The 133,735-nt window shown below is 44.6% G+C and overlaps 6 protein-coding genes across 7 annotated transcripts in view; 3 read left to right on the top strand and 3 right to left on the bottom strand.

The window, feature by feature from the left end:
- The window catches only part of LOC137782031 (tensin-3-like), a 30,153-nt gene extending 1,353 nt beyond the window's left edge, over positions 1-28,800 (bottom strand). The window contains exons 1-27 of the mRNA XM_068571103.1: positions 28,463-28,800; positions 21,455-21,622; positions 21,189-21,239; positions 20,839-20,961; positions 20,462-20,526; positions 19,314-19,397; positions 18,636-18,748; positions 18,068-18,128; positions 17,810-17,885; positions 17,553-17,682; positions 17,223-17,288; positions 16,218-16,319; positions 10,348-11,637; positions 7,671-7,828; positions 7,448-7,580; positions 7,266-7,340; positions 5,230-5,362; positions 4,197-4,768; positions 4,016-4,102; positions 3,782-3,913; positions 2,241-2,336; positions 1,126-1,203; positions 916-993; positions 541-709; positions 385-453; positions 199-228; positions 1-71 (exon numbers count right to left, since the gene is read on the bottom strand). The exon at positions 1-71 is cut by the window's left edge and continues 1,353 nt beyond it. Coding sequence (XP_068427204.1) covers positions 1-71; positions 199-228; positions 385-453; positions 541-709; positions 916-993; positions 1,126-1,203; positions 2,241-2,336; positions 3,782-3,913; positions 4,016-4,102; positions 4,197-4,768; positions 5,230-5,362; positions 7,266-7,340; positions 7,448-7,580; positions 7,671-7,828; positions 10,348-11,637; positions 16,218-16,319; positions 17,223-17,288; positions 17,553-17,682; positions 17,810-17,885; positions 18,068-18,128; positions 18,636-18,748; positions 19,314-19,397; positions 20,462-20,526; positions 20,839-20,961; positions 21,189-21,239; positions 21,455-21,604 — 4,192 coding nt within the window. The 5' untranslated portion in view covers positions 21,605-21,622; positions 28,463-28,800. The remainder of the gene's footprint in view (positions 72-198; positions 229-384; positions 454-540; positions 710-915; positions 994-1,125; positions 1,204-2,240; positions 2,337-3,781; positions 3,914-4,015; positions 4,103-4,196; positions 4,769-5,229; positions 5,363-7,265; positions 7,341-7,447; positions 7,581-7,670; positions 7,829-10,347; positions 11,638-16,217; positions 16,320-17,222; positions 17,289-17,552; positions 17,683-17,809; positions 17,886-18,067; positions 18,129-18,635; positions 18,749-19,313; positions 19,398-20,461; positions 20,527-20,838; positions 20,962-21,188; positions 21,240-21,454; positions 21,623-28,462) is intronic.
- A 1,031-nt stretch (positions 28,801-29,831) lies between these two features.
- On the bottom strand, positions 29,832-46,011 carry dspa (desmoplakin a). 2 transcript variants are annotated; one of them, XM_068602281.1, is made up of 24 exons: positions 45,603-46,011; positions 44,149-44,233; positions 43,845-43,963; positions 43,459-43,603; positions 41,710-41,835; positions 41,492-41,551; positions 41,239-41,406; positions 40,974-41,078; positions 40,779-40,874; positions 40,557-40,682; positions 40,216-40,368; positions 39,931-40,085; positions 39,427-39,553; positions 39,110-39,296; positions 38,710-38,972; positions 38,360-38,541; positions 38,116-38,254; positions 37,152-37,345; positions 36,848-37,010; positions 36,477-36,560; positions 36,258-36,365; positions 35,912-36,010; positions 33,985-35,799; positions 29,832-33,482 (listed from the first exon to the last, which is right to left on the bottom strand). In XM_068602281.1, exons 1-24 carry the CDS (start codon positions 45,833-45,835, stop codon positions 30,270-30,272), a joined length of 8,145 nt encoding a protein of 2,714 aa, XP_068458382.1. In that variant the 5' UTR covers positions 45,836-46,011; the 3' UTR covers positions 29,832-30,269. The 2 variants fall into 2 exon arrangements, with proteins under 2 accessions (XP_068458382.1, XP_068458386.1); XM_068602285.1 differs by having other exon boundaries at positions 35,302-35,799; positions 45,603-46,003.
- A 7,981-nt stretch (positions 46,012-53,992) lies between these two features.
- Positions 53,993-85,339, top strand: LOC137780506 (solute carrier family 22 member 23-like). The gene is made up of 10 exons (XM_068568815.1): positions 53,993-54,520; positions 60,939-61,042; positions 61,121-61,275; positions 72,720-72,888; positions 74,203-74,330; positions 75,884-75,986; positions 76,521-76,756; positions 77,930-77,962; positions 79,783-79,906; positions 80,642-85,339. Exons 1-10 carry the CDS (start codon positions 54,098-54,100, stop codon positions 82,221-82,223), a joined length of 3,057 nt encoding a protein of 1,018 aa, XP_068424916.1. The 5' UTR covers positions 53,993-54,097; the 3' UTR covers positions 82,224-85,339.
- Positions 85,340-89,008: 3,669 nt separating this feature from the next.
- Positions 89,009-93,796, top strand: LOC137781210 (tubulin beta-2A chain). The gene is made up of 4 exons (XM_068569822.1): positions 89,009-89,200; positions 89,625-89,733; positions 90,936-91,046; positions 92,443-93,796. The coding sequence occupies exons 1-4, from the start codon at positions 89,144-89,146 to the stop codon at positions 93,525-93,527; spliced, it is 1,362 nt and encodes a 453-aa protein (XP_068425923.1). The 5' UTR covers positions 89,009-89,143; the 3' UTR covers positions 93,528-93,796.
- A 3,340-nt stretch (positions 93,797-97,136) lies between these two features.
- On the bottom strand, positions 97,137-103,822 carry LOC137781424 (desmoglein-2-like protein). Its single transcript, XM_068570177.1, has 14 exons — positions 103,677-103,822; positions 102,936-103,058; positions 102,154-102,309; positions 101,924-102,065; positions 101,661-101,824; positions 101,259-101,393; positions 100,983-101,168; positions 100,571-100,848; positions 100,289-100,431; positions 99,979-100,200; positions 99,294-99,524; positions 98,901-99,028; positions 98,457-98,786; positions 97,137-98,358 (listed from the first exon to the last, which is right to left on the bottom strand). The coding sequence occupies exons 1-14, from the start codon at positions 103,728-103,730 to the stop codon at positions 97,168-97,170; spliced, it is 3,483 nt and encodes a 1,160-aa protein (XP_068426278.1). The 5' UTR covers positions 103,731-103,822; the 3' UTR covers positions 97,137-97,167.
- A 2,628-nt stretch (positions 103,823-106,450) lies between these two features.
- On the top strand, positions 106,451-115,549 carry dsc2l (desmocollin 2 like). Its single transcript, XM_068571590.1, has 16 exons — positions 106,451-106,780; positions 106,955-107,045; positions 107,159-107,370; positions 107,499-107,600; positions 107,935-108,087; positions 108,387-108,531; positions 108,620-108,774; positions 108,903-109,037; positions 109,175-109,360; positions 109,443-109,690; positions 109,895-110,037; positions 111,919-112,140; positions 112,906-113,127; positions 113,380-113,495; positions 113,625-113,945; positions 114,359-115,549. The coding sequence occupies exons 1-16, from the start codon at positions 106,742-106,744 to the stop codon at positions 114,554-114,556; spliced, it is 2,688 nt and encodes an 895-aa protein (XP_068427691.1). The 5' UTR covers positions 106,451-106,741; the 3' UTR covers positions 114,557-115,549.
- Positions 115,550-133,735: the final 18,186 nt, after the last annotated feature.

Raw genomic sequence — 133,735 nt, 5'->3', positions numbered from 1 at the left:
CGTGCTCTGCGAACAGGTGACACACGTTGTCCATGGAAGTGCCAGTTTTCCTCGCCACAAAGCCGAAGATCCTGCGGAGGGTGCAGGGAAAAAAACACCGTCATCCGCCTGGAGCTGACCCAAGTTCCCTTAAAAAAGAACTGCTGTGGTGCTGCTCTGGTTGCACCAGCAGGGGAAAAATAATCATCGTTTACTTACTTTGCTGAAGTGCAGCCAACTTTTTTCCACCTGTGAGCAAGTTAAAGGAGGATGGTTATTTGCGTTGCAGAACTTTCCTACTGCACATTTCAAATTAGTAGTGACAAACTTTTTCAACGTACATTTGGACATCCCACATAATAACCGATTTGCTGAACAATAGCTACTAAAATCGGCAATACTCACTTTCTGTCTTGAGGGTCCAATGCGCAAAATATGACGGTGTTGACATTGTAATGTCTCCTGAAGAACAGCCTAGAAGGAGATAGGGGGAGTGATTACTGTGAGGAAAGACGAAAAAAGATCTCTGCACATACGTACGGTGTGTGTGAATACACCCACTTCCTCTGGTTGTCAGTGAGGGTGATCCCCTGGGAGGACACCTTGAAGTGAACTACAGTGGAGGTCGGCGGAGGGTTGGAGCTCAGAGACATGCTGGCGGCTTTCTGCACCGCCTGGACGCCCGTCAGCGACTCCATCTCCACGGAGCCCAGATACCACACGTTGCAGGCTGCGGGAAGAAATTGGGCCCATTCAAATCGCGCCCCGAAAGTGCAAATAACGGTGGCGCGAGTGAATTCAGTGAGGAGGGCCACAATCGCAACAGGACAGGGGAGCGGAAACATTTGTGGATCCGTGCCAGTGTTCATGTACAAGCGCGTTTGCTGCTTTGTCGTGATGTCTATTCGGAGCGAGTGACCTGAGACGCCTGATTACCTGCGCCCTGTTTTAGCAGCTCGGCCGCGGAGTTGGTGACCGACTGTGTGGTAGTCTCCACAACATCTTCCAGAGGATCTGCGAACGAGAAAGTGACAGCAGCGGTCAGACAGCTAAGCAGACATACGGGAAGCCACAGACCTTAGATAATGTTTATTTTCTCTTTGGAGCATTAAATTAGGTGTGTGACTGTGTGTGTTGAGCATTTACCTTGGTCAGGTATGATGAGTTTGCAGGGCAGGGCCAAGGGGGTGATTGAATGTTGGCAGACCAGCGCGGTTAAGCTTCCTGCAACACAATAAGATGTCAGATCCATGTTACAGTGAGGCGTAATGCTTCAGTGTCACATCGATTTCTGAGTGAGTGCTCAGCGTTTATGCAACTGTCACACACGGTGCATGATTACAACTGCCGTTCAAAAGTTCTGCGGTCACTGTCTTTTGTGCTTTTAGGTTGTCAGAAGTTCCACTTTACGGTTACATTTTAAAAGAGGGGCATATAAGATGGAATATTAACAGGTGTGTCCCTCAGGAAAAGTTATTTTTAACTTATCACAATAGAAATAGAAGGTCCACTATCAGGATTTCAGCTGAACATTCTGTGAAAAAAATTAGTTCAAACCCCTTTGATGCGATCACTGAGTTGACTGCAGAGGGCCAAAAGAAAAAAACTGCTGCCCAAAATATGTATTATTATTATTATTATTATTATTATTATTATTATTATTATTATTATATAAGGATCGATGGTTACTTCTGCTTTTCTGGACTGGAAAATCAATTCAAAATCGAAGGCAACTTGAGGTGTGTACTCTTCCCTAGCATGTAACACTGTGGAAAAATCAATTAAATGTAGGTTTTAATAATTTTATTCTCCGTGATTTGCGGACAAAAATATTTCAAATGTAATAAATATATTTGGTCTCTGTTAATAATAGTCATCATTGAAAGGAAAGAAGCATCAATGACTCCCAAAACGGTAGTGTATATATACTGGATATCTAAAAAGGAAAAGAGGAAAGGAACATACAATGCAAAGCTACAACCAATAAACACATTTTAAACCACGCAATTACAAGTCAGGGGGAGATCAATAAAACATAAATCTGGTGAAAAAGGACAGATGAAAACATGCAACAGCGGGGCCTTGGATAAAGTGCTAGGTGCATTCCTTTAAGAGCCGCCAAGCAGCGGTACAGTGGTACGACATGCTGCGGCCCAACAGAGGGCAGTCTGGAGTGTGTGAAGGTCTTCACTTCATGCAGTGTGGCCAAACAGCCAGCAGGTGTCACTGTTGTTAACCAGCTGTGGTAAGTAGGTACTCACCAAAGTAGGGTTCATTGGGGCAGCCCTTCAACCGCACTCCTTTCTGTGTACACTCAATCAGGAAGTGGCGCACCAGTTCATTGGCCAGATCGCCTCCTGCTCGCAGATACAGAAAGAGATACGACAGATGATTAATTCCTCTCTACAGTCAGTTTGAGCTAAACCGTCCTCTGTCGTCCACCCTAGATTTACTCTGACCTAAATAACGGCCCTAAGCATTTATCTCGGTGCAGCATGTAATTTCCCAGCCTCCAAGAGTAACCCAAAACATGTTAAATCGCTACATTCAAGTCTCCCCAGAGATTAATGGGATTAGGATTCGACAGAAGCGCCTGCGAGGGGGCAGGAGGAGCCTACGTGAGGAATGTCTCGACACAAAGGCTTGGAGAAAGCCCACCCCCCCCCCGCCTCCCCTCTGCTTCTTAAGGTGGGTTGGGTTTCACACTTCTGAGGAGCCCACTAAGCCGAAAGTGTGGAGAAGGGCAGCGTCACGACGACGTCGCCCCACAGGTGCTGTTGGGACTGCGTAGCGGGTGAAGGCAAACAAAAGCACAGGTGTGAGTGGGCGGTAAAATTGACGTGGTCGGGCGACGGGGTGTGGGCAGGGAGGGCATCCTCGATGGAATACAGTGAATGGTCCAGTTCACTTCTGATGTGATTTAATATCCTCTGGCCCCTTTTTTCAAACACTCAGTCAGCCTTTTGTATTCATGTTGAAACATGGCCAGAGAATGTTTGGCTTTTGTTTTCTTTCATTTAAAAAAAAAAAAAGAAAAAAAAAAGTCCTTCCCCGTATTCACCTGACGCTAAACAAAACACAAGAGGCTGTAAATAACCAAGCAGCTACTTTTGACAACCGGGCCCCTGGATGTTACATCCGTGTCAGACAGAGAGAGCTATGTGGGGCAGACTGCTTCCCAGGAGAAGTCCCCGGGATCAGAGATGGCTTACGGACCCGGCACATCTTTTGTCCGGGGCTGAAACATCAGCTGAACAACAGACTATCGGGGCAAAAAGAGGTCCGCTCGGCACCGGCACCGTGATGCCCGGGAGAGAGGCGAGCTCTCACACCCAAAACACACTGCTCATATTGCAGCATGAAGGGCGAGCACGGCGGGGGATGTAACCGTAGACGGCTTTGTGTGCGATTGTGCGATGTATGATTCCCAGGGAATCTGTGTCTACCGGATATCTTCTCTACGAAGAGTCACCTAACTTCTTGATGTCAGTCCCTCCGCAGACTTTGAAGGCTTCTGGATATTTGTTTTTATTTCGTCGGAGAACGGACAGCCGTTTTCCCCAGCTTCCAGTCTTTACGCTAAGCTAGGCTAACCCCACCCTTAAGTCAGCTCGATGTTGAACGCTGGCTTCAAACCTCTCATTGAAAGCTGGCAAATACGTTTGTTTTCCCGAAAAGTACGAAAAATGTTCTTATTGGACACATTATTTCGAAGAGAAAAAAAGTGGCGGAAAGATATGCAAACAATGGGCCCTGGGTCTTATCTTCAAACCCAATGAGCATAAAAGCGCATCAACCGTACCTTTCTTGGTTTGTTGGAGAACTGAAGGCGGGGGAGTAGCCACCTTCATCGCCAGCCCGTAGGCCCCCCTGAAGGAATGGCTGTCCCGCACGATGAAGCAGCCAGGCTCCTTGTCCTTCAGGACCAGAATGGCTGAGTGAAGAGAAACATTATTGTGAGGCGGCTCTTTAGTCCTGTGGAAAAGTTTCAATTCCTTTCATCACTTTGACACCAAAGCTGAAACCGGGACTGTACCTTGATCCCTTGAGATATCTGGCTTGTACCAGAACTTTGATGTGTCCTGCACAAATTTGACAGTCACCTGCTTGCACGCCTGCACATCTGGAAAACACAATGATTGTGCAAAAGTAATCAGCCATATCAAGCCATGTGACCGCAGGGACGGTATGAGCTTCACGAGGGGGCCGTGGCTCACCTGGCAGGGGTGAGGCTGTGCCCAGCGCCTGGGCTGAGAGATCGGGCAAGACATTGGGGAAGGGAATACTCAGGGAGCTCCCACTGTGGGGACTCGAGAACCCGCTGAGGGCCGGAGACGCCGTCCCCAGCGAATGCTCCCCATCGGACGCCCTCTTCTTCTCGGGTAGGAGCGGGGGCTGCAGCATCTGGAGCTGGGGCCGCTCCGCCGGACTCCGCCCGTCCACGGAAGTCAAAAGTTCCCTGTCCACGCCTCCGTTTCCCAGCAGACCGGCGGCGGCGTTGGGACAGTCGGCGCCGTAGTCGAGACCCGAGTCTTCCTGCTCCTTAAAGCTTTGAGCCGGACTGCAGCTGAGAGCGTAGCGAGCCATGCAGTTCCGCTGGCTGCTTCGAGGGGAGCTGTGGGCGTTGGGGGCCGGGTGGATGTGGGGGTGGTGCAAGGGAGGAGAGTGGTGGCCGTAGTCCGTCGACATGGAGTGCGGCGGCGGCGGCTGTCGGGTCGAGGGATAGCTGCTCAGAGACGTGTGGCGGGTCAGGACGGGATGCTCTGGCCAGGACTGGCTCGTGGAGGAGCTTAGAACAGAAAAAACAATACATAAACATACGGTCAATTAACATAAGTTAAGTTTGCAATTTAATGTTGAAAAATAAATAAATAAATAAATATTGCAGGAAAATCTGCCGTCTCTCCATTGTCATGGGAACTTTGAGTCAGTTGGTTTTTATGAATACACAAATTGTTCCACCTGAGCCACTCGTAAGAAAAATGGAAATATTGAAATAATAAATACACAATGAAAGAAAAAGTGAAAACGTGCATTAACAACATGCCAACAGGTTCGGCCTCATTGTTTATGTCACAAGATTCTACAGAAAATCATGTAAAATTGCTGCAAATAATCTCGATCCCACTGGAAATCAAACACCAGTCTGAAGTTTCTTTTGATTTTTTTTTTTTCTTTTTTTTCTGGCAATAAAAAATAAGTAAAAAAGGGCAGTGCAGCTGGAAGGTTCTGCAGGGGACCGCTCTGTACCTGTCCGTCCACTGACGGGTCCCGGCAATAGCAGCAGAGTGTGTGGCAACAAGCGTCCTGTGGCAGTTGATGGAGGAGTCTGCTAAACCTCCGCCTCCAACGTGGTTGATCATCTCGGAATATCCTCGGGGTTCTGCGTGAGAGCAAGAAAACCAATCAGGAACCCAAATTCAAGCACATTTCCACAGGTCAAGTGCTGGTTTAGTTTTTTTTTTAATAATGCTAAATTCGATGAAAGTGAACACAAATGCATGAATGAAAACAAAAATCCGCCCAAAACAAACTTAAAAAAAGGGGAAAATGAGCAGACTGTGACAAAGATGAACAACGCGTTCCTTGGGGAGAGCTCCGGGTTCTTTCCAGTAACAAACAATCAATATTGGAGTTGAAATGAAATATAATAAACTGTCCGCATGGCCTCGAACGCGGCCATCAATCTACATGAAACCACTTACCAATTACCCCCCTGCCACAACCCACGAGTCAACAAATCAGACTCCGTTGCAGCTAGAAATTAAAAGCCCTCTGACACAATTATCCCAAAAGCTTTTATTTCAATCAGCCACAGCCTGGAGCCACTGAAGCTAAAAGCTCATGTTTCAACTCCTCTCTGCGCTACTGAAATAGGATTGAGAGGTGCAAAGTGGAAAAAAAAAAGGCACCAATTTTCTCCCAGACCGCACAACCTTTAGACAAACTCTAGATCTATGGAAACAAGTCCATAAGGGGTCAAATCAGAGTGAAAACGTGTGGGTTGTTCCTGATGTACGCCGTCTTGCGCTTCGGTAGAAACCCCCCGTCCCAAAACACAGCAAATAAAACTCAGCCAGCTTAAAGAGGCGACGGCTGAGCCGGCGGCTCGTAGCTAACGGGGCTAACGGGGCTAACGGCATTTACGGCGCCAACTGCGGCCAAAGTGCTCACACAGCCGGCACTGTGTATCCAAGGGGAAGCCGGAGGGACGGGGCGCTTTGGCGTCCGGGACGACCGCGTCAGCTGTCGGCCGCGCAGATTTAGATTTGTATTATTTTGATTTCATAATGACATTTCATTTAGCTGATGCATTTATCCAAAGGGACTTCCAATAAGTGCAGTCAACCGTCAGCACAAACTCAGAACAACAAGGATTAGAAAAGTACAATTTCTTTAATATAGCAAACTACAAAGTGTTATAGGTTTGAATTATTTTAATGTCTTTAGGGTGCAACCTATACTTCAGTTTCCTCCACTAGTTCTATGATCAATAAAATGTCAAAAAAATACAAAAACACAAAATGATTTCCATCCAGGTCCTGAAACGCTGATGCTACAAAGTGCTATGAATAAACAACTCTTCCCACGTCTGGCAATCTCATATCCGGGGTGTGCTCGACCTCAGATAAACAACACCACCAAAAAAAAACACATCTATACCAAATAAAAACAAAAAAAGCTCAGTTTTAATCTTAAAATCAACATTGTTATGTCTAAAAAAAAAAATCCCTCCAGACCGTGACCACACAGACATTCTCCCAAAGAAAAAAAAAAAAGGGCCACAGACCGGTTCGGAATCTCCCTCCTTTCACATTTATGAGATGTCTCAAGTCTCAAAAACCTCTAAAATTCCCCAAACAACAATGCCACTATTATTCTGCTTTTAGCGGGAGGGACCTGAAACAGAAAGTGGAACCACACGCGCGGCCCTTAGCACAGACATGAAAGAAGACTCTCGCAATTCGCTCCCACTCAGCATCTTTAATTGGCCGAATGGAACAGAAAGTAAAGAAAACCGTCTTAACGAGTTACGCTGTGTTCCTCAAAGCAACTGTCTTCTGTCCAACTTCCTCTGATGAAGTGCCTCAAATCAATAGGCTTAGAAAAAGGTCAAAAGAGACATATTTTTAAGGTCCAAATGGAGTGACATTTGAATATATACACCGCCAACTTATACGGGGGAATTGTTTTCTGTTCATGAACATTGACCACTTTTCCTCCCACAGCTTGAAGGACCTCCATAACAGATTCATACGTTGCGTTTTGAGGAGAGGTGCACCTACCGTGGTCCGTTCTGTAGCCTCCGTAAGACTGCATGCTGGAAGACGGTGTTTGCGTGAATTCCGACATACTTGTCACTGAAAACACACAAAGAGACGAAGGCGGGAACTTTAAATTCAACCCAAAAAAAAAAGAGAAAGAAAAAGCTGCTCGCAAGTACATGCAAACATGTATGGCTACTTACCATACGGTGTTGGTGGAGAGATGGGGAAGGCGGGAGTGGGTGGGGTCATGTCGCTCCCGGCCTCGACCCCGCTGTCCATCTCGGGGCCCTGGGCCCTGTAGTCCGCACTGGCAGTCCTGTACAGCAGGGGGTGCTGTAGCAAACGGGACACATGTGCGGACGTGTAACCAACAGTACTGAACACAGGGATTCCCGAGGGCGGGAAGGTCTGCGTTTACGGTACCTGGGACTGTGGCGCGCAGGGGGCGTACGTCCGCTGGCCCCTGTACTCCTCCGCTCCGCCCCACCCCGAGTTGCAGAAGCCCGGCCGATCCGTGACGTCACTTCCTTGGCGACACTGACTCCGCGTGACGCCCACCAGTCCGTCACTGGACTGCACAGCTGGATACACACACACACACACACACACAAGTGGAGAGCAGCAACCAGATCGTTAATACAAGTACATGCAAACACGAGCATCGCTGATTCCAGGGAAGCAAAGTGCATCAACAAAATATGTTACACTGAAAGAAGAAAAACTTTAGTAGGACATTTTCTTGCCTTTTCCCATCTGCTCTAATCAAGGTATACGGTACTGACCTTGACGGCTACTCTGTGTAAATATTTTGGGAATGATGACATTTTAATTTAGTCCATAAAGGCACCACAGGGCACTTCCTACAACCGTGTTTTGAGAAGACAGCTGAGGAATGCCAGAGGGTCTGGCCGGTGGGCTGCAGGGAGTGAGTGTGTGTGTGTGTGTGTGTGTGTGTGTGTGTGTGTGTGTGTGTGTGTTTGGTGGAGGTGGGGGGGGGGGGATGTTGTGACTGCTCTGAAGAGTGTTGCCACTCAGCACCAGGGTGTTAATTTGAAGCCCTCCCAGCGAGTTGCGACCTCTCTGCCCTAAAGAATGCTAATGGCGCAGAGGGGCTAATGCCGGGGATCATTACTCACTTTGTCCGGACCGAGTCAGTTTCATACACACAGCGTCACACACACACACACACACTTCCTTCTTCTTGCCTTTCATTAAATACATCAGTGCGCGAGAGGTGAGAGAGACAGTCAAGCAATGGGTCGGAGTTTTGGGAGACTTTCTTTCTCTTTTATGACACACTTTCCCCACCGTCATTTCTGTCACCTAACATACCCTCGAGAGTAGGTTTGGGCGATACGAGGATGGACGCAGTATTGGGAGGCCTTTTATATTTTTGCTGTTCCCACTGAGGTGGCTCCGCCTTCAACTCTCGAGATGTAGTTGTGCCGTTGAAAACCAATGAGCGAGATAGCTATGATTCCATATTGGCCTTCGCATTAATGTAATGAAGTTCTCGGTGAATGCGATCCGTCATTCAGTGGACTCCTCCCCAAAACGTTTGTCGTTCATCTGGTTACCTTGGCTAGAAAGGATTTCTCACATGAATTTCTCGATACATGTACTTCATGCCACAATTCTCCTGCAAGCTTCACTTTTAGACCTTCCTGGGTTCATAGAGTTCCTCCTATATCTCACAAGATATAGGAGGAGGCATTGCTTTCAACAGTCAAAATTAATCATTCTTCAAAAACAAAAAAGATCAATATCATGTGGCCGGCCTGGAGCTGAACTTCATGCTGCAACACAGCTGGACAGCGTGACCCCCGTGCAAACAGATAAAAAAAAAAAGAGCCTACATTAACAACAATCCGTTACTTCCTGCTGCTTATCTGCAAACGAGCAAAAAGTTACAGCCCTTGGCACGTCTGTTTCTTGGAATGACGCTTCTCTGGAGCCGATATGCACAGACAGGTATGCCTTTGGATTCGAATGGGAAAAACATTGCCTTCGGCTTCACTTGTTCCTCTCTTGGAAATTCCTCAGGCCTCTCCATCTTGTGCCCCCAGAATGTACAGCGTGACTTTTACGCACTGCTATCGCATCCACACGGCTTGTATGCATTCTGCTCTGCTTCGCAGCCAAAAAAAGGAAAAAAAACACTCAAGTAGGAATATTCAAGCCAACCTGTAACAGTGAGCCATATCTCAACGAAAATAAAAAAGGTCTATTCTCTCGAGCCGAGAGAGAGGATTTTTACAATCTTGCTATTTCTATGAAATTGTACAGCTTGTTGGTCGAAGCGCACATGCAGCTACTCAACCAGTGTTTTTAGATAAGAGACTGCATTCTTGAATATCCTCCCCCCAAGGCATCTGTCCTGGAATCAGTTTCAACATGAACAAAGTGGAAACCATTTTTGCTGTGTATTTACATTGCGTAACCTCCGGCGGCACGACAGACGCAACAACAACAACAACAACAATCAAATGAGAAAAACTCCAAAACAACAAAAGCTAAGAGCATCTAATCGAGATGACGGATGTTTGATGGCAAGAATGAGCAGTTGGGACACACACACGCTTTGATTTAGTAAATGTCCGCACTCCTCCGTACGCAACCTCTATAATCAAAAAAACAGAGGCGGCAATGTTCAGAGAGGTTGATGACAGCTGCTCTCCCTCTCTTCATGTACCGTGCTGATCCTCCGCTCGGATAGCTGCACAGACAAGTCTGGACGGTGCTGCCCCCCCCTCCATCCCCCCCCAAAAAAGAGTCAAGCTCAAAACATCTGAAAACCTGGCACCAGCCCTGGTATTTCTGCCACTAAAACACGCCAGGTGGGAGGAGTGCTTTGTTCACTGAAGTCTGTCGTGAAGGGAGGAGAAAGGCGGAGGCTGTTGGAGAAGGCTGTTTTGAAATATGCCCGGCGTGTTAATTAAAGCTGTTTATTAGATGTTTATAGCGAGACAACGTTTCATAATGGCCCGACACACACTTATTTTTCACGACCGCACTTCAACGCCACACCACCACCACCACCACCGCCACCACCACCACCACCACCACCACCACCACCACCACCACACCCAGACTGTCTTACCTGTCTGCTGTGCGTTTTTCAGGGCCACCGCTGCGTTGTTACTGTCACCGAAGCGGCGATCGATGCCGTTCGGGCATTTGGAGACCGAGCCGTTCGCGCGTGTCCCGCCGCTCCGCTTGAGGGAGCCGCTGTGTCCGGGAACCGGCACGAACGTGGGATCCAGGTCCATGATCAGCTGGTTGAGCTGGTCGATGGAGTGGTCAATGTCCATCGTGAGCGACTTGAACTCCTCGTCGCGCTTGTTGTTGTTATTGTTGTTGACTGTTGCCCGTTCCTGGTGCGCCGCCGCGCTCCCGAGAGCGTCCGTCGCCGTGTCCCTTGCAGGAGGACCCCGGGGCTCTGCGGGCGGGCCTGCTTTGGCTGAGCTGTTGCCTTGCTTGTTCCCCGGGAACCCCTCTGCGTCGTTCCCATCCTCCGGCATGTAGATGAACTGCTGCGCGGCGACCATCTGCTGCTGGCGAACCCAGGACTGCGTGGAATAGCTGCCCTGTCGGTAGACGTGCTGCTTGGCCGCCGGAGCGCCGCTGGGATTAGCGGAGGCCACGGAGTTGCTCCTGGGGCCGAGGCAGCCCCTTAAGGCCTCGGCGTAGGCCCTCTCGTACTCCTCCGCGGGAGGGGCTGCCGGGTGGTGGAGGTGGTTCTGGCTGTGGCTTTGCTGCTGTTGATGCTGCTGCTGCTGCTGCTGCTGCTGCTGCTGCTCCTCTCCTCCGGGACTCCCGAAGCCATCTGACAGCAGGGAGTTCTGGCTGCTCTTGTGGCAGGAGGACGACAAGGTGCCCAAGCTGTCCACGCTGTGCAGATCGTGACCCGTGATGACCTCGTCGTCCAGGATGTCCGTTTCCCTCTCTCGGGGTCTGGCGTCTCCGTTTATGTGCACTTGCGCTGGGACTATCTGCTGGATGACCACTCTGGGCCCTTGATCACCCATCTCCCCCAGTGAGGGGTCCTCAAGGCCGAAGCCACTTAAAAGGCGCTTCAGCTGGACCTTCTCCTGCTGGCTGGGGCCCTGGTTAGGCCTGAGGGTGGTGCTGGTGGTGGTGTTGATGGTGCTGGGGGCAGCGGTGGTGGCGGCGGGGGCGGCTGCAGGTGCGGGTGCGGGTGCGGGTCTGTCGGCCCACAGAGAAGTGCTGGACAGGCCCGAGTCACTGCTGACGGAGAGGGCGTGGTCGCTGTGGTCGGGGCTGGAGGTGGCGGAGGTGGTGCGGGCCCCTCTGCCCAGCGTCGCCTCTCCTCCGCCGGGGCTCCTCTTGGTCGCCGCTTTGTCCCTGGTCAGGCCTTGAGAGCGTGGCGCTGCAAAATAGAAGAGACGCAGCGCTTCATACGGTCAGCTGGCAGTGGGCACACGGACACACAGAGGCACACAAGGCAGCATCGGGGGGCCCACGGAGACGCAAACACAAAGACGGCCCAAAAGCCCCACAAAACTCCTGCGTCATACACAATCCGTTACGCACAAAGCTCAATCACGCCGCACCTGACAAAGACAACATTTCAGACAATACAGAGTAAACGGAGGGGAAAAGAAACGTGTGACAATCACCCAGAATGTTCAAATCCCCCCTTTTTGCAGATTCTGATCCGAGTTTACTCCAAGAAAAGGCATTCCACTCGTCCCACCAGTCTCCGAGGTGACCTGTCACGCTGCTCGTGTATGCGGCGCCCGCAGAGGACAAAAAGCTTCCCTTTTTTTTGTCATGCTTTGGTTATATAATAGATGTTAAGTCTTCTGTGGGCCGGCCACGAGAGGGACGTCTGTGGATTCTCAGCGTCTGACCCCTGCATTCCTCACCCTGCCGTGATCGAGCCACCTACACTCCCTTTCGTCCGCCCCTTGACCCCCTCCACCCTTTTCAGCATATGTCCAAACAACCGCCTTAATCCTCAGGAGTGACAGAAAAAAAAAGTCACTTTTGCAAAAGGAAGGGGTCAAATCCATCAGAGAGGAAAACAACGAAAAATCAAAGTCGAGCCTTTACTTACGCAAAACCGAGGGCTGTGAGGGGAGAAGCAGTGCGTGAGCGGCGTTGCCAAGTGAGTAGGACTTTCTGTCTCACTGTCACTCTCTCCTCCACAATAGAGAGCTGGAACACGACTCCAGCGATTCTCCCTTAATCTGCCGCCTTAAGTACTTGCCCTTCAGTCAAACCATGACTAGAGGAGCTGAATACCAGACACGCATGGTAAAGGCTCCCTCCTCCTCTCCAGAAGCTCCTGCATGTATGGCTTGCCTCCCCCCCCACAAGCCCCCTCACCCCTTCAGTTACTCACACGCACACGCCAGTTGAACCTGCATCCGGCCTCGAGCAGGCCTTCACACCGGTCAGTTCCGCCCGGGAGTTTGCCCAACAAATCTCTCTCGTAACATTCCTACTGGCAAGGTGCAACCAGGTTTCAAGGCTGATGTTTCCCCACCCCACACACCCTTATTTATCCCCTCCTCCATGCAGGCCCCTCTTCATCTCACTCTGTCACCCCTGACGTCGCTCTGCCTCCCTTTGCCTTTACCTTTCCCTCCCCCTCGTGGCCACCCATCTGTCCTCAAGAAGCAGAACACATAAATAAGAATCTCTTACCTCCACTGCCAGGTAAGTGCACAGCAAAATCCCAGTCTCGGGGAAAAGAAAACTCGCAGAGGCGAGGGGGCGTCGCGGGCACACCAGAGCGGACATGGCTTTCAAGAGGCAGATATTGGTCAGGGTCAAATCAAGGGAGCACCAAGAAGTTGGCCCCTTGCTTTCTTCCTCTGCTGAGAAGGTGAGAGTGTTTGCACTCTGCGCAAGAGGGGGGGGGGGGGGGGGGGGGGACCTTGAGATCTCCAAATAAGGGCAGAGGAATGTAAACAAGTGAGGCGGGGCTTAGGTGTGGAGGCGGGCTCGAAGAGAGCTGTAACCCGAGCTCTTGGGGGACTACACTAGGGGACTACCCCACCAGGGAGAGAGGGGAGAAGAAAAGAAAGAAAGAAAGAAAGAAAGAAAGAAAGAGGGAGAAAAAACCACATTCCTCCAGCTTCAGACTTTTTTTCTTTTTTTTTCACTCCTGTAAAAAGACACTTTTTAATTAAAGCAATCCTTGCCTACTTGAAGCTCAGCGAAGCAGAGTTGTTTTTCCTCTCTCTCTCTTTGTGTGTCATGAAATTGCTCGCCCGCCGCACTCGTGAACAATATCCGCGAAGAAACAGATGTGCCCCCGTCCCCCCAAAAAAAGAAAAACGAAAATTGTGGTGTTCAATTGTTTAAAAAAAATAAAATAAAATAAACTGTTTCACCTATCGGGATTACACTCCCATTAAATGGTTAACCGAGTGTGTTTCCCGACTTGAGAAAAATCAGTCCAACCATTTATATCTCGCATTCATCATGCCGGCTGTGGTATGGGGCAAGGCCCTGAATAATCCGGCAATTACAGTGCAGAGGGGCGGCGAGGCCAGAACCGCTCCTCAAGCTGGTTCTCGCAGGAGGAGGTCTGGTTGTGTATGGATATGCAATTACCCAGCCCAGTGCCATTCCTTCTCGGCTACTACCGTCCCGCGCCTCCCAAATGCCAAAACCGTGAGTCCAAAGCACAGTGACGATCATCCTCCCAGAGCTTCTCTACAAGTTAAACTGTGGTAAACGTTTCCTCACACACACACACACACACACTCCTGCTGGCTTCTCGCCATGCAGACGGTTTTGAGAGACTTCAATACCGCCAAGGAGAACGAATACCCATGTTAAAGTTCAACAGCAGCATCTCCTCCCAGGAACAACATCCCCATTCATCTGGGTAAGATTGTGTTGTTTTTCTCTTTTTTCGTGCATGGTAGGAGACGACACAACACTTGTCAGTTGCTCAGTGTAGTTGTCCTGGGTTGGAGGCTTTTTTCTTGCAGCCACTCCAATGTAGAAGTATGTTATGTGCTATAAACTCATCTGGAATGTTGCTCTATAAAAAGGTGACAGAAGGAACAATATAAATCTATTCCAAATATTTTCAGAATCAGTGACCTCTAACCAAAAGGAAAAGGCCATTTATTTTTATTAGAAACCACTTCACGGTCCTGGCCAAGGGCCAAGGAGTGGTTTCTAATAAAAATAAATGGCCTTTTCCTATGGTGATCTTAGTCTGGTCTGATAAAGTTCCCCTTCTTTTTTCTTTTTTTCGCATCGCGTTCTGTATTCTACTGCGTGATATTAGACGGACCTCGACATTAGTTGCTGTGAACGGTCTTCATCGGAACTACACTCTACCAGTGAAGCGACTTCCCACATGAAAAACTGATCCGAGAGCCCGGTCCGAGGATCATCCGGACCTGGTTCTGGAACGACGGTGAGGAGGCCATCCGCCTGCATGGCACTTTGGTACGCAGCAGAAGCCATTCAGCACTTCTCATTGTAATATTCACAACCGGATATTCATGGCCGTGTGGCTAGGCTGCACAAAGACAGGCAACCTACTTTAATAGTAAACTTAAGCAAACAAGCTTTCTGTGGAGAAAAAAACAAGAAACCTTCAGTCACAACGTGGGGCTATAAGCGCACACACTTGGCCATTAAAGTAAACGAGGTTGTCTTTCCACAGCCTTAGCGCTACAGTGGCGAAACGTCTCTCAGACTTCCTCCTCCCGGCCGGCCTCTGAGTGACAGCCTCTCTGGAGTTAAACTGGGACCGCCGGAGGACTGGTGGTAAGTAGATGCAGAATTCCAACAAAGCTTCCAGTCTCCCAGTCTCAGATGTAGTGTTTACATGAGAAAAGCAAGGCTGTAAATATCCCACATGAATGCTTTCGGAATAAAGGCAAGAGAAGAAGAAGAAGAAGAAGAAAAAAAATCCTACTTTGTGCTTATCTTTGATGAATTCTTAAATAGGAGTGTTTAGCGCTTTCATTGCATTCCCAGAGGTGTGCATTCAATTATACGTGGATGGGTTGGGGGTATTGTAAATGAAGATAGAGAAATTGAAAGCCAGCTAATTTTCAGCTGAACGTCGCTTATAAAAACACTCAATGACATACTGGGAAAGGGTGGATCTGTGTTGTAAAGCTACCACCCCGTCTCTCTATTCTGGGAGGTTGTTGTGAATTATGTGGTTGAGTGGAGAGCAGCAACCGCGGCTCGGACGGGACGCCCCAACAGGGTGGCTCTGAGTGTGAGTCTGTGTGTGTGTGTGTCTGTGCAGGCGCTAGGAAGAGTGTGTGTGTGTGTGTGTGTGTGTGTGTGTGTGTGTGTGTGTGTGTGTGTATATATATATATATATATATATATATATATATATATATATATATATATATATATATATATATATATATATATATATATTCCGATGACTATTCATTTGATGAAACAGCAACAACAAAACAAACTTCTTGCTCTTCCTCTGAACCCAGCCTCCAACTACACACAACAACGCCCCTGACTGTCCCTTCACGCAGTAACAACACCGCTTGTTGTACGGCAACCAAAGAGGTACATTTCCAGCTTCCCACGTCCTTCCCTCGCCATAATAAAAGCTCTGTCTCCACAGGGCCCGCCTGGGTTGGAAGTCCTGCGCTTGAGCAACAACTTCCCCCACACTGACAACGCTTGCAACATAAACTAAAGTTAGTGGCGACTGTGTGCGCATGTTAATGCAATCACATTGCAGTCCCTCAGTAACATGGAGCACAGGAACCGTCACGCTGCGTTAATTTCCCAGAGGGGAAGAGAGAGATGGTGTGTGTTTGTGAAACGGAGGGAACATATTGAACAGCAACCAAGAATTTAATACAAATAATTTATCTGAAAAAGCAGTCTTTGTGTACTTCTTCCCTTCATAAAACGGCCCCTGACGTTTTGCATTAATGAGGCGGACGATAGCTTCATGTGGTGACTGATGCAGCGCTGTAACTGTACCTTCGCCGTCACAGATGTTCTTGTAGGAGTCCCAGCGGATGAGAGGATCCGACGTGTTGTAGTCCACAATGATATCTGCCCCGTTTTGCCACCGCTCGGCACCTGGATCCAAAAAATAATACATTTGTTTATACTGCATCTAGAAAGCGAAGTAGCCTTCATAGAATATTAATGCATACATATTAAAGCCGGAAAGGAATAGTTTCCTATTTTTGAAAAGGTGTTTATTTGCTTTCTTGTCGAGAGTGAGGCGAGTTCAGCAGCATTCACGACTGACATGCTACGTCAGTTAGCTTAGCTTAGCACAAAGACTGGAAAAGGGCAGCAAAAGTTGGCCGCCCTCTGTCCACGGGAAAAAAAAAAGGTGTAATAATGAGTTATTTTTCACATATAGCTTTTAAGGATTAAACAAACCATAAATATTGTGTTTACATGTGAACTGTGATTTGCTCAGTTTATGCTAAGCTAACTGTCTCCTTAATGCAGCTTCATATTTACTGTGCAGACATGTGATACTTTCAACCAACTCTCAACAAGAAAGCTAACAAGCAACACTATTCCTTTTAAAAATAGCCCCGGCATATCACGGGACATTGGGTTTTGCTTCCACCCCTGATGCTAAAGACTGAAATCACATCTACATTGTGTTATTGTTGGGATGGGGGCAAAAATGTTGGGCAATGTCACACTTTTCATCAAATTACCCCCAATAAATGGGAATGAGTATACAGGAACTGTGTTTGATGAACACCCATCCAGATGTATATGACACATGCTGCACACAACATAGTTCCACTCCTGTGGGGCAGCACATGCTGTGCCTCTTTACCTCTCTGTCAGCACACACTTCACACTACATTTCCTCCTCCGCAGCATTCCACGTCCCTTCTCCCCATGGGGGCAGAGGGGGAGGCCCGGAGATACAGGACAACAGGAATGGGGGAGGAAATGGATAAAAGCCCCATGTCCACTACCTCCAGAGCCTGTGAGGAGTTGGGAACCCACCTGGGATCTTCTCTGGTCCCTCGGAGAACACCAGCTCCACTTTACCATAGTCTGCAAATCTGGGATCTGGAGAGTGAGCACACCGGAATGCCATTAGTGTGCGGCCACTCATTCAGGAGCGGGAATGGATGAGTCTGCAAATAGGATTCTCTCAGAAACACGTAACATGTTTGGGAAAACAAGATTATTGGTCTCGAAGGGCCAGGTCTAAATTAAGTCCAGACCGAGGCCTGCAGATGCCGCGCAGAGCAGAGGAGCCGCCGTAAACTACCAGCGGCGCGTTGAGACCCGCTCTGTGTTTTTTTTCTCCTTTTTCCTCGTAAGGTCTACCTTTGTTGGCAGTCTCCATGTCCTCTTTTTCAAACATCAGGTTGTAGCCCTGCACTGCTCCCGTGTGGAACTGCAGCCGGAAAATAACTTCCCGCTCTGAAGTTACGTCACTCTTGTGATAGCATTTAATCTGCAAAAAAAAGAAAAACCACAAACTGAATATTGTGATTGCTACAATAAATACCCACGGCAGAAACTCTGAGAAGGGCAATTTGTTTGTGTTTTTTTCAAATGAATTCCCCCCCCCCCCAGTGTACCGTGATGTCTCCTTTCAGAAGCTGGGCAGGCTCCAGTGTGATGCATACGCGGCCTCTGTGGCCAGGACCAATGTGACTGGAACAAAAAAACAACAGAAAAGTGAGTCAGAGCTTGGGAAGCGATCGCAGACGTTGACAGAAAGTAGTAACTCTGAATCAAAATCAGCATTGAAGTCAGTTATACAGAACATTGCTTTAATATCCTCCAATATTCTCTGAGGTAAACAAGTTCCTGTACCACATGTGTGAGCTACTTACTAGATTCCAGATGAATACACGGTCTGCATTCCCTGGTAGACCTTGATGTACGGACGACATACTGAAACGAAAAGGAAAAAAAAAGAAGATTTAAAAAGGTACGAGTGCACCGATAGCGTGACCTAAAGTCGCACGTTGGACAAGATACTCAGATTGTTTTGCTGACAGCAAGTGCGATAAGCTGCTGTTGTGAGAAAGGGGTTTCAGCTCCACGGCGTGACGCAAAACCTCGGTGAAATGAGCAAAAACAGCAATTTACATGCGTACACGGCTGTGAATTCCCCCTGGGTTTACTGGGAACCCGTAAAGAAGTTCTTCTCCTCGGCTCCGTTTATGCAAGGGTGTGTGTGTGTGTGTGTGTGTGTGTGTGTGTGTGTGTGTGTTGGAAAAAGAGAAAAGATGTAAAGGAGAGATAAGTCTTCGTCTTGTTTACTGCTCCGGCTCTGATGTGGTCGCGTCTGGGTTCTCTTTGTGCTGCGGCGGCGGCGGCAGCGACTGCGCTTTCATTTGGGTGTCGCGGTTGTGTGTGTGTGTGTGTGTGCGTAGTGGTAAACAATGTGAATTTAACCTCCGGCGGCGTCGAAGTTTGGGATCCCGTGGAGGACGACGCAGTGCATGAACAAGGGCGACGTGTTGATCTTCATGGAGCCACTCAGAAGGCTGTTGAGGATCCAAACGTACCTGGTCGTGAAAGGGCAGAAGGTGGACATAAATAACACACAGCACCACTGCAGCTGTCCCAACAACCGAAAACACACTGGAAACATTCACGGGCCAACTAAATTTGCTGTCTTATGGGACAGTCCAAAATGTGTCACATAGTACACATGTGATTATAAAAAAAGAAAAAGTCGGCAAGACTGAGCTCAACTTGGTGTTAACTGTGTTAAGGGGTTTTGAATCTGCACTCGCATCAAGAGCTAAAGGATATCCAGCCACACTAATACGGGCTCATCTGGCTTTGTTGTGAGACACCAGTTGAGCCGTCAGTGTGGGTGTTGACGATTCACAGTGGTGCACAGGGTTAGGACTACACCAAAGTCCCCCGTGGGTTCCCATTCTCATTACAAAGATCCACAATGACGGGCTTGTCAGTGGGGAAAAATAAATAAATAGACAAAAACAGCACCGAGACACGCAACAATGTTTGGGTTGAATCCGGTGGGTCATGGGACATGACAGCGTTTGGATGTGGGTGGCACAAAGCCCACAAAAAAGGTCTGTAGCCAGTGTGTTGGGGTCTCACCGTTTCTGCGAAGGCGTCATCAGAGCCGAGACCTTATCGTCGTAGTACTTCCTCATGGCGAAGCGGTCCAACGCCTGATCAGCACTTTTGAGGGAGACAGTGAGACACATTAAACACTTTGGGTAATTATGACTCAGGAGAGAGAGAGATTACACTCTGCTGCTCTGTAATTGAATGGCGTTAACCCCAACTTAAATTGGGACGACACACACACGCACCCACACATAATGGACAAGAGTGAAAGTTAAGCGGAGAGACAGGGGATTCCAGCAGAGAGGAAGAGAATGCCAGCCTTAAGTAAACACGGAGGGGGGAGAGGAGGACAGAGGGAGGCCAGAGTGTGTGCACAGCCCGGCTATTCAGACGGACCTAAAACCAACAAGCTCCGGTGCCTTTTCACCACAGCCCTGTTTCGCTCTCGTCGGCCCTCTCCCTCTGCACCCCACCCCCATGAATCTAGTCCATTGTAAATCGGCCTCATTGTTTTCCTATCTCTTCTTCCTCTACCTCTTTTTTTTTTCTTTTTTGTCCCTCCGTCTTTCACATTCGCCCTACCGACCCGGTTTTCCCCCTGGCGGGGACACATAAAAACAGCGAGGGGAGGCGGCGGCGGCGGCTAAAATCGAAGGCCGCTGTGTGCTCTCGCCACAATGACTGCTGTGTGCAGAGAGGATCTGCATAGCGGGCGCAACAGCAGGCCTCCTCTTCCTAATGTTTGCTGCATTCCTTCACTTCAGGGCCTCGACAATAACAATGGTTTGAAAATCAGAATCAGCCCCCCCCCCCCCCCCCCACCCCCGCCATGAATGGATTTCATGAAGCTGACACTGTGGCCGCAAGCTATTTATTGCAGTGACTAACGTGTTTCCATAGTTGAATCGTGGAATTTAACACGGGGTGATTAACGGCTTAAATTGTGCGTTTTTTTCCTTTTGAATTTGAGACAAGTGACTTTTTCTGTGACTCACGCACACTCTGAATCACCGTGACTCTGAATCAAAGCAGGTAAATAAACCAGCCGTGGTTAATCGAGGACATTTCTTTGTGGTCTTTGGCAGCTGTTGTGGGTTGTCGTCGTCTCAGGTTCACTGTAATCCTGACCTCAAACGAAATTTATAGTAAAGCATGTGACACACAGTGATGCTTACCTGGCTGACACGTCGGTAAAATGCACAAAGGATGAAATGACGACGCCAATTCGACCCTTGCCGCCCTGAGGAAACGAGAGGAGACACGAACGGATTCAATACATGCGCGGCACTTTTCTCATTCTCCACCAGTACTTACTCTCCCAATCCCCATCCTATTGTGAGTGATGGGGCCCACATACAACCACACCATTTTCTATCAAGTGTATTAGTCATTTCACGTGGCATAATATCACGTATCTCTCTCTATTTCGAGATTCTGTGTCGCATTTCTCGCGACACAGAATATGATGTCGCGAGAAATGCATAAACAACTAAATACATTTTCAGGGGTTTTTAAACACTTCAAAAGAATATAAATAAAATGAGATGCTCACCCTGCAGTGTATAACGGCCACGTGGAGGGGGTCGGCATTGAGCCAGCTCTCCATGGCCTTACAGATGGTGCAGATCTTGTCCAGAGGTGGCGCGTGCATGTCCGGCCAACCTGTATCTAGAGTCTGAAAGCACATCCCTCACTGTAAACAGACACAGTAGTGCTCCATACCAGCTCTTTAATAATAATTAATGGCGTGCCGTTTACTGTGGCTAGGCGAGACTGAGCTGATCAAAGAGGATGAACAGACAACTCGAGCCTTTTAAAAATATTTTGATCATGCTCATCCTGACAGGATATTGTGAAGTCATCCGTTCAATTAACAGAGGAATCAGCAAACTGGAAACTCACCTTTGGGTTCATTTTGGTGAGATCATGTCTTTTCTCCGACAGGTTGATAATCTAAAAAGGGGAAGACACAAGGCAGCCGGTGGCTAATATTGTTGTCTCACAGATCGCTGCATTTTGCTTTTAACATTGTGTCTTGCTTAAGCACGAGTGAAAGATGCACTCTGCGCCCCGAGGTCAATACTCTCACGTCGATATCCCACTGGCCCCGACATCAGTATACCGTTGATATTTTACATACAGCGAGCGGCACGTGGGTGAGCACTGACCAGGTAATTGTCCGCATGCTTGGACTTGAGCATCCGCGTGACATCCTTCAGGTTGTGGGAGTAGATCTCCTCGGTGCACCCCCGGGGAAAGGATACGGCGATGATGCGCTCCGTGATGTACGTCAGGTCGAGTTCGTATCCCTCCTCCATGCTGAGTCTTGGGACTTCCTGTAGAAAAAATATCCAAGCAGAGACACAGGCTGACTCAGGTCCTTCAATGTCCTCAGACCATCCCCGCTCAAATGCAGACTTTTGAGTGGGGATGTGTGACTTTGCTGCAGTCAATATTTAGCGGTCAAAGTCCTCAGCTTTAGTCACAGTGTCCTAGTTCGCCACAGATATCTTTAGAGATCGACCTCAATTCCAGATTGTGTGACAGAGAGTGTCTTGTTTGCACAGAAACGGTCAACAGTGTGAGTCACAATCACTTTACTGGTTGAAACAAAACAACATGAATCAAGAGCTTTTTTTAAACATGTGAGAGATTAGTGTCACTTATCTCCAATGAAAAATTATATTCCCCCTCCCCCTCCGATGTCATTTAGTCGGAGCAACAGTGACAAAGAAGGAAAACAAACTTTCAAACAATTCCGGATAGAACCAGTTGCTGTAAATCCCTGGCCGGTGGCGTGTCCCTGTGACCTCATGGCACTTCCTGCACTGGTGGTCTGCAGGGAGAGCCTGTCTCACCCCACCACAACCACAGACACATCCCTTATTCTCTTATCTAGTCATCTCTGTATGCTCTGAGTTGGTTGTCAGCCCAAGAACAGCAAAGTGTTGCCTGAGGCCAGCGCTACTGCCGACACCATTCGTCGATTCGACTGTCGATCAAATGAACGAATCGTTCTTCATTGATCATTTTTATAATCACTGATATAACTTACTTCATATTATATACTTAGTAGTATACTATGTATTAAGAATAATATATGATAATAATACTATAAAATACATGATATACTATACTGCTGTAGTGTAGTATATTGAATGGTCCCACGTTGTACTGTATTACTTTGTGTACTTTGTGTGTTTATATTCATACAGACAAACATGATCAAGTATGTTTACTTGACCATGGATTACATTGTTCTGCTGTACACTGTCATAGTATATGGTATAATATTACTTATATTATACTTTGTAGCTACAACTATGTCACTATATTTACAGCAGTATTGCATTAGTTGAAGTACAACCCTGTGGGTACTGTGTTTGTACTTGCCTTGTACTATTTATATAAATACGCTTGAGTAGTTCCTGAGTTTTTTTCTTGACTTTTCTCTTTTTATCTGTACTTAATATTGTATTTTATAAATATAATAGATTATTGTCCATAAAAAAAAAAAATCCTCCCATTCGGAAGAGCCAGAACTAAGCCAAATGTCGATGACTTATAAAAACTACTCATCTATATTTGTGTGTAACATTTTGAAGGATAACTGATCCATGGAGCTTGATAAATGTTTCAGATTTCACACAAGCACAAACTCTTACAGACAGAAACGCATTCCTAAAGCTGCCAAAGATATTATCATCCTTTTTTTGAATAACTCCAATTGTTTGTTGTGATTGAACGATCCACAGTCAAGAATGTGTCCGTCAATTAAGTCTGCAACGACTGCAGGCTACAGCCCGACACTTTGAAGGGGGCCAGAGCGGGAGCCATAAACCAGGAACAGTGTAGCCCCGGCTTAAACCAACCCTCAGAGCGGAATGAAAGAGGCCATGTGTATGAAGAGGTCATCACTCGGGGAAACAGGACTGGGTGTTTTGTGTGTGTGTTGGTGGAAGAGGTGGTGGGAGCAGGGCGGTCCTTGGGGATTGTTAGAACTAATGGCGGGGTTAGTCTATTTCCCCCGAGACTCAGAGGAAAACTGTTGACTAATGGGAAATTAATGAACAGGCTGGCCAGTACTTCGGCTCTGTGTGTCTCTCCAGGGCACGGGCATGGGGAGAAGGCTTTGTCATGGAGGTGTCAAAGTCCTGCACCAACTAGAAGTGGGAAGGATAGTCTAACAAACACTTAACAGCAAAAACTTCACTCACATATTTAACTTAGTGTCATGAATATGTTTTAAAGTATTTAAAGTTTGACATTTTAGAGGAATATGCTCGCTGAGTTCCATGAAAAGATTGATACCACTGTGCGATAAAAAAATAAGCTAACGTTACTGCCAGTCGCTGGTTAGCTTGGTTTAGCTTAAAGATTGGAAGCAGGGATACGGCTAGGCAGACTCGGTCTATACTCGATAAACACAATCTGCCAAGAAACACAGCTTGCTGTCATGTAACTCACAGGTTCATACAAAGGACCAAAGAGTGAAAAACAACACAGAGGGTTATGTGCTGAGCTTTTAGCGTACTATTGACTTGCTTACGTTAAGAAATAGTCAGACTCATAACCACCCCCTCAAACCACAATAGGTTTTTTTTCTTCACATTTTTGTTTTTGGATGTGCTGTTGGCAGACTTTATGACCTACTACTGACCGAGCCAAGCTAGCTCTGTCCCTGTTTCCAATCTTCATGCTAAAGCAAGCTAACCAGATACTTGCAGTAACGTTAGCTCTAAAACTACAAGCGTACACAACTCATTTTAAGGTCACTAAACTAAGAGAAATAGAGGTTTTGACCAAATTTAATGAAATACATAAAAATGCAACAAAAAAGTTGCTAAAAATCCCATTATAAAAACATTTCTAAATATCAACTTCAAACGATGCGCAACGTCGTAGTAAGCAACACCCTTTTCCTACTAGCTCGTCCTCTCACTTCTCCTCCTCATCATTCAGGCTGACATGAGCGACTTGCCCCGGCACGCACTGAAGATAATTGGTCTTTAATTTGCACCGACCGCTTTTGTTCCCGGTTTGAGGCGCAGCATTAGCTCACAAAAGCAGAATAAGCAGTGCCAAGGAACTCAAAACCCTGAGCCCACCCATGGCATTGGGAGAGGGAGGCTGGTAGAAGAGCCGGGTAGGCAGAGAGACTTGAGTGAACGGTTTGCCAGGTCTACTGTGAACAAGCAGCGACAGGTTTACTGAGGTCAGGATGTTGGGGGATTAGGGTGTGTCTGGCTCCCCCAGCTCCAACCCCTGCAGGTAAGAGCTTGACTAGACTGCGTGCATGCTGTCAGACGCATTCACACATGCATGACCATCACTCGGGACCGGCTCCAAACGCAACGCCGAATGAAAATACAAATTAATCAAACATTCCAGTTTGTGCGAGAACGAAGCGCTGGTAAGAGGGAACAGGGAGGCATAATCGAAGCGCTGGGACGAAAGGCCCTGTTTCTATTTCAGGAGCCACACCCTTCACCTGGCCCCGTACTGTGTGGAATCCTCCATTTTGTAGGAGAAGGTGAACCGCCAGGTGAAAACAGACAGCATAGTGTGGCCGGACATGAGCTGCAGCGAGAACCGTCTCAAAAATCCAGACATCAGCTCGTCAGACCCTGTGGGTGAAATCATGACCTCGTCATGTGAACAGTGATCTCATCGTTGTTTTCATTTTTGAGACCGCTGTGGCAACAACAGTTGGCGAAAACGTTGCATGCTTGTCTCACGCACAAATAATAAAGACTCCCCCGAGCCTGGGGTTGAGGCACAGCAACCGAATCCGTTTACTCAAAAGTGTGTTTGTATGTGATTAGGCTGGTTGCTACATGTCTACGTGCTCCACAACTGTATTTTCCATCAGCGAATTTGGTGCAGCCATCATCGTCCACATTGCTTTTACATATTTATTTTAAAAACCAGTGGAAGAGGAGCGTAGCAATATAGACTTGGTTGAGTGAGATTTGGTAATGCTAATACAGTTATTTTTGCTAATACACTTATTTCTTCTAATCTTTTAGATTAGAAGAAATAAGTGTGTTAGTTACTTTTATTATTTGTGTCTGTAGGTTTTCTCCTGAATTCACCAAATGTTAACATTATATAATGCCTCAAAGTTCGCCCTTCAGATGACTCATATATGTCAACATTGGCTTTATTCAATTTAGGCACATCTCAGAGTAAAATATAATGTCTAATTTGCATATCCAAACATCCACTCTCAGAAAACTTAAAAAATGCATTGTTTTGACGAGGTAATCAATTTGGGACTTTTTATTTTTGCTATCAATTAATGCATCACTTTTTTTGATTCAATGTTCAGTTTGTAAAATGTCAAAATCTCATTCTAAGAAGCAGAAGTGCATTGAACCCCAATATTAGAGAAAATGCAGCAACCCAACGTTAGTCTAGTTCTACCAGACTTAAAATCTACTGAATTGACTAATCCACTTTTTTTAAATGGGGTAAAATTGGTAACATATGCCAAGTGTTTTTAGTCAATTTAAGAAAACTAAAATGTCCACAAACATTACGCCTGTGCACATATGAAAGCAATCAAGATATCCCTTCCCCCCCATTCACACTCCAAAATCAGAGCGCGTCGCTTCGGTCGGCTCCAGCTTCTTGTTTATGATTGACTTGTTGTGGCAACGGCCTCCCTTTTGTGACAATTTAGATACTATGAGTCCATTAAACAGAATTGATATGTCTGTAATTGTAGGGGAAAAAAAGAGTATGAATAGAATAAAAAGGAAAACCAACCCCAGACTCTCTCAGGCTTGAACTGCAGTGCTGCTATAGCTTCAAGTAGAGGCCCAAATCCAAATGGCCGTGATGAAGCTCATCAAACCCAGCACGTAGGAGCTGGCTCTATTCTGCACATATGGAAAAAGGCCGCTCCGAATACAGTAGAATGGGACTCTTTGGGAGACTCTACACAGATTAATGTTCTCCGAAGATGTTCGCCTGCAGACCTGAGTAACACCTAAAGTGCCGTAAATGCTTCAGGAAGTCTGGCGGCCTGCGGAAGGGGGCTTTTTGACTTTTTATATTTTATTACATTACCTTTCTTTCTTTCACTGATGGCCCAGCACATGGAAACACCTATTCATGCTCGTTTTGCACTCCATCAGATGACAGGAGTCGTACAACCAGAACCGATTATATTTCTTACCATTTTCCTCTGGCTGTAGCCCCCAATTGGTATTTTGCATTCACATCAAATAGCCCCTTAACCTTGATACCATCAGCTTCGCTGTTCCAAAACCGCCTTGTGTTCATACTTGGCACGAGCGAGCGCTTCATACGTCGGGATAACATGACCCACGGTGACATTACAGGCTGGTTAAAGGGCCCCGGAGAGGGACAAGGCCACAGTCTGTTCTGGCCTTTTCCTGTTTTGGGCTCTGTATTATTACACTGTGGCTTTAACACTCGTTCACTGCTGAGGAACTGAACTAAACAAAACCATGAGAACTACTGAAGAATACAAAAAAGCTACTGAAGAAGGGGAACTGGGTGTTTTGTGTAAGTTTGTTTAGTAACCCTGGAAGTCTACCGTGTATTTGTCCCACATTTTCATGAGATATTTTGTAGGGGATAAAAATGACAGCCCTGGGCAAAACTGTACACCCTTAAGGCTCCTAAAGTACTCCCTAATTACCGTTTTCTATCCCAAGGTCATAGTGGAATGCGTTCCAAAACGGATTACGTTCCCACTCTCGCCCTCTCGCTCCCTCCATCCCTTATTTCTTCTTTCCCCTTTTATTGCTTCCATTCTCCGGGTCTCCTTTTCTCCGTTTAATGGCTCACACATGTCGGCCGAGCGGCACACGGCTCGCGACAAAGTGAAAAATGCCACAGTGCTCCATCCCACGCTGTTCCTCCCGGGGTTGGATCACAGTGTTCTGCTTACAGTACACAGCTCCAACCCGATGCCAACCCACCTGTCCAAGCCACACCATCACGACGCCCATTCATCTGTTGCCGTGCCAAGCCTTTGTAAGCGCCGTCTGACACTTTGGATTTCTGTCACATTTCCTTCGCCTCGTGGAGGCCCAGATATTGTTCGAACAACCTCGAAATAGAACCGCCAACAAAAGCCGTAATTGCCATTCGGAAAAAAAATGTCTCTCCTCTCTCGCCGGGTCTGTAATTACACCTAATCTTGAAAGAGTTTAGCCTGCAAAATGTTCAGGAACAACCTGCATGGTTTATGTTATGCGTAAAAGAGAGGTGCGCAAGAGGGTGTAACTGCAGGTGTGTGATTTCCAAGCAAGGGAGGGACAGATGGATAATTCAGGTAAGAGGGCTGTAGCTGTTGTGATGTAAGGACGCTGTGGCAACAATGGCTGCCTGAGAAGCGCAGCCCGAGGGCTGCAAATACCACGCAGCTGCTGAAGATTAAAGAGAAGACGGAGGAAAAAAAGCCATACTTTTGACTGTCTCCATCATTTATCCACCGACAGAGGATAAATGATGGAGATAGCCCTTTGGTGGCTACCTTCTTATGGCGCTCTCTAAGACTACTGGGCCCGAGTCTCTTACGAGACTGACCCCCATGTGTTTCACATTACCAAAGGTCTCCAGTACACCCAAGCCCACAACAGCAAGGAACCCCAAATTATAGCCATTACAAAACCCAGTTTATTGAGGAAGACGTTTAAAAGCTATACAAAATAAAAGGCCTAAAGAGGTTCAAGCCAAGTCTTTTAAAGAGTTTAATTCAAAAGGCTCTAAATAATACTCATATACACTTTGAAAAAAGAAATCACAAGATCAGTGCTGGGTCAGTTTGAATGAGTCCCTTCTCTGTTTTCAGAGTGCTGCTGGAGGAAGGAGCTGGGGCACCGACACACACACACACACACACACACACACACACACACACACACACACACACACACACACACACACACACACAGAGCTAGTTTTAGTAGGAGCCAAAGTAAATACAGAGAGCAGTGCCCTTTTTTGCACTTTAAATAAATGAGCAGACTCAATGTAATGGGACAGAGCAAAGGGCTGAGAAGAAGAGAGGGGGGAGTGTACAACAGTGTGTTGAAGTCTAATCCGGCTTCTTCGTCTTTTAAAGCAATGTCCAGCCAGTATAGAAACCCTCCCTGCACAATGATTGACCGTAGAATAGTTCAGACGCCGTGCCTTACCTTTTTAAACTGAAGGGGAGTACTTTTCTTCTTCTCCTTCTCTTTTTTTTTGGTGGGGGTGTTATGCTCTGTCCCTTTTGTCAGTCAGAGCTGCAGACAGAGAAAGAGTCGGGTAAAGTCCTGATCAAAGAGGCTTAGTGCAGGCTGAGAGGCTCATTTTCCCTCCGATGGAATTCGCGCTCCTCGGCCCTTCTTGCTCGTGGCTGCTGGGGTGATAAAGTTGAAGCCTTGCTCGGTTCCTGAACTGCTGCTGCTGCTTCTTCTTCTGCTGCTGCTGCTGCTGCTGCTGCTGCTCAGCCCCCCTCCATCTCCCCCTCAGCACACTTCCTCCAGTCGGTGGTGCTGCCGCTGCGGCCGCCACAAGTCCTGGCATGGGATAGCCCTCCTCCCACTGCGCCGCTAGGGCTGTCTCCCTTGTTCCCGCCCCCTTTCCCCTTTCCACTCACCTCCCCTCTCTCGGGCCTCCTCCTCCTCCTCCTCCTCCTCCTCCGACCGTCTCCATTTGTTCACACCCTCACTCCTCATACGCAGACTGAGACGACCCCCCCCCCCCCTCCCCACACACACACACACACACACACACACACACACACACACACACACACACACACACACACACACACACACGCACACACATCTTCCTCCCCTCTCCGACCGGACAAGGACACAGGTACCGTTAGCAGGAGTTTGATGTACGTATCTCCCATAATATGTACGTTTATTAGACAAGCAATCAGCTAGTAAATCAGTAAGTATGAACATAGGTTAAACATTCCGGCGCAGAAAGGTGCGCAGCCGTAACATACTTTTTGCAAGTTTTTTTGTTTTGTTTTATGGTTTTAGCGTATATACTACAGTATATCAGAACAAAGACTAACATGGCAAGACCGCTTTTCGTTCACAGTTGCACCATCAAAGTAATGACTTAATGAATAAATATTCAAAAAATGTTTAAATGATTTAATACGCAGTTTGATTACCATTAGGCCATATAGGAAACGTGTTGGATCATTTATATGTAATGCTTGTTTTCTATTATACATGTTTATTCATATAAGTGAAAACCTGATTATTCCATTAACAAAAATAACAGCGTGTATTGCTCAGGAAATTACCTTTCACTCCGTAAATATTTCCAACACTACAGTCCTGCTAATATTATACTGTAAAATGTACAATTTTAGTTTCCCACCTCTCTGGTTTCGCTTGCGATTTTAGTTTTAGCATGACAAATAGCACCATCCTTAGGTCACAATGGATACTGCTCTACTCGTGCAGTTTCAGCTTTGAATGCACAGATGTCCAGCTAGTAAATGAATCAATAACAAAAAAATTGTGATGACAACTTTATTTTCAATCATGTGAGAATAACATTTTAGTGTCAAGGAATTTTCAAAGTTGATTGTTACATTGAAAAGTCAGTATTTTAAGCTAAACTTCAGCATTTGCAATGAACACACAAAAAAAGATTTAACAATCGGAAACTAGATTTTGACTGCATTTCTAATAAAAAAAAAAAAAAAAATTCTAAAAAAAACAACCCTATATTAAAATGAGCTACGTCAAATATATTCATTCAGCATATGCTTTATAAGTATTCATTACTATCTGTATTAAGTTGAATATAGAAACACCAAAAACTGCACTCAAGCAAAACGCATTTAGAATCACATTCAGTATTTAAACAAACCTCCAAAAATGTAGCAGAAAAAACATTTAGAAAAGCAAACTGTTAGAAAATGATTTATATTGCAAAGAAACTGCTGCTAATAACCGGTCTAGTTTTATTATGTGTTTATGCTGTGTATTAAGAGCTATAGCTGGTAGTGTTGGAGGAGAAGCTATAGCTGACAGTGGAGGAATAATCCACACTGCCTCTACGAGATCCACTCCTGGAGCCGACAAGGGATCCAGCTCTGGACCCGGAGCGAGATCCCGGGTTGGAAACGTTGTACGGGCTGCTGATTCCCTTGGAGGACATCGAGGAGGCCTGCAGCATCTTCATACCATTGCTTTCTTCCACCATGCAGCTGTCCATGGCCTGCTTATATGAGATCTTCAGTTTGGTCTTGGGACAGGTCAAGTACTTCTGGTGGTTCCGTGTATCCTGAAGCTTCTGGGCCCCTTGACCATCCAGCCAACCTCTGCGGATAGCTTCTTCGATGGTGATGCGATTTCCACTGCCAGGCTCTATCAGGCCCCCAGTCAGGTACTGAAACTCCATAAATCTCTGACCAGCCTCATAGGGCAACCATGTCTCCTTCACTGCCTCTGCTACGGACATCTTTCTCTTCGTCTTCACATCCTCAAAACCAACATAGGCTTTCTGGGCAGGTTTCAGCTTCGTGCCCATGCTCTCGTCGATGATACTCTGATGGACAGCATCCTGCACCGACAGCCTCTCACCCGTGGCAGGGTTGATAATACCACCTGTGCATGTTTGGGCCTCCAGTAGCCTCTGTGCTGTAATAGTATCAACGATGCCTCTTCGGAGCCCTTCAGACAGAGTGATTTTCTCCAAGGTCTCCGTGTCAAATATAGCTGCCACAGGGCTGTGGTCATCAAACAGCTCAGGGGGGGAAACCGTAATCGAAATACTGTTGAAGCGTTTACGAACGGTAGGAGAAGAAGGTGCGATCTGAGTGGGACTGCTGCACGTGAACATGTCATCAGCGTTGCTGGCCGCAATGCTCATCTCTGTGCTGCTGGATTTGCTTGTAATTTGGTCAGCCAACTGGGTCAATGTTATTGTTCCGGCACGATACTGATCCAAAGACGTCTGGGTAATGACACCGCGCTTCAGGCAGTCCTGGATGTCATATTGGGTTCCTGATTTCCTGTCCACTATTACCAAACGCGTCGAGCCATCAGACCCCTTAATAGTTATTTCCTCCCACTCGCACTCCTGCTCCGATAACTCCAGGAACGTGTCATAGTCAATTAGCTCCCGGTGATAGGCCTCCCTCACTGACATCTCCAGCCCAGTGTCTGGGTCAACGATCACGACGCGTCGCTTGCGAAGGACATTGCTGCGACTCTCCTGTGACTTCTGGGGCTTGCTCTTGTCTTTAATCGGCAGGAGTATGAGGTCTGTCTTGCGGTCTTTCATGCACCTGTCCTTAAGTTGAAGATATGTCAGGTTATCTTTGGTGTTGGGGTCGAAGAATCCTTTTGTGTCATCTCCTTCATATGTTAGGATCTCATTCATCTCCTCATCAAAATATCCCCTTTTATAGGCAACATCCACATCAATACGGTGGCTCTCTTTGGGGTCAATGATCCCACCGCTGGCAATTTGGGCCTCCAGAAGACGGATTCCATGACCTTTCTCTATAAGATCCTTCTCAATAGCCTGGAAGAGGGAGATTTTCTTTCCTGTGGCTGGATCTTTGTATCCAGTTACGGCCTTCTCTGCAGACAACAACTTATTCTTAAACTCGTTTCCTATCAGGCCTCTCTTTGCGGCCTCGTCTACCGTCAAGAACAGATTGTTGACTGGATCAACAATGAAGCCAGACGCTGCTTGGGCCTCAAGAAGCTCCAGTGTGGTTCCTCTCATGAGCAGGCCTTCCTTCATTGCCTGATAGAAGGGCATTATTCGGTCATTGGCTTCATCATAGATCCCCGCAATGCAGGTAGAGCCATAAAGATAGGACTTTAGCTTGTCTTCAATATCTCTGGTGGTGAGCATTCCCTTGTTGATCTTCACCACATCAGATTCATTCAGCAGTTCAGATTTGAGGAGCTCTTCGACAGTGACTTCACCACGGAGACCCTTCACTGTCATGGGTTTTTCTGGACCACGGAGCAAAAGCAGGCCAGAAACAGGTTCCACTGTGCACTTTTTCCTGAGGTCATTATAGGATATCTTCTCTCCAGTTCCTGGCTCCAGGTAGCAGGCGGGTTTTTTGCCCAAAGCCCTGTAAAGATCTTCATCAATAAGATTGCGATCCAAGGCCTGGTCTCTTGGAAGGAACACACTCAGAACAGGGTCCAATATGCCTCCCACGGACTCTTGAGCCTGGAGCAAGCGGATGGCTGTGTCTTTGTTCACGTGTCCCTGTTTGCAAGCCTGACCTACAGATAGCACTTTGCCAGTGTATGGATCTTTGAAGCCTGTGCTCGCTGCCTCAGCTGTCACCAGGGTGTCTCTATCTTCAGTGTCTACGATCCCTCTTGAGCAGGCAGTATCCACAGGCATCTTTTCATTAAATGCCGGGTCAATAATGTAGCCTGTTGCAGCTTGAGCTTCTAGGAGCATGAGGGCGCTCTCTTGGCTGAGGAGATTCTTGTTTTTTGCTTGAGTGAACGGCATTTTCCCTTGAGAACCGGTTGTCATACCAGCAATGATGCCAGTGCCCTTTAGACTAAGCTGGATGTCGACAGCTACCTCCTCCACAGTCTTTTTTCCCTTTAGGAGCTGATCTAGTGTGGATTTACTGATTATGCCACAATCGCAAAGCTGGTGGGCTGTGACTTTGCGACGCACCCCGTCAAATGTCAGCTTGGATGGATCGATGGTTGGGACCTTTACATCTGTCTGTGTCTGCTGGGTCAGAGTGTTGGGTCTCTGCTGCAGCCTCAGTATCTCTCTCTCCAGGGCATCTCTCTTGAAAGCCAGGTCGGAAGCTTCCTTTTCAGAGATCAACAAACGGCTCTTGTATCTCTCCTCAACACTCTTCAGCTCCCTCATGAGCCTCTCGATCTCGTTTTTCAGGGAGAGCCTGTCTCGATCGGCCATGTCTCTGTCCGATTCAAACTTCTTGATGTGGCTGTCTCTCAGCTCGTACTGGCTCTTCATGTAGTTGAAATCCTTGAGGACGGCATTCTTTTCATCCTGCAGCCGCTGTTTGTTGCGGAGCTCGGTCTCGAGAGTCAGCTTGATGCGAGTGAGCTCCTCGTCTATGCGCAGATGATGAGACTTGTCCTGCTCCAGCAGCTTCAGCTTGGACAACAAACTCTCCCTCTCCAGCATCAAATTGCTGTATTGGCTTTGGGAATCATGCATCCTCATGGATGTCTGGGGAGAAACAAGAAAACACATTACTGTATTACGCATGTCAAGAAATAAGCAAAGAAAAAAGCAGATAATGCCAAGATCCATACTTCTAATGCATTAATTACACTCCTTTACAGCATTTTGTAAGGGCTTAACAACATATTGCATTTTTCATCAATATCTATTTTAAAATTTTGACTAATTAAATGTTTAGAACCAATTGATAATATAGATATTTGTACATTATATTCATTATATAAATATGCATAAATTAAATGCTTGTTTTTAACAAATTAGTTGAGTTCATGCCCACACAATGCAATGTTAAAGGTTTGAAAGATTAAGCATTTGTAAGTAAGTGCATTTCAAGCAAAACCTCTAAATTAAAAACATGACACTGATAAAACTGGGCCGCTTTAAAAACATGCTCAGTCTTAATAATTCTATAGCCGTTGCATGCAAAAGCAGAAAAGAGAATGGGTGGAATTATGTGGAGATGATCCTTTGGTGCGGTCAAAAATACCTCAATCGATTGCTTTTGGAATTTGTCTATTTCCAGCTTAAGCTTTTCTCTCTCCCTGGTCAGGTCACTGAGGAGTGCCTGGAGCTCCGTTGTCCTCTTGGTGCTACTCTGAAGCTGGACATGCAAGGCTGAGATCTGGGTGGCACTCTCTCCATCAATATCATCTCTGCTAAGCTTCAGCTCATCCCTCTCCTGTCTAACTGCCCTCAGCTCCTCCTCCAGCCTCAGTCTTTCTTTCGTCAGGTTCTGCGTCAGAGTTTTGAGCTTTTCGATCTCGGCGGTGTATTCGTTCAGCTGCCGGCTCTTCTCCTCAATGGTCTTGTACAGGCTCTCATTGCGCTGGTTGAGCTCACGAATTCGAGCCTGTTCCTGCTGGAGCTTTTGTTTGAGTGCCTTCAACTCAGCGGAGACAGCTGCTAGCTCCTGCTTGGTGACTTTATGTTCCATCAGACTCTTGTCCAGAGCCTCCTGGAGGCCGCTGATGTCCTGCTCATACTTCCTTCCATGGTTGGTCGCCTCCAGTTGCATAGATTTCAGTGAGCTAATTGTGGTGGTGTGCTCTCTGCAAGTATGTGTCATCCTCTCCAACTCTGCCTCCACTCTCTTCCGTCGCGTGAACTCTTCCTGGGTTGCCTTTTTTTGCCGCTCCAGCTCAGCCTCCGTTCCGTCCAGGGAGCCCTGAAGTTCCCGGATGCGGCTCTGCAGCCTGACAGAACTCTGCTCAACCTTGGTTTTCTCGCTGGTCTGCTTCTCAAGCTCCACTCGGGTGGTGCGGATCTCATGCTCAGACACTTTGAGCTTGTTAATGGACTCCAGAAATGAGGCGTTCTTTGTCTTTAGGTCTACCTCAACCTGTTTCAGGCGGTTTATTTCCAGTTCCAGAGATCTCCTCTTCTTCCCCTCCTCCTCCAGATTAAATGTTAGCATGCTGATCTGCCTGGACTTTTCCTGAGTGTTTTTGATGGCCTCCTTTAGTTTGAGCTCAGCGTCTCCTCCTTGCTGCATGAGTGTTCTCAGCTGAACCTCCAACTCACTGCGCACTCTTGTTTCTTGTATCACCAGGGCCCTCTGCTGGCTGGCCTCCTGCTCTGTTCTGCTTTTCTGCTCCTCTGTGTGAGCGATGGACTGCCTCAGTCTCCTCAGCTCCTCCTCGAGATCTCTCTTCTCAGAGGTGAGTCTATCAATTTGCAGTCTCATCTCTGCCGTGTTTTCTTCTTTCTGTTGCGAGGCTTTCAGGATCTTGGTCTTGGTGACGTGGATCTCCGTCTCGTATGTCTGCTTAAGTGTATTAACTTCCTGGGAGCACTGTGTTCTTACCTTTGAGATATCTGATTCAGCGTTTCTTCGACGTGCCTCTTCCTCATCTAGTAGTATCTTCATCCTCTCCAGTTCACGTTCCTTGTCCTTCACAGACTTTTCCAAGTCAATCTTGGTCCAGTTGAGTTCTTCCAGTTCTTTCTGTCTGCTGCGAACAGCCGTCTCATACTCTTCTTGCTGGTTGGTGTAGCGCTCCTCTGCCAGCCTTTTCTTCCTCTTTTCTTCATCCAGCTGGTACTTAATTCGGGTCAGCTGTTCATTGAGATCTTGAAGCTGGCCGTGTGTGCTGTCCAGGCTGTCCTTGGAAGCGGAGACTTGTGCTGCCGTGGTTCTCTTTATTTCCTCCATTGTAATGAGCTGGTGCTGTGATGTAGTGAGCTCCAGCTTGTAGCGGGCCAAAGCATCCTCCAGAGACTTGTTTTTCTGGTTGCGATCCTGGACGTCGTCCTTTAGACGCCTCAGTTCCTCCTCCAACATCTCGATCTTGGTGTTCCTGATCTGAAGAGATCATTGACAAAAGCAGAAAGTTAGTCACCTACTTTCATATTATTGAACACACCTATATGTTTTTTAAAAAAAAATCATACTACTCATGAGAATAGACAAATACCTTCAGCTCTTCCATGTTCTTCAGCAGCTCCCCGAGGAACCTGTAGTAGTCACTAGAGCGGGTGAGTAGCTCTATGTAGTGAGACTGGAGGTCAGCCGCCTGAAAGGTAGATTTAATGGATGTATATCGATGTCAAATGTTCTTGTGTGAATCACATGCCAGTGAGAACTATCAACGATGCATTGAAGGGATTGGCCTTTACATTGTAATACAAATCATTTATATTTATGATAAGATATTAAAATGCTTAATTAGTCCTACAGCACAGACAAATAAAATGATTGACATATAATAGTTATGTGAATGTAATAAATAACGTGGACCAATAATTATCCACTCCTCATACCTCTTGTCTGACCAGGGAAGCGGGCGACTGCAGCATCGTTCTCTTGATCGGAATATTAAGCAGAGTTTCCAGGCCTGCACTGTAGGACGCCAGCTGCAGCTCATAGTCCTGAAAAGCCACAACACAACATGGACTTTGTTATTTTGCACCACACACGCCTAGGCTCTTCAAAATGTTTCAAAAAGACGGAAAAGGGTGGACATGAATCAACAAACCTACCTTTATGGAAGCAGCGCAGGTGTCGGCGTTTTTCTGCACAACCTCTACTTTTTCCTGCTTGCCTTTAATTTCAGTGTGAAGCGCCTGTGCAGTGAGCAAAAAGAGGGCATTAAATTCACTGCTTCAGTCAGGAACAGGACACTCTTTGCTTCCTCTGAGCCATCCATTGTTTGATGATACAAAGGAAAACAAAGGACGTGTTTGCACACTTTTTCAGTTATGCTGCTGTGTGGAGTATAACATCCTCACATCTACACCGATGCTCACAGTGTCTTAATTTGAATGCACATTTCCAATTCAAAATCAAATCAGATCAATTCAAACGTTGCTATTGATTCCAATCCGTTGACTAAAAACAAGGAGAGACGTGCCTTCTGCTGGTTGAGGTGGTCCATTAGAGTCTGGACGTCGTTGAGTTTGACTGTCTGGAGCGAGTCCTGGCGCTTCCTGGTATTGTCTATCCACTGTTGCAGGAGAGTGCTGCTCTGCTGATAATGACCCAGCTGTTTCTCTTGCTTCTCCAAGTCCCACACTCTGAGGAGGAAAGAGTGTGAGGAAGAGGAAGGGGTGAACGGATATTTTTAAAATGTTGTTGCCAGCGATGTCGAGCCGAGGATGCGGAGAACTATTCACAGGCGTTGCGAGGAATGTGTGCACACGATCAGATTATCCCACCTGCTGTCAATCTGGGTTTGGATGCGGCGCCAGCGGTCAGACATCTGGCCCACCAGGTCTGAGTACTTGGACAAGTCCACGTCACACTTGTGGAAGGACTCTGAGATTTGACCATTCCAGTGCACCGCTTTAGCCAGGTTAGACTCCAAAGCTGTCAGCAGGTCTTTTTTTTGCTCCAGATCACTCTTCATTTGCTGTAATGGACAATCACAAAATAGGGTAAAATTCATAATTTCAACTAAAACCATACATCCTATTTAAGTCTTAGTTACGTCTTGAGATGGGCGCTATGACAATATGGACATATGAATGGCAACGTTTTTTTCAGTAGTGAAAGAAGTATTAAGATCCTTTACTTAGGTAAAAGAAAATAGCGATACTTCAATGTCAAAATACTCCAATAGAAGTTTAAATCCTGCCTCGTAAATGCTACTTTATTAGCAGTGTGCAGGATTTGGCGTCATCTACTGGTGAGGTTGCAGATTGTAACCGACTGAAGCATCTTCCTTGTGGAAGGCGTGCAGAAGGACTTTGGTGCAACATGCTGACTTTGTAAATAAGACCCGCTACTTATGTCGATAAAAACAGTGATTATACACTAAAGAAAACATACTTATTCATATATTATTACACTGTTGCCAATAGATTCCCCTGAATGCTCCACACTGTTCCTTTAAGTAAAAGGATTATCAGCAAAATGTTGAAGAGGAATCAAAAGTCCTCACAATGCAGAAAGATGGCCTTTGTGAGTGTTATGCAATAACACATTGGATTATTATTATTTATGTTATTTTGACCTGAATTGTAGTGGAGTACAAGTATAAAATAACATTAAAATGAAATACTCAAGTAGCACATTCTCAGATTCAGTAAGTTCTGCTAATTCATGTAATTTCTCCTGAAGTCCTGGAAACTGGAAATCAAGAGACTGCAGTTCAAACTCAATAGAAAAAGTGTGTCGAACCTTCAGCGTGCTCCGATAGTTTTCCACGTCCCGCAGTTCCAGAGAGGTGGTCTCCTTCTCTGTCAGCCGGGCTTCGTGGACTTTAATGATATCTTCTGCCTGGAGAAGGCTCTGGAGCATGGCCTGAAGAGCTGACAGCCTGTGAAGGACACAAAGCCATTACATGAAATGCACGCATTTGTCTTTTCTAAATAATGGTGGGATGGAATTCAAAAGGTGACGCGATCGGACCACAATAATGTACCTTTGAAGGTAGGCCGGGTAGAGACCCTGGAGGCCTCCGAGTTTCCGGTTGATGATTTCCAGCTCAGAGCGGAGGAACTTGGCTTGCTCGGAGTCGGCAGGAATCCCCTCCAGCTGCTTCATGATCCTTTCTCTTAGCCGCAGGTACTCGTCGTGAATGGAGTCCAGGTCTTGGTGCACAATCTGGATACCGATATGGAATGACACGTTACTTTTAGCATTATCACTTGTTTCTCACTTGCTCCTTGAAAGAAAAAGAAACCGCTCGGTTTGTTTCTGGAACCAACTCGGAATCCTTGTGCTGAGCTGTGCCGAACAGAGATGGTTTCATTTCGAGAGAACAATAAATACCTCCAGATTCTGGATGTGCACGGAGCACTCGTGCACACTGTTGTCCCCCAGTGGAATGTGGAGATGGCTGGTGAGACCGGACTCCGCCAACTCCAGTTTGCGCCGAAGCTCTTGCAGGTTACTGAGCAGGGAGAGGCTGAGGGTGGAGCTGGGGGCCGGGGGAGGCGCGGCAGCAGTCTTGGTGATATTGACCTTGGAGATCTTGGGAGACGCGGGCTTGGGAGGGGTCGGCTTCGGGGGTTCAGGCTTCACCGCTTCATCCTCTTTTGATGGTTGGTGGAAAACATTAGAAGAACATTAATGTATTGTGAGAGATTAAAAACACACACACACATACACAAAACAGCTGTTTTGCAAATGCTGACAATTTGGGGGTTAGTTGAAAAGGTTGGACACTCACTGTGTCCAGGCAGCTGGATGATCAGGGTATCGTAGTGGTTCTGGGCGGAATCAAAGTGGCCCTGGATCGTTTTCTTCTCCTCTTCCCCGAACATTTCAGAACCTTGGCTGGTGCGCAGGAACTCTTGGTAGTGAGTCTCCAGTCTTTTGATGATACTGCGGTACTCCTCGGGGCGCATCTTCGACAGCTGAGAGACGACGAAGAGGAGTCAGGTCAAGCGAGAGTCGGCAAACCGCCGCACACAGTGTGCGGCCCAATTCAGCTTTGCTCGGCTTTGGAAGTGGCGAGTGATTCTAACAGCATCTGTAGCATCTTACCATGCTGACGGTGAGGGAGCTGATGTAGTTCATGTCTTTCAGGCAGTACTGCCACGAGATGAGGCTCTTGATGTTGATGTAGAGCTGATTCCAGATGCTCATGATGGCTTCATAATACTGCTCGATCCTAGGGGCAGCACAAAGCCATTAATATGCAGACACGACACAGTGATTGTTGTTTGATATTAATGAAAACATTTCTGACGTTTTCATTTTAACACAACGATTAAGTGCTCCTTTTTGCCCTTAGCTTACTCTCTGACCTCAAAAGGTCTTTGGAACAGTTACGCAGTAAAGGCTGGAATCTATTGCGTAATGTCCACCAAATTAATACCACTTTCCCAAAAAAGGAAGGCTGTTTTTCTATCTCGCTCCGGGGAAATGTGACGTATCCAATATATTCATTACATGGTAAATCCCCTTCAGCGGACACATTTCAAACCGCCCTGACCAAAAGGATTTCTGCAGACCTACGCTGGTTCACATCAACTGAGTGGTTCTTACTTGTTGGCCAGGTCGATGCTGAGTGGGTTTGGTGGAGGGATCGTCAGACACACGGAGGGAACCAACATGTCCAGACCTCCGGGTCCCGTCACCAGCCACTTGCTGCGCTGCGAGTTATCCTTCAGGATGCCTTTGTTCCCTTTTAAAATCCCTATCTGGAGCACAGACCAAGAAAAAAGGTCGAGTTACACCTGGAAAATTCCACTTCATGCAAATGTGTGTGTGTGTGTGTGTGTGTGTGTGTGTGTGTGTGTCTGTGAGCGTGAGTGAGAGTGTACACCCCACCTGGTCTTGTTTAAAGTCGCATATGGCCTGGACCATGACAGGGCTGTTGCTCTTCTCCTCAGGGTTGCGAGGTTTCAGCCTGACGATGGTCTTCGACTTGTTGATCAGACTTTGGACCTGCCTCTTATTCTCCATCACGCGCTCCTTCTCTCTCTGTGAACGTGCAGATATCAGATCTGTGTTTTTAACTATACAAAATGAATGCAGGCATTGAGGAACGTTCCACTTAAATTCTTGAATTAAGCATAAAAAATGAACTGGCCGATCCAGTTCACCAATTACATGACGTAAACCCATGCTCCTTGGCAGAGCTAATAGTTTGAGCGGGGGCATAATGATACCTCCAGGTTCTTCAGGAGCTCAGTGAGGTTATCCAGAGGGGTCTTCTTGTCACACGAGAACTTGTTTCGGATGGACTCGTGCTCTTTCTTCAGCTTGGCGTGGGTCTCGTTCGCCTCCTTGAAGAACTGAAAGTGGGCAGCAAAAAAAGGCTGTGATCAGCACTCGCCTGAAAACAATACACAGGGCACTCACTGCTTTCCACCGCACGGCTGAGCGCGTACTTGGCTGTAGGCCGCGTTGTCCTTCAGGTGGGTGTCGATGCACTTGGTGATCTGGAGGAGCCAGCTCCACTGGGTCTGTAAGGTGTCCATGTAGGCCTGGGCGAGCACACAGAGTCATCAGCGCACAAATAACAAATGAATAGCTGTCGTTTTTAGCAAGCAAGCAAAAAAAACAAACAACATAAAACAACTTACTTCAATCTTATCAGCGGCGGGATGGTTGTTGTTCAAGAGTATGCCTGATTTCACCTTCAGCTTGTTCAGGTCCTTCTCTTTCTCCTCCAGGTCCCTCATCATGCCCTGTCAGGAGAACAGGACGCAAGGGACCCAAAAAGCTCAACTTTTTTTGTTTCTTTTGAGCGCCATACGACTTTGATTTGATCGGCACAGGAAATAAAACAAATCAGGTATCAAAGGTACGGTCACGTGAACCAAGAAAAGAAAAAGAGGAGGTGCTTACCGAGTAGCTCTCCTGCTTCCTGGGGATGTAGTGGTCGATGTTCTTGTCTCCCCAGTCAAACATGAGCTCCTCCTCCTCTCTTTCGTTCACCCACATGATGGCCCGGGAGATCTCATTGATGATGCCCTGGAGCTCACGCAGCTGTTGCACGCGGCTGCTGGACATTTTCTGAGACGCACACAGGGTAATTATGTATGAATGTGACACAAAGTGGGAATAGAGTTGCTGATATTGAAGGAGGGTTCGGTTCTACCTGCAGGCTTTCCCATTCTTGTTCCAGGATGGACAGGTTGTACTTGTCGCCCCTCGCGTTCTTAAAAAAAAGGTGATTTTGTTTTTTTTAATAAGATTTCGACGCTGTTGTGAATAAATGCCCATCCTCCGTTACAAACAAGATGTATAAAGAAACTGGTCCAAAGTTGAAAGAAATAAAAGCCCCAAGAAGAGCTTCAAAACAGGATGAGCACTCACCAGTTCATCTCTGGCACGGTCGACTTCCTGGCTCCTCTGGACAGAGCTGTGGTTTTTGTTGTGGCTCTGGATTTGCTTTTCGATTGATTCGGAGTCATCTCCCCATGGAGCCGTCTCAATCATGCGCTACGAGATTCAAAATCCAGTGTGTTACCTTGTTTGAATGTAATAACCCTCTTAACACAATGACAATATCAAAATCAATGGCTAAATTACTGCGTAGTGTTTCATGAAATGTACAGATTCAAAATAATAAGGCTGGCATTATCGCTTGTTGTTTCATTGTCAACAGACGACGCACGTCTCTTGATGGGTTCTAACCTCGAGCCTGTCTGTAGCGCTCTACTTTGAAATAGGTCACAAATGTATTGTTTCCTCTTTTTTACGAGCTCAGTCGCTTCCTTAAACACCTGGGCGCTGTTTTCTGAAGCAAATGCAAACAGGAGTACATGGTTGCAGTAGGACGGGGTATGTGGATTTGGACAACAGTGAAGCTGCGGGGCACAGAGGACTAAACTTGATTTAAAAAAAATAAACTAAACTAAAAGGAATACACAGAGAGGCCTCCCTGTTCTCTGAGGCAACTTCATTCTAAATCTCAAGGGACACCCTCTTTGTCCTCTAGGTGTCAGCATATAACCATTAAGTCCCGTTGTTAAGCAGGAAACTATCTCAACTATTCCCCCCTCTTGTTAGCAGCCCTGAGCTTTGATAAGAGCTCTGCCAGTAAACCTCAGCCAGTCACTGCGCTCCACTTGCATTTTTTCTCTCCCTCTCTCAAGTCTTTTGTTCGCTCGCCGCTCCCTTTTCCTCCACGACTACTCGGCTGAAGCGACGGCTGTTTAGAGACTGCCTTTCGCACAGCGTATAGAAAGGTCAACAAAGTCTTGTGTTGGACTGAATGTACAACATTTATTTATCTGATGACAGAGGGGGGAGGCGCAGGAGGGGGGGGGGGGTGGTGATGAAACACAGACGGGCGAGGTTGGAGTGATGACAGAATGACAGGGTGTGTTTGGGGTTGGGAGAGGTGGGGAGGGAGAGAGCAGAAGGGCGTTTTCCCATGAGCGTGTCACAATTCTGCAGAAATGTGCTGTACCCATAACAACGAATACACATTTCACACTCATTCCCTTCTACTTTTCCTTTTCCGCTGCCCCCAGCTTCTCCGTCTGCCCTCCCTCGAGCTCTCCGCTTGCCTGCCTTTCTCCCCGTCTCGTTCTCAAATGGCAGAGCTCTTTCCTCTTCTTTGTTTCCATCCCTCTTCAACCTCCCACCACCACCAAAACCCACCTCCCCTGGCCTCTTTCACTTACGGATCAGGTTTGGGCAGAGTGACCAGATGGTTTCAGTTACAGGAGGTCAGAATGAGAGCTATCGTAAGTGCATCCCTCCCCTACCCCTCGCTTCACGTCGGAAAAAGAAAAGAAAAAAAGGAGAGCAAGCTAACCCGCCCAGGCACACAGGCATGCACAAACACGCAGGTGCAACTCTTCATACTGCTCAAACAGGTTGGAAAACTACCGGGCCGAGTTCAAATGTAGGGAAAGAGATAACATGTGATCAAAGTTCTGGATTTCACACTCGTGAAGAGTTTTGTCGGTACCGGTGAAGCAAATGACTCACACTTTTGATTGTTTTAATATACCGAGATATTATTGTTTGAATATTGATTTGAACCACGTAACCAATATATATATATTTTTTATTATGTTCCTAAAATGTCTCTGTGGCGCATGAAGAGCTCACCTTCTGTTGAGCGATCCAGGCCACGCCATCATTATAGATCCTCCCCCCTTCGAGGGAACCCACGCTGCCTCGGTTCCGTTTGATGATCATGGTGCCGCCGAACTGCTGCTGGATCGCAGCGTGCATGTGCTGGAACTGGTCGACACTGGAGTCGCACAAAAGGAGGAAAAACACTTTTGTGAATCTTCCGGGCGAGTCCACTCGACGAGCAAAGAAACTCCTCGAAGAGACTCTTTGTCTTGACGTGGGTCGGTTCAGCTGCAACAATTGAACTCAGACACCACTCTGTGAACTGCTCTGGCGTACACACACGGCCATGAATGGACACACGCAACATGCAAATACTGCGACGGCGGCAAACAAACACACAGTGCATCTCGCCTCACCTTCGGAAGACGTCATTGGGTATGCGCATTTTCTGCAGATCTTTGCCACAGACCATCAAATGTTCGATGCTTTCTGCAGCCATGTTCAACAGCTTATCTGCACCCTCCGCCGGACCGCCCTATAAAACAAGAAAAACACACGGTACAGACACCGACCGCTTGAATCACACCTGATCGTCACGTAAAAACTTTAGGTCAACAATATTCTAATATTGCATTGGGGGACAAACGCTTCATATAAATGAGCTCATTATAGTGTGTATGTGTGTGTGTGTGTGTGTGTGTGTGTGTGGGCTGCACTTACATTCTGGAGAATCATCTTGGCTTTCTGCAGGTAATCCTGGCACTGGCCTGTCAGGAACAATGCTCTCTGGGATATTGCCTGTGGACTACACATGAATGGACATTTTTTTTAAATAATATGTTTTCAGAGCTTGTAATACAGCTTGAATGAATATTAATGTGTAAAGCTTTATCAAAAAATGGTCGACTGTGTGTGTGTGTGTGTGTGTGTGTGTATGTAGGTGTGTGTGTGTGTGTGTGTGTGTGTGTGTGTGTGTGTGTGTGTGTTCGGCTAATCATTGTTGCAAACACAGATACTGTTAATATCGTCACTAGATTGGTGTAAATGGTTATAAATGATCATTGTACGACAATTTAGATTAAAAAACACAAGATACATTTTTTGTAGAATTTGAACAGTATGCTACATATAAACATATAAGAAAATAAATTAAAACCTAAGGCGCAACAACTAAGCAACAGGACACAATTCACAAAATCTATAAATTGAAGATGATAAAATCACACAATTAGCGACAAACATTATACAAAAGCAAAATATATTCTTTGGAAGCAGATTTGTCCCAAGCTGTTGGGATCATTGGGGAGGAATAAACACCAGCTATTAAAGTTGCTTTGATACTTTTACTTCTTTTATGAAAACTACTGCCATGGGGTTCACCATTCAACAAATAAAAAGTAAAAAAACAACAAAGCACATTAAATATTGGCCCCAACATTCATAATTCTACAAAACTCACTTGTGTTTTAAACCAACAAATAACTTATTCATTATTTTTAGTCCGTCCATAAATTGCAGGACATGGGAGCAGGTCACCAACGGGTCATCAAACAAAAACAAACCAACTTTTGAATTTTCTCTTTCTGAGGAGTTTGCAAATACCGCATACACACATCAGGATTTGTATTGATTTGTTTTACCTTTAACCTCTGCTCACCACAAGTTGAGCATCAACATTTTTTATATATTTTAAAAAAAATAAACGAATTACATTCATAGGCTTTGCCGCGGACATCCGTGAGATCACGGTGCTGGTGGGAGGACTTTCAAAGGGTGCGAGCACGCATCCCCTCCTTTGTACCTCGGAACCTTGGGCAACAGATCAAATGTGATCCAACTAAAAAGATCACTAAAGAAAGCCCAAATTATAAAAAAAGTACGGTTTTTTTGTTTGTTTTTTTGCGAAGAGGTCGCGACTTATGACGCGTTTGTTTGCACTCGGGAAAGAACAGTTTCACCGGAAGAAAACCAGGATACGTGTTGTTCTTGTCGGTGTAATTATATCTTCACCGTACATGAACCTCTCTGTGGCCAGTGGTCTTTTTGGCATTCCTAAATAGCTGTCACGTCGTCGTGCGCTTACAAGAACAACATATCGATGTCTTTTAGTTGTTGTTGTTTTTTTCCATGAACACTCAACGCACCTCATTTCGAAGCAACAGGTGACTTCTTACCTCAATCCGCCGCCCCCGGTGCTCATTTTCTGCGGTGGCCCCCCGCCGCCGCCGTGCATGGAGGTCCTCGAGTAGGTGGTGTACACGGCTTCGCCACCTTGGTAATCTCCGTGGAAGCCGTTTCCACCCATGAACACGTCGCCGCTCCTGAAACTCGCGCTCGCCAAATCCGGTCGCGAGTTGCTCCTCTGGCCCATGCTGGCCAGCCGTGAACTGGAGCCGTACATACTCATCTCTGCCGGGTAGTTGTCGTCGTTATTTAGTTGTTGTTGGGTGTTTTTTTTCCCTCCTTCAAAGTCTTGGAAGTTCGTTCCGCTGCGCTGTCCAAACCGCGCACCTCTCCTCTCCCCTCCCCACTCTGCCTGGCTGTTGCGCAGATAATGCTCTGCTGTGAATAGACGGAAGCTGGCTGCTTTTGGAGAGAAACCACACCTTGCTGTGTTTACGAAACACTCTTGCAGCGGCCCAAGTGGGGGAGCTCACAGGGGGGGGGAGTTATGCCGCAATCGCAACTTTTTAATAACTCTAGTTGAACTATTACGCATTACAACATATGTTTAAGTGTCAAGTAGACGGGGGGGAAATGACTTAAAGGGACAGTTCACAGCAAAAATGTATTTTTTTCTTTTTTACCTGTAAATCTAGTTTGTTTTTGGTGTGAGTTTCCTAATATAATGGGATTCATCTTTATCTTTCGAGGATAAATAACACAAAAAGCACCAGACGGGAGAGAAGAGTCGAAAGGGATTGTTCCTTTATTGTGTGTTGGTCTTTCTTGTCTTGCTTATTAATGAAGAGGCTTATACCTTTTAACAAACAAAGGCTACTGTTTGTCATCTTTAAAAACATGTTGTAGTTTATACAGACTATGTATTATTAGGATTATGCCAGAGGCATTTTATCAGCTCTGTGGCACATTTAAGATCAGTCATATTATTGGATTAGTTATTAATTGATCTTTACATATTGTGTCTGGAACCACATCTAGCATGACAAGATAAAGCTGCATTTCCTATTATTATATATATATATATATATATATATATATATATATATATATATATATATATATATATATATATATATATATATATATATATATATGTTTTGCTTTATTGTTATTTCAATGGATGATTTAAAATTTGGTAAAAGGGACAAGTTGAAAATGTTGCCAGAGACTAACACATCCACAGTCACATTGATCACGGTGCATTTACGCTGTAATAATACATTTAAAAAAAATAGAATTAAATACATCCTTGATTTCATACAAGACTCCCACATCCTTCTTTGGATCCTCAGAGCTCTCTGAAACTCACTCTCTGAAGACGTATCCTATGATAAGACTTGCTCCTCTCCCCCACGCTCTATCTTTATGGTCAATGTTCACGATATATAAACATTAAACAAAAAGTTCTTAAATTTGTGTTTAATAGATTATTTCTCGCTGCTTCTTGTCCATAAATCTTGTACCGTGGGAAAGCATGTTTATTTCCCTTTCAAACGGTGCCCTATTTGCAAAGAACATATTTCTGGGATGTGCAGCACAGCTGAGTATGTGGGTTGCACCTATGAAAAATATGCCAAATCTTCTCTGTCAATGCCAAACAGCTTTGAGCTTCCGGTATGGTACTTAATTGGAAAGAGATATCTAGATGAGATTCTGCAACCAGTCGCAATCTCATTGCTCCCCAGTCTGGGACCAAACTCCATCCTCCAAGATGCCAGCACTCGCCCACACAGAGCGGGTTTATCAGAGACGACCTGCAGAATACGGGACAAGAGAGAAGGAAATGGCCTCCAGCAGTCCTGACCTCAACCCAATGGAAGAGTTGTTGAACAGCTTACGTGTGTTGTTCACGCTGGAGTGACTAACACAACCACGTTGGCTGACTTGAGACAGTTCCTGCTTGAGGAGTGTAGAGCCGTCCCACGGCGGCGTTCACCGGGCTGGTGAGCAGCATGAGGAGGAGGCGCCAGGCTGCTGCGGCTTCATTCTTTCACACGCTGAGGCTTCCGGCTGTTTGTTGAATGAATAAATTATAAAATTGCCTATACGTCTCGTTTCTTCCTGGTTACTGATAGACTTCAATCATCCAATCCAAAAAACAAGAGTCCATAGCAACAGCAAAATGCAGTGTTTGGCATTGGCAGAGAAGATTTGGCAAATTTTTCATGGGCGCAACCCACACATGCATGTTCCTTGCAAACGGGCCACCGTTTGAAAATGTAATGAACATGCTTTCCGACGGTTTACAATTGATTGAACTTTTTGGTCGATGTTTATCCATGCACACAATCGACAGTAATTCAAAAACACAGGAACCAACACAGCTGACCCCCCCGTGCAGGAGGAGAGATACGGGTTGCGCAAAGAATTTGTCAGCCCGGGTTCAACATTCTTGAGGTCAAAGGAAGTCCGTTTGTGAGTTCAGTGTTTTTTTTGCGTATCGCCGCTTGAAGCTGACAACCAAGCGACACCAAGTGCATTCTTGTTTGTCTCCATTTTAAGACTGTCACTTTGTCCTTCCTTGTCTCTCTGTTCCTCTGCGCAGCACCACATGCGTAGGCGTGTGCAGGAGCTTTGAAAAAGGAAAGGCAGTGAGTAAAATGGAAAAGACATACACGCAAACAACAATTACCATGTAATGCCTGTAGAGGCTTTGGGTCTGTATAAATGAGGTCATAATCAAGTCTAACAGCCTGTAGAACCAATGGGGGAGGCGGAGGGACAACAGTATACAGACACATCGGGCCCTCTGGTGTTTTTAGGCCTTATAACTGACAGACGGAGAGAGATAAGCCGGGCAGGGAGACACTTCCAAGGAAACCGACGCCCTTGACTGGAATGTTCCAACAATTAAGCCATTGCTATCCATCTGTTTTCTCACATACACACTTTTTGTACACGCACAAATTTCGAAAAACTTGGCATGACTTGTCTGTGCTGGATATTACACATCGTAATTGTTTTTTCAAACGCATGATGACACGTCTCATCCATCACATAGACAAATTATTGAACGGCCAGCCTAAACACCCACACCTAAAGAGACACGCCCTACTTTTCTTTTCCACTATAGGGTCATGGAGGTTCGCTTTACCTGTTTGCTTTATTGTTTATTTATGCACGGATTTCTGACGAAAGACAGCGCGAGCCTGAACATGGACAATTTTCCAAACTCGGCACTAATAACAGCTTTCATGCCGAGAGTCGAGAAGGGAACAGTGGGACCGTGATCCTCGCCGTATAATGATGAAACACCATTAATTATAAGCTCCCCAACAGAAAGGGCTTGGCCTCATTAAAACTGCACAATTGCCTTGGAATTATATTCTTGCATGTTTCACACACGGTTGTCCTCCTATGTCATGTTGTTGGAAAGATGGGACTCCGTTTGGGGGATTTAAGGGTCACGACGGACACAGCGAGGTGTGCCAAACAGTGCAGCGATGGTCACACCTGTCTGTCATGCACCGGAGCCACCCTCCGGATTATCCTCCTTTATCTCTACCGTCTGTAACCTAAACTTTCTGTGTGTGTCGTCCGTTGAGTCGTGCACAGGGCCCTTTTGAGGAGAAAATAAAAGCTTTGCTGACTATCTCTTCAGATTGGGAGTAAATATTTAACTGAATGTTTGCTATCTGTGCTAAAAAAAACAAACAGCACACGGTCACCATGTCCTGGTTGTGACGAGGGTTTTTTTTTTTCTTGTAAATGAGAATTTGTCACTCAAAGTTCAGGCAGATGAATGAGATCTGGAATATACAACTAAACACACGCCAAATTGTTTGAACTTGAGGAAAGTTTAATCTGATGAATCAAAAGACAAGTCAAGGGTGACACCAAGTTAACTCCCATGAACGATGTCTGGTGATTCACAGTGAGAGTGTAACCTCTTGACACCTGGAGACACACATGTGATATCATTTCCAGACACGAGCCCTGACATCATTGTTGAAGTATTCTGGGAAATAAAAAAAAACAACAACCACGTAACAGCTGGTTTATTAACTCCCAGACAGTTGACGTTGTCTCACGTATTAACGCTGTGATCTGAGTTTCCGCAGCGGCTCGTCATCACGCGGCTGTGTTTCTTTACGGGGGACAGAGACATTCACTTTCACTAGGGTGTAATATTCAATATGTTATAAATACTGAGCTCATGAGTCCACAAACCACAGCCTCTAAGAAATGTTTGACTTGACCAAAAACCTTTTATTGTTCACATTTCATTTGAAGTAAATAGGGTGAACAATTCTGCAAAGAGATATCACTTCCCCAGTTCATTACTTCAAGACAGTTATGTTTTGTAATATACGTTGTCTGAGATTTCATGTTTGAACATGAAAATGAGGATTTATTGCAAACTAATGGTGAATTAAGGAGAAATCTACAGATAGACAAATAAGCCAAATAAACACTGAAATGTGTTTTTTGAAAGTTGTCCTTTTCAGTCTGAAAGAAAACATTTTTAGGACGCAAAATAGTCCAAAATCTTTGTTGCAAACCTGTGTAATCCTAGTAAAGCATAATTTATTGTAATCTATTAAGCGACTCAATACAAAAAACAGCAATACCAGGATGGATCAACCTTAAAGTGCAAACATTTGGAGGAATATATTTGTAATTGTAGATTTGTAAACTCCCCCTGGGGTCATTAAACACTCGCAAATCATCCAGGATAATGTGGCCATGGCCTCGCTTATCCACTGGGGAACAAATAAACGCCATTAGAGGCAATTCCTCAATGATTTGGAGCTACAAACACAACCTTTGTGTTCAGCGCCTTTTCTTTTACAATATTTGCTTATCAGCTAGAAGATTAGCTGAAGGCTCTGTGCGTGTGTGTCTGTCTGTGTGTGGTGTGTGTGTGTGTAAACACCGGTGTGTGTGTCCATCTCTATTCACACTGTCCATGAGTTTATTGTTTTACTAAGTTAATCCCGAAGTAATAAATCACACAGCAGTGGACTCTTGGACTTTAGCACCAACATGACCAAAATGAAAAAAAAAACATTATATGTGAAGAAAGGATTCTTTGTTGTGTTTTTAATCATGATATCTTGGTATAAAGCCTATATCTACAAATCTTTACTTTCTCTATTGCAGAGAGCTTTGTTACACCTCTCCTTCAGCTTTATACCTCATGTGTAACCAGCCAGTTTATGAGACTCACACACACACATACCTACCCTCCTGCCTCGTCTGGGGCGTGTCCTGGACACACCTGAGTTGGTTGCTTGGGAGGGACAATCAGGTTTGCATGGATAACAAACAGCACGGTGAGATAATGTGACTGTACAACGGTCGACTGGTTTCTGTTGGCCCGCAGCCATCGATATTTTTCTGCACACACAGCAGTGGAGAGCATTGTCTGGGTGAAAGATTTGTAAAGGAGACAGACAAAATAGATCCGGTCATTAATGTTTTACTTTGTTACCTCTCAGATAATAGAGAAGTGGGGAGAAAGAGGAAAAGTCCATTCTTAATTCAGTAGCTGTTGCACACGTTAAAAGGTGAATTAATTTAACACATACTTCTGGTCATGTATTTTGATTTTTCACCTGTCCTCAACACACACAAACACTTGAGCTTCACAAATGTGAAAGGGGAAAAAAAACACAACTTTTAATGAAAAATAGATAGACTGCAAAATACTGCCATTAACAAGAAAGCGGTGCTGTTGCTCCATTCTGCCAGCAGGGGTCAGGAGTGTGTAAAGAGACAGAAAGGCACGCAGGTGCCCTCACTCCTCTGACCCCCTTCAGGAGCCAACATGGAGCATGTCCACAATCACACAGTACAGCTGCACAGCAATGGCGGTGTGTTGATTGAATTTAGTAAATGTCACATCAAACTTCAATGTAATGTGTCACAATTGTGGGAGATTCTATAAATATAAAACTAAAACAATACAATTCGTTTTAAGAAGAATTCCAGTGTCAAAATAGTCCAAATTCATTGTCCCCACTTGCAGATCTTTGACAAACTATAAAAATGAAATGGGGATGACTCAACACCTTGAGTGAGGAAAAGTTAAATAACAATGTAGTAGCGCGTTATGGCCACGAGGGGGAAGCGTTGCTAAACAATAGGAGTCAGATCAATAAAGGCTGAAGCCATGTGAGTGGAAAACAAACCTGACCAATACTCTTTTGTTTACATGAACCATCGTCCAGTTAATCCCAAGAGGCTTATTTAAATCATTCACAATGAGGCGGTGCAGCAAAAAAATCAAAAAAAAATCCTGTACATAATTCAAAGAAATCTAGGTCCAATCAGATTCATAATAGAAAAGAAAATGTATGTGAGACTATAATTAAGTTTAGTTTTGCGACAAAGCGTGTCTGATTATATTCAAGTCCACACATTTTATTTGTAAAAAAAAAAAAAAAAAACAGTGGTCGGATTTCAGTCAAATGAGGGCGAGACATTCAAAATTATTCAGATAAATACAATTATTTGACAATAATTAAATGAAATGTGTTGATTACAATGCGCATCAGAGCAGATAATGTCAACATAATGTGTTACTATGAAAAAATGAACCCTCTTTCCAAACAGGGCACACTTTATAAAATGTCAATAAGTTATGGCTTTATTGATAGGTTATACATTATTTATTAATGCTTTATAGATTAATAAGGGAACGTTATGTGTTGCCAGGTTGGGATGAGAAATCAGCCAACTGGTGTTAGTCCTCCGGCATAATATGTGTCTTTTGTTTCTTCACTTTATTAATGTTCGGTTCAACCACTCTGCCAGGAGATGAAGACCATCTGGAAGCAAATCCATTTAAGTACCAATTAACATTTACAACTCCAGACTTGGTAGAAGAGGAACCGCATCATTAATAACTTAGGTCTACTGATGAAAGGGACTAGATTTATTAATTATTGTCTTTACCACCGAGCAGTGGTAGAATAAATATATTTGTCTCAAGTAGGACACATCACAGGGTAGCATAAGTCCTGCATTCAAAATTGTACTCAAGTAAAAGTACAAATGTATTAGTGTCGCAATATAATGACATACAAAAGTAAACACACTGGTTATGTCGAATGGCCCATTTTTAAATTTGCATATATACAGTATTATGTTTCTGGGATTATAATTATTGATTGCATTCACATTTACCTCACTAAACGTTGCAGCTAACAGATCATATTTTTTTGATAATTATTAATTTTTTTTTGTGTTAATCCGAATCTGCAAAGTCACTAGTAACAGAAGCATGGTGGAGTAAAAACATAGATTAGCATTAAAATGGTACCTCAGAATCACTTGAGTAAATAGTTACATAACACCACTGAACCCGGCTACATTAAATTAGCAACAAGCTAACAGCCTGGACAACAAAGAACACAAGACCAAAGCCCTTTAAATGCGGCTCCACTGTTCCCTCCCCGCATTGTCCCGTGATCGAGAGGGTTCTGCTCACATCTGCGAGTTGTATAAAGAGTCGCTATCTTTTTATTATTATTATTCACCTTTGCTGGCAGCTAAAGTAGAAGTTGCATGCTTGTTGTTATGTTGTTTGCTCCAGAACTGGGCGGAGACTGAGCTCGTTCCTCCTCCTGCTCTTCCTCCTCCTTCTCTTCCTCTTACCCCCCGGTGATAGGACATCTGTAGCCGACTGAGCGTGGAGAATCTTTGTATTACTTATTCATATTTCATCTACAATAGTGTGTGTCAGTCTCTCTTGGAAGAACCCAAAATACTGGATATTGTGACTTTCCTGCAAAATGTTTGGAATTCCAATTTCTCCACATGAACAACCACAAACAAACAAAAAGACTACGTGGATCAAGGATAACTCTGTTTGGTTCTAGTCTGATATTAAATAGCATACACTTGGTTGCACAATAGATGTGGCCTATCATGAGAACACTGTGTGTTTACATAAAAAAAAAAGTTGGCTTCTGTTGTCTTTACTGAATACTTTGTGTGTGCATTTATTTATTATTTGTATTCCCCGGCCAGCCAGGAGCTGATATTGCTCAACTAAAAGTGAGCATTTCGGTGTCAAAGTGGTCACCACTGACGACAGGTGGCCATGTTGGGGTCGAGTCAGCAGCACGCAGCCTTACGGGCAGGTGTGTCTACCTGTGGCTCCCTCGGGAACCACTTCCTCGGGCTCGGGCCGCCACAGCTGACTGACAGAGACGCCGGTGATTGAGACACGACGGAAAAGAACCACGAGATAGTCCCCACCGCCTGCGACTCCCTCTGCCTTTGTTCCGGAACGTGAGATCGCATCTAGTCCCACACTGGGTTTCTTTTTCTTTTTTTTCTTTTTTTTGGTGGCAGACGGAGGGAAGTGCTTCCTGATAATAAAGAGGTGCGTCTTATTTCCACTCCAGTGATTGACTGCGCACGGCTTTCACCGCCGGAGCTGGGGGCATTGACGCATTGTGGAGTCGACAGGGGGGGTAGAGCACTGCAACCCCGGCTTCGCAGCACAACGGAGGCATCTCTCGGCGGAACCGCGATGGCCGTGGTGCAGCTCGACACGGAGGACCGTCAACCGGAGAACGGCTTCGTGTCCCCCGAAACCACGTCGCAGGAGCTGCTGACGCGCATCGACGGCTCCGTGCTGCCGTTTCTCGGGGGGTTTGGGAAGTACCAGAAACAGCTGATCGTGCTGACATGGATCCCGGCGTTGTTTATCGGGTTCAGCCAGTACTCGAACAATTTCCTCCTGGCCCAGCCGAACAACACATGCATCCAGCCGCTGGCCAACCTGACGAATCGCACCGCGAGCCATTCCTCGTTGTCGGACGGTCCGAAAAACGTGAGCGCGCGGACCATCTATGACAATGGGAGTTACAATGACACGGACCACGCGCAGTGTGGCTGCAGCGAGTGGACGTTCGAGCTGCACACGGGACTTGCACAGAACGTGGTCACCAAGGTAAGCGGTCCCCCTCTTGAATGGGTGGGTGGACACATCCTTTCCATCGTTTTGTACGCGTTATGCACGCGTGCTACCCGACACCCGCACCAATCCTCTTCCGATGAATTTACCTTAGTAGGGCGGGAGAAATGATGGCACTTATCAACACAACACAAAACAACAATAACAATCTAAGCAGCAGCAGCATCAGTCTGCATAAAATGACGTCGGCAAAAAAAAAGAAAAGGTGACAGCTTCTTGATCGTGGTTGCGGCTGTGCCTCCACTGGGCCGTGCATTTCTCCACAGTGGGCCCTTCTGGCGCTGAGCCATTTCTATTCTGTAGGCATTCGTGGGTTTGGGTTCACACTGGAACATGGATGTGTGTCTGTGGTGTGTGTGTGTGCGCGTGTGCGTGTTTGTGAAAGCGTGCATCTTGCTGACAGTGAGCGGAGTCAGTCATCGCAGCAGCTGACACAAAGTGTGACCTATGGCCGAGAGACGCCACCACCACTACCGGAGCATTGGGCAATCCAAAGCGCCAGGGTCTGAGTGGGATAGTTTGCGGGTTGTCTAAATAGACGTGGAGTCCTTTTTTATTTATTTGATTTGGAGCAAAGGTTATTAGTGCGCAACTTTAGAATAATGCAACCCCATCCCTGGCCAAACATCACCCGCCCCCATGGCTGCCTTACTCAAACAGCAGTGACATGTGCTTGTAGCTTTTCATTCGGAGCACTAATGTGAAGTCTTTGCGCACGCACGCACGCCAATATTGCGTCGTATTATGTTCCTATCTGCCAGGGCCAGGCTGAGGAGACAGCAGCATAGGCCTGCAGTCATCATAGTGGTTCTTCGAACTGGAGGAGGAAGCTTCTTTTTTTTTTAATGATTTATTTTTTCAAATTTTGATCTCACGATGCATATCAGCTCTTCTACAATCGTCAATGCTGCATGCACACATGCGTGCCCATCAAGATGCAAACCTGATCCACAGGGCTCTCTGAGTACTGACTTGCCATGAGTATTGACGGGATGCTGTGATTACATCTTAAGAACAAAGACTAATTCCATCAAGTACAATTAAGACTCTTAATATATTGATGTACACCCTTTTAAAAAAACAAACAGTAAATGACATTTTAGTCTGCACTCTTGTCACAGTGCAAAGAGTTCATCAGGAAGAGTCTTGAAGGAAGGGGGTCATGACCCCTGGGCTTGCATCCACTCTGATGCCAACAGCACATCTGCTTATCACTGATAACGTCCCCGTTTGCACAAAGTGTAAAAAAAAACTAAAAAAACAACAACAGTGGCATTCTAATTCAGCCAGTGGGACAGTTTAAGTCTTGATTGAATTTACTGTCCTCTGGGTAATTTGGGGAGGGGCTGCATGAACTGAAGCCAAGCTGATAAACCTTTTTTTTAAAAAATTTTTATAGACAGAGGCAGTCAAATACTCTCATGCTGCAGCTGATTTATGAAGTCACATGTTGGGGAAAGCCATTGGGTGGAACTGTGTTACGAACAATCCGAAAAATGTCAGTTCTCTCACAGGGTCAAAAAGCAAAGAAGTGTCGCTGGCGCTGTAGATACTAATATTTGTATTGCCGTTGCACGCATATGGAGAATGTCATGTTGACACTACCACCACTGCAGATCTGTGACGGGGCCGAGCAGTTGGTAAAAGTGTCTCGTCTTCCCCGACCAATGCGGTCCACACTCCGACGAGGTCGACGTCAGGAGAACTTGAACCAGATGACACGGGGACCAACCCTGAGATTGGAGCCAAAATTGAAGCAGATTCGACAACACTCACTTGTCTTCCCCCTCCCTGCCTCCTCCCTCCTTATCTCTTTTGACAACCTGTCCTTCGCTCTTCCAAGGCCCAATTTTCCCCTCACGAGCAGCACAGAAACCAGGATGTGACACTCGAGCAGGAAGTGATGACTTGGCATTTTTCCCTGTGTTTGCATTGCCGAGGCATAACTGCACATGACTAAGCTCAGCTATCTGTGACACTCGATCCCGTAAGAGAACAGCAGAGCAGAGTGCCAACACTGTGAAAATGCTAAATGTACCAACACATCGTGACCCCCGTGTTACTGTCATCCCTGCCTATCACATACAACGTATGTTTTGCCTCCATGATCGGTAGCATGTTGCTTGCTCATTAACTCACTCTTGCTCATTCACCCACGCCCCTCCCCCCCCCCCCCCCCCCTTCACCTCAAGGCGTCGGAGAAAGAAGGCTTTCGATGGAGCCGGAGGAGGTCGAGGTGGCGGTGAAGGAGCCAAAGTGGTTAATGTGGAGACTCGTACTAATTGAGGCAAAGCTCTCCTCAGGGTCCCGTCTTAATTGGACTGAGCCTGAGAATTGAGAATGTATCATTACTCGGAGATAGAGTCTCTTTGCAACTCATCCGGCTCCGCTCCCGTTCAGCTGGCCAGCAGCTGCCTGCCTGAAATAGTGAACAGCCGAGAACAGCTTCAGAGAAAAAGAGTTGTGTGTGTGTGTGTGTGTGTGTGTGTGTGTGTGTGTGTGTGTGTGTGTGTGTGTGTGTGTGTGTGTGTGTGTGTGTGTGTGTGTGTGTGTTGAATCATAATGCAACTTCAACAGGCTGAAACCCAAACAGTATTAAAATGATGATCATTGGAAGAAAAGCAGCAAATCCTCTTATTTTAGCAGCTAGCATTTTGGCTGAAATGATAAATCTATTTCTTTTGATTCGTTGGTGTTGAAAGGATTCATTTATTTGTTGATCAACAGAGAAATAATTTTAAATTGAGTCATTTTAAAGCAAAAGTGCTATTCTCTGGTTACAGCTTCGTCATTGTGCAGATCTGATGCTTTTCTTCGCCAGATGTGATCGTAAACTCTTTCGGTTTTGAACAAAACAAAAAAACCTTGAAAACTATGATGCACTAAAAAAAAAAGAAGTATTTTCTTGCATTCTATCTATTCAAAACAGAATGGGCAGATTGACCAATCGCTGATCAAAATAACCTTTATTTTCATCCCTCACTTCATGATTAACTGTCGTTAGTTTAAATAATGTTGCTTGTTGGTTAGAGAATGGTTTAGGAGTGTTAAGGGAGATTAGTTGTGACAGCACATTGTTGGGCACACCCGTACCCCGTATCGCCGTGCTGGAGGTCGCACACCCACAGATCTGGAAGACGATACTGTAGTTGAACACCCGTGCAGGCCTCTGGGGTCTGTGTCCCCTCATACTATTTACCCAGCTGGCTGGCTCCTTCCACAGACCCAGGATCAGTGTGGGACACTTTGAAATGTTCTCAGCTGTTGGAAGGCAATGACCCCACCACAGACACCCAGTCAGCGCACAATGACAGCCAATCACGGCGTCAGGAGGAAAGACGCCTGTGCGACCCAAAGATAAAGCTCTTTTGAGGCTCGCCGTGCGTACGTGCGCGACAAAAATGTGTTTGATAAAAGTGTGTGTGTGCCGCTGATAAGTTTTCTTTTTTTTTTATAAAGAGAGGGTTAAACATTGCGGGGTGTCTGACCCCCTCTCGGCTGTTTGTTTTGAGGGCTGCGCGATGGAATTCAGGCTGTAGGAGTGTTGCATAGTTAAAAGGTCTCTTCGGGGACAGAGAGACGTGCACTCATGGCTCTTAACTGTCAACAAAAGGAGGCGATGGACGATAGATTGAGGATAAAAGGTTTACCGTTTCCCCATCTGTCACTGTTGGCAGCAGTAAAACACAACCGCCATCAGCGCTCTTGCCAAGCGTGCATGTTTGAAATGTGGTTCCACCTCCATAATGTAAACTCGCTCCCACGCTGGGAGCCCCTTAGGCTGCGTCACCAACGTGAGATGCGTGTTGTTTCCTGGTTCACAAAACCACCAGGGAGAGAGAGAGAGAGAGAGAGAGAGAGAGAGAGAGAGAGAGAGAGAGAGAGAGAGAGAGAGAGAGAGAGAGAGAGAGAGAGAGAGAGAGAGAGAGAGAGAGAGAGAGAGAGAGAGAGAGAGAGAGAGAGAGAGAGAGAGAGAGAGAGCTCCTCGATTTGTCCTTTTGTTGTTCTCCACCAGCACTTTACAGGATCCCCACCCTTTGGTGCTGCGGGAGTGGTGCTAAAATTTGCACTTGGAGGCAGAAAATAGTCGGATGGCCACGCTGATCGTCTGTTGCTAGGCAGTAACTATGCAGCAGTCCCTCCATTTGTTTCTGCTCACAGCGGCTTCAAGCATCCCTTATCCCCCCCCCCCTCTCTCTCTCTTCCGCCTGTTCTCCTCACCTTTCTTCACTCGCTGCGTTTCTCTCATTCGCTTCACATGTGCTGTTTCTACGTCGTATAATCTTTGTTCCTCTCCCCTCCTGTGCTCTCCCCCTCCCCCTCCCGCTCCACCACCCACCCACCGCTCCGTGGTTCACCGAGTGCAGCAGAGTTGTGCAGCTGTACTTGAGAGCGTCTTCTTCATCTGAGCTAATGAGACTCTCTGGCGCTGACTGCTCATTGGTGGCCGGTCATTTGAGAGAGGCCGGCGGGACGCCCTGGGGATTCTCACGAGTCGGCTTTTGGCCCTTCATTGTTCTGCATTTTCTGTCGGCTTTCAGATTCATATTTGATCTCTGGACACGCTGACTTCTTGTCATTTCTCCCAAATGAGCGAGACCGTAGCAGGGGGAGCAACCGGCAGAGATAATAAGCAGCCGACGAGCAGCTTAGACTGGATTCCTCTGCGATGGCTAAAAGTCTGTCCATATTGTTGTTTTTTTTTTCTCCCCCACTTGTGCAACCGGAGGCCCATTTGATGATTCGCATGAACTCGGTCACAGCGTTGGTCCCGGAGAGAATCCTGGTTAACAATAGGCACCAATTGGAAAATGCCGAAACTAAACGCATTAATGGCGCGTGACAGCTTGGCGCGTGACAGCTTCTTTCCAAAAGTTGGTCATCTTGCCAGTGGTGACCCGCAGATGTGGGTTCTCCGCAGTCATCAAACCTTCGTCTCCACAGTCGTCCAGTCATCCTGCGTGAATGCAGACCCGAGAGTCTCATGAGCAGTACGTTTGTCACGGCTTCAGTATTTCTGTATTTTGAAACAGTTCAGGCGTGCAGTGATTGCGCAATGGGGAACTTGTTTGCTTCCCTCTGTCTTCTTCTCTGCTGACATCGATACTGAGACTATGAATGAGTGGCATGCCTGCATCATGTGATGGCCTGGTGGCTCGTGGTAATCCTGGAGCGTTCCATTCGGAGCGGGTTACTAAGGGGCGAGGTTATGAGAGGTTAAATCCACCCCCCGGAGAGGAGTTTAAGAGCAAACTGCTCTTTTTATTTTAGGACTAGGTTGGGCTGCTACATGTAATGAATATGATTGTTTTCGTGACATGGCGATATATCTTCCCCCAGTGTTTGAAGTGGTAGTGTTTTGGTGAATAGGTTGGGTAGAATTGGGCCAGACTGGCACCTGCTATGGCCACCGCGCCCCTCTGACAGCTGTAGGGCTTATGTTTGAAAGGCCCCTGATATCCACCTCCTCTCTGAAATGAATCTTGTGTTCCTCTCAGGATCAACTTTTCAACAAGGGTTGTTAAATAGTTATGTCAGCGGTAGCCAGATTGCAGGTTTGGGTTTGATTTCTGTTTCGACGTTCACGTGCACACGCTCCACTGGGCTTCACGTTTGCTGCTGCACCTCTTTCCCTACGATCGTTACTCGCATTGTGTACAAAGTCTGTTTGTCACGACTTGTTGCTACTGCGTCGAGAAAGGGGAAAAAATAAATCAGGGCGTGCTTGATTCATGCAAAAAGCGGTTTGCACTGCATAGGAAATCTCTATGCTGGCGAAGGAGATGAGGAGGCTCCGAGTTGGCCTGTAATAATGTGCATTTTGACACAGAGAAGGCACAAAGAAGGCAACATAACGCGTCAGCTTATGTGGACTTTGATTGTTGACGAAGGAAATTGTCGGCATACATACATGGCCCTTTAGTTTAGTTTGTGCTATTTTGGGTACCATTGGGCCTACAGACCAATAGTTAAGCACTAAAGTCTGCAATGAGGCTTTTAACATCAATTTCTTCAGTGAAACTTGACTGCAGAATGGTGCTCTGTCTGGCACAGAAGTACCACATTGTCTTGCTTTAAACCAATTTTTCATTTAGAACACAGAATTATTTCGGATTATTCTATGAGATGTCAGAAAATGAAAGGGGGAAAAAAACAGTTGCAAATGAAAGTATTATGCCAAAAGTCTGTATCAGATGAAGTGCAAGGACGTCCCTGTTTGAGTGGTGGTGATGCCACATAAATAAAACCGAGTTAGAGTAGGGGCCGAGTCAATGCATGAAATAATGTCTCATTATCAAAGAAAATACAGTTGTTACTTTCACTTCCATTTCCATTCTGCTGGTCCCGACGCACATGTCTTGGAACTAATGGCAGCACTCCTTTGTTTCTACAGTGGAGTCTGGTGTGTGACTCTGCATGGAAAGTCCACATCGCCAAGTTTTCTCTCCTGGTGGGGTCCATCTTTGGATACCTGACGTTTGGAATCCTTGCTGACTGGTAAGTCCTCGCACCACATAGAAGTCTATCTGACCATATTCCCCAGCTCAGAACTCATTTTTTGACCTTCCTTCGTAGGTTCGGCCGCCACCCGGTGCTGATAATATCGGTGCTGTTCATGCTGGTGTTCGGTCTGACCGTGGCCTTCTCCGTCAACGTCCCCATGTTCAGCACCCTGCGCTTCTTTGAGGGCTTCTGCCTGGCAGGCATCACACTTTCCCTCTACGTCCTCAGTAAGTCTTCACCTCTCGCTAACCGCTCTCTAACTTACCCATTGCCATGCCACGTCGCCCTCATGCTGTTGTCGAGCTGGCGCAGCAGAAATGCAGTTTAACAAAGTCACCATTTGAAATATTTGGTCATTTTTTAAACAATTTGTCAGAAGTACGGTTAATCCATTGCTCTTTTTGTTTTTTTTATGTGATTATTTTTCAAACTCATTGAATCACTCTGGAGTCCTATAAACATAATTGTCAAATCTTGACAGCCCTGTTTACGTGTGTAGTGTAAGCTATTTTTGGACAATCACTGTTCCTGGGAAGGAGAGGAGGGATTGCCAAACAGTCCGTACAAATTTGAGTACTTATGTGTTGATGGTGAATATTTTTGCTGACTCATTTAGCTTGAGGCCTTTTCAGGTATGGAATCATATGAGTACCACAATGAAACAACATATCTGTAAAAAAAAAAAAAAAAAATATTGGGACGGAGTAAATATTTCAACACCGTAACTGAAAAAAAAATAATTTCAAAAGATCTCAACAACGGTCTGGTCTTGGTCCTAACGTAGGCTGGCTCTGCCTCGGCCCTCGGTCCTGGTCTTGACTTGGTCTCAACCCCTCAAAGTCTTGGTCCCGGTGTCGATGCACTCTGGTCATGACTTGGTCTCGGTTTAGGTGGTCTTGACTACAATGCTTTAAAACTTGTTTGATTTAATATTATCTGATTAAATCTGATGAATGTGGTGAACATGCTTAAGGACTGGAACATATCCGTATTGTAGTAATGCTGTGATCATGTTCGCAATGTTAATTAAACCCGTACCGCCCCGCTCTTAATACGTAGTATCCTCCCACTGATGTTGCTCTCTTTCCCACCAGATACACCTTATCAAAAGCCTATTGTGCTTTTATTCTTGTCTCCAGCTCAGCGGAAAGAAGAGTTATTGTGTTGCGGTGACCTTCTGACATTTATTAAATTGAATGCCATTGTCGGGATAAATTCTCATTACAAAACAACAACCAGTACCAGCCTCCCTACCCTTGAAGTGAACTCGTAAATTTTCAGGCGGAAGGGGTTGGGGGGATGGTGTGGTAACTTATAGTCTCACCCATCACTGCAGGAGGAGATTGAAGTCTTCTCTTATTTGTCGCTAGTTTATTTGCTGGCGCCTTTTATAATTGGCCATGCAGCTCATGCACTCCCTGGTCTCCGCAACGGAGCCTTAAAAGCCTCTTTGGCCACAGCAGGTTTAAGTGGCAAAAGTGGAGGGAAGGATGAGAGGGAAGAGAGCAAGGGCAAGATGATGAAAGAAGGGGCCTTCGTGTCCTTGTCATCCTAATGTACTCCACAATGTATGCCTTCGAAAAACTTCGCCCCACTTCAGAAATAGAAGGGCCTTTTGGTCTGCTGCCGGGACAAAGGAGAGAGGGGTGTGACGGAGGGAGGCAAAAATGGTGGAGTTAAGCTGTGCAGTTTGGTGTCCTATCAATTCTAAATTAACTTGACATCTGCGTCCATTGTTTTCACAGCAGCCTGCAGTTCATGGTCCAGTACATCTGAGGTTCTCAACCCTGTGGTTGGAACATAATATGTACAGTAATGCCCATTGGTTTGTATAGTCTTTGCAGTTTTCTTGTGAAATATACAGACAAATTGCAGTGCAAAATCAGGAATACATTGAATTGGTAAGTCATAAATACACTCCATGTATAGCCTCATTTAAAAGCTCCACTGCTAAATTGTACAATTGAGACTTAAAACTGCAGTTCATAATCTTTTTTTTCCTTTTTTTTTTCATCTTGTCGTAAACACATATTTATTGTGTTGGCCATCGACAAAAGATTAGATTTATCTGATGTGTTCTGCATAGTGGAGCAGTAAGCAATTTATTTACTATCTGAGATAGTAGTTTTAAAGTTTCTGTAGCTTTTAAAGGAAAGTAAAGCGCATTCACCACCAGGATTAAGTCTGGTGGTGGAAAAAAAACACATCTTCACAGCCTCAGTCTCAGAGCAAAAAGTCTTCAGCTCCTCATTTTAACAAGCACAAAATGAGCCATAGACCTGTCATCTAATTAGTCATCACAGATCTTGAGGGCTTCTCCATGGCATTTAGGTACTTATTAATTATTAATACGCAGACTAATTTAAGTCCCATTATTATTTTTTTTACTCGTCAAACATGTCCTTATGATTCTTTGGAAATGAATTGTACATCCGTCTTTGACCTTCTTACTGAAGTATTAAATAGTGGCAAGTGCTCAACCTGGACAAGGCTGAGCCGGACATACGTTTGTTTGAGCTTTGCATATTTTTTTCTATTCTGTCGCCCTTATTTCTGCTTATGCGTGGCCTCTGCCACGTGATATTTACCCTGCAGCCACTCTGTATTGACAAAACTCCACGAGAGCGGCTCCAAGAGGAGGAGCACAGTCGTTCAATAACACATTACTGGGGCGAAGCTTCGTTTTTAGGCGTTTTGTCAGTGGGCCTCATGCTAAGAGCAAAGCAAAAGCCAATATTCATTATAGTCCTGAGACTGTGTCGGTCACATGGCATTTCTGTATGTAACGCGGTGAACCAAATGACCCTCCTTTTGGGGCCTTACTTTGTTCGAGTCTGCTTACAAAGTCGGCGCCAAGTCCCAGCTTCCGCTGTGTTTGCACGGGAGACATTACCCTAATCCCCCCCCTTCCTCATCAATCCAGATACAATTAAGCCAAAGTTCATGGATCTTGAATTTACAATAAAACATTTGCATAATTGCAAACCTTGTGTTTTGGTTCGATAGAATTGCGTTCTTATGAATGAACGCCTTCCTGGAACCCTTATATGATGACCTTGTCCCCTGGAGCTATCATTGAGAAAATCCAGTAGGTTTTCAATGGGCGAGCCTCTTCTCGAGAGTGTAGAGCAATTTGTGCATGGCAACTATTCGTTCCGCCAGGTTGGCCTGTCAAAGTCGGGCCCCACTGTAGGGCCCAAATCTGATGTGACACCTAAGCGCTAACTGCCACAAAGAGACGGAACAAAAAGGGGAAAGATAATTGGTGCCTTGTGGTTTCAGACAAAAGGAGAGAATTCCGACTAGCGACTAATATGAGTAGATAAAATAGTAACTTACAGACTGAGAGGAATGTTGAAACTCCACAAAGGGACGGAGAAAACCGGATTTATCAACTCTATTTTTTGAAGAATGCTCGACTGAGAGACAAGTTCCAAATGTATCACCACCACAAGTGAGAGTGAAATGTTTCTGAATGTTAACATTGAGCTATTTCATAAACTTGGTTAATGCACAGTACGTTGAATCTATAATATGTTGGCAAAGTGCTGCTATTTATACCCCAGTGCTACATCAGCGTGGGTTAGCCTTTTTTTAGCATCCCAGCACCAGTCAAAGGCCAAGCTCCCATTGCCTGTAGCTTAGCATCGTGGTGCAGCTCACTAATGTGTTTTTACATGACATCACCTTCTCACCCCCGACCCTCACCCAACCACCGCCCTCGCATACAACCACATGCTGCACATCAGCTAGCTGAGTCATGCTAGCTGGCTGCACCGGGGGTTTTGTGAAGGGCATTTAGCACTCAGCTTGAGAGATTGTGACGCTTACTCGACATACATTGCTTTTCTTTCTCCCCTCAAGTATTTATTTACACCAAAAATCAGTTAACCATTATAATTACAGCAACAAAAAAAGTTCACATACTGTAAGTCATTTGTGAAAAAACTGTGGGTTAGTGGGCGGTGTCTCTCCGAATGCCAGCTGAAGTGTGTGTGTGCGCGTGCGTGTGTGTACGTACGTATTTCCAGCGTAATGGTTTTCATCTTGCACCTTTTAATTTCCCGAAAGCAACTATTAAATGTTAATAAGAGGCAGGATGTTTACTTTGAGAAGTCTGCATAATGGCCTTACGGTAAGGAACAAATTTATTTTGAGTGGCGTTCTTCCTCACTTTCCTGCCTGGATGAGACGAGGCATGCCTCTACATGTCGTGTGTGTGTGTGTGTGTGTGTGTGAGGCCTTGCAGAGTGAGAGACAGTAGACAAAGAGTGAAATACAGATGCAGAAAGACCACATGACTGTGTAATGCATCATAAAGAGCTTCATAACTTCCCTGTCGGTACCCTTTGCCATACATACTCATGACTACTCTGTGTGTGTGATGATTAACAAGGAAAAGGCTGTCCTGGCACAACCTCAAGATGATAATTTAGCTTTGAAAATATGGCCAGCTCAAACAGTCACTTCCTATATTTTAATACCGGATGGTATTCCTTTTGGGGCTTCACTCTCTTTCTTACACATTCTTGTTTCTGAGATGCTATTTTATCTAGCCAAGGGATATTTCCCAGTAGAATTTGATATTTTGTATTTGGTCATTTACCAAAAAAATGTTTTGGATGATCAATGTAAAATGACTTTAGAAAACCTGTTGCAATGTGCCACCGAATGCTAATAATGGGACCACTCCATGTGCGTAAATAACCTTGTTGTCCAGATTGAGCGAGTTCTCTGGTTTTGAAATGAGCCTTTCGCTACAAATGCACACCACATATACGTTACTTCTGTTGTCCCGACAGGCTTTGACTGATATTTACGATTGCTGCTTATGGAAACCTGTCACGTCGAGGAGAGAAGATGGAGAACGAGAAGAGTGAAATGGACCGAATGAGCAGGAGAGAAATGGACTGTTTGACAGATAGATAAACGTATCACATTACGTCTATTCAACGACTTTTATATGACCTCATATTAGCAAGTGAAATGTCAAAGCGCTCTTTATTCATTCCTTGAATTTTTTTCTTTATTCATGTGCATATGGTGATATTGCTGCTGACACACCCCGCCACTCAGACTGTATTGATTGTGAGGCTGGTGTTTGCTCTCACTCCTTTTGGGCTGTGAACCGGATGAGGATGAGTGGTGCTCACACATGCACATGGAAGATAACGTTATACCACAAACTATTACCGTAGTGCAGCCGGGACATTCCCTTAAAGTCTGCACATCACGGCTGCAGTACGCAACCGTGATGTGCAGTGTGCCACTTTTTCTCTGCTCATGTGATGCCTCAGAAAAAAATCTGTGCAGGCTTGACACGGACTATCCCTGGGCTTCCGACCTGCCCCACCCCTCCTGCTCAGCCCGAGACGAAGTGATGTGCATGTGGACCCTGTCGTGGTATAGGTTGCGGCCATACATGTCACGGTACACAAAGCGTGCAGTTGTGCCATACGCAGCAATACTCAGTTTTTATATTGTATCTGCTGCTCATAGACTGTGCGTGTAAGCGGAAATGTGAGAGAAATAGAGCACAATAAGGGCATTTTGAACATTTCTTCTTTTTTTAGGACTCCTATTCAGCATGCAAGTGCAAATGACTGGTAATGTGACACTCGTATACTCTCATCTGATCATCCACCGTGAGAATTTACGTGGTCACTGGTTTTCCCCAGCTATGTGTGCACGCTTTCTTCCTTATGACAGTGGACTAGTGCCCTTCTATGCAGACGGCATGATCTGGGATGCATGCCTCCTGATGCAGTGCTTTGCTGCATTTATTAGGCTAGGCCAGGCCAGTCTAGTCTGCCTCACTGTTCCTGTGTTGCCTCTGACGAGGAGCTTTTGTCTGTGTGCCCTCCTGTTCTCTTTGCACAGAAAGATGGAGGCTCTGTGTCTATTTATCTGTGTAAACGGCTTCCTTTGTGGCAATGTCCGATTCCCGTCTGTTGGCACAGTCTGCCAGACGGCGTTGCTTTGTTTGCTCTCCTTACCCATCTTGCTCTCGGTGTTTAAACTGCTCATGTGCATGCCATCGATGGATATCGCTCAGAATGGCCTGACCCGGGCAGCGCGTGCCAGATCTGATCTGGACTGTGAAGAGAGAAGCTTTTCATTACCCATCATATGGCAATGTCTCCCCGAGGACAGCTGCCAGCTCTGCCTCACACCGCTGCAGAGATAACATGCTGCCATCAGGTTTACTGTGCCTTCCTAGTCCCTTTTTGGATGTTAAGAGACACCTGAAAAGGATGCAAAAGGTTACTCGAAGAGGCGGTGTGGGGCACAGATGTGGACTAGGTGCAGACTGCAAATGAATTTGAGCCAAAGAAATGTATTTTCCATGATGCACCGTCCTCATCCTTCCACACACTCCGCTCTGCAGTCTGATAAATGGGTTAAGGTGCAAACTTTGTTTTTTTTTCCCCTTCTGTAAGCAGGGTTAAAGTTCCCTTTTGTGCAGAGTTAGCTTTTTCGGTTGCAGAACAGACTTCCTCGCCTCACGCATTAGGCTACAGGCATATCTTCCAGCTGGGTTTCTTTCTTTTAACAGGCACACTCTGGAGGACCTAATGCTGGTGGTGGACTTCTTAACCCCTGTTATTTGTCAGAGGCGTTGCAGGACGTAACCTCAAGCTATCTCATGTTGCAAATTGCAAAGAGTGAAGTCCAGTGATTGTCAAAAACAGCATGAACAACCTTTGCACTTTTTTCTTTGAGGAGTGTAAAAAATGCATGCCGTTTCATGTTTGGTCAGGCTGAGAGGCATCAACCTGACCAAAAGTAAAATCTTGTGTTCAGGCAACTCGGGACGTAGTGTTATATTCGTGAGCTGCATCTCAGCCACTGTTCTGTATCTCCCGGGGAGCCGATAGCTTGGTTTTTGTGCAGGAGGAAGTGGCAAGGTGGTGGGTTAGTTAGAATACACAAACCCACACAAACATTATCAAAGGAAATGACTCTCCAGGTTGTGATTTACTTCTGGTTTGATTTCCACCACACGCATGGATCAAGAAGAAGTGCCTGTGGCTAGTTAGCATTCTTTGCACTTCTCGATAAGGCACTTATCAATGGGGATTGCCTTGTTCTTTGTCAATAGCCCATTTTCAGTGCTTGTAAAAAAAAAAAGAGAGGTTCCTCTGCACTAACACAATCACCCATCTATAAGTGGGGGAAAAAATACTGCGTAATCTCACAGGATTCTTTGGATGTCATTTAATTGTAAATAAACTGCAGTTTACCCACATGTGTCCAGAATATCAATGATCTAACAGCAGTAGGGCTGGCTTTCTGCCATCGCTGTTCGGATGATTATGTCCTAGTAAAATGCAACGAGTACCCAAAGCTGTCCTATTCTCAGAGACGTGTGCGCTCGCCCCCACACTGTCTGATTTCTTCTCCTGTCTGGTCGCCATGTTCCACTGAGGATGCAGTTTGCCTTCACACAAAAGTCTCTTCGATCTGCAGTAACTCCCCCTAATCAGGGAAGTACCGTTGGCTGACGATGCTGCACCGGCCTGCCACTCACAGGAGGCACTTAAAAAAAACTCATCAGCAGCTTTGCCTTTGCCTGAATTGAGTTTGCTCTCGCCAAGCATTTCCATCTTTTACTACCACTTTGCAAGGTTTGGAGCTCCAGCAAATGTATAGATGAAAGCTTGCACACACACCAAGGATAGTCTGGATGAGCCGCGTGCAGCACATTCGGGCATAAAAGCTCCCTTAGAACATTATTATGTGTAAGAAAGACTCGGGCCGTGAGCATCTTTAAAAAAAAAAAAAAAAGACTTGGCCTGAATATTATTGTGAGGAAACATAACTCATGCAGATGCCATACAGGATGCACAAGGGGCCTTGGTTTTCATGAGTGTGTGAATCTTTGGGCTTTACAGTCACCAGATGTCACTACAATAACACACCCATGTGTACAGTAGAAGGCTTTTTTTTTTCGTAGCCATTTTTTCGTCACTATTTTGAATGGGTGTGTCTAGGTCGGTGGAGGTAGATGACGGTCGATTGTCTCTCCGACTGCAGGGAGGCTTAAGAGATGAGATGTCACAAAGACCCACACCTATGGTTATGGTTCAATACATAAATGGGAAGATCTGATCTGCACTTGGCTCACTAGCTGGCGCTCAATCATAGATCATTATGATGAATAGGTTTGTTTCACGAAAGGCGCCCGTAGGGGGGGGGGGGGGGGTGTTATAGTAACATACCTCATGGAAGAGAATTGCAACTCGGCAATTGTTCAAAAAACAAACAACGGGGGGAAAAAGAAGGCCCTCTCCAACTGAAGGAAATGACGGTTCATGAGCACCAAACCCAGACCTTTGATTGTGATTCGGAGGTCTTGAACCATCTGGTGTCACTCTCACCGTGAGGCGTGATCATTTTTTACAGTCGGTGAAGTGAACGAGGCGGAAGGTGAGGGCGGGAACACAGCTGCGTGATGACGACTGCAACACAGCTGCACATTGCTGTGACACCTGCAAGAAGGCTTTGCCACTCCAGACTTGAGTTAGTCATAATTCTGCATCATTACAACAAGCAAAACCCCCAAGTTATCTTTCAGCACAGAGAAATGCCTCAGAGTCTCCTCATCATTAAGTCATACTTAACAGATTGAGTGTTCAGGATTAGGCAGTGAAATCCTGCCACCGGGCCACGTGGACCTCATGTGACCAGTGAAAGGTTGTGACATTAGCCTGTGGGTACAGGGCGTGGCTGCCTAAGTGCATTTAGTGGTCAAGCAATCTCTTTCGCTTGTAAAACAATGGCTCTCCTTGACGGAGCTGCGTACTTCACAGAAGGCGAGTGAGCTACTGTGATGTGTACCAGAGACTGATTCCCTTCTCTTATTTTGCCAAAGTCAGCAAACCAGCCAAAGCCTCTTTGGGGATTATCATCCTCATTAAGTGGCTATTGTCTTGTGTGTTGATGTCATTTCCACTTTGTACACCATGTGTCCAAATGCACATGGGGGGGAGAGGGAGTCTCACCAGAGACCCTCAGTTGGCATCTCAGATGAGTTTCTTGTATGCGTCATCAGATTAGTTTGTGATAGATTAATGTCAATAGAACACCGGCTGCAGAAGGGCATTGTGGGAATGCTGATATAGTGGGTTGTGGAGGATTAAGGTCAGCAGTTGTAAGGAGCTCAGGACTCTGGTCCTTATTCTGCAGCTCTATCTACAGATCATGTGGCATATTGTTTATATATATGTGTATATATATGTGGATAGATAGATAGATAGATCGATATATAAACAATATGCCACATGATCTGTAGATAGATAGATCTGTAGATATATATATATATATATATATATATATATATATATAGATATAGATATAGATATAGATAGATAGATGCGCTTATTTAATGTATAATTGATATAGGCAGTATTGTCATAAGTCTGTGCGTGTGAGCACTTTTCCATAGCTCACCACAGGATGTACTCTTTCCGGTCACGTTGCAGTGGCCTGTTCAGTGCGCAGGACGCCCTGTAAGAATTCCAGATCCCATGCAGTTCGTAACCAGTGAACCGTCACTTTTCTCAGGGCAGGACACAGACAAGGGGGTCCTGAGGTTAGTTGGTTCAAACTCAGCAGGTCTTGCACCCATCGCCCTGCTCTCAGCTCACTGGCTTTGTCATTCCGGCTGCGATAGTGTCCGTGAACAGAGAGCATTATTCATGTCCTCAGAAGGGGGCATGTCCTAATTGAAATTCCGGTCTCTTCCACTGGAATGAAGAGAGGGGGCCGCGACACCCACTGTATTATGCTGGCCTTGTCACCTTGAAAGGCCCATCTGGAGACTGTTCACATTATTGTGCAGCAGAAAAGACCCATTAGAAAGAAAGAGAGAAAAGAAAAAATATTGAAGTATTCCAAAAAAGGGATGAATGGAGCGGGACAAAAGAGTCGGGCATTGAGGGAATAGCAGCGTTACAGCGCTGCTTGCTGTGCTCCGGTTTGATGCGAGGCTACCCTCTCCACTGCAGTAACTAAAGGCTGGACTGTCTGTGGTTGCTGGCTGCCAGTGTGGTGTGCATGCTAATGGCTGGCTGAATGAATCGGTGCCATTCTGATAGAGGAGAATTGAGTACAAGGAACTTCTTTCTGGTGAGTTCACTCTCACAGCGGCCTACTGTCTTGGTCTGTCTACTGTCCCAACCACAAAAACTGTACATGGGCCTTTTCAGCCTTTACTCAAGGTCACCGCATATGTTATGTACTAATGCTCTAAAATTAAACAAATATTTGTTGAGAACCCCCTTGATTATTTTTCCTTTTTTTTTTGGAATCTCTTAATCATGTCATCTATAAAATGGCAGGATTTGTTTTTAAAGGTTTCCCAGAGCCCAGTGGGAATTGCCTTATCAATAGTCCAACGCTATTAAATTCATACTGATACAAAACAGAAAAGATCCTCCCATTTAAGGATTTGAAACCAGCAATGTGTGACGTTCTTGCTGGCAAAGGGACGGGATTCATCATCAAAAAGTTTACTTAGATTAAGTCACATTTCAGCACCAACAGACACTCACCTTTCCTGTTTGCCAGCTAGCTTGTCATTGGCTCTGACGCTGGTTCAGTGAGACAAGTGTCAACTGGTATTAGGAGGGTTTATTTGTGTTAAAAGACACGGCAATAAAGCAGTAGTCACAATCTACGATGGGAGTTGTGAACGATGAGCAACTCTTGTCATGTGCATCGTCGTCATCATCACTGTCGGGCTCCATGTCCCGGCCTGTCTGCCTCACCTCGTCAGAGGTGCTGCTCTGTTTTGTTAATTGATTCATCAGCTCCGGGTTGTTTCTGTCGGCATGAGGAAAGAGCGAATGGTCAAACCCCATATTGTTTCAAAAATACATATATTAATACTGGATTGAGTTGTGACTCCATTACTAAGTGGATGTAAAGGTTTTCCAATGAGTGATTTTACTAAATGGCCTTCTGCCATGAAAACATGCTATAGCTGGTAAAGTATATATCGGTTGCCAGGAGATGTCTGACAATCAAGTTAACTGCCAACGCTTTGTCAATGCACTACTTTACTTTGTTCATTCTTTTTCTATGTTTTAGTGCATGCATTTATAAAAAAAAAAAAAACATGTCAGTTTCAGAGTTGTAGCCTTCATGCCGTTTAGAGTGAGTTAGCAATACACAATTGTGCTAACCGAGCGGATGTTGTTATGTCATATCACTGGCATTACATTTTAGAATTATGTCATGTTATTTTGGTGAAATGCAATTTAAAATGTTCCTAGTTTAGTCAGTCAGATATGCCAAACTTTTTCCATTAAAAAAAAAAAAAACAATCAGCCAGTTACCGCAACACTTACCGGATGTGAAAACCAATATGCTATTATTTATTATTTGTATGATACTAAATGAGCAACAACCAATTTCAACCTGGGAACAATTTAATTTGGTGCAATCTATTTTAATTTAGGGCTGCATACATCTTATTATAACACAGCTAAGTTTGAACTTGCAAAAAGTTGGTGTCCTATTGAAAAGAAAATCTTGAGACTTGGATAATTGCCTTATTGCAGTATATGCCTATGTTGTGTATTTGTCTGTTGCGGGAAACCCACTAACACACACTCTCTCTCTCTCTTTCTCTCTTTCTTTTTCTCCTCTTTGTTCTCTCCATCAGGGATTGAGCTGTGTCTGCCGGGATGGCGCTTTTCCATGACCATGGTGGCCAGTTTCGTGGTGCTGGGCGGTCAGCTGCTGATGCCCGTGGTGGCATACCTCTGTCGCGACTGGCAGGTCCTCCAAGCTGTCATCACCTGCCCCTTGCTGCTGATGCTCTCGTACATCTGGTGAGAAAAAGACCCGAGCACCCGCCGCCTTTCGTTGTTCTGCTCGGGTTCTCCTCGAGACTGAAATGTGTGTCAGCGGCTGCAGTCGCATTCTACGCGTGTTAGATTCCAGGCAACTCTTTTTAATTGTGTAAACAAGGCCTTATCAAGCCGAAGAGGCTTTCGCAGATTTACGCGCTTCAAACAAAGGAGAAAGTCCCTTCAAGGACATTCTTCTCATCGGTGAATTCCCGGCTGAATTGAATGTCTTTTCATTAACTCATTTGCAAAGACCTCCACGGTGACTGCAGTATCTCTATATGAAGCTAAAGCTCAGGCAATGTGCCTGCTCCTCCATTCATTCTAGCGTGATGTACACTGCGACGCAAATCTGCTGATATGTCCAAAGCCAAGAATCTAGTTATTATCAAAGGCCTTGGTTTTCTACCATGGTGCGTCTGAAGAGTCAACGGTGATGTGCTGCACTCCAATCAGTACAGCACACTGAGCGCGGAGTCTGTAATCTTGTGCATACACATGGCCACATAGTCAGTTATCGCGACGAATAAGTGAAAACAAGCCGTAGCTCGGCAGTCAGGTGGCAACACTGTGGAAGACGCACGTCTCGTCTGCCACCGTGGCCTCGCTGGCTGATAACGACTCAAGGACATGAAGCGGGTTGTTAAACTGATTATTTCTCACGGATGTTACTTGATGTTTCATAAGTGAGCTCAACTTGCAAAGGCGGGGAAAGCTTTTATTGACAAACCAGCTGAGAAGCTGAATCGGCCAGTATAGAAAGCCAGCTGATTTCCCAGTTTATCGCTGCAGGTGACCCTGAATTCAGGGGTAAACAATTTCAAACCACACCAGTAATGAAGATTACATACATCTCGCACTGTCTCCCCTTGTAAACATCTGTTCCCCAGAAGTGCAACCAAATGTTGTAGTGCTTTCGCTGGCTTTTCAAAATCAACATACAGCTGCAAGGTTAAAACTTCCCCGCTCACAGGAATGTGTGCGCTGCTGCCACATAACTTGATACGACCGTATAATCGAGCATAACAAACGGGTGCGGCAGTGGCTGCTTGTTGCACTGTAAAGACATGTGGTACGGCTAATTTGAGGCCCTGCAACCTGCGTATGGCCTGCGAGTGTTTTCCTGTTCAGGAAAACTTTGAATCTTTTCTGCATTTCGTTTTGAAACGTGTTAAAATGGCGCACTGGTGAGCAAGATGTGATACTTGTAACCCTGACTCAGAGCGTCTCCCACCAGCCTTTTGAAAAGCTGGACCCATTTCATTTTAATCAGGACATCCCCCGTCTCTCCGACAGGATCTTCCCTGAGTCACTGCGTTGGCTGCTGGCCACTCGGCAGTACTGCCGCTCCAAATGGATCATGGGACACATAGCGGACAAGAATCAAGTGAACATGGAGCTCGACACCGAAAATATCCTCACGGGTAAGAAATACATCGGCACGCTTGCGTTAAAAAAAGCTGCTTTATACATTCTGATGTCGTGATGACTGTGTGTAACATAAAAGTAGTCGTTTGGTCTTTTTTTTTTTTTTTTACATCTGCTGCAGGATCATCTTCCAATTGTTCTACCTTTTTTTTTAAAGAGCTGGGTGTGTGGTCGTATCACCGGCTGTTCTTTTCCTTAATAGACAGATTGACATGGGCTGTATGCGCTTCTTGACGGGTTACCATAGAAACAGACCACTTCAGACGTAGCAGTCAGTGTTGAACATTACATTAAGAACACTCTAGAACGGTAATTAATGTAATTACAGCCTGGGTTGATGGACAGAGCGGTGCACAGATGGCGGATGGACGAATGCATGTCGTGCCCTTTGACCCCCCCGCCCCCGGGCTAACTGTCTGTAGAGGCAGAGATCTACTGTATGTTGTTGTTGTTAAATGTCATATCAGATTGCATTTGTATTAACCTTTACTGGCACTGTTTACTGCGGTATACTTTTTCCCCCCCGTTCATTGTTGTCCAGTATTTATCAATCCGCTGCTGGGAAAGAGGAACCACTCAGTGTGAAATTGGCTGCACTTTTTCAAAATCGGCCGAGTGCTGATGCAGCATTGAGAAAAGTACATAGCCCTAGACATTAAATTATCCATGTCTTTATAGTAACTGGCTATCCCCAACCCTCACTGTAATAATCCCCACTTTTAACTGCTTGGCACTAAATACAACATGGAGCTCTGAATGTGCTAACGGCCGCAATACACAGAGCAGTTGAGCCACCGTTTTGAAGCGCTCAGACACGACCGATGCATGCGTAACGAGTACAGATTATGTCATCGTTTGGAAAGTGAGCGGGGACGGCATCTAGATCTTACACATAGATAGAGATGGAGTTGTGTGGCCTGGCCAGGGGATCGCTGGGAAAGTCTGAGTGGTTATAGGCCGAGAACCTTGAAGCGGGCGGCAGCGTGGTGGAATGCTGTCACATGCCCGAGTTGACACAAGCGTACAGTACCGCAAAAGCGGAGGCGGGTTTCTGTGGCAACCTGATATGAAAACATCCGCCGTTTGCTGTGTCACGCGTCACCCGCCGGTTCAGGGGTGTTGCTGCTCCTGTTCCGCTGTGAGCGTCAGCATACCTGTCTCACGGAGCAGCGGGAGAGTAGTCCTGTGGGACGAAACCTGCTCATTAAAAAAAATCCAAGAGGACTTTTCTTTGGTTGCAGTGACTCAAGGGCGTCCTCCTTCGACCCTTTAGAGAACCTGTTGAGCCTATTCAGGCACATTGAAATCAGTGTTTGCTCATATGCAAAGAAACATTAGAGAACATTGATGCTTGATTTTCTAAATGCATGTAAAATATGTATTAGGGAAAAAGAATGGAATGACCAAATGCCCAAGAGAAGCTGAGGCGATCCAAAGGGAACGTCCCTTTGCTATAACTTAAAATGACATTTCTGCTGAAATACTGACATGGACCTCAAAAGTGCGACATTGTTGAGGCTCTCAGCTGAACATGTCTGCTTGTTTCCAGAACTGCAGGGAGCTCTTCAGAAGAAACCCAAGAAGACGTGCATCGTGAAAATGGTCGGGACGAGGAACCTGTGGAAGAACATCGTGGTGCTCTGCGTCAACTCGTGAGTGTTTGTCTTTCGACGTGTACGTGTGTGTTTGTGTGTGTTGGAGGAACGCCATGTGGAGAGAGTGGCGAAAATAAAGTGAATGCGTGTGTGTGCTTGTACGTCTGGGCGAGGCAATGCCAGTCAGGCGTGCCATTTCGTGCTATTTTGCCCTTCCATATTTGCACCGATGTCTCTCTTTTCATCCTCGGTGGGATCTCTCCCCTCCCCCTCCCCGCCCGTCTGAGACCATCTTATCTCTCGAGCTGGGCTGACGTCAGCTCCGCCTCAGTGCACGGTATCCCCAACTCCCCAAGTCAGCATTAATTTGACATGAGCTGTGTCCCTTTGAAACACCAGACGGCCGTGAGAGAGGGTGTGTGGGGCTGCTCGTGTGTGTGTGTGTCGATATGTCGGTGTTTACATGTCGGCAGTTTTGTTGAGATCAGTCATAAAGGAAGTAAATGTGCTGAACCTTGAATCGTCTCTCTCGATCTATTTGAATCTATTTTCTCGCCTTAGCCTCGCCCTCTGTGTGTGTGCTTCACCCAGGCTAACCGGCTACGGGATCCACCACTGCTTTGCTCGCAGCATGATGGACCCGGAAGCTCAGGAGACGACCATGTTCCACAACTTCTATGCAGATTATTACACCATGGCCGGCATCGCGGTGGCGTCCAGCATGGCGCTCTGCCCGGCGGTGGGCCTGATGGGCCGGAGGGGAGGCCTTCTCATGTTTATGATCATCACCGCCCTGGCGTCGCTGCTGCAGCTCGGCCTGCTCAACTGTGAGTATGAGGAAGGAACCACGGTGATGAAGGTGGTTGATTAGTAGGACATACGCTTTCAGGGTTACAGTCACCTTTTTTAGAAAAGAATTACACAGTAAGGCTGGTACTATTCTCATTATTGTTCTTCTTGCAAACAATTCCCACAAAAAAGAGCAAACAAAAATGAACCGACCCTACTACCAAAAACTGTCTGTGTACCCAAAGCCACATATATCGTATTCTTCTCACCGATGGCCCTCTGAACATATCAATGAACCAGTTATTCACTGGTTCACACAGGTCACGTCCAGCTGCTTGAAAGGCTCACTGGGGCCCCGGATGTTTGTTCAGTCATGGCAGAAAATTAATAGAGGAATTATTAAACATGCAAAAGAATGAAACAATTATCATTTTCAAAGTATATATCTCAGGGAAGTTGAAAGCATTAAAAATACTTGACTTGACGAAACAATAAATATCCATTAGAAAAAAGAAATAACCAAAATAAAGTTTTGTAAACGCTAAAGCCAGAACCTCCACCATAGCGGAGATAATTCATCAGTATCGTTGATCGACTCTCACTGCAGTCGTTTTATGACGATATGATCATAATGCATCGCATCCCACAACATTCTGGCCAAATGAAGGATTGAAAGTAAATTAAAAAGTGATGGAATAAGTTATTGTTGTATATTGCTCCACATATACAAGTAAGTTTGTACAATAGAACACCAATTGTTGCATGAAATAACAACATGACCCTCTAATATGATTTTTTTTCTTACACTTCCTATGTACATTATGGTCAAAATATGAATTTAATCATTTAGTTTTTAACTGACTGCTTGTGTCCCCTACACACACACACACACACACACACACACACACACACACAGCTTGGCGTGTGTGTGTTGCAGTTCTGCAGCCGTTTCTAATGTGGTCGTCAAACATGATTGTAAACTGACAATTTTGTCAATGTGTACCAAAGAAAGGGCTCCAAGCGCTCAAAACCGGTGCACCAGAAACGAGTGTGCCTTAATGTCTAACCGGAGTGAGTCAACTCATGTTCTCCCTTGAGCTGTTTCGTTGACGACAACGTGGTTTTTGTGTTTTTAATGTTTTTAATGTTTGACGATCGCACTGCTTCGTGTCTCTCACATATCTGTTCATCTCTTTCTCCTTCTCCTCCAGTGCTGGGGAAGTACAGTGGCCATCTGAATATAGGTAGGATAATCTGTCCATGTCTACACTTCTATCACTTTTTTGTTTTTGAATTTGTCTCGCGCCACTCATCACTTCAGGCCGCTGCATTATCTTGATGAGGTTTTGGAGGATGTGCTGCACACAGACTCCCGCAGTACTTCATCAGGCGCGCACACACAAGCCCTGCAGAGGCACATAATGAAGTCCAAGATGTAATTATGGCGAGCTTTTCACTTATTCATCCCTGTTGTGTTGAAGAGTGTTAGCCTCTTTGTAACAGAGCCGTGCGTCATACAACGAGCCGGCCTTCGCTGTTCCCCTCTGTTTATCAGTCTCTTTATTCTCTTAAGAGCTCATCGCAGTCTCTGCTCATCCTCTTAAAGCTATCTTCAACACGTCTCCATTCATAAAAGCAAACAATTTATTCAACCCATCTTTGGTCTAAATGGGCTATTTGTATGCAAGTCAATAACTCATCAAAATGAAGCTAAGCGTTGGGAGCACACATTTTATTTCCCGGTTTATTGGGAACTTCAGGGTTCTCTAAACGCTCTAAATCGCTCTAAATCGCTCTAAAACGCTATTATCTCATTGGATTCAGTTTGAGTAACTTGTGCTTGAATGCTCTCTTTCACTGACGTGATACGGTTAGTGGCAGGAAGAAGAGGAATAATTAGAATTTCGTCGTCATGTTGAAGTTTACATCCCACTGGATTTGAAGCATTTCAATATTGTACCTTAAAGATCTGGTTTGATGTGATTTAAGGGGTATAAAGTTGTTTTTTGTTTTTTTTAAATGCCAAAAGTGTAATAAAATGTAGGCGCGCCAGGGTACATTTGTACATTAACGTGATCACACGCGCACAAGTTAGACAGGAATTCCTGTATAGGCTTGTTTTCAAGTCTACATGTGGCATGTGCGGTTTCCACATTGTTAAGGAGCATCTATGGAGCACAACAACCATATCAGATGACAGAATGTAGTTCAATCAAGTTTTGTTCATTTTCGAGCATCTCCGGCCCCTCAAACGGTTTTGTTTCTCCTCGGTAATAACGTGAAGAGACTTTAACTTCCTCATGCTGGCAAACGGCGCTGCGACGATATTTTACTTGACGTGCGGATGTTTTTTAGGCCAGGACTCGCATCAATAGTGTGACATTTGGAAAATATCTCACCATGAGAACTCGAGCTCCTGCAGTTTCTTCGAAACTTTGTAGCACCGCCCTTCATCGGGTAAGTCACAGTCTTCACCATAATGTAGCGTGCACAGTCTTCAGGGTTTGTTTTTTTTATAAAAAAAAGGTTATTCCACACAGATCTGATTGACCTGCCAGTAAACAAATTGTAACTTCCTGGTGTCAAGAGGTGTTTGACCTCAGGAGATAAACAATTTCTTTTAAAATACGTTGCCTTGAAATGGACATTACATTGAAAATAAGCGTGATAACTTCAAGAGGCTTTCTTTTTACGTCTCAATATGAAACCTTTATACCGACCAAATGTCATCCATGGAGCTGAAAGGCACCACAGGGGCGCCACCGTGGGGGGCTCGGGCCCTAATGAAGTATTTGGTAATGGTTAAATGTCACAACTGTGTTGCTTGTAAAAATAAATGATTATTATTATTGCCTTGTTTCTTTGCTTGCTGTATCCTCAAGTTTCACAATTTAATGCTGAAATGCTTCAATACCATCTTTTAATCACAGAATAATTGACTTTCATATTTCAAAATACGTCATGTTGTGCTTTTAAAAAGTAAAAAAAAAACACCTTATTTACTGCCTCTCTTCCCGAGCACATCGGGTACTGACTATAAATTGTTGTCCGTGTGTGTCTGCAGATGACTCGGGTACGCTGAATAAGAACTTCTCCATCGCCTTCTCCATCATCGGCATGTTCTCCTCCCACGCCGTCAGCAACCTGAGCATCTTCTTCTGCGCCGAGATCACGCCCACTGTGATCAGGTAAGGCCCGCTGCAACACTGGGGCTTGTGCCATTTTAGAGACGGACCGCCAAAATATGAGTGGGTTAAAACGAAAAGTGGGTTATTTGTGCGTGTCGGCACTTTAAGTGCACTTTCTACACTAATTTCAATGCCCCGATTATTTCAGCAATTCAGTTACGGTGGCTGGTGTCCTTAGCGTCACGTGTTCCTGCAGATGGATTAGCTGCCCCCCCCCACCCCTCCTCCTGCTAAAAGAAAGGCATGAAACTCATCGAACAGACTCTCACGGTTCAGTGTCAAACGTAATCCATGTCTGCTACGAATTTGCCATCCCCTGTGAGAATATCAGACACGACACTGGCTGTTCCTGATCTGGGGTTATGTAAGAGGTGTTGTTTCCCTGATGGTGCTCCACAGGCGACCTCTGGTGGTGAAGTGGGGCCGTTTCAGGAGTGGAAAGGCGCCTGGCGGTACTGCAGCTCTCTCTCTCTCTCTCTCTCTGCTGCTGTTGTGCTAAAATAGCATTGATGTGGCAACAGAAAAGGGGAAGGGGGGCGGAAAAAAAGAACCTCAGTGTTCATATAAATGAAATCGATGATCGTTCCGCACAACGTGCAGATAATGATTTACTTTAATTGCAGTCAACTGTCTTCTCCTTTTGAGGGTGGCCTCTACAAGGTTTACGAGGCCTTTTTAAACCTGTGTGATCGTAAATCCTGCCATGTGATTAAAAAAAATTCCGTCTTATCGCAGGGGTGGCGGGCTGGGCCTGGTGCTGGCCAGCGCCGGCTTCGGCATGCTGACCGCACCCATCATGGAGCTGCACAATCAGAAGGGCTATTTCCTCCATCACATCATCTTTGCCTGCTGCACCCTCATCTGCATCATATGCATTCTCCTGCTGCCCGAGACGCGCTACCAGCCCCTCCCGGAGACCCTCGCCGACGGCGAGTGCTACACCCGGCAGCCGCTCCTACCGCCGAGGAAACCCGGGGAACAGCGCCATCTGCTGCCTCAATCCGAGAGCAGCAGGGACTACACCAGGGTGCACGACACGCCGCTCCACGAAGCGGCCGCCACCGCCGTGTCCACCATGGACTCCACCGCCTCGTCGGCGGTGGATTTGACTGCTCCGTCTGTCGGGGATCTGTCCGCCCCTACGTTCATGGAGGTGCACCTGGGCAAGCCTTCGCCGAAAGACCCCAACGGCCACTCGGTTTCCTCCTTCTCCATGACCCCCATCACAGCCCCGGGTAAAGGTGGCGTCGTACACGCCAGTAAAGAGCACCTGCTGTCGTCGACTCCTCTGCACAAACTCCCGTGCATCACCGACCCGCTTTTAGCCGATGCCGAAGAACCTCCGCCGATAGTCCTGGATTCTGCCGTTCTCGAGATGAACGACGTTTGCCCTTCCGCTGCAACAGAGTCGGCCGCTTCCCCTTCCCCTTCCCCCTCCCCTTCCCTCAACCGCTTCACTCCCCCCGTCCCTCAAAGTGTGCCTGCCTCCTCATTGATCCGCACCACGCCCATCATCGAACCCCCGCCGAGCTCCACGTTAGAATCCCCCAACCTGGAGGGAAATGACATCGACGATATCGGCCTGAAATTCGCCCCCCCTTTGCAAGAGGTCACAAATGCCCCTTTAGCGGACTCCCCTATGCCTGACAGCCTCCCTCCGTCCCCGAGCCCCTCTCCTGTTCCCATGACTGAGAACCACATGTCCGCTGACCAACCCCCCTCTGTTAGTTTACCCTTGGACAATCCCACCCAGTTAGAAATAGTAGAAGAGCCAACATGTGCTCCTTCCCCTAGAGACTCCCCCATACCTCCCGTCACAGAACCTCAACCGCCACTGATGGAGCCTCCCTCTCCCTGCGTTAATGATATCGCTCCTTGTCTCCCTACTCCCCCGAGCCCAGTCACCGTTTCCCCTTCACCCACTCCTCCTCCTCCTCCTCCTCCTCCTCCTCCTCCTCCACCGGTTGACTCAGGCCATGCCTCCCCTGCGGCCTCTCCCACTCCCCCTGTTGTAGGTGCTGTCGACATAGCCGCACTTATTCCCACCACTCTCCCCGTCACGGACATTGTGCACGCCGCCGCTCCAGAATCCACCGCTCTGACTGTTCCGCCCACGCAGGATTCAGCAGCAGCGGCTCCTTCCCTCGCCGTAGATCCGGCATCGACTTCCGTCACCGATTCGGGCTCCACAGAAGCGACTACTCCCACCTCCCTGGTGGACTGCACCGTCTCCTCTCCCATAGACTCCGGTGTCCCCCTCGCCAGGGACGACGCCGTCACAGAAAGCAACACTGTCAATGACGCGGCGTCGTTATGATCCACAGTCGCAGCCGGGAGGCAGCCCATGCCACGCCAATAACCGAGAAGGGGGCCGAGGAAGGGGGCACAAACTGTCCTGCTCCGACTTCAGGCACTTCCTGAAGGTTGTCCCCACCCGGAGTTGACGTAGTCATGTCTTACAGAGACATCGTATGTTTCGCAGCGTCCCCTCCCTCCCCGACCTTCCTGTATTTAACCAATCAATGAGACCACGCAAGTGAGAGAGTGCCAGCAGAGGCTGTTTTGTGACCACGTGGCAGTACCCTCTGCTCTTTTTGAATGTCACTGGAAATCACCAGCCTTCAAACAACTTCAATGTAAATGAACGGAAAATCACTGTCTGTCATTTCCAAGAGTCTCACAACTGTACCCACAATCACTAAGAGGACTGGCGAGACATGAAATGATGCTAAAAAAAACAAACCGTCTAACATATTTGTATAAAAATGCCTTACTTGTATGGAAAAAAAAAATATCTGAATGTTGCAACATATTATTTTTGCAGTTACACAGGTAACAATGAAATTGGAGGGATTTTTCTGGAAAAAAAAACGCCAAAAACTACTCTGACCAAAATTAAGTGTAGACATAGTGCCAAAAAATTAGTATAAATACAGTATTTTCCTGCTTGGGGAAATACTTGTTCAGTGCAGTCCCCTGCCATAGACTGTTTGTGAATTTAAGTGAATCAGATGAACCCTTTTTCAAAGTTCAGAAGTATAAAAGAAGTAAATTGCTTATCAAATTAATAAAGGACTGAAAGCTATATCATCGTTTGATGAATTGGAATCGAGAGGGGATTTTAGATTGCGAAGTGGCTTTCACTAACACGTTGTTCATTGTATGAACAGCGACGTTGGAGAAAAGAATGACCCATATTTTGTCGGCCTGAAGAAACTTTTTTTTAATTTTCCAATCGTGATGGAATTTAGGGGATGCAAATGCTTTTATCTGTAAATGTGATATTGTAAGTAAATGCATAATTAGTTGTTGCGCTTGATTCGGTCTTTTTTTTTTTTTTATTCAAAGTATTATTTTGAATAATCTCTCATGGCGTGCCCTTATTGTACAAAGCTATACTACACTCTGACAGTATTTGTGGTACCTCATGTGGGGCCACCATATTCTTTGCAGTTGGGACTAAAGCATGAAAATAATTGTGAACGTGTCAGTAAAACGAACCTTAAAAGCAAACCTTAAAAAGACAGAAAAGCTATTTTTGAAATAAAGCCGATGGATGACAAAATGTTTGATATGACTGCCAACTGTCAAAGCATCGCTAACTTCCAGTGTTTTCTAAATCATGTTCTGTCATTTCCATAGTTCATGTATGTCGATGTGTTCATATATTCACATGCACAACTAAGTTTACTTTAAAAAAAAAAAAAGAAAAGAAAAATGATTTAATGCAGGTAAAATCTTTATTTATAGGTAGATAAACCTAATAATCAATTGACAAACTCTGTCCAGCCGTGGCTGCATTATACTTGACTTGTGTGTAACTTGACAGTTGTAGCTACACACTTCATGCTTTTTGAGGTTGTAATATTTGTCAGAAAAAAGATGTATGATTACGGATAGATCACTGTTTACAACAATAATAATAATAATAATAATAATAATAATAATAAGGATGCAGATAAATAATAATAATAATAGTAACTACAGGTTACTGTAAAACTCAAGAGCCAACTGAAGGATGTCTTGTCATTTCAAATGTGATGGAACATTCAAGAACTTTTATCCAGGGACTATTCATGTTCTAATCAGGTGTCATTCAGAGGTCCAAGACCTGTGTTGTCGACACGATCTTGTGGTCCCGGTCTGAAGACCTTGAGAGGTACTTCACTCACCAATCTCCTCTTTGGCTTTCATCTCTGTCAAACATGCACTGACAAAGGCGCTATATGTGTTTAGGGATCTGAATGATGGAGAAACCTGCTTGTGTTTCTTTATTTTACTTCATTTTTCACAAATGCAGCTTGAACGGACGTATGGAAGCTCTTTTTTTTTTCTCCAATTGATTTATTTGGTCTTTTCATAGATCGTCAAGTCAACACACTTCCATTGGGTGAAAGATTCATATGAACATTGAAAGCCTAACATGTCATGCTGCTAAGCCTCAAAGCACAATGCCCTGCAATCATGTGATGTCCAATTTGGTGGAGCTTTGCTTCTTGTCAGTTAGAAAAGAAAAAAAAAAAAAAGGGAAATGGAGTGAGATTTTCAATACATAAATTACAAATAACGCATTCACTTTTGCAATAGCCCCACATGTAATCTACTTTGTGGAAGAGGGTGTTGACCCTGGTTTTCACAATTAATTATTGGCGTCTGCAGTAACGAGTGGGTTGACTGCTCAGTAGCTCCACATTACTCAGAGTCCTTGTGCTTCTGTTTGTTGGCCTGTGTGTGTGTGTGTGTGTGTGTGTGTGTGTGTGTGTGTGTGTGTGTGTGTGTGTGTGTGTGTGTGTGTGTGTGTGTGTGTGTGTGTGTTGCAGAAATGAATCTGTGTATTGCTGATACTCCACTTAACACCAGTCTAAAGACACTGACACAGCACAGACCAGTGTCTCCGCTCAGATCAGTTGCTTCCATTTCCACAACTCCCATGCAGCTATGTCACGGTGCTGGTGGGGGAGTTTTTATTGGAGTCAAACGAAGGTGAACAACAACAAAAAAAAAAGAGAAAAAAAAGTCAAAGCAATCCAAAGCATTGTTAGCAACAGCGATATGGTGGACTAGGAGACGGGAATCGCCCCCCCCCCCCCCCTCCAGTGAAAAAGCAAAAAAAAGAAAAGAATAATGGGTTCTGCCTGTGTAAATAGTAAACATCGCTCAGATGAAGGATCAGAGATGGTAACGTGGACTGATGAATAATTTTGAACTTAGATAAAACTCTCAGAGACATGAAGTCCCCAGTGTACACATCAGGTTTTGCTTCTCTCAACCGTGCGACTCTGAATCTCCTGATGGGAGATTTTAATGAATGTAAAAACCATGGATTGTACCATTTATAATTTCTGATTGTTTTGTTTTTGTTTTAACAGACATAAATGCACTTGTACATAAGCCATACCTGTTGTTAAAATAAACCACTATTTATTGATCAACGATGGATATCAGTGAGTGCTTGATTTTTATAACATTTCATGGATTTTATTCAAAGTAGATGCCAAGCAAAACAACAGTCAAATATAAACTGCTCGCTGGCAGGCGTGTGTCTTCAAAAGAAAAGAAGAATGCACTTTAATTAAAGAACAGTCCAGTTTCAGAAGGCAGTATTGGACTCAACCTCCCTTCTCGTCTCTTGTGCTGTCATGCAAAAAGATTCAGATTCAAACTGGACCATTTTGCTCCTTCAACTGCTTCATAAGCACATACAGAGGAAAAGGACACACAATAACTGGAGTTTTCTGTGAATTATGGGGTCAATCAGAAGCGACCACACACACAAATAAACTAATGTGGCTGCACCTGTTTGCAAACTAGCTTGCAGCTCACATGTGGTAGCGTCTTCGACTGTTTGGGGCGAATAAACAAACAACCCAACAGTCAGATTTACCCCAAGGCAAAAATGCATGATCACAGTGAGAAGGCACACAATGTTTTATTCGCTGATGTTGTACTTTACCCTACGCGAAAAGTGTCATAAAAAATGAAAAATGTAATAGTGTGCCATCAGAAAGTGATACAAGGTCATAGTGTAGTATGCCATAACAAATTGTATGTTGTTTATTCTGTACACGCAACATGTATTGCACTTCCGCATGGCCCTCCATTTTGAGGGATCCCTCCTGATTTTCTCTCTGGTGTTTCTTCCTTTATTTTTCTCCTTCAAATTATTTTGGGGGGGACTTCTGATGCAAGACAGGATGTCGTATTCGGTACAGATTGTAAAGCCCTCAGAGGCAAATTTGTGGTTTTGAGTTATACAAATAAATGTAATTTAATAAAAAATAGTGTACAGTCTGTCATAAAAATGTCATAGAATAGTATGTCATCAAAATGTAATATTGTAGGATGCCATAATATGACATAAATGCATTATAGAATGCCATACAACTCTAGCAAACATGTCATATTATAGTAACATGTATCATATATCACAACATATTGCAAAATGTGGTTTAACGTCCCAAAAACATATTTGTCAGGAAAATACAATTTTCTTGCTTTTAAGACATCTTTCAACATAACGCAACTATTTAGTAACTATTCAACATAACGCACTGACAGTTTTATGACTTTTTTACTATAATTTCTTCTATATACTCTCAACATTTTACGATATACTCTTTTTGACTTCTGTCAAAAATATTTTACAAAGATTCTATGACTTGTTTAAAACCTTCCATGGCCCAGGTCAGCTACTCTTAAAAAACAGAAAGCAGAGAAGTCAGCCCTTGTGAAGTCTGGTGCTGCTCCGTGAATGAATAGAGGACTGCTTTTCTGGACCCGCACAGTGTTAGTTTTCTTTCGTGAAACGGATTGTTCCAGTCCTCGATTGTGATTGGCTGACTTGTGTTCGATTCCATGATGAAACACACGGCTGTGACTGCATTACAATCGCATTAATGCGCCTAATGTACAATTTGTTGTGAATTTTGATTTACTGGGTGGGCTAGGCTAAGAGGAAGAGATTAACTGGAAAAGAGGAAGATCTCAAAAAGAAAAGAGACATGCTGAAATTACTGAGAGAATTTGAAGACCTGGAAAGGTAAAGAAACAAAGTCGCCAAATGTGGTTTCAGACCAGTTCATCCGCTTGGATGAGAACGGCAAAAGAAACAATCCATACGTTCACATCAGAAGCATGAGTGCTCAATATGATTTTGTTTTTGCTGCTCACATTTTTTGAAGTATGTCTTACATCAGTGTGAACTGGTCACAGTCCTGATCTGACCCGCATGTGTAAAAGAACATGAACAACGACGTGACAGTCAGCACGCTTTTTATAGATGTTAACATGGAGGCCGTGAAGCAAAAGTTTACAATTTGATTTCAAACTTTATTGTTCATGTGCAGCGGAAACCAGCAAATCTGTGGAGAAAGAGAGCTACATTTCTTATGATGGCTTTTTTTGTACAACAATGGCTCTCACTTCTGTTCGGAGGGGTCAGAGCCAGGAGGGGAGGGATCAGAGCCAGGAATGGAGGGGTCACAGCCAGGAGGGGAGGGGTCAGAGCCAGAAAGGGAGGGGTCAGAGCCAGGAGGGGAGGGGTCAGAGCCAGGAAGGGAGGGGTCAGAGTCAGGAGGGGAGGGGTCAGAGCCAGGAGGGGAGTGGTCAGAGCCAGGAATGGAGCGGTCACAGCTAGGAAGGGAGGGGTCAGAGCCAGGAGGGGAGGGGTCAGAGTCAGGGGGGGAGGGGTCAGAGCCAGGAGGGGAGTGGTCAGAGCCAGGAATGGAGGGGTCACAGCTAGGAAGGGAGGGGTCAGAGCCAGGAGGGGAGGGGTCAGAGCCAGGAAGGGAGGGGTCAGAGCTAGGAGGGGAGGGGTTGTAAGGTGAATGGCTTCACTGAGACAGATTTCAAGAACCACTTTCGCAGTCTAAAGTTTAATGCTAATGCTATAAAAGTCAAGATTGTTTCCAATGTAGGACCACCTGGGAAAGTAGCCCTAATCAGAATTGAAAAGACCAGATTCCATATGATCATGTGATCCCGTGATACCCACAGTGTTGTGAAAAGAATAGATCTCCACATCTGATTTGGGCCACTTTGGCCTGCAGCCTGAGCATCGTCAAAGAGAATCTACAGGGGTTCATGTTTGAGCAGCCAGAAGTAACATCAGCAGCAGTAAGTCCAGCAGCTTCTACCTCCATCCGAAGTGGACAAACTACAGCAATCTATGGCAAGTTAATAATGTAGGTTGCATGAAGCCTATTACGCTCACCTTTCTCTTGTTATGTTGGCCAAGACCATAATAAACCTCATGGTATATATACAAACTATGTATCTTTTCATTTCATAGAGTTTATCCGGCATACTAATTTATTTATAATTTAATAAAGGGCCATGAAACAGGTTCTTCCACTACCGGCAGAAGATCTCATGACTTTGTTTTGATAGTTTTTGTTTCTTTTTTTTCTCTTTGGCCTCTGCACACACCCAGACCTTCATGTTTATATCCACAGGTCAAAGGCCACCGGATTCCTGTGAGAAGTGAGGGGGGGACTTGCGTTTGAATTTTTCATCTTCCTAGCAGGAAACATAGTGTCAAAATAAATTAAGATTACAAAAAAAAAGGATCTATACATTCACAAGCAGAACATATACTTACAAAATGTCACATCAAATCCAGCAACGCAAAAATTGTTTGCTTTCTCCGACTCTGAGGCCCACAGTTTATCTTGGTCCCCAGGGTCAACGAGAGAGTTATTCTGCCCTGGCTACATCTTTTTCTTAATAAAAGCATCTGCATTATTCATGAAAATCTATGTTTTACATGTTATTTCAAGTTTCATCCTCAGGGTCAGAAACAACAGTGTTTTTGTTTTTTATAAACAGCTGCTCCCGAACATTGTATTCAGTCAGTCACTAACTAAGCACATGTGGAACTGCAGCCTTCAGTATCATGACGTTTGACATTTTCTGGCACAGAAAACCACTTTCGACCAGCAAATAAACATTTCCACTGCATGGGACCGGGTGATGTCAGAGAGGGGGATGATGCAGCATGATCCTCTCGAGCCCACTGCATCAAACTGGGGCGCTCCAATTGGCTGGCGGGGGTTGTTGAGATGCTGCGCGGCGTGGCACGTCATCTGACCAGCAGCACGTGTATCTCTCTCGCCGGCACCAACACTCGCCCTGGAAATGAGGCAGTGCAGATTTTGACAAACGCAGCTCGGCAAGAGACTGAAGACCGGACCGCTGAAGTCGAGACAGAACGCTTCTCTGCCCGCATCCGCAGACACTATGAGGGAAATTGTTCATCTCCAGGCTGGACAGTGTGGGAATCAGATTGGGGCGAAGGTATGACTATTATAATTCAATTTAGGAAAGGTAACATTTACTATACTGGATCTGAATCCGGAATGCGCCAATTATTATTGTTTTAAATCATTTATTGACTTAATACGATTGGCGAGACAAAAAAGTATTATATATTACAAATACATTATATGAAAGTCATATATTGCTTTTTCGCGTGCGCGCGCGCGTGTTTGTGTGTGTGTGTGTTGTGTGTTAAGTTTGAGATTATGAATTGTTCGTATATGTGCAGGGTGCGGTTCAGCTGGGCCGTGCAGTGTTGTGACCCCCTCCCCCCACATCCACCCTTTTCCTGCTGCGTGTCATTTTGTCACCAAACAGATACGCACTTTAATAGTTGAAGGCCCGATGCGCGAGCGTGACTCGTTTTCACGCCGTGACGTCATGTTTCTCCCAACTCAACTAGTTCTGGGAGGTGATAAGCGACGAGCATGGCATCGACCCCTCCGGTACTTACCAAGGTGACAGCGACCTACAGCTGGAGAGGATAAACGTCTACTACAACGAGGCATCAGGTAAAAAAAATAAATAAATAAAATGAAATAAAAAGTTTTGAACGCACGTTTGCGTCTGAATAATTTACCACTACATTAAGCTTTGTCTACATTGCTAATTGTTCTTGCATGACCTCAAGCTACACAGACCTCATTTTAATGCTGCATTCAGGTTGAATTTAGCTGCAAGGGGAAAGTAGGTCCCACTATGAGTGCAGGGAAGAATTAGGACAGTGAATCAGCTAAAATATCTCTCTTTCTCTCTCACTCTCTCACTCTCCCACTTGCTCACTCTCTATAGGGAGCACAGGTATCTGCAGTCTCTGTATAGCTGACCTCGAGCCCGTTGTGCCTCGGTCTCACCTCAGTATCAATTTTTTAAATATTATTTCATAATGAAGGTCATTCCGAATGCATTGTGTGTCATTCTTAGTCGCTGCAATGCATTTAACATACCATGCAGCGCTTTGTGCGGCGTTGCAAGTCTTTGAACTGACGCTGGCAGAGAAGGACAAGTTGGTGCAGATCCCAATCCATGTGTAGCCAGGATTGAAATCTCTTGCCCGCTTTGCCTAAATCAACGAACCTGTGTGGTGATGCATATGAACCTAAACAGCCTACACTGTCCATGTCCACCGCTAGTCTATGGCCCAGCAGCGAGCATTATTGATCCTTTGTTTCCGTGTTGCATGCTGGCATCAGGGTCACCTACTGGGCCACTACTGAATGTGTATTGATTGAGCCTCCCATGAATTAATTTCTGATTGAATATTAAGCGAATAGAATGGCAGATGTTCACAGAGACAAGCGACATTAAGACTCAAGATAAGGGAAAAAGAGGAATGAGTCAAAATGCTTTGTCGCAATTTAAACTGTGATGCATACTGAAGCAGTTCACCTGCAACAAGGGTCACAGACGAAGAAAGAGACAGAAATTTATTGAACGAAATAATAGAAGGCACCATTCTGTCTTATAATATCGAGCTTCATGGACATGCTGTAGTACTAAAGACTGTACTTACCCAAAAGATTACATGAGCAAACCACACTGCCACGTTTAAAAACCCATCTAAGACCACTACACAGTTTCTAGTCGAGTTTTTTTCGTGGTTGACTTCCGATGTCCGGACACCATGTACACTGAGACTGCTGATATCTTACTCCACCCCTCCATCCATTACCTCTCTCTGTCCCTCTATCTTCCACTCTTTTTCGCCCCAAAGGCAGCAAGTATGTCCCTCGTGCCGTTCTGGTCGACCTGGAACCAGGAACCATGGACTCGGTACGCTCCGGCCCATTCGGACAACTGTTCAGGCCTGACAACTTTGTCTTTGGTGAGTGGACAATATATCACAATGGCACCACTCACCCTGAACCAACTTCACATACAGTGTAGGTTGTGTGTCAGCAGCTGCTGTCATGTCCTATAGAGCTGTTGTCTAGTTTCAACAGCGAGTGCTTGACAGCACTGCGTATTTTCTAGCGTGAAGCTCCTGCAGCCTCTGAGCGATGTGCCAGTAGGGTGATGCATTGTCCATGTGCAGCTGAGTCAGTCTGAGACAGTTCTCGTGGTGACTCAGCGAAAAAGCAATCTACAAGGGGTTGATGGTGCAGTGCTGCTCACAAATGAGGATTCGGAGGCCAATAGGCTAGAACACAGGATGACTCTCCGTTATAGATTTATCGCTTACTGGGGATTTCATTTACCTGTCCAGATTTTTAATGAGCAAAAGAGCATACGTTTACTAAAAATGACACCTTTTATTTTTAGAATTTCTCATTTATATTACATGATTTAAGATATTTAATGGAGAACTTTACAAATATGTTTTAACAAATGGCTTCATTAATTGTTAATACATGATTTATTAATGCAAACACACAAAGGACTTTCATCCATGAAGCTGCTGTTTGTGTCCCATGCAAAACTAGAAGCAAACGCTGACATTTTGTCACTTCAAACAGTCGAGTTAATGTCGACCGGATTCTTTTTCTTAACCCGACTAAGTGGTTTTGCGACCAAAACCTAACTTTCTGTGAGCATCGACATTTATTTTAAAAAGATGCAGTATGTGTATGTAAGAGAGTAGAAATATAGTCACTTTTTCCTCCTGACGTCCAAAACTAATGCTAGCAGGGACCAGGGTACCTAGATAGTAAGAAGCTTAGGGCCACTGACTAAGCATTGTTATTTGATGTGTTGAAAGTGAGAATTTAAAAAAAAAAAGCCGTTAAACAGGTAATACTACGCACCCCCGTCACAAAAAAGCACACCGCTGTCGCCAGAATGACAGTCATTACTGGTTCTACCAGATTTTTGAATGTGGTTTAGCTTAATTTCCAATCCGCAGAAAGGAGAGAACAAGCCTGTGCTGTGCAAGATTAGGGCTGATTTAAAAATTGAGGAATAAATATCAACATTACCGAAAGCATTGATGTGTTTTACCAAAGTATGGTCATATTAATTAGTTTATTATTGTTGTCACTTTTGTTAACGTTAAGAGTCTACACAGCTACAATAGCGGCTGTGTCAGCTGCATCTATAGGAACAGTAGTGCTTTGAATAACATGCTAACAATACCAATGTTGATGTTTAGTAGATGTTTATAACATATTCACCACTTAGTTAAGCGTTTTAAAGTATGCTCCGGCATAAAGTATGCCTGAGCAGAAAGTGACACCATTTTATGCCAACATTATTTGTCTTTAAACATTGTATGCATCATACAGGTCAAAGTGGAGCAGGAAATAACTGGGCCAAGGGTCACTACACCGAGGGAGCTGAGCTGGTGGACTCCGTAATGGACGTGGTGAGAAAAGAGTCTGAGAACTGTGACTGCCTCCAGGGCTTTCAGCTCACCCACTCACTGGGAGGAGGCACCGGTTCAGGAATGGGTACACTGCTCATTAGCAAGATCCGCGAGGAGTACCCGGACCGCATCATGAACACCTTCAGTGTCATGCCTTCCCCAAAGGTGTCGGACACTGTGGTGGAGCCGTACAACGCCACTCTCTCTGTTCACCAGCTGGTGGAGAACACAGACGAGACCTTCAGCATTGACAATGAGGCCCTGTACGATATTTGCTTCCGCACCCTGAAGCTGACTACGCCTACCTATGGAGACCTAAACCATCTGGTGTCGGCCACCATGAGTGGGGTCACCACCTGCCTCCGCTTCCCTGGCCAACTCAACGCTGACCTCCGTAAGCTGGCTGTCAACATGGTGCCCTTCCCCCGCCTGCATTTCTTCATGCCGGGCTTCGCGCCCCTCACAAGCAGGGGTAGCCAGCAGTACAGGGCCCTCTCGGTGCCAGAGCTCACACAGCAAATGTTCGATGCCAAGAACATGATGGCCGCCTGTGACCCACGCCACGGACGCTACCTCACTGTGGCAGCCATCTTCCGCGGCCGGATGTCAATGAAGGAAGTAGACGAGCAGATGTTGAATGTACAGAACAAGAACAGCAGCTACTTTGTTGAATGGATTCCCAACAATGTCAAGACCGCCGTTTGCGACATCCCACCCCGTGGCCTGAAAATGTCCGCCACCTTCATTGGCAATAGCACTGCCATTCAGGAGCTGTTCAGAAGGATCTCGGAGCAGTTCACAGCTATGTTCCGCCGGAAGGCCTTCCTCCACTGGTACACGGGTGAGGGAATGGATGAGATGGAGTTCACTGAGGCTGAGAGCAACATGAATGACCTGGTGTCTGAGTACCAGCAGTACCAGGATGCCACTGTGGATGAGATGGGTGAATATGAAGAAGATGAAATAGAGGATGAGGAAGATGTCCGTCACGATGTTCGCCACTGACTGTAAAACACTGACATGACACTTCAAATTATTTATTGTCGTAAAACATAGCTGTTTAGCAAAGCTTATTTTGCATATAGATATAGCTTCTACTGACAAAGATCCTGAGGGGTGGTACAACCTAAAAATATGCAAGTATAGTAATTGGCTTTCCAAGTCATGCTTTGCTGGTGTCAAAACTTCATACAGTCTTGTTCTAAACACAGTTTTGGAAAATGTTCTTCAACATGCATTCACTGTCTCAAAGCTCCAATAAAAGGTCGAGTCATGTCAAGCCTCCATGTCATGTTTGAATTTGGTAGAGCACAGGTGTCAAGATTAATAAGGGCAAACTTGCTCTGCATTCATTGCAATAGAGGTCCATTCGTTGTTATGTGATATATTTACACATTAATTATTGATATATTTACACATTCATTATTGATGATTAATCCTTTTGTGAAGGTATGATGATACTCTGTTCCCAAATTCAACACCAAACTGATGCTACCTGGACTAGGACGGCAGGTGTTACTTTGTGACTTCCATCAGTGAAGCTGCATGGGTGCAATGTTCCTTCTTTCAAATAAACAAGTGCGATGCAGTTTATTTTGAGTCATACATAGTCCTCATAGTGCAGCAAATACTAAATAGCACAGTTGTTTTTGGAGATAATTTAGCATTTTCTAAAGATGAAGGAATATATTCAAGATCAGTTTTTCAAGATTTACATTTTCCATAGGAAAGAAAAGGCATGGAACCACAGACAGATGCAAAGACAAGGTAGGGAAGTCAGCTGCATTGCAGTTGTTTGTAATTTCATGGGTTTTGGTCACAGTTATAAAAATCTACAATTTGCAGCCTCATCGATATATTTAAAAAAATACGATATATTACCGCGTACTGACTTGTGAAAAAATAACATACATTTCACTCTTCTATGGCCAAACATATAAAATCACAAGGTACCCGTAATGACAAATATAAACAGGTTGGAATTGCGTGAAAGCGCAGAAGTTACTGTGATCTTTAGCCTTTTTATGACATGCTGGCAGATTGAGACACTTACGAGGAACCAAGGAGGAGCCCAGCGAAAGTACATTACTTAATCCTTAGAGAATATGCAGCAAAGCATGAGAAGATGCTTCATCACTGAAAATTGTAACAATGTGGAGTACACCTTGATATCAGCATGACAAAACTTGCTCGCTGTGATGCCCGTGACTGATAAGTGACACGTTTATACACGAGAAATTGGCTGTTGATTTCCTCTCTCAGGGTTTTAGGTTTAAAATATGTCACCCTTCTGGCCACACCCCAGTAACAGCTGTCAAAGCAAGAATTTTCCCTTTGAAAAGCTGATGAGAAACATCTGATTAGACTTGACTGAGTCCAAAAGAGCAAAACCAAATCGAATAGCGAAGCCGCACTTTGTTTAGCCCTGAGGCAGATGCAAAACTTGCAGGATTGTCTTTTGCCTTGAGTTGGAAGTAGATCACGTTCTTCATACGTCTCCTCTCCTTTTGGATCAATGAGGAACACAACAAACATAGATTTTAAACAAATTAAAGTGACAAGAACACTATGTATTTAACCACACAGATTTATACTGCACCTGAGTGACGTCACAATTACAAAACTACCTATTTTTACAGTATACCTTTCTTACTACATATTATAAAACTTCACCTGCATGTGATACCACTCCATGAGGGAAACCTAATAGTCTACATTCTCTGCTTCGTTTATGTTGAGCATGTCTGAACCGCACTGAATGAAGTTTGTCTTAACTGACAAAGAAATATGCTGCAGGTTTATAGGTTTAGAAACAGATTTCAAATGATGCCTGTTGAAAGCTTGATGACCGAAACATTGCACCAGTCAAAATTGTCTAAGACACTGTGCCTCTGCCCTCCATAAACTTGTTACAATAGTTGAAACCAAACAAAATGAGTCAATACAAAAGCTTTTTCCCCATTTGATTTTATTACAACACAAAATGTGAAACTCTGAAAAATTAAACATCCTCATTATCATATCCAATACTGCTTTAGCGCCACCCTGTTCTAAAGTAATACACTCTTTGCAATATTCATACAGCAAATTATGAACTACAGATGGAAATACAAATGTAATAGCAAGTACAGCAATATCAGTCTTTCCACTCAATCTTGTCAGCTCATCCGTGATTACTATGCCCAATTTATGTTACCTTTTACCTTTACACGCACACACACTCACACACACACACACACACACACACACACACACACACACACACACACACACACACACACACACACACCCTATTTAAAGCCTCGGATAACTACAGCAAAATATACATTTGTAAAAATAGGGTTGTCAGCTATAATGTACATCTTTTCTTCTTCTTTTTTTCCTTTTTTTTCTTTTTTTTTTACAGAATTGGCACTTTGATCTTTTTGTGTTAAAACTTTCTTATTAGAAAATCAAAACTTTAGAAACACACACATATTCAGTTAAAGTAATAAAAAAGAACAAGAGTGCAACAATAAAACAGAACTATCTGTTGTATTCTCTTTGGTGGACAGTCTGTGGCAACTATGCTATCTATTGATAAAAACTGTCATCTCCCTTCTTGGTACACAAATTCATTCAGACACTTTGCCTTTGGTTCTCATGTGGAAGATGTTTTTTTTCACTTCTACAGTACAAACAGCATATACATATGTTCCAAGCAGTAGCCACCCATGTAACATCTCCTGATTAGTTACAATACAAGCTCAAACATGGTTTACATGGTTAAAGCTAGAATAATATAAAACCACCAAAAGCCATCTTCAGAATCACACCACACTATAAAATATATGGTACTTAGAGCACTTAATCTAGTGTTCAAAGCCTATATGGATAAAAAACAACATAGTTGTGGCTACCTCTGCTACAGCCACTTTGAGACTAGCGACTTACGGCATAATTATAGTCATTTTAACAGACGTTTTGTCAAGTGACTAAAGATTGGGGATTCCATGAGCGCCATGCTAAATGTTGTTTGAATCTGGGAGAGCAAAAAGGTAAGATTTTCATCCGGACCAACGACGTAACCTTGTGGGACTTTAAGAGTACACAAGTGGATCATAATATAGCTGACACTTAAAACTGGAGATGTAGGGGTGGGTAACCTTTTTTTGTTTGTAGCCTGCTTTTTTCTGTTTCCCATTGGTGAGAATATAAGGTCAGAGGTTTGTATTTTTTGTTTACTCACGCTCTAGTTATGTTTACTTTAGCTGTTCCCACCCTTAAGCCATTCAAGTTTTCTCCTTGAAATAAGTACAGTGCTTAGAGGGCTGTCATTTGGTGTAGTGGAGAAACGGTCTTTCTTGGAAAAAGACAAAGAGGGAAATCCCACTTGCAAGAGAAATCATCGTAATGCCTCTAAAAATCCGTTGCTTTGTCCCAATGTTATTCTTGACACTAATACTGCATAGTGTGCATTTTCAACTAATGTTCATTTTAGCAGGTAGCCTCCATGAAATGCAAGCACTTTATATATATATATATATATATATATATATATATATATATATATATATATATATATATATATATATATATATATATATATATATATATATATATAGTGTGTGTGACAATAGTGGATATACGAAACAAAAAGGCTGTTTTATGCTCTTGAACTAGATTCAATATTTCTCTCAGTGACTGAGACCGTCTTACGTTGCACAGCCACTCTTTGGCTTCCTTGCAATCTGGGTGTGGCTGTCAGAGCAAAGTCCTCATTTGACCCTGTAGAATCATGGGCATCCAGTGAAAAACTCTGAGTTTGAACCTGAAAACCTTGACCTCTGATCGCTGAACCCTGCTCTGCAGTCCCACGCCCTGTCTGGCCAATCACCTGTGCTAAGCTTGCTCCTAGCTCACCACCTGAGGACCCATTCTCCACCACCAACACTTGTCTGGACCTGGAGAGGGTTCCTTGTGAAAGGCCTTGTTCTACCTGTCCCGTCACTCCACTCATTCCGACTTGCCTATCTACAAGGACCACACCCTGACTACCTTGCCGACCACCAACCTGTACCAGACCCTGAGTTCCTTGCAGACCACCAACCTGTACCAGACCCTGAGTTCCTTGCAGACCACCAACCTGTACCAGACCCTGAGTTCCTTGCAGACCACCAACCTGTACCAGACCCTGAGTTCCTTGCAGACCACTAACCTGTACCAGACCCTGAGTTCCTTGCAGACCACCAACCTGTACCAGCCCGTGACTTAGTCCAACTTGGCCGACTTGACCTACTGTCTGCTGGGTCCCCCCAGCCACAAGCATCATTTGGGGATTGGGCTCGACTACATACATGGGAGTGGAAGCATAGTACATAGTGGGCTGCTGTATGAGCAGCGTCTGACTGGGGATCACAATGTTGTCTTGGACATGTATTGTGGGAGAAGAGACTGAACCCTGGGCTCTCTCAATGATTCGCTCCTCCTGCACAATGGTGGAGGATCCAGACGCTACATTGGAGGTGTTGATGTTCAAGGCGTCCCTGTCCCTGATTGTCTCTGTGTGAGTACTGACATGTGTGTGGGTGGAAGTGGAGGGCCAGACGGGAGAAACCGGTCTGGCTGAAGAGAATGAAACATTTGCATCCACAGACTCTGTCACCAAGGATGAACCCTGACAAATCTCAGCCAGGGTTTTGAATTTAGGCCCAAGGTCATTGAGGAAGGCTAGGTCATTATCATTGTCAAGAAGGCTGCAGCAACCTACAGAACCTGCCAGGGACCCCTGACCTTCATAGTCATAGGCCAGAAAACTGTCCTTCTCCTGGGATTGGTGTGCAGCATGGTTGGATTTCTGCAAATAAATAGAATCAGAATATATTTTTGTTATAAAAACTAACTAAAAATAAAAAATCTACGATTTTGTTGAACTTCTGTGTTTTATGTACTCACACTTGAATAATACTCCTCAAGGAACTCATCAGAAAGAGCCATCCCATCAAAGGCCCCAGCCCTGTACTGGGAAAACCGTTGTCCTTGTCCTGTCATCATCCCAGCATCCACGTGGTCCATCCCCATCGTCCCGCTGGAATGGCGATACTGGTTGTACAGGTTCATGTTCTCGGATGTCAAGATGGAAGTGTGTTGGGCACCGCTTCCACCTGCGGCGCCTCCTAATTCAACCGGTCCTCCTAGGTACCCCTTTCCCCTATAGGTGTTGTTGTTCGTGGCATGTATTGTGCCAAGATCAATATCCCCTGCCGCATGTAGAAGAGGAACTTCCTGTGAGAAAAATGTGAGGCCCCGTCAGAGAAGCAGCATTTTAGGCAAATTTATTGGAAAAATGTTTTTAAAAATTAATATATCTGTATCAATGTTGTGTACTAATCAAAGTACCCTGTCTTCTCCCTGTCCCTCAGTGTGATATGAGATGAGCTGTTGTTTTGTATCAAATGGAATAGCCTTGAAATCTCCAATAGCTGCTGCGCCTCCACACAGGCAAAACAGCAGAAGAAGGGGCAGCACTGAAAAATACAAGTTTTACACAATGTCACTTTTACTTTCATTGACGACATGGGTGATAATAGGTCAACTTTACAAATAATTAATAATTGTGTAATCCATTCATGAGTGATGAGCTGCATCTCTCAAAAAGTACAGATCGGCATTTCCTTCTCATCTCTCCCAGCAAGCTGCAACATGACTGGTTAGGCAGCGTTGTCGGTGAAAGTTGATTCTTAGAAAATAAACAACCTCGGAGAGAAATTAAATAGGTAATAATCTACTCACACAGCAGAAGCAGCAGTCCCAGGAGCAGAAGCAGGACTCCCCAAGCTCCAAAACCTGCAGTCTTTGTAATGTGCGACCTACAGCTTTTAGTGCTGTCATCGCAATTACACACAACTACGTCCAATATCTGAACATCAGCACACGACTTTCCCTGCTGATCTTTGACCTCCACTGACACTTTGTACGTGCCTGGCCACAAGTTGGCTTGGTCTCGCAGAATGGCTGTGGTCTCTAAAGAAAGACAAGAGCTACATTTCAAAAAGTGGTGCACAATTTTTATGAAGAGGTTTTGTTTGTTTGTGCATTATTATGTATGGCAACGCTTCCAGAAATGATAAAACCAAGGATATTTTTTTTTTTCACAACAAACATTTACTTTACAGGAAAAGCAGAGATGAGGCTACTATAATGAACGATGGTTCCATTTGATTTTAGTGCTTCAGTCATCTATGCCAGATGACTATGTGAAATACAGTCCAAAAATTAGGTGCTTTCCAATTCTTCTTGCAATTATTCTGTGGCCCAAAAAAACTATAAAGGACTGATATGGTCCAAATTTGCTTGCAAGGCTTACTGGATTTGCCTGAAAATGCTCTTTAATGTCATTCCTTGAAGAACACTGAGGCTGAATACGCATTTAACGCTGATTTTCAGGAAGTAGGCCAAGGCGTGGCTGTAATCCTACCATTGAAAGGCTCCACTGTCCACTTCTCCTTCGTGCGCCCATGAATCACAGTGAAATCGAACGGTGCAGAGTTGGGGAACTCGTCTTCGTCTATTGCCGTGACGTAGATCACGTTATCTTCAAGGCACATGGTCTGAATTGTAGCAGTCAGTTTCGGACAGTGGTCGTTAAAGTCCTCCACCTGGATGGCGATGGTCCCTGTGGCAGTTTTGGAGGGAACCTCTGAAAGCCAATCAAAAGAGAGATTCCAGTTTAATCCGCACCGTATCAGTCACCTGGAGAAGAATGATATTTTTTCGACAGAACTCACCGTTGGTGATGCATATAATTTGGGCATAATATGTTCCATTGATCAAGAATTTGGACTCTCTGTCGGGTAGTTTGTTCAGCTTGATATCTCCTGTTGTTTCATCAATAATCAACCAGTTGTCGACATCTTTGCTTTTAGCATACCTATAAATATGAAAATACATGTGAAGAAAAAACAACAACTAAACAAGCTGTTCATGGACAATACATCAATTCAAAGCCGCAAAGAAAGCAATATATATATACAACTGATGTTTAATGCCGTCTGTCATTGTGGCCGTACCTTACGTTGGTGGCTATTTTTAGTGTGTCACTGTCAATGGCAGCATAGTTGGCGATGACTTTTTGGATGGAGATGGTCGTGCGGTCCTCAGAGAGAGTCACCACTTTGACACTTGGTTGGAATCGTGGGCCTTCCTTCTCATTGATCACGTTGATGTTGACACGATAGGCCTTTTGGGTTGTCGTTGAAGTTGTAGTCCCGCTGGCAAAACTGTACGCTGCTTTGTTGGAAACAGCCACTTGCAAGTTGACCAACTTTTGCTCCTCATAGTCCAAGGGCTGAAGAGTCGAAGATACGAGGATAATGCGCAGGGCATTGAGTTTACTTTAGCCTTCGTGGTAACGCTTACCCTGCTTGTTGAGTCGCACTGTTTACAGTTTCAATCTGTCAAGATGTAACCACACCCTCTTACCTTGTGAATTGTGATAATTCCTTCATTGGTTTTCGAATCAGTAGTGATTCTGAAATAGCCAGCCTCATTCCCCGAGATAATTTCAAACACAGCCAGCCAGTTGTCAGTGTGAATCAGATCCATGTCAATGGCTTTGATCCTCATAACTTCCATGTTGATAGTGTTCTCCTGCACACTCCCTTCATACTGCAAAGAAAACACACAGTTGCTTTGGAACAACATTATTATCAAAAAATGAATAGAAAGCATTGTTTGTGGCGATTGTGTCACACCTACCGATTCTTTCTCCAGGGTTGGAATATTGTCGTTTATGTCTAGAATTTTGATCACAATTTCTCCAGTTCCTGTGTTTCCTCCAGCTCGTCCATTCAAGTCTGAGGCTTTTATCTGCACCCTATAGGTATCTTGTCTCTGAGGAAGAGAGAAGATTTACAATGCTCTGATTATTGCATTCTAGTTTCGAGGTTTCCAGCTAAAAACCTGTTGACTCATATGAGAATGACTGTGTCTTAATATTTGATTAGAAAACGGGGGTAACAGGGAATTAGTCTTTACATAGAGTGACGACTCCAAATGGACTCACCGCCGTGTGATACGGATCCAGACTACTGTGTTACGAAATTAAGAGACCGTCCAATGAAAACAAGAGAAGAATTTCCGGTCGGTTAAGTGCCTCACCTCCCTATCAAGAGTGTTCTGTTGAACGTGGACCTCCCCAGTCTGAGAGTTGATGAAGAACATCCCAGCTGTGCTGCTCTGCTCCACAATGCTGTAGTGAATCTGGGAGTTTAGTGTGTTCTTTTCATCATCATCAGTCGCAATAACTTTCATCACAAGAGTACCTAAGAATCATGAAAAGGAAATTAATAATATATCAGTTTGAGTATAGGTCCAAAACAATAATGAGCCTTCACAGCTGTGTTGTAGACATCCTGAAATACCTGCTGCACTTGATTCATTGACGGATCCGACCTGCTGTACTTTAATAACTGGTGGGCAGTCGTTCACATCCAAAACAGTGATCTTGAGGTCGATATCCTTTTCAGCTCTGGTCCCATCGGCGAACTTTGCAATGCCTTTTAACTACAAAAAGACATTTCAGAACTACTGGACCATCTCCTCCCTGTACAACTTGAGGGCTTGACTGGATGGAATGTTTAAGTGCACTTACATGATAGACAGGAATCGTCTCTCGGTCCAGAATGGCAAAGATTTTCACTAAACCAGTGTTACGGTCGATACCAAAAATACCTTCAGGGGGCTGGTCAACACCAGGCCCCGATAGGTAATAAAATACCCTTGTGTAGTTGACCTTATCTGAGCGAATCTGAGAAACAAAGACACACGCATAAAATGAATTCACTTGATCTGGAAATCTAACATCTTTTAGTTACAAGGAAAAGTGTAACATCATTTTTTTTAAAGACTGTATTCTATGAGGTGTTCAGTTCATGTGAATGTCAGCATGCACCATCATGTTCAGTGGTAGAAAGTACTACATATATTTACTCAAGTACTTGAGAATTTCTGTTACACTATCCACCTGACTGTATTTCTCCTAACTTCATGTATTCAAAAGCTATATGGTTACAGATTACTTTCCAAGTTAAAATTTGACATACAAATACAACATGATACATTGTTACGGATTCAACTTTCAATAAAAGAAAATAAAGAATAATAATATAATACTATTACAATGACAGGAGCCACTCTTCATTGACTACTACTAACTTTGATACTACTGTGCTTTATCTCTAGATGCAGGCAAGTGTCTGTCTAAACATCAAACAAAAGGTACACTCCTTGTCACATTGTCAGTCTTATTTGACTCACGAAACAGGGATGGGCCGAGAATAAAAATCAACATGGTTGTGGAAACATGTGAACGAAGAGTGAGTATATATAGAATTTGATAAGCTTCTTTAGAGAGAAAGGAAAGAAGTAACTTACTTTAGCTATACTCTCCAAGCCGGTGTAATCATTGACCTCGTACAGCTGTCTGGGAGCAACGATCCACTCTCTTTTCTGTCTCCGTAACACTGGCCCCTTTCCTTCTGCCCCCACAGGAACCAGCTGCAGGTAAACAACCAGGGAGGAGAATTTGTGATCAATATTCATATGTCATATAGCCTCATTCATCAAATCACAAAACGGCCTATTATTGTATATATATATATATATATATATATATATATATATATATATATATATATATATATATATATATATATATATATATATATATATATATATATATAAGAACTTAGTAACACACAGCCAATGGATTGTTTTATTGTCCATAAACTATGGACCGTTATTTTTGGAGACTTTGAAACGTCTCCAAAACTTAACACAACATAATAGATGGTGGGTTTGGATGCACGCCCAGTACGAAAGAAGATAAAAGATGGACAGTTGCTTTTCTGGAAAGGGAAATAAAGAAAGAGCCGTTTCGTGGCAACACGAAGGGTCCGCTTAAGCACGGAGACTGCGCGATTTATTGTTCCTTTGTGTTTCTTGTTTTCCTTCTTTTTGGTTTCTTTTTCTGCAGCTGCAAACCCGAATGTTTTCTTACTTCAAGCCACACGCACACATGGAATCCGGTGAGCTCGATGAGCCCCGGAGGAAAAGCCACACCTGTGATTACTGCAACAATACTGACAGTGTAACATATTTAGACCGTTTACTTACAGCTAGGAAGGTCGCCAGCAGAATAAAAGTCCTGCATTTCAGCAGTGGAGCCATCGGCGCGAACAAAAAAAAAGTTTATATATTAGTATATATAAATAGACGTTGTTAATCCTCCTCTTGAAGCGAAATGGCGAGCAGCTTGACTCCGTCTGCTGTCCGGCGCTGGTTTCGGGCAGACTTCGACCTCTTTGGGAGAGAAGGAAGAACTTTACAGCTACAGGCGGTTCCTCCCTCCCACCGATTGCTCACCAGCCGCTGCTGATAACAGGCGGAGTAAGGAGGGGGTCATGTCCTCTGTGTGCAGAGCTGCAAGGTTTCTGTGCAGCCTATTGTCTTTGATGGAAGAAGAGGAAAACAAAGAAGAAGAAAAAACTTGACTGGACGGAGAGGAACAATTCCAGAATAGGCCACAAAATAGTCCATGTGCATGCTTTTATAATCATTAGTTTTTCATTTAGTTTTATCGTAGATTACAAAATGTGTACCATCATTGTGTACCATCATTAACGATACACGTTTAGTCTTGTCTTTGCGCTACCTCATCTTTTAATTTATGATTTTGAAATTCAGTTGAAGTTTTTTTTTTCGTCTTCTAAGTATTGGAGTCCTTTTAGGGCCAACCTTCACAGTCATATGCAAAACTTCACCTGTGCCTGTGAAATTACCAGCACTCACAAACATTCAGCTGCACACGGGACTGTGGGAGAGTGGCTGCATGTGAGTAGGGCTTGGTGAGTTTCTTTAACAAACAAAGACAGAGAGAGAGAGAGAGAGAGAGAGAGAGAGAGAGAGAGAGAGAGAGAGAGAGAGAGAGAGAGAGAGAGAATAAATAGTTTGTGTTGCCAGGATACCAGAAACTTTGCCTTCCAATGGTCAAAGGTGTGTGTGGGGTGGGAGAGGAATATCCAGAATCAGCTTTATCTTGCACGATAAGGCCACTAGTGACTGTAAATTATTTGTGACACATTAGTCTGACAGTAAAGCTCACATCTCACTGGGATTCTTCAACCCCAGTACATATGACTTACTCACAGTGAGAGTGATTGCATTTCTGAGCAATCACTTATTCTCCTCACTCCCTCAGCATCTGACAGCAATACCAGCACAAAGGTGAAAGGGCGTTGTCGTCGGCACAGTGTATGCTATACCTCGGAAAAATAAATGCTTTCTCAATCACGGAGGCAGTCATAGCAGATGTTTCAGATAGGTGTGTCTGGCTGCAATAAACTGGGAACTTCACTGGCGAGGACATATTTTGTGACGTTTGATTACGCGCATATTACAAGCAAATGACGTCCTGATGATCCGTTATTTATTAGTCACATCATTCCCTGGTATGGGTATAGAAACACCACTGAGTAAGTCAATACTAGATATGACTTGACCCTGCCCTCTCGCTGGCAGTCACACAACGAGGGGAGGACGGTGAAACTGCACGACAATGACAAAAACAGATGTGCTCGCTACAATTGGTAAATTGTACACATTGGAACATTTTATTTAACATTTACGTTTATACAACTGAGTTTTTCCAGAGAAATGAATCATGTTCAGCCTTCTCCAAACAGCACCATTCAGCAGGAAAACAAAAGATGAACAGAACATGAAGCACCAGTGACCGACCTGACCCCTGTGTGTCACAAATGAGTGGACAGTGTGGGGAGGAAGAGGTCAGACACCGGTGGAAGAAGCAGAACAAATTTACCCGTTCAAACCTTATTCGGTGTACTCCACACTCACATCGGAGGCGGAGTGTGGCCGTAAATCACTTTCATTTTAGCTGGGGACTGACACAGGGTGGTATTTCGCCGAGTCTGTTTTGCATTTGTTCGGAAGACTCCCCGCAAAACCAAGCCCTTTCATTACGTCCACACCCATGACTCAGAGCGGTGCTGCCTTCCTGACATTTTTCTCACCTTTCCTGTTGCGGCTTCATACAGCTTGACTTCCTCACTCACTTTGTGACAAAGTCTACCCCACTACAGAGTGGGATCTGTGGGACACGATGTAAAAGACAACGACCTTGCTGTGTTGCTGGCTCTGACCACTCTCCCTTTTATCAGCAGTTTATAGAGATAGTGAGTGCTTTCGCTATGGGAGCAGAGAGCCTACCCCCCATCAACACACAAGCGCGCACACACAAACACACACGCCAGAGTTTTGTTTGGCACACATTCCAGTGGGGTTAAGTGAGGAGCCCAATTCTGTTCCTCCTACCAGAATGCTTCAGGAGAGAGAGAGAGAGAGAGAGAGAGAGAGAGAGCGAGAGAGAGAGAGAGAGAGAGAGAGAGACAGAGAGAGAGAGAGAGAGAGAGAGAGAGAGAGGAATGTGTATGCAGAGGTCATTTTCTGTAATCAAGCAGATACACGAAAAACAAGTAATTATACCAAAGATAAAGCAAAGATTTCAGAAATACTTTTCCTCTGTCATTTACGCTATTAAAAAAAAAACACCTGCTCAGCATTTGTATAAATCAACGTAATATTCTGTGCAAGACAGGCATTACTATATCATAATGGCACAACATTAATAATAACACAAATCCATGGGAAATTATACTGTTGCGCTTTGTTTCAACGTTCTGAAATGTTACAGAATGTCACAGAAGTACATCAAAAGGGCACATTAAAGCAATGATTCCCCCTGCTGGCTGAAGTTAAAGACGTATATGTATATATATACTTTTTTTTTTTGAAAGCAAAAGTTTTTTAGGGAGTTGACGACACGCACGACAGCGCTAAGCACGCCCACCGAAAGGTGCTTTCGCCTGGGAGCTCGACAGGGAGGCTCCGTGAGTGCCTGGGTGTGGTTCTTCCAAGGTGTGTCTGCCTGTTGACTCACTGGCAGTAGCGACAGATACCGCAGGGCTCAGAGTAAAGTCTGCCCGGCCCTCCACCCCGCCGCGTTCAGAGCAACAAGTGCGGGACCGGACGAGAGTCTTCTTCAGAAGCGGGTTTTTGAGCGCAGACAAACCAAAACCCCGTCGACCGTCCTGACCGCTTCGACGTCGGTGGAGTTCAGCTTCCTCCCGCGGACCAAGTCCGTCAGAAAAGTTCTACACACAATGGCGAATGGCTTTGTTTTCTACATCTGCTCGGTTTTGGTAAGTTTTTTTTCTTTTCTTTAAATGTTCGATTTAGGTTAATTCCTCTCAGGCTGTCGGAGGCATTTACCGACACGAATGTAACGAGGCGCTTTGTTGTACTGTTGCATTTTATGTTTAGTTGCTTCTTATGCGCTCAGTTTCTCTTTTTGGTTCTCCACGTTTCCGCTTCAGCTCCTGTGCAGTGTGGAGTCGTGTTTGATCCCGAGCTCCGAGTACGTCGTTGTGCCGTACACACTTATACCTGGATTCCAGGTCACAACAGGTGGGCTCACTTTACTCACCGGGCTGTACCGAACCGCACTGACTCGCGAACAATCCGTATGACTTGTAGCCGCCTGATAACACCCCCCCCCCCCTCCTCCTCTCGGTTCTCAGTCAAACTCTCCAACTGCGACCTCAAATCCACGCGGCTGTCTTCGAGCGACCCGAGTTTCACGGTAACGAGCAACGGGGTGGTAGAAACCGTAGAGCATGTGTCGGTGGCGGCGGCAGGGCGGACATTTTCTGTGCGGGTCCGGGACAACAGCGGAGCGGAAAGTGAGATGGTCGTCCACCTTGTTCACAGCTCATTCTCCAAAAAAGAGAAGGTGAGGTTATTACACCGCTGTGGGTGCTTTTATTTAGTTTACACATGTCAGAATGTCATGTTGCTTGTCGTTATTTGTTTTTGTTGTGGTTGTTGTTGTTGTCTTTAACACCTGTTCGCATGTCCCAGGTGCAGAACCTCTACCTGAAACGCACCAAGAGACGCTGGAGTCCCCCACCCTTCAACATATTGGAGAACATGGCGGGACCTTTTCCAAAAACAATCGACATGGTAACGTTAGCTGATATTGATCCTGAAAAAATAAGCTTTTACTGTTATAGTGTATAATATTTAATGTGCATTACTTTATTTTATTTTATTTTTTACATAACATGTTTATCACGCCATTTGTAACACACACGTCTTCATTTTCCTCCTTCCCCCGCCTTCTTTTCTCCACGTAGATTATGTGATTCACACACCCAGACAGTCTAATTAAATACATTTCTTTGCACTGACTTTATGCACTTATTGATTATTCTTTGTACATACCTGCACCACTATTTAACTCTTTGTTTGATGCTGTCAGCCTGAATATGTTTAAATTTGTTGTTTTTTGTCGTAGCTTGTATCAGACTCGCAGGCCACCCATAAAGTGTTCTACACCGCCAGTGGACCTGGCATCGACCGGCATCCAGTGGGGCTGTTCAGCCTGAACAGAACAGGGATGTTGTTTGTGCACAACAAAGTTGATCGCGAGGAGTTCCCACAATTCGTAGTGAGTATGAAACACCGTGTTTTCCTTCTCAGTTAACCTGATGATTCTTTTCTCAAAGGAGCGATCTCGGCCTAAAATGTCTGGAGAATTTGGGTACAGCAATGTGGGGCTTTTTTGTTTTTGCCTGAAAAAATATTTGAACAACGAATTGAACAACAGTTTCCGCTCGAGTTGTTGAGCCAAAAACGTTTATTAGCTTGATTGGACCCTGACACTGCTGCACATTGGCTGAAAGGCCCTTTGAATGGCTAATCTGTCATTAAAAGGACAATTTTTAAATGGACTTTTTTTTGTCACAGTTAACGGTCAGAGTTTTCGATATAAACACCGGGCAGGAGACGGACGATCCTCTGCCCATCACAATAGAGGTGGATGATGTGAACGACAATGCTCCGACATTCAAAGACTCGCTGGAATACACTGTGCTCGAGCAGAGCGCTAAAGGTGAGGAGAAGGAACTAAAGCGCCAGTAATCCTGTATCAAATACTCACGAGGCGATAATAAACTCGTTATTCATGTTTTACGCCACAGGCACAGTGGTTGGCAAGGTAAACGCCACAGACAGAGACAAAGTTGGATCCCTCCACGTCAAGATCAGGTATTCTCTCAAGACAGGAATGGACCTGTTTGCCATCAACCCAGCGACAGGTGTCATCACCACAGCAACCAACACCCTTGACAGAGAGGTGAGCACCAGCGCCACTGTATGCATTACTTACTCTGAGCTGTTGAAACTGAAATCATACTAATGTTTTGTCTTAGACTCTTGCCTCTTACATCTTTTTTTTTCACCGTGTCACACGCTTTCTTTTAGGAAAAAGACAAGCACATGGTGATCGTAGAAATCAAAGATATGGACGGTGCAGTAAACGGTCTGTTCAGCACAGGCACCGCAACCATTACTGTGGGCGATATCAACGACAACGCACCGGATTTCACAAAACCATCTGTAAGTGATAAGTGGTTGCTCCAAAAAATACAAATACAATTTCAAAAAACCAAACAATGTTTTATGACAATTAAGTATTTGTAATAAGTGTTTTATTTGACTTGATTTACTTCACACACTTTTTTGTGTCCTTTCAGTATGCGGTCGATGTCAAAGAAAATGAAAATGAAAAACTCATCCTTCGAATTCCCATTAAAGATAAGGATTTAAAACCCACACCCAACTGGGTTTCCAAATTTGTAATCACGAAAGGAAATGAAAATGGAAATTTCAGAATCGAAACTGACCCGAAAACCAACGAGGGGCTTCTGTATGTCTCAAAGGTGAGTGAGATTTCATATTGCTATTAATAAACAGTCAGAATAAATTTGTATTCACAGTACTCCCCCTTCCTGTTTCTTCCAGCCCTTAGATTATGAGAAGAACAAAAAAGTTGATCTTGAGATCACGGCACAGAACCAAGCCGATCTGGTGGGCACCAATGCCCAATGGCTGTCCATCCCCGTGGCTGTCTCTGTCCTCGATGAAGACGAGGGTCCGGCATTCTCCGCCCCTACTGTGCGCTTCAACGTCAAAGAGAACACAGCGAATGACACGCTGATAGGGAGTTACATCGCTATGGATCCCGAGACCAAGAGCAGCAGCGGCATTAAGTAAGCCGCCCTAATTTCTGGCTATGTCCTGAAGCGATGGTGCAGTACAGCTGATAGCAGAAACAATTGCGGCTAATGCTCAAGACCCCAAGTTTATTTACTACTTTTTTGTATACTTCTCTCTAACACTGGAGGGCAGACTTTCACTGCTGAATTGGAGAACGTGTTCCTGATACACAAGTGTTGTTTTCCATCCTCTTTCAGGTATTACAAGGTATTAGACCCAGCCTCCTGGATCAATGTGGACAAAAACAACGGGGAGCTGAGGGTGGCAAACACGATCGACAGAGAGTCACCGTTTGTCCAGGATGGAATTTACAACATCACCATGAGGGCTGTTGACGCTAGTAAGTTCCTTGTAAATGCTGCATATGTGGCACTTTATCCAGAACCAAGCTGTTTTATTATGACATGCTGAAACAGAGGGGCGCAAGGGATGACTTTTTGATGTATTTCTTTGGGGGGATTGTTGCAGAAAATAAGCTCTGAGGTCAACACAAGTTTATGACACATACACTATTTTCCTCACAAAGGAGCACAAGTTTTGTGGTTTTTAAAGCCTGAACATTATACACTACAAACAAACCGAACACAACGAGTCTGTGAAGGGGGACGAGTCGGCGCAATGGCGTCTCGTTTAGCTACTTCCAGCCTTTTTTTTTAACACACTTGTGAGCTTGTGTTGACCACATACCTTATCTCTTGCATTTAATTGCACATTACATGTTCAAGAAAAAAACAAACACAAGATACGGGAGAACCGGAAGTGCAAAAATATGAACCCATTCCACAGTTTTTGGGTCAGATGATTACGCACACACCAGTCTATGTCCTGTACTTCCGTACTTCCACTGAAGCGTCTCACCACTTGACTGATACAGAGATCCATCCATCCATCCATTTTCCGCCGCTTATCCGGGGTCGGGTCGCGGTGGCAGCACACCCAGCAGACCGACCCAGGCTTCCCTCTCACCCGCAACATTTTCCAGCTCGTTCTGGGGGACCCCGAGACGTTCCCAGGCCAGCCGGGAGATATAATCCCTCCAGCGTGTCCTGGGTCTTCCCCGGGGCCTCTTCCCAGTTGGACGTGCCTGGAAAACCTCTAATGGGAGGCGTCCAGGAGGCATCCGAATTAGATGCCCGAACCACCTCAGCTGACTCCTTTCGATACGAAGGAGCAGCGGCTCGACTCCAAGCTCCCCCCTGATGTCCGAGCTCCTTACCCTATCTCTAAGGCTGAGCCCGGCCACCCTACGGAGGAAGCTCATTTCGGCCGCTTGTATCCGCGACCTCGTTCTTTCGGTCACGACCCAGAGTTCGTGACCATAGGTGAGGGTTGGAACGTAGACCGACCAGTAAATAGAGAGCTTCGCCTTCCGACTTAGCTCCCTCTTCACCAAGACGGACCGGTACAGCGCCTGTTTTACTGCTGCAGCCGCACCGATCCGCCTGTCGATCTCTCGCTCCACCTTACCCTCACTCGTGAACAAGACCCCGAGGTACTTGAACTCCTTCGCTTGGGGCAGGCATGTTGTCCCCACCTGAAGGGAGCAATCCACCGGTTTCCGGCAGAGAACCATGGCCTCGGATTTGGAGGCGCTAACCCTCATCCCTGCCGCTTCACACTCGGCTGCAAAACGCCCCAGCGAATGCTGGAGGTCACGTTCCGAGGAAGCAAACAGGACCACATCATCTGCAAACAGCAGAGAGGCGATCCCGAGGCCCCCGAACCGGATTTCCTCCGCCCCCCGGCTGCGCCTAGAAATCCTGTCCATGAAGGTCACAAACAGGACCGGTGATAAAGAGATGTCCCTCTTTAATCACACATCACTCTCCCCAATTCATAAACTCACTCTTGTCTCCGTTGTGGTTTTGGCAAATATCCCAAACCAAGAACTGAGCTTTGGGAAAGTGTTTAGTCTGCATTTCATATCCACTCAGACGTTACACCATGCCTCTTGGTGGTGTTGTTGTTAACAAACACCGGCTCCACCCTTGCCGGTATCTGTCTGAACAAACAGCGTCTTTGTTCACGGCAGAGAGCGGCATCTGTCGACATGATGTGCTGTGACAAGTCGGTGACTCACGTTTTGTCTGATGCAACGGTGAAAATTAAGCTTGCATCGCGGCTGCTTGTCTGAATTTGAACATTCCTGAATAGTTTACTCTCAAAGTGATGTCAGAATGCGACTGTGGACAAATGCTCATGTAATTCTCATGTATTTTAGGCTCCAAGACGGGAACAGGGACAGTCATCATCATGGTGGAGGATGTCAACGACAACCAACCCATGATCCCCACCAGCGAGTTGGTGCTGTGCGAGAAGGAAGGAGAGCTCGGGTCGGTTTTGGTTGTGGCTGAAGACAGCGACCAGACTCCCTTTTCTTCCCCTTTCAGCTTTAGTTTGCCAAGTGATCATGATGGCAAATGGTCCGTGACAAGCTTTAATGGTAGGTGGTTGTATTCTATTTGTTCGAGAGTGTCTTTTAGACAAAGCAAACATGCACGAGAACAGAAATGCGTTATCCAAACGTCCGGTCAAAGCTCTGGAAAAAATGTGCAAACTACTCAATACAAACAAAAAAAAGCATGTTATTCATTGAAATATTATGAGATCATGAGACATACAATCTCAGAGTCAAAGTCCATCGTGAAGTTGACTGTTAACGGCGTGATTGATGATCAATTTTTGAGGCTGAAAACCTGCATTAAGTCTTACTTAAGTAAAAGTTACTTTCCAGCACTGGAACAATACAAATGGAGGCTCGAAATCTGATCCCAATATATTAGCAAATATTTCTTTTTTTACCATTAAACATTTTTGATGAAAATCCCTGAGAATAGTTACATAAATATATAATTGCATCCAAAATATGCACTGAATGGAACACATTAAAGTTGTATACACCTGTGCTCCCTGGTGGACAAACTAGATAATGCTGACACTGCATCAATGTGCTGCAAAGATCTTTTGTCCTGCCGTTTCTCATTAAGCGACATAATTATGTTCTAGTACGAAAATGTATGATAATCCTACATATTTATATTCATCACTTGTCATATTCACCTAATGTGGTTGGGCCATGAAGAGCTTATGTGTAGTTTCTTGAGGTAAAGAATGTGCTGCATGGGTAATGCAGGAAGACTTTGCATACTGACTTTGTTGGTTATGGCAACCATTTTTGAAATCTTCTCTTTTCTTCCTCATTCCACAGACACAGCAGCCACGCTGAAGCAGATGAAAGAGCTTCCTACTGGAAAACACACTGTCGACCTGGTGGTGAAAGATCTGCAGGGCAATGGACAAAAACAGACGGCAACAGTGAGGATCTGCAGCTGCAGGAACGGAGCCTGCCTCGACAACCCGCACTCTGTGTCTTTGGGGCCTATGGCTTTACTGGCTATGTTGTTGCCGCTGTTCCTCCTCCTTTTGCTCGGTGAGTCTCCCTCCCAAGCTGCTACGAAATCAAAGTAGGATAGAAAGATAGAAAGTTTGAGGTTCTGCAACTGCAGATGCAGACGCATTGTACAACGGGCACAAAGCCACGCCACGTGGTAGTGTCATACACAGTGTATAGTGCCGTAAAGCTCACTCCTGTGATGCCTTCCACACGTGCGCGGAACACTTGTTTGTTATGTAATGCACTTCTTGCACATGCTTTTTTCACATACTCTCGTTGCTTTCGCAGGCCTTCTGCTCGCATTGTTCTGCGCGACAAAGGCACAGAAGTGGGTAGTTGAAGATGTCGGAGACAGTGGTGGAATCCTGCTCAAATCAAACATAGAGTCCCCGGGGGAAGAAGTGGTAAGAACATAATAATGAAAGCGCTGCCTCGGGCCCACCGCCTTGTAGAGAAACCTCTTTTCCTTTCTTTTGCTGCATTTATTTAATTGTTACTTGATTGCTTGTTTTTTCTTCTTCTTCTCTCCGCAGGATACTAGTCTCATCACTGTTCCCACTACAGGGGCTGAATCCGGACTTCAAGGCTCCGTTAAGAATTTGGGGGCGAGCTCGGGATGGATGACAAACAACGGCACAATGGGAGTCAAAGGCATCCACGAGAACGGGACGTTAAATTCCGACCTTGTCACATCTGACATGGAACAGTTCTACTCTGGCCAGTACAACCAATTTAACGCTCAGTCGTTCAGAGGAAACTACGCAGGCAACATGGAAGGCTTTGACAACAGACACCTCGCCCAGGACTCAACCTTTCTTCAAAACTGGCAAACAAATGGCCGCTATCTACACCAGGTAATGTTTTTTTTGCAGTAAGAAAAAGAAAAGTAAAGACTTTTAATATATGTATTTATACGGGGGTGCAGCAGGCATAAAAAGTGTCTGAATTAAAAGTGTCCAGATGTGTACATCTTTCATTCTCAGAGGTTTAATCATTTCTTTGTTATCTGTAAGGGCTTAGGCAACTCTCCTGTGTAATATAATCGCGTTCTCCAAGCTGCGATGGTATCTCCTGCAAAATGTTATTATTTCTCAAACTTCTTGTTGAGGAGATTTTTTTTTCTTCCTTTTTCTGTGCAATATCTGACCGCCAGTCATATCCTGAGCGGCCTCGCATCATCACACGGTGTAGTATCTACCCCTCCTATCGCTCAGGCTCGGTCCAAGCCGGGCGCTAACACGCTTCCTCTCCCTTCCTCGTCTTGCAGAAGCTGATCTACTTTGGAACCGAGGAGGACGGGCGCTACGCGGACGACGTCAGCCACGCGTACGGGTTTGAGGGCGTGGGCTCCGCGGCCGGCTCCGTGGGATGCTGCAGTGACATTGGCGACAACGACAACCTCGACTTCCTGAACTCGCTCGGGCCCAAGTTCAAAACTCTTGGAGAGGTCTGCAGGAAGACATGAACGACAGGAGCGCAAAGTAAATAAACACCAGAACGGCGTCTACTCGTCACCGGATGACGGATGCAGAGAGAGGCCTGGGATCCGAATGGTTGGTGTGCCCCTGAACATGAATGATAAAAAGAACACGCAGGTAGCATCGGTGTGCGCGCACCACTCTGTTGTCGTTTTTTTTGGTCATTTTTATTTGTTTGTCTTTGCTGCTTTATTTTTGGCAAAAGTCTTTTTGCACTGAAAACTATGCAGATGCAGTCAGTCGTACTTACTTTGTGTCGTGTGTGTTACGTGTTGTTTGCCTTTAGAGTCATCCATCCATTATCTACACCTGCTTTTACATGTCGAATGATATTTGCAGTGTTGGCTTGGGAGGAGGGGGCGGGGGGGTTCTGTCTACTGTATGAGTGACGACTTTGGGTAACTTGGTTCTTGTTAATCAACAGTGTTTTTAGTAAAAGATGCAATTTTGCAGTTGTGCGGCTGAGTTTAGATTTGCTTGCTAAGTTTTTATAGTTTTGATATATTTTTTAAGGAAAAAGAAATGCCAAAATGAAATGAGACGATAAAACTGTTTTCTTTCATATTTCATGTAAACATCCATCCTTTAAAATGACATTTTTGGAATTAATTTATGGGTTTTAAGCAACGATGTCGATTGTGTTCGGTTTCCCGATCCACAATGCCACTATCTGTGCAAACACATTCCTCCGCAGCTCTTGACCGTTGAATGGGCGTAGGTTCAGGCCTGTGTGTCATCGAGGTCTTTGCAACATAATGACGGTAGGCTTGTGAAAGTCATCACAAGGGCGTGAATGTGACGAGTGAGGTGCTACTGACACTGCCTGCAACTGTTTAAATACCGCACAGACCAGACACAAGAAAAAAAGTTCTTGAACCTGCTAATTAAAAGGGAATATTGTAAGTCCATTGTGTGTATATTAAGTTGATGAAGTTGTAACTTGACATGGTCATTAAAGAATGTTTCTCTTGGTGAACTTGTGCTCCTGTGCCAGATGTAGTTTTTTTGTTTGTTGAGTCTCTAACTACAACCACCGAAAGTTTTACTCTCAGCTTGGATCCCATGTCACAGTAGGATTCTAATAGCGTCAATTTAAACATTATTTTTAAAAGCCTTCCCACGTAGTTGAACTGTGTCGCTTGGCAGAGTGATAGAACAGAATGTGAGAGTATAGTTGTACAGAATAGTTGTTCATTGTGTCTCTGCGTGTACTCCGGTGAATGATTTACCGGGTGTGGCCCTCCGAGCTTGCACAATATGGAGGGGGCGGTGTTGCTGGCGAGATTCACGCTCCCTGGCTAATATTTACCTCCAGTCCTCTGCAGATCAGCTGCAGCATTAAACCGCATTATTTTCCCCACGCTGACAGTCTTGTACCTGTTGCCCCCAAAGTTAAGCTGCACCACGATGTGAGCTGCTTTATTTTGTTCCCCTCATCTTTGAGAAAGATTTTCCGGTGACAGGAAATTCACTGTCAATGTCGCTTTTAATCCGTTATTGATAACTTGTCCAAAAATGATGACATCCTGTGGATAACAAGCAGTTAGGCACGGAGTTCCATGAATAAATAATACAGTATAGCAAATGTATTAAACCCAAACTAAAGGCCCCCATGAGTTATTCATGTTATCGCATTTTGGCCAAAAATTTCAGTTACTGCGGATTTTTTACTTTTTCTTACTGCTTATTTATAATGCGCTTCTTTTTACTATGCCTCTTGTTTGCACTTTACGCAATGCTGCTGTAAATCCTGTAAATGTCCCCGCTGCGGAACTAATAAAGGATTATCTTATTTTATCTCATTACAGATTATTAATTTATAGAGAACACAAAATGAAAAAAAAAAATAAACTTTTGTTTTCGATGACACGCAGATCATGGAGCAGTGTGATGAATTACAAATTAGACACTAGCAATATAATTAGAGGGTCCAGAAAGGACCATCTGTCATGTGATTGTGGTGATGAGTATCAAAGATGACAACAGAGAGTGAAAAAAAAAATAAAACAGAAATTAAATCTTGGAATAAAACTGGTCTTTGGCTAAGATCAAACACTGGAATCTCTTTTTAAAAATACAACAATATTATCTGCACAAATTACAATAATACTGTCACAGTTATGGGCGTATGTGAACGAGATGGGAACATCAAGGGGTTTTAGCTCAACATCCCACCGGGGCCAATTAGGAGCATCTTGAAAAGTCACTTAACTCAAAATAATAGAAATAACCAGTAAACCCAAATATCTAAAGAAGGCACTCCAAGTGCAGACAGCAGTCCTATTAACCCTATTTTCCCAATAAATAGTCTTTTCATTTCCTTTTAATTACCACCCCCTGCAGAAATAAATGCTTTTGTGTGTGAAAAAAACTATGCCATGAATCTGCTGCAGGGATTCAAGATTCCTGGGAATCTTTTCTGAAGAGTTCCATGCGATGCTGTGCGCCACGGGAACCCTGAGCTCATGCTCTCTGTTGGGCTCATTACTAACCAACCGGGGCCCAGTGATGACACAGCATTGAGACCTCGGAGTCACTTGGGTAGCAAAAAACTCATTTGACAGTATATCGATAGGCGAATACCATCCAACGGGTGGGAAATGTATCGTGGAAGTCTAAACTGGCAACCAGGACGGACAGAGGTATAAAAGATCTTGTGTGGTAAGGCGCTTCACTTCTCGCAGCTGCACACAGCCTTCATTTCCACACAAGACATAGTTAGCACGAAAGAAAACGTTTCCATAAAGCCCAACTTCTCGAAACAACATGCTCAGCTGCCCTAGCATATGGTGTGCGTGCGCCGTGGGAGCTGCATGACAAAAATACCTTTAGCGGCAATTAAAGCAGACAACAAACGAGAGCCTCAGATCGCTTCTTTGAGCGTTATCAAGCGCACCCTCATGTGAAGCAATGGCACTGATAAGCCACCTAATTCAATAGACCACTTTGTGTGTGTCCACCCTTATCAGAGCTGCTTGAGCCATCACTTCCAGCCACTTCTGGAAAGATGCAATTAATTCTAAAGCAGTAGCGTGAAATTAATTTATTGCTTGTAATTAGTTTTCGGCATACTGTGAAAACAATCTCTCCAGATAGGGTGTTTTCACCCTCCACCAGAGAGTCTGAGGACACTTGGCTCCATCTGAGTTCAATATGGAGTGGAGCCTTCAGCTGCCAAGAACTTGGAGCCCAGCAACTTCTTAACCCCCTGCTGACTTTGGCCTCAGGATTTATGGCTTTAAATGACATGTGCAAGATATTCCAGCTGCTACGAATGCACATGACAAAGTCATTTCTTCACTGTATGCCTGTGGGAAGGGACAAACCAGGTCATGTTTATATATGGAATTTAGGTTGCATGTGTGATTAATTAAGATGCCGAATGTGCGAATTCCTGCATGCAACAGGCCTTCTTCAAATTAGGATTTATTGTGACGCACTCGCGACAGCGACGGATGTACCGTTCCGAAATGATTTACATGCCCCCAGTCGCATGATTATTCATTTGCATTGAACAATGCACGACGTTATGACCTCCAGTGCCACTAGATGTCACACTTACATCTCGTCAGAGTTGAACACAGGCTACGGAGATGGCTCTGGGGTAATGTTTCTGCTCGAAGGTGGCGAACGTCTGTCGAGACACTTCCTCCGTCCGCCTCGTGTGTAGCCAAACACCTGACATCGCTCCAATTAAGCCGCAAAGTCACAACCAAAAAGGAAGCGATGAGACACTTTGTGGCAGATGCCTTCCTGTGCGGCGTGCCAGACTTTACAGTTATCATGTGCTCTTAGTCACCTTCACTGATGTTTGGTGTCACTTATCTAACAAGGCTCCTCATTGCACCTCTGTGCTCATTAGAAGTGAAGTAAGATTGGAGCCTGCCACCACCTGCCATGGATATGCCGCTGATTTATGGGGCAGAAACTGCACCAAAAAAAGCAGCGTTAGTACATTTAGAAGTCATACTTTTAAGGATGACTGCTTCGAAATGATTAAAATAGTTTGTGCTAAACCACATGGAAAAGGAGGAGAATGTTACGCTCTTGTGATTTAAATGCCGCTGTGTTTTTTTGACAGTAACCAAACAAGAGGATAATTACATTTCCAAAGCTATTAAACAAAACTTCACTCGTGTATTTGATCATCGATTGTCTTTTTATTGTCCAATTGTATTGTCTATCTGCCCTTGTTTGAAGTACTTCGCACTTTTGTTAGCTGCGTGTATGAAAAGTGCTCATTCATTAAAGGTGTCATTATTATTATTGAAGGTATTTCTGGTAACCACACCAACCCTTAAAAAAAGAGAGAGCATACTAAAGAGACTGATTTGACTAATTCCTATTGTACTATCATCATAACACCTACTCTTAACGTACCATTTGGCGGGATGTGCTTGACATTAACTATACAGAAGCTGAAATGACTTGTTCCGTCGTTTGTCTGAGGTATTGTGCTTCTGCCCAGGGTTGCTCTCCCCTTCTTTCACACTCAATCGAAATGTTCTGCTCACGTATTAATTAAAGGAATCTGTTTGGCAGCGGAAAGCCTCAGTGATGCATCTAGGTCTTAATTAGTCGAAAGGATTCAAGAGATAAACAGCCTAAAGAATGTGTGTATAAATGCTAAATTAGCTCATCCATGATACCTACATACAGTCTAAATATTCATTTGCCATTAATTCCCCGACTTCTTTTCCATTTGCATTGTGAGACGCAGATATGCTTTTGGTTTTATTGATCGCTTTCTAAAAATCCTGATTTCGTGGCTACTTTTTTCTCCCCAGCATGGACAACTGAATGCCACCTCACTGATCAGCTGTATGATTGTATCTCTGAAAGGCTAATGCGTGGACGTACCGTGGTAAACTGAAATTATGTTGGCGAAAAGTCATTTCCGTACGAACACAAGAACGTTTTGACGTACGCGGTAAAAGTATAGACTGGGAAATGAGGGGGTAATTATATGAAACCCCCAGTTATTTGCTAAAACCAAAGATAATAAAGTACCAAACATCGCAAGATGGAAGGCTGGCTTTTATCTTATTCCTCCTGTTGAGAATGTAACATTGGAGGAGCAGCCGCTGCATTCATCAAACTTGTGTTTCCCCATCAACTGTACACCACAGTAACAGACCTCAGACTCATTACTGCATGGAAGGAATGGCTGAGGTTGACCACTATTGAGTGCATTCATCTCCGCAATTACACCTTTGAACCGCCTCAAAAGACTGTTGGGGTTGCACGGTCGAGATATCTGCTTGTGTTTGTCTCCATTGAACGGGAAGTATTAAAGGGCCATGAATTGAAGGCCAAGGAGCCGCAGCAGACACAGTGCACGCAAAGAAAGAATCCTAAAGGACGGCTGCCGTTCATTATTGTTCATCCAGCTGAGGCCTACAATACAGCTGACCCTCCGGGTGAGGCGGTCAGGCTTTGAAATAAATGTTCTGAGAGACTCTCACATCTTGTCTTGGTGGCGCTGGTGTGAGGTTGAAATGCCGTCCGCCACTATTCTGTGTCAAGTGTTGCACAGCATAATCTGTTTAATGCACACACTTGTAGATAAAACAGAGGAATAAAAGAACAATCGCGAATCAAAAACAAACATCAGGATTACTACCACGTCAAAAAACCTTCAGAGAAGCGCTTGGTACCAGAGATTCTGTCTGTCTGGGAGGCTCAGTGTGACGTTGCCGCTCGTCAGGAGCGCAACATATTAGCACAGTGGCCTTGTAACATTCATCTGACGGCAACAGGAAGAAAAAAAAAAGGAGGACCTGACAAAGTGTTTTCCTCTGTAGGAGTCGTAATCAAAGTGAGCCCTCTGAAAAAAAAAAAAAAGAAAACTCTTACTGTCATGTTTCACAAACTGCGAGAATTTTAACAGCGGAAACTGCTGGAGTTTAACAGCTGAACACGCAAGGATCAGCAGAGTGAGAGTCTCCTTCCTCAGAGTAGAAAGGAAGAAATAGACAGGGGTGGGGAGGGGCGGCGTGGGGGATAAACAGGTAGATTAAGAGCATAAGGAAGAGAGGCAGAGTGCCTGACATGCACACGTCAAGAGGTGAGAACGACGTGCAGGTGGGCGTTTGGTTTGCGCGTTGAATTTCGGGGACTGATGTTGAGCATCGAGTCGGCACAGAGACGGGTGGGCTCACTCTGGCTCTCGGCGTGGAGCCCCTGTGGTGAAGATCTATAAGGCTGATCACCTTCTGTGAGAGCTGCTGCTTTTGCCTCTGCTGCCGGTCTCCTGGAGAGAGAGAGAGAGAGAGAGAGAGAGAGAGAGAGAGAGAGAGAGAGAGAGAGAGAGAGAGAGAGAGAATCCGGCAGACTACAAAACGCAGTCTCACCACACAGGGGTTATGCCCTGATAACCACACAGTCTTAGCGAGGAACTTAATTGGCCCGCTGCACATTTGACTTCGGGGAATGTTTTGACACTGTAGGTGTCAAAACAACATGAGCGAAAAGGTTGAAGCTGAAGATATAAAGCGTGCAACCAAATCTCTGCCCCCTCAGTCCTCTGAGCTCAATGGCCATAACAACATATTTGCATATTGATGAGGGTGCTTGGAAAGTTTTTAAGCCATGAGTAAACATTAAAATTCAAATTAAAAAAATAAAGAAGAAGAAAAAAAAAGGATTATTGGAGTCAACGTAAACATCACCGTTTTTCAGGGGGAAGCACTTACTTTCTGCTGTATCTCTTCTTGGGAGCAAATGTGTGCTTGTTCCATATTTTTCTGTGAGTGATGTGGCAATGCAGAAGTGTATATCAGTCACAGAGGATCTGCATCGGCAAGCGAGAGAAAATGCATGAAGTATGCACGCACCGCGTGTATAAGAGGGCACATAACAATACGACTTCATTATCTTTGAATAAATGTAAACACGGCTAGAGCAACAAAATCCAATACTGCAAATCTCCCTTGAGCCCTGTGACCACTTTGTTGTTTATTTATACCAAAGTCTGGAGAAGTTAAACCACACCGACACTCCTCACATGTTGATCCCTTTCATGTTCTTAGACTCAGCTCATAAGACATGTTTTATATCCACCAACACTGACGCTGGGGGAATACAATTTATCGATTTGCTGTCAAGACTTGGATCAACACGGTCCTATCAGGAGGCTCGGTGCATAACAACACAGCCGGCGGACGGCGAGCAGGGCACAAATACACCAGCAAATGATGATGTGGACCGGGGAAAAACACTGGGTCGACCCCATATCTCATGCAGCCGGCTCAAAACAAGTAGCATCACACAAATCTGCCGCGCTCCGTCGAGTTCGCTGGCATTCCCAGACAATTGGCAGCCGGGTGATTGATCTGAGCGTGCGCCTGATTTCACAGAGTAGTAAATCAGGGAATCAATAACGTAATAATGAATCGCAGCCACACGTTGTACTTTTAGCGTTCGATCCCCCCCCCCCGAAAAAAGATGCAGATTTAGAAATCTTAACAGGCAGCTCGAACTGACATTACAGTTATTGTTCCACACTTTGGGAAATATGCTCATTTACTTTGTGACAGCTAAATGAAAAGATTGATAAAACTCTCACATCTTATTATCTGCTGCTTATATTAGCTTAGCTTAGCACAGAGGCTGGTACAGGGGGACACAGATAGCCAGGCTATGTCCAAAGGTTACACAATCTTTCTACCAGCCTCCCTAATAGTTCATGTTGTGTTTAAAAATCTTTGGGTTGTTTTTCGGTGTGTGGGGTACCTGCTACGGCATCCATCTTGAATAATCCTATGGCATCCATCTTGATTAATACTGCGGCGTCCATTTTTATTTATATATTATATGCTAACCTTAAATACTTCTAAGTGATAAAAAAACTGTGACTTTTTGCTATGTTACAAATACACATTTTCATAAGGCTCGTTACTCCTTACTGACTTTACACATACACATACTTTATTTACAAGTGTAAGTCATAGTGAACTATTACGATTCTACACTCAATAATATACACATGGTATGGTTGTCTTAATCTGTCCTAATATTGAAATAGCCCAGCACATGCACTAATGCTATTTCTTGACTGGGAGCAGTAACTTCCTGGAGTCAAGAAATAGTCAAACTAGATATAATATGACATGAACTTCTGTAAAACGAAGGATAACTGAAATTATAATTAAAATGATGAAACAAACACAAATATATAATGTGTTTATTTAGCTTGTAGGCATAATTCGTAACTGTGGGACAGAGCAAGGCCGGCTGTTTTTGTGCTAAGCTAAGCTAACTTGGTAATGTTTGTAGTCCTGTATTTAACAGGCATCAATCTTTTTGTTGAACCTTTGACCAGAAAGGATAAGCAAATTACTCAAAATGACCAACTATACCTTTAAAAAACTGTAAAGATACATGCATTGGTGTGTATGTATTTATGTGGACTGGGAAAAATCTCAAAATACAACCCAGGAAGACCAGGTTAGTCATTTCATACATTGTCTCAATGATTGCTTGCGATGTCAACAGTGCTCATGTTACAAAATCATCTCCCAGAAAAGTGCTATTGTAACGACTTGATTGGCCGATGCAGTGCATTGGCACAAAACGTTGCATTGTGGGGCAAGGGTTGAGTCAGTTGGACAAAGAGGCTGTGTGTTTGTCGCAGTGCTATTATCAGTTGGAACACTGCCCATTTTTAACACCTGCTCGCAACACACTTCTCATTCAGCAAACAGGCAACCTTGACCTGCAGGCTATTGGCTTTACTTTCCTTTTAACCAAAGGAAAGGTACCCTCCCCCTCTCCTCCCCCGCCCTCCCATCCACTCACCAAAACATCCTCCTTTTCCCTCTTTGATTGCCACCCCAACATTCCAGAAATCACTCTCATCTATTGTGAGTGACAGGTAAAGGAATGGCGGAGGAAGATATATTGATGCAAGAACATTTGGCAGTCATTCCTTTTCTCTAACCTTGCTTCCTCTCCACCGAGAGGTCAAATCAAAGCCCCATGATCAGCCATTCCACCGATGTGGAATTAATTGTTGTATGATTTGAAAAGAATCAAATAAAAACACAAAGAATTCCGCCCAATAGAGTAAAATTTGTCTCGACAATATGTCGGATCTCTGTATGTTGACTTTTTTTTGAAGAATTACAAAAATTTAAGCAGCTCTTCCTGCATTTCCAGTGATCTGATACTGACATTCTTCTGGCGCGTATCTGCACTGCTGTAGTGTCTCACTGAAATATTGAATTTAATATTGTGCTATTTTATTATTTGCAATATATTATATTTTACATATTTTGCCCATTTTTTGCACTGTTTACATTTAATGTAATTTCCTTCATTTGCACAATGTTTACATTTAATTTAATTTCCTTAATTTCCTGCAGTTATTGTATTCACTGCAGTATTTTACTGCAGTTATTTGTATTGTGTATTTACTGCAGTTATTTGTATTCATTGTGCGTATATATATATATATATACATATATATATATATATATATATATATATATATATATATATATATATATATATGTATATATATACATATATATATATATATATATATATATATATATATAATTTTATTATCTTATTTTGTGTGTTTAGTTTCTTACATTTGTTGTATGTAAAATGTATGGCGCTGCAACTTTGACAATAACGTGTCAATGTGAATACATATATTGTTAAGAGACAACATTTAAATTAAAGTGTGGCACTGACCCACTTATTATGTGATTGACTGGTATTGACGGGAAGAGCCCCCATGCATCCTGCAAAGGAAAGACCAACAACAGGGTTTGACCTTTCGAGGGTCATTGTCCGGTGCGATGAATCCCCTCCAGGATCGAATGAATGCATTACCAGGCGCCTGTGATTAATTACTCACTGGGCCCACAGCAAATTGCTGCCACAGATGACAGCCTGTGTGATAACATTTCTTATCAGCCACCTTCATCACCCCTTCCATAACTCACACAGATCACATAGCCCTGATTTAGACCTTTTTTTCAAGGAAGGCATTGATGGAGCCCGAGCTGCTAAATGATTGAATCCCTGGAACGAATTGCAACCTTTATTATTTTGGTGCATGTCAAACAGGTAAAGGTAAAGGACAGATACACAGCTACAGGATATCATTTTAACAAAGGTGTGTACCGACACAGACACTTGTAGGGGCATCATCCAGTCCTTATCTTAACCTGACATAAAGTATGGTATTTTTGCAAATAATAGCCGGCTCACTTTTTTAAGATTAGGATAAACTGAACTTAATAAAGTTAAGCCATCAAGTTGAAAGAGAAATGATTGATGCTTCATACGCTCTACATCCACCCCTAGGCCAACACTATAAGGATGTCTTTACTACTTTGGATTGCAAACATGGGGCCTTTTAAGCTATAATAAACTCTCTAGTTGAAATTTTTGTGAGGACAGTCTCAAATAGAATACACTAGAATGACAAAATAATCAATTTAAACTGACAGCCAGTGACAGGTCTGCTGAGATGAAGAGTGAGTTATTGCAAGCAAAAACCTTACTATCCATATTATGCAAATTAAATCATTTTTAATCTAATTTGAGCTGTTATTTACAACACAACTGAAACTAAACATGATTTTATATATATATATATATATATATATATATATATATATATATATATATATATATATATATATATATATATATATTTACCTATAATTCAGTGCTTCAAAATATAGACAATTTACAGTTCAAACTATCCACAAAATCATCATGATCTCAATCACAGGCTGGCAAACCAAAGAGGTAGAGCTTGTTTATCACCAACATCACAGTGGAACTGCTCCTATTTATACGGCTCGAGGATTATACGGGGAGAAAACACCACATTGTATCCCCCAGCTGCGGACAGTATATTTACGAGGTAAAACATTTCCCATTAATAACATGGAGACTAATGGCCACAGATAAAGCCCTGCGTAGCGCCCACGCTTTCAACCCTCAGATAGCATGAGTTTTCCAGATCAAACCTACAGTATATACCTGATTACAATACCCACAGTGTATTTATATTACAAGAACACATAATGCACAACCTCATTCTCCAGGTAATACAACTTGGAAATGTTGCTCATCTGAAACACACAAGACAGCCTTAATAATTCATCTGAATGATTATTTTATAACTTATTATCAAACCAAATGAAGAGGCCTTAATGTGAGCCTATACACAATTCCATGAAATAGTAAATGGAAAATTAAGGCAGCATGCCAGCCTGCACATGCATCGCTTTCCAACTTTATAAATTATGTTTGTGTCTCCGCGGACTTATCCAGCTAATGGATTGGAAATTCCCAGGGCGACAGCGGCATAGGCACACAGCGACTCAGTCCATAGGCAGCAAGTAGCCACAACAATAGAGAATAGGGCAGATGAAGGTTGCATGTAATTACACCTAACCTCGGGCTTAATTAGGTCACCCTTAAGTGAGTGATAGAGTGCGTGTTCGCCCGCAAGTGAATGTGTGTGTGAACGCTCCCTCTGAACAAACCGGGGGGTTCACGTCCGCATACAGTGGGTTGCGGAAAAGTGCCTCTTGACTTAGTGAAGAGCTTTCGGTAAAACATACTTGTGCTATAAGTGAGTTTTTTATGTACGCTCCTGGTAATGAGTCAAATTCAGTTTTGTGGTGATGATTTTTTTTTTCTCCATGAAACACGGAGGGTATTTATAGACCTGTATACATGATTATGCAAGTTTTTGATTGTTTGTCGTCTGCCAGGCATGTATTTGACTCCACTTGACGGTCTCTGCCACTTCCAAAGGACTCATGATTACATTATCTCAACAGCAGAGCGTGAAGCCCCTCTAGTTTACGGCTGCCGAGACACTGCTGCATTCATCGCTATGCGGCGTTGAGGATTTGACTTTTTCCATCTTATCGCTAGTAATGGAAGATTAGAGCTTATCGTCACACTGTTTGTTTTTCTGACAAACTCCTGTGTGACTCCAGTAAAAAACAATCCGTGCAGATAACAGACGGCGATCAGATACCGAAATAAAAGTTTACAAGCTTGAGTATCGTGCTTTCTTTTTATAATAGTCCAGCTCACTAGTTTCTGCAAGTGTTATCCAGATTTCTGTAAACTGTATTCTGAATGCACTGCTTACATATCCGCATTGCAGTTGTGGCCAAATGGAGCTCCAGTCAGGAAGTACGTTTGCATGTCTGCTTTATTTCTCATATATCTGGCCATAGAGACAGAATTCAACTAAGTCCACACAGGAGGGGAAAAATAATCCACCCATCTCCATTGACTTTGTATTGTGTAAAGGTGCTTTCTTTCTTTAAATTCAGCTTAAGCATTTTGACAGAACAATCTGAAAGCTAAGCAGTATTATGTTTGCAAGTGCCTTTGCTTACTGCAATAACTTGCAGTCACACAGCTAACATTAGCTTGCTAACAGCCAACTTGTCCCGTCCTATCGTTCCTTTAGTTGCTACAGACATTTTTCTTCGTGTTGGAGTCCTTGGTTGCATGGTGTGGTGCCGATTGTTTTCTCATCCAATGGTCGTGGTTGAAGGGTATGACACGTTGTCCCTATTCACATCCTCACTCAAATATCCTCGTTGTCATTGTTTGAGGCTGTCCATTCTGCTAACAGCTGTTCTCACAGCTGGCCACAACTGTCCATTAGCACAACAGACACCCCTACAGTGTTAACCTATCATCTTTTGGAGGTCTTAAAAAAACCCAAAATGATTGTCTCTCTGCCCCTGGTCAAAGATGCACCTTAACCTCAACGATGCAATGGTTTGCAGTGACTTCCTGGACGTGGTTATTGCGTGTTCTGATACTCGTGGGGTACGTAAAGCGCCACAGTTTTAAGCTCAGGGCCACTGACGAAGAGTTGGAATTTGCCCAGTCGGAGTGGCTCTTGGACGTTGGTATGCATGACCCTCAACCTACTGCCCAGTTTTTGCAGCTTCATCAATATCATCATCAGTATTATCAGCCTATCAGAAAGAAGAACCAGCAGCCACCACCCCTACAAGCGTCTGGACTATGCGAGGGGATTTATCTCGCTGCTGCTCAGCGCAGTCGCCTGTGACGACCCGTCCCAGGATGCCTGCCTGGCATCTAGCCTGTTTGCTGCTTGTCCTGCAGATACAGGGAGTTACTGATAGGTGGAGCTGGGAGGGCCGTCTGTTTGTACCTTCTGAGCTGGGCTTTGTTCTTTTTTAAGGCATAAAGGACTGTCCTTTGTGGGAGTGTCTTACAGCATCCGCCTCAGCGTTCTTCCTCAGTTTGGTTTGCAACAGCACATGTTCACTCATCCACACACTTCTAAGTGCAAAAAGTTTAAAACTTTTTGAGGGCTACATCTGTGCGTGGCCACCCCCATATTTTTTAGCAAGCATCGAGCCAGGCGGTAACGCGCCCCTTTGTACATATCTGTTATGAAAAACAATGCCCTTTTTCTTCGTTGGCTTGTCTCTCGTAATTGAAATGTGTTCTGTTGCATTCTGGTTTCCAACATGACGTTCACACAAGTCCGGTCGTGTCTAAGGGCTGAACTTTATAGTCTTGTCTTGCATGTTGGAGGGAATAAAAATTTACACCCACTCACTTGGAATTCAGTTGTATTGACGCTTTTCAGATACTGTCATCACAGAGAAATTGCTGGAGCTACTCATTTAATCATACGGAAATTATTCCAAGGTGACATTACTGTCCTGCAATCCACATGTTATGCTGTTTTTTTCTTCCACCGCTTCCATTTTTCACTGTCATTTTAAACTGTCAACCTTTTGTCCTGCTCTCTCTCTCTCTCTCTCTCCCTCTCTTTCTCCCTCCCTCCCTCTCTCTCTCTCTCTCTCTCTCTCTCTCTCTCTCTCTCTCTCCTCTCTCTCTCTCTCTCTCTCTCTCTCTCTCTCTCTCTCTCTCTCTCTCCATCTCCCTCTCTTTCTCCCTCCCTCTCTCCCTCTCTCCCTCTCTCTCTCTCTCTCTCTCTCTCTTTCTCTCTCTCTCTCTCTCTCTCTCTCTCTCTCTCTCTCTCTGTCCTTCATATAAGCACCCACTGTTTCTGTCTGAGAAAACCATTATTACCATGCATGGCTGTTTGTTGAAAAGAGAGAGCGAGAGAGAGAGAGAAAAGCTAATGATGTTGGCTTGAGCTCAGAGCTAATTAAAATTCTATAAATATGGTGCAGGTAGAAGGCGTGATGGATGTAGTGTGTCAGAAGTCTGGTGAGTGGGGAGGTGCGTGGAGATGTCCGGACGATCAATACTAGCATAGGGAATGCATGACACTGCAAATGCATTTAATGAACCAACGGTTTTATCTGTTAATTACACACCAGGACACACCTTAGCATTCCTCACACTGTGCCAAACCTTCCTGGCTGCCCAGATAATGGCCGGCTATTTCACACAACAAATCTGCGAACAGTGGGCACATCCCTCTATTTTTACCCGCTCACTTTATCTCTCCCTCTCCTGCCTGCTTTCATTTATTGCAGGTAATTCTCCATGCAACACACTCTGCTCTATATCGGTAAATGTAATGCATTTCTTCTTTTGTCCCTTGACCGCCTATTTTCGAGTAGCATCGGTATTCATTCTGCAAACATTGTGCCTCTAAAGATGCCAGCGGTTTCTGAAAGGTGCTGGGGAAACGCTGCAGGCAGGCTAATTGGGTACTAACAGATACTGTTGGTAAATTGAGAAATAAAAGTCTTACGTTAAGAAATGTAGGAATAATCTTCAGCAGCTGAAGTCAAGGTTTTTTTTAAAGACTCAATTTTGCATTCAAAACTCCGCTGGGAGTGCTTATGTAAAACGGAAACAAAAGCAATATTTCTCTTCCCTCTTTGCTCGTCTAAGCCACGATCACAATTAGATCATTGCTGCTTGCGGAGTAGTAAACTATCTATCTATCTATCTATCATTGCTTCCATTACACCATATAATTCTTCTTGTCAGGGAACTTTGTGCCATTTCAGCTTATGGCTTTAAAAACCCTGTAAAGTAAGCTGCTGTATAATCCCTTATTACTGGAGGAATTCGTCTGTGATGGTGAATTATTTTGAGGGTTAAGCTTTGAATATTGTCACGCACAAAGTAGTTTGTTGTGGGGTGAAGAGGTAATATTGGACTCAGACAGTTACGTAATTTACTGTGAAATACGAGTGACGAATAGAGGTGCATAGGACATAATAGAAACAAGCTATTAACCTTTGCCCCAGTTGAGCTGCCACTCATAGGGCTAACAGCGACATTTTTTCGTTATCTTCTCAGAGAAAAAGCTACCATTGGTACCGATGTAGAGCAGGCAGTTTTTTTTTATATAGTTTTCCATCTTTAGTCACTTAACATTTAAAGATCTGTCCGTCAATAAAACCGTTTCATTTGGTTGTCTCTATACTTCAGCACGTTCAATTTGAAAGGAAATGAAGATGAGCCAATGTTATGTTTTCAACAACCAATAACGATTTAAACACCTTCAAACAACTTGAAGCTTGAAGTGTACCGATACCAATATCGGAAATCCTGTGGTTCGCACCCTCGTTTCCCCAGAAGCTACAGTGTGAACGACACATTCATGTTAGAATTGGCAGAAGGAAAGCTAACGTTAACGTTAGCTGTTAGCAGCCAGTGGGCCGCGCGGTCCTGCTTGGCTAATTAACACGTCATTTTAATGACTAAAGCCAAGATATGTTTTATTCAAAGCAAATATTCAAATTAAATATACAATAATTGATTTCTCAATCATTAAAACATTGGTTATATATATATATATATATATATATATATATATATATATATATATATATATATATATATATATATATATATACATATATATATATATATATATATATATATACATATATATATTAATGCAAGACTGTACTGTAAGTTATCTATAGCATACTGTAACTGTCACACACACACACACACACACACACACACACACACACACACACGCATGGTACTGGATGAGCTCAGGTTTCTTGAGCTGGACGAAGGAGCACAGGGACACTGACTGTGGCTGTGTGCTGTGAAAGCTTTGGCTGTAGTCAAGTAGCTGCTGATAAGTGACTATTCTTACTGCAATTCTTTCAGCATGTCTGCTTTGTCTCTTACATTATCAGAGGGGTATCTTGACAGCTGCCAAAATTCCCTCATGCATAGTATGAAAGCTTTTTTGGGGGGGGGGTGAGGTTTTACATCAGCATGTAGTGGGCTGCAGCACAATCTTAATAAGACTCGATAAAGATATTTTCCTTTATCACTGAACCTTAGTTGGTATTCTGGGACCACACAATCCTGAATGAGGATAAGAATGAATGAATAAAAGCTGTTTTTTCTGTGTTTTTGTTAAAGAAGCCTTATCTCTGCTTTCACATTTTTCTTGAAACATATACAGTAGAATGTAAATTGGATGTATGACATTTGGTTAATGGTAGAGAGTGTGTACACTTTTGGACAAAGCCACCACCTTTCTGGGCCACATTTAACTCTATTACATCGTCTATTCTCTTTCATTCTCTTATATCTTCAGTCATGTTTTGTACTGAAGAAGTTTGTTCAGGACTTGCACAAATCTCGGAGAGACTTAGCATATCAACTCTCTATGTGTCTCTTTCTCTTCCTCTCCGACACACAGTACTGTCATCTCCGGACCATGAGGTCGGCCTCTTGAAGCTGTCTCTAAAGCGCTCACCAACTCTCTTCCTCTAAGTGCAGTTTCTGTTTATTTTTAACTCAAGCAGCTGCATCTTGTCTTTTCCTTTGCTCTTACTTTTCAAACACGAGCCTATGTTCAGATGGGCTTAGATGGAGGAGGCAAAGCAAACAATCCTCAGCGTAATGCACTCCTGCGAAAGAGCAGGGGAAAAAAAGCCCACTGTAAAATATATTGGCTTTGTGTTTGTGTGTGTGTGGTGGTGCAGGTTGTTATTTACAAGAAAAGCATTCTATCTTATGTGACTAACAATTATTTCTGCAGCAGGGGAACTGTTTTCTGTTCATACAGACACTTATGAGTCATAACAAAATGACCACCGTGAGACTCCTGTGGACTGCAGGAAATCATGCATGCATGGCGTTGAGTCATGGTTTTGCCATAGTAAGGGATTAAAGAAGAGGAGCAGTCATTTTAAGGCGACCAAAACGGTTCCTATTAATTCACCAATTTGGTTTGTTTTGTGATGTTGATCGTTCACATTGTGTAGTTTGAATTAAGTCGTTCAATTAATAAAAGCCTTTTTAATCACCTCATGGTGGCACCGTGACTCATTCAGGGAAAGTGTTGCCTACTTGATATCATTGATACCAAGTCGTAATTATTAATATAAAGTGGAATAATGCCCAATGCCAAAGTGTCCTGCAAGCCAAAATATTGAACCTGTTGACCAGGTTTAAAAAAACCCATCTCTGGCAGAACCAGGTATAATTCTTAGCATGGCAGAAATATCACACCACCCGCGGAAAACCTACTCAGTAAGGAGAAAAGAGGAAAGATGAGTTGGCCTGACGGTTTACCCAGAGGCATGCAGGGCCACATTGCTCTGGCTGGCAGTACATTTTGCAACGAGACAGGGGCTATATGTTTTTGGCACGCAGGGCGATGAGACCTGGTCGGCAGGTTGGTAAACCAGACGCATGCTGGGGGATTCTGCCCAGTCGGTGCACTCTTTTTTTTCCAGGAGTAGGGAATATTTCTGCCATGCGAGGCAACTCTGCCCGGTCAGCAGGTCGTTCTTCCAGAGGCAGAGCAACAGAGCATGAAGGCTGATTCTTTTACAGTAATAGTAAAAAGAAAAAGAAGAACAGAAAAAGAGGCTTGGAAAGAAAAAGTGGTTCAGCTTTGACGCTTACTGTAGCTGCCTTGACTTCACGCTCCTGCCTCATCGGCAATCTCACTTAAAATGGTGGTCAGTGGAGTTGATAATGAATACAGCAGGCGACCTACAGAAATAAGAACGCCACAGGCAATTAGGAGAGGTGCCAGAGAAGGCTTACGGCACTCCATTATGTGCGAGTGTGATCCAAATTAAAATCTAATTTAAGGTAGAAAAAAGTGTGTTTCATTTCTTCAATTTGCACAACTATTCCATTCCATTAGCCATGTAATTTCTCCTCAACAGACACTGAGTGAAATAGGTGCCCCAAAGGAGCGCTTTTTTCACTTAAAGTAATTAGTCCTGGAGAACAGGGATGAGCAAGCGTACATGCATGTGTGCATTTCAGTACGTGGGCAAGTGGAGGAAGATAGGGAGAGAAGAGCAGGGGAAATTACAGTAGGGAGGCTCTCGCTATGTAGTGATTAAGTTTAGTATTGATTCCAGTGTATCATCTTTGAAGATATTGGACAACACCAGACAAAGTCTCTGGACGATTGAGTCATCCGTTTCCATTCAAAGCATTGCATTTCGCCGACCAGATGAAATAACCAAGACACGTTTTCCTCTCTTTTTCAAGTTTATGCTACATACAACGCTAAATCTGCCTTTATTGTATGCCTGTTGGCTCTCTCACAACTAAACCTTCAGACGGCACTGTTCTGTCAGTGTCCCCAGCGAGACACCAAAGGTGTTGGATTGTAGAGCCGAGGAAGTGAGATCCTGCTGAAACGACCTGATCGCTGCCTACTCACTTACAAAGCTTATTAGACTGACTCATGATGTGGATGACCGCGCTCATACCCATTTACTGGCATCCAGAGGAGATCTAGGCGAGGGGACCGTGGTGGGTGGCAGCGCTGTGATTTTCTTCTTTGTACTCAACCCAGCAGCTTCTGACTCTGATTGGAATGATTGTGTTCGACCCCGAATGAGCTTTTCACTGATCCGACCTTGTGACTCATGATCGGAACAGGAAGAAACAACTTAAATCCAACTAAAAACTCAGCGCTGAACTAATAGTCTGGCATGAGAAAAAACAAACTGCGCAACAGTAAACGGTTCGCTTAAAGCTACAGCCTGTAACTTGAATAAAAAAATGTTTTTAGTCATATTTACTCAAACTGTCACTAAACCCTAACAGAAGTGCATCAGACACACAATCTGTGGAAAACATCAGGTTCCTCGTGCTCCTCATGGCGTTTGAAAGAATCAACCGTGCACGAAAAAAAGCAACCAATCAGAGCAGAGGAGTCCCTCACGCAGCTGTCAATGGCTGCTCGTGAGCTC

Source organism: Clinocottus analis, unplaced genomic scaffold, assembly GCF_023055335.1.
Source record: "Clinocottus analis isolate CAN_PGR_092001 unplaced genomic scaffold, fCliAna1.0.p SCAF_11, whole genome shotgun sequence".
NCBI lineage: Eukaryota > Metazoa > Chordata > Actinopteri > Perciformes > Cottidae > Clinocottus > Clinocottus analis.
The sequence above is the reverse complement of the archived record's forward strand: the minus strand, read 5'-3'. Positions and strand labels throughout refer to the sequence as shown.

What these genes read in the sequence shown, in the direction of transcription:
- dspa (XM_068602281.1), bottom strand. Translation starts at nt 45,835, where the DNA reads ATGAGTATGTACGGCTCCAGTTCACGGCTGGCCAGCATGGGCCAGAGG. An exon ending in CATCCAGCTGCCTGGACACA is followed by an intron (nt 38,973 to 39,109) that starts GTGAGTGTCCAA and finishes AACCATCAAAAG; the next exon opens with AGGATGAAGCGGTGAAGCCT. An exon ending in ACTATCGGAGCACGCTGAAG is followed by an intron (nt 37,346 to 38,115) that starts GTTCGACACACT and finishes TGTCCATTACAG; the next exon opens with CAAATGAAGAGTGATCTGGA.
- LOC137780506 (XM_068568815.1), top strand. Translation starts at nt 54,098, where the DNA reads ATGGCCGTGGTGCAGCTCGACACGGAGGACCGTCAACCGGAGAACGGC. An exon ending in GCAGCTCGGCCTGCTCAACT is followed by an intron (nt 76,757 to 77,929) that starts GTGAGTATGAGG and finishes CTTCTCCTCCAG; the next exon opens with TGCTGGGGAAGTACAGTGGC. An exon ending in CAGTGGCCATCTGAATATAG is followed by an intron (nt 77,963 to 79,782) that starts GTAGGATAATCT and finishes GTGTGTCTGCAG; the next exon opens with ATGACTCGGGTACGCTGAAT.
- LOC137781210 (XM_068569822.1), top strand. Translation starts at nt 89,144, where the DNA reads ATGAGGGAAATTGTTCATCTCCAGGCTGGACAGTGTGGGAATCAGATT. An exon ending in CTACTACAACGAGGCATCAG is followed by an intron (nt 89,734 to 90,935) that starts GTAAAAAAAATA and finishes TTCGCCCCAAAG; the next exon opens with GCAGCAAGTATGTCCCTCGT. An exon ending in GCCTGACAACTTTGTCTTTG is followed by an intron (nt 91,047 to 92,442) that starts GTGAGTGGACAA and finishes TGCATCATACAG; the next exon opens with GTCAAAGTGGAGCAGGAAAT.
- LOC137781424 (XM_068570177.1), bottom strand. Translation starts at nt 103,730, where the DNA reads ATGGCTCCACTGCTGAAATGCAGGACTTTTATTCTGCTGGCGACCTTC. An exon ending in TGCTGGCGACCTTCCTAGCT is followed by an intron (nt 103,059 to 103,676) that starts GTAAGTAAACGG and finishes GTTTACCTGCAG; the next exon opens with CTGGTTCCTGTGGGGGCAGA. An exon ending in CAACCCTGGAGAAAGAATCG is followed by an intron (nt 101,169 to 101,258) that starts GTAGGTGTGACA and finishes TTTTCTTTGCAG; the next exon opens with TATGAAGGGAGTGTGCAGGA.
- dsc2l (XM_068571590.1), top strand. Translation starts at nt 106,742, where the DNA reads ATGGCGAATGGCTTTGTTTTCTACATCTGCTCGGTTTTG. An exon ending in CCAACACCCTTGACAGAGAG is followed by an intron (nt 108,775 to 108,902) that starts GTGAGCACCAGC and finishes GCTTTCTTTTAG; the next exon opens with GAAAAAGACAAGCACATGGT. An exon ending in AAGAGCAGCAGCGGCATTAA is followed by an intron (nt 109,691 to 109,894) that starts GTAAGCCGCCCT and finishes ATCCTCTTTCAG; the next exon opens with GTATTACAAGGTATTAGACC.